At 36.2% G+C, this 144,179-nt stretch overlaps 1 protein-coding gene across 1 annotated transcript; it reads right to left on the reverse strand.

Annotated features, from left to right (window-relative positions):
- Nucleotides 1-13,239: 13,239 nt before the first annotated feature.
- On the reverse strand, nt 13,240-114,722 carry ST8SIA4 (ST8 alpha-N-acetyl-neuraminide alpha-2,8-sialyltransferase 4). Its single transcript, XM_079918370.1, has 5 exons — nt 114,317-114,722; nt 107,733-107,864; nt 98,511-98,768; nt 75,564-75,857; nt 13,240-14,436 (listed from the first exon to the last, which is right to left on the reverse strand). Exons 1-5 carry the CDS (start codon nt 114,427-114,429, stop codon nt 14,154-14,156), a joined length of 1,080 nt encoding a protein of 359 aa, XP_079774496.1. The 5' UTR covers nt 114,430-114,722; the 3' UTR covers nt 13,240-14,153.
- Between the last annotated feature and the right edge of the window lie 29,457 nt (nt 114,723-144,179).

Consider the following 144,179-nt stretch of genomic DNA (forward strand, 5'->3'; position numbering starts at 1 on the left):
CAAAATTGCAAATAAAAGAATTTAGATTTAAATATATAGTGAAACATTTTTGGTCCAGACAGAAAGGACAGAGTGTTTATGGCCTGAGTGTTGTGGCCAATGCTAGATTACTCAGTATGAAAACAACCAGCCTCATGCGAACACAATTTTGTTAAAAGGATTTGATGATTGATTAAAAAATATTAACTCATCTTGGAGACTTATTTTGCTTTCTTACAACTTTTTACTACATAGTAGTGTTTCTATTTTTTATTCTATATGTCAGGGCACTATACATTTTTAAGGGTAAGTTCTCTAAAGAATGTACTTCTTGCCTGGCTAGAGCTAACTTATGTTCCTCTCTCAAGCTACAAAGATTTTCTTTGTGGATAACCTGGTGATATTAACATATAACACTTACCAGCAAAAAATTTTGAGATCTTGAGTGTAGGGCGCGGTCAGCTAACTGCTACGCGGCAGGAAGCTGAAATAAGCTGAGTCATCCTTCCTGTGGCCACTGCGCTTGCGCTAAGTATACTAATGAGGTTTTAAAGTAGCGACCTATCCGATGCTGGCTCACAAATCGCACCATCGGCGAAAGCCAATCACAGAGCGACACATGTTCTTAATCCCTATATAAGCAGACTGCTATAGGATTGCGGGGTCTTCCTTCCATCTTTCTTCAACCAAGCTGTGCTCCAATAAAGTGTGATACGAGAAGAATCTTGCGTGTGGCGGCTCGTTATTCTGCTGGTCGGAAACGGCTCGCCGCACTTGAGTTGATCAAATTTTGAGTTGCAGCAATTGGTGGTATGATAACAAGCTAATGCTGCATGAAAGAAACAGTTAATCAACTTCTCTTGAGAATACCAAGATAACAGAAAGGATTTGGTCAGTACTAATTGACGGTTAATAATTAACTCATTTTCACATTATTAGTGTACTTACTATTTATTATTCATCAAACACTACAGTGAGAAAATAATTTCAAACTTCAAGAATTTCCATCATTAATTGCCATCTTTTTGTAGAATCAAATACATCCTCAATTGTAAAACCGTAATTTTAGGTGAAAGTAAAACAAAATAAACAAAACAAATCTTACAATTCATCTGTAAACACTACCAATGCTAAAAAAGCACCCTGACTTTAGAGATTTAGAATATTAAAATGTGGGTGCCTTGGAATCAAGGAAACGCAGTAATTAAATAATTCACCCAAGTAAAAGTATCACAGACCTACTATGTGCCAGGTACTGTGAGAGGCACTCTAGTCATAACACACAGAACTGATACAGAGCTGATACAAAACAATCTCTGTCCCCAAGTTGTCAACAGTTTTGACAGCTTTCAATAAGTAATAATAATAAAGTTTGGACAGTGCTTTGGTATGGGAAATATAGTTTGATGTTTGAGCTGAGGCCCAAATGAAAAACAGATGCTAGTCAGAGAATATGTAGTGGGTGCCAGGAAGGGGGTTCTAGATAAAAATAGTAGACGAGTAGAAATAGAAAAAAAGGATGGTGCTGAAAAAATGTAGTATGGCTAGAACATACTGTTTGGCCCATGAAGTTTAAGTGTCAAGAATGCAATTAAAAAGAGAAAAAGATACAAATTCCTGAAGGAAAGAGTGATGGAAAACCACATTTAGATCTATAGTAGCTATCATTTCATGCAGTCAGGCTCCTAGTCACTCTGAGGGCATCTTCTCCTTGAGATACCCCTTCTCCTTGGAGTGAATGGAATTAAATGTTTGTGGTAAGAGGAACGTTTACATGGAGGATCAACCTGCAGTTAAACGAACTTTTGACTTGAGACCTACAGATGGGCATGTGGAGTACATCTTGACACAGGCAGAGAAATTTCAGCTTTGCATCTGGAAGGATGGAGGGAGGATGTCATATGAAAATTATTCTTTCATTGGAGTATTCCAACAGATAGGATTTTTTAAATTTACATTCATACAATAGAACACTAAATAGTAGTGAAAATAACTCATAATAGTGCCTACATGCATCAACATAAATATAGCCCATACCTATCATGCTTAGAGAAAAATCCATTGGTAAATTGATAAAGTATGATTCTACTTTTACTCAGATTAAAACCATGCACAATAAACCATATATGATTTAGTGATATAAACATGCAGTAAAATTATCATGGGAAATCAAGGGTTCTATATTTTATTTTGTTATGAACATACGTTAATATATATGTTAAGGTTTCTATTAACAAATAAGGTTATTTGTTATGAGAAACTAGTTCCTTGGCAACATTTCTAATATCTAGTGCCCTCAGTACACAGTACATCACAAATTCTTCTCGCCAGTAAAATTATTTTCTATTAATTATCACATCTTAGCATATCTAGGTGACTGACTATCCGAGGGTATGATTATTCTCTCTGGTTAACAGATAGTTTGAAAAGCAGAGATTTCACAGCAAGTGCAAGAGCCAGGCCAGGCCACGCCAGGCCTTTTGTCTATAGCCTTGGGATCCTTCCTGAATAGACACAACCCGATTATTGACTGTGAAAGTCCCCCACAATTTATCAAAGAAGGACTGTGGGGAGCTGTGCTCTCCAAGTCAATAGTCATTAGCTCTATGTTGCTATTGAACACTTTAAAAGTGGTTCAGGAAAATCTATGAGTTCAATATTTTGGGAGACATCAACCTATGTGTCCCTGATGTTTTTCCCAACCAGGGCCCTGATTTTGATAAAAACAAGCTTCCTTGGTTGAGAGTTTTACCGTCTTTGCAGCTGGGGTAGTCAGATATTTAAGTTTTGGACCAGGTCCTCAGCTTTCTCTGACTTCAAAAGAAGAAGGCATCTGTGTGATCTCCCAGGGAGTCCCTTTCTTTATCTTTTGTATTACTTTTCAGTTAGCTGTCAATTAGTAGTAGCTTTTTATTATGTTTTTCTAGGGCATCAGTTATGGTGCTTAACAATAGCCATTCAATCCCATTGTCCTTAAAATGACCATTTCCCCTTTACCTGTTACTGGGGTTAGTATACCATCTGAATTCACTGGGTGGCCCAGAATTCCATATCAACTACTTTATTTTTATTTATTTATTTTTTGGCCTTGCCACCCGGCATATGGGATCTTAGTTCACCAACCAGTGATGGAACTCGAGCCCCCTAAAGTGGGAGGGCGGAGTCTTAACCACTGGACGGCTAGGGAAGTCCCATATCAACTACTTCTAATGAACTGTTGTTTATCCCTCAACTCACATCTATGGGCTCTTAGGGAGTTCCCTATGACCAAGTGACAGAGAGGGAAAATTCTGGTCTGGTTCTCAGATGGGTCAGCTTAATAGCTTGATGTAAGCTGAAAATGTACACCTGCTGCACTTCAGCCAGTCTAGGTATGGTCCTACAGGACAGTGGTGAGAGAAAATCCTTCCAGTGAGCAGAGTTTGGAGTAGTATCCTTGGGCATTCACTTTGTTGAATTGGGACCTAGACAGACAAAGATTGGAAGACAGAACAAAAGCAAGGCTGGAGTATTATATGCAGATGGATTTGGGGAAGGCACAAAGTTTGTGGATTATTGTGCATCTCATATTAATGTATGATAGAGACATAAAGCCTCTATCACAGAAGAGATGTTCAACTGCTAAGTGAACAAGATGGCCCATCCTGCTGATGTCAGTAAGCTCATTTCTCAGCCAGCACAATGTTTGTGCAATGGGCCGATGAACAGATTATCCATGGTGGCTGAGATGGAACTGTGCATGGACCCAACAATGTGGGTTCCCTCTCCCTATGGCTGATTAGCTATTGCCACTGCTGGATAGATAAACTGTCAATGGCAGCAACCAGTGCAGGCCCTCAAGTTGAATTTGGAAGCATGTTGAAGCATGTTGGAAGCATGTTGAAATTAGACCCTTTCAACCTTGGAGGAGGCAGTGATTTAATCCCACCAGAACTGACACAATTTTGGATATGAATTTGCTTTCCTACATAGAGTACTTCTGCCAACCCTACCATCCAGGCTCTTACAAAATACCTAATTCATTGGGATGGGATCCTGCAAATTTCCTCAGATGAACAAGACAATTTTATGGCAAAAAAAGGTGAGGCAACGGGTGACTTACCATGGAATCTACTTGTCTCATTACACACCTTATCACCACAAAGTGCCAGACTAATGTGATAATGGAACTATCTGTTCAGTAAAATGTCAGCTCAGAGCCAGAGCAGGTTTGGTATGCTGTTCTTTAAGATGTGCAATATTCATTAAACTAATGTCCAATATTTGGTGCTGTGTCCCTAATATCTAGAACATCAGTTTTGTAACCAACTAATAAAGGTACCATTGGCTCCTCTTCCCATTACCCTTGTCAATCCATTTGAAAATTGTGTTTCATGTACTCACAGTTTAGACTCTTTTAGCTTATAAGCCTTGATTTCTACTGTGGGAATGTTTTTTCCAGGGGACACAGTAAAGATCTCAATGAACTGGAAGCTAGAATTACTGCCTTATCAAATTGGGCTGCTCATGTGCCAATGAACCAATAGGAAGGAAAGAGGTTCTGATGCTGGCAGGGTATTGACACTGATCATGACAAAGAGCTAGAGTGGGTGCTATTTGATGGGGAAGGGGGAGGGTATATCTGGGACCAGGAAGATTCACTGGGTGTGTCTTGGTGCTTCGGGGCCCAGAAATAAATCTGGGTGGATGATTGCAGCAATCAGGGTCTGCCACAGACAAGTCAACTAAGTGCTCAGACTCCTTGAAGATTTGGGTCACACGTTGGGTAAGAAACCCACACTAGCTGTAGTGAGGGAGCTCTGGGAAAGGAGATGATGAATACCAATTATGACGTGGAATGATTTACAGATGATGGAACTATAGCTGCCAAACTAATCCTCACACATAAATTCTTCTGTAAAGTTTACAGCCAACTAGCAATTTGGAGAGTTGGTTATGGGTTGGAATTAATGGAGGGCCCAAGCCCATGCAAATGGTGCCCTGGAAGGACTATAGCAAACACCTTGGGTAGTATCTCATTTCTTCTCTGCCTCACCTCTCATTTTAATCACTAATTCAGTAAACTGTATTGTGCAGACGTGTCAAGTGTTCATTGTCCTCCTTGCGTGCTCCTTGGGTGCTTTTCTAGCATATGCTTTGGGACACCTGTGGGAGCTAGCTTAGAATTCATATGTGCAACTCAGAAGTTCAGGGAATTTATGACTCATAAAGAAACTCTCAATGGAAGGTAGGATCTGATGGATAATTGCTTCCTTTTTACACCCCTTGAATCCTGAGATCCTTATCGTAAATTTCCTCAGATAGTCCAAGTGGGATTGCACACTCAGTATTCACAGAAGCAGTCAGTTGGAAAACATATCTTTATATAGGCTTTCTCTCCTTTACTGTTACACTTTCCCCATGTCTTAGCCCACTCAATATGCTATAACAAAATATAATAGACTAGGTGGCTTATAAACAACAGACATTTATTTTTCACAGTTCTGGAGACTGGGAAGTCCAAGATTAAACCACCAGCAGATTGGTGTGTGGTTTGAGGGTCTGCTTCCTGGTTCAAAAACAGCCATCTTCTTGCTGTGTCCTCACATGATGTAGGAAGTGAGGGAGCTCTCTTGGGTCTCTTCTATTAGGATACTAATCTCATTCATGAGGACTCTACCCCCATGACATCATCACCTCCCAGAGGCCCTCCACATACCATGACATTGGGGATTGGGTTTCAACATAGGAATTTTGGAGGGACACATATATTCAGTCTATGGTACCCTGGTTCCACACTTCTGTTTCCTGGAAGCATTTGCCCTATAGAGTATTTACATTAAAACCCCTTTGAGTTGTGTTTTAAAAGGAACCTATACTGTGAAAATGACATACATATGCACATTTTTCTATGAATAGATTCCTTAATTTTATTATCTCCACATGGTCATACATCTGCCACTTTACAAAGCATTGGAATTGATAAGATCTCTAGAGGTGTGATGATAAAAGAAGACAAGAAAAATCTTATCGAAACACGTTTTAGGTAAGGACATAAGAAAAGGAGCCCACAGAGAAGAGAGAAGGCATGGTCATTGAATGAGAAGTAGTATTAGAAGGTTCCCATTCCACGTCTTGGAAAGTTTGGGCATATGGATTTTCATATTCTGGAATCATCACAAAATCAAACTTAAAATCACGGTAATTTGGAAACATGTATTGAAGTGACAGAAATAAATCACTTTAAAAAGTCATTACTTGGAAGTAAGCACAAGATGCTTTCTTTTATGTGCATTCCTTCAAGTTGGAAATACAAAGTAAATATTAAGACAGAGACATTTGGAAGTGGAGGGTTTTGTATAGTGGATAATTTCAATAGGTCTGCGGGTACTTGGTCTTTGTAGTAAGTGCTTGGTTTAGGGTGAATTTCAGCTTTATTAAAACTTGTAATTCAACAATGATTCTGGGGAGGTATGGTCAGGAGCGGGGTGGAAATTGTGTAAATTCCATAAGCAGGGATTGTTTAATATTTCAGTTTTTTAGGATAATAGTTTCTCAAACCCTACTCATTAGATTATAAAAACAAAAAAAGAAAAAACAACAAAAAAAAAAACCCCACTGGGTCTTCCGTGTTAATGGAGTATTGTTTGTCTTGATTTTACCACCTGACTACAAATCACCTTCAAAGTAGCCTGTGTTCTCTGCCTGGCCCCTTCTGTACTGCCCTAACTCTCTGGGCACTCTAGGAATAGAGCATTTGCCACTAAAGGATATGATTATTTATTTTCATGTTTTTCTCTTTCATCTAAAATTTTATAACCATTAGAAAAGGTATTCCTCATGTTTCATAATACTGCCTAATAGGTAGTATTACTTTACAAAAGTTGAATAAATGTAACCATTTTATAAGATAAATTATTTTTAGATTTTACATGCCATCAAGATTTGCACATACATATTAAAAGAATTGATAAACTCACATAAGAAAACATGCCATCAGTGTCTATAGAATTAAATAAAATTACCCCGTAAATGAATGCCCAGTATATTGATAAAGAGTAGGACTGTGAACCATGAATACAGATGATTATTCTAACAGCTCACAAGAACACTAACAATTACAATGTCTGTAGAAAAGCAGAAAGTATTCGTGCTTTTCTTTTACTAAGCCTATGTTTTACCTTTGAGAACTCAGCAAATACAGTCTTAAAATAAAAGCCCGTATTTTAAAGAAGAAAATCCTTGACTTATTAGGAGAGCCTTCAGAAACATTTCTTCACATATGTACATGGTAAATATTACACATTGGAGCCTGCATCTACCGTGTTACTGTTCTCTACCTGAGAGACAAAATCTATTTGAACACAATGACCGTCTGCCCAAATCACGGAGATGGACGAACACAGAATCCAAAGCAGCACAACTCTGGTGGTAGTGATCTTTCCTGGAAAACATCTGCTACCAGCTGAGTGTGTTTACATTTTGGCAGCACTGGCAGATGTGCTTATAGACAGCCCATCTGTGTGGTGATGGAGGCTGGAGTGAAGGAAGCTGGGCTGGACAGACAGCAGAGACACAGCTTACTATAATACACTGAGTTGTTCCGGAAAATGCAAACTATCACCTCATAGCATGTTTTTTCCTTCCTGTGCTATTAACGTTTTAAAGCTAACTAATTTGTGTATTGCCCAGTATAAGCAATAAAGTTTAGGTTTGGGACTGCTCTTAGGAATGTAGTCATGGTATGATTACTATTTTAGAAAAGAGAGTAATTGTTACTGTAAAAATTAATGTAAAAAGTTTAGAGAATAAATATATGTTTAAAATATTTTCCTATTTGAAAATATTATTCAAAAAATATTTTGGCCTGTGGGAGAAGAAAACACTGAATAAAGTAAGCATCGACCTTTCTAACTGAAGCTTCTCATCTGTTCCCTTCTTTTGTGTTGTTTGCTGTATTCAGAAGTGTTATCCAAAATCTGTTCTGAAGAACATAATCTCATACTTAATGGAAGTTATACACAAAATTATCCATGACTTTTTAAACAATAGAAATATCTCTCTTTATCTCAAGATTTCTCTGATCTTTTTCTATGTTAATGTATTTTCTGAATCTCCAAGGAAGAGATATACAGAGTTGTCATCCACTGAGCACATTTTTTGGAGCCTGTCCTGGACCAGTGTTCTCTTGTGTTCACTTGAGAAATTCCACTTTGGGGACTGAGTCAGAAATCAGCAATCTGGAAGCAAAAATATTTTTAAAAGAGATATTTATGTTAGCATTAGATTCTTCCACATAATTTATTGATTGAGATTCCAGAAATTAAGTACCTAAGTGACGGAAGTCTATCTTTTAAGAATGGATTGAATAATACTTATAGCCTTCTGAGACTATTTATTTATTTGTTTTGCTTTCATGAACTCATGCATGATGAAGCCAGTATATAGGGGAAATCATTTAAACTGCTCCTTAATTTGGAGATTAGGTTACTTCCATTCTCAGGAAAAGAAGGAAACTAGTAAAAAAAAAAATCAATATAAAATGGATGAACTTAGTCATCTGCAGAATTTCAACCTTAAGATATTTCTGTAAATATCATCTAATGCTAAATTGCTAATGGAGATGAAACACCCAGATTCAATTAAAATGTTTGTATAGAAATCTCATAATTAGACTCTAAAATAACTGCAGTATGATCAATTTTGTGGTACATAAAGTCAGATTCTAACATAACAGTAATCCAGCTTGCATGAAAAAAATACAGGAAGAGTTTGGAGCAAGAATTATCAGTGTTTATGCAGCACCATCCAGGAGACACTGCCCTGGAAGGCACAGTTCTTCTTGTTATTAGAGATAATCATTTGTTTTTCACTTATTAGACTGCCCCAAAGTCTATATGATATACCCTGCCTATAGACTTACCTCAACTTTTAATCTGTGCTTCATAAATAATGACTTATTTGCAAACTAAGTTTCCCAGGAAACTTCTTGCCAGTTAAAAAGTATTGGCATCAAAATCTGATCATTGGGCTTCCCTGGTGGCGCAGTGGTTGAGAGTCCGCCTGCCGATGCAGGGGACACGGCTTCGTGCCCCGGTCCGGGAGGATCCCACATGCCGCGGAGCGGCTGGGCCCGTGAGCCATGGACGCTGAGCCTGCGTGTCCGGAGTCTGTGCTCCGCAACGGGAGAGGCCACAGCAGTGAGAGGCCCGCATACCGCAAAAAAAAAAAAAAAAAAAAAAAAAAAATCTGATCATTAAGGAGGTGGACGCTGAAGTCAGACAGACCACTTGGATTCAAATCCTTGTTTTCTCACTTCTGAGCTTTGTGACCTTCAGCAAATCACATAATCTCGCATCTATAAAAATGGGATATTACAGCTCGCATCTCACAGGCTCATGATGAGGTCTGATTATATCCCAAGAATACAAAGGGATTCCCCACTGTATATAGATTTTTGAAAGTAAAAGTTAATTATGCAAATACAAATAAGATTGATATTCATCAAACATTGTTAATGGTTCATTGTTGGTCTCTAGCAAACGTTTCAAAATTACAAAAGGTTAAAAGTGACCTCATGAAAACAAAGTTAATAATTTCTGGAGAAAATAGTGCAGTCTGAAAACATAGACTAGCCAGTTCTAGAAAGCCATGGAAGATTTAAATATGCGGTTTTCAGAATCACCCCCTGGAAGGTGAACTGCAAACAGCACCAAGTGAGTGGAATAGCAGTCAACATCACAAGCCACAGGGAAGCCATATGAATGTGCAATGCGTAAGGAGCCACTGGCTTCTTCAGCCACGAAGCTGGAGTGACCCACTGACAACAGTCAGTGGGAATACAAATTGGATATAAATGACTGTAACTTGTGTAACACTCCATTCCCTCAACCACAAACAGAATGCACTACACAGAAAACTGTCAAGGATCTCCTGATGTTCATGGGCTTTTGATATTGTTCATATTGCCAGGTATACACTTTAAATAAATGATTTGCCAAATTGCCAATGGGTGGGGCTGAGGGGGAGGGAAAACAGAAGCACTAGCTAAAGCTTGTTAAAGCTTTACACTACCATATGTTGACATATAAAGTGGAACAGAGGTCTTAGATATAAGAGATAAGAGAAAAATTGAAAAAAAATGGGGGTTTAATTTATTTTACAGTTTTACAAATGATAAAACAGTAACACCCAATTGCTATACATAAACAAAAGGAAAAACAGTGTTGAACAGAATGAACTTGACAGAATAAACCTCATCTTTCAATTCCACAAATGATGTAAGAAATACTCAGTAGCAATTATCCTGTGCAGCAATACTATCTCTGTAAACTCTTTTTTTTCCCCCTGCTATATACATTTGAAACACTTGTGCTTTTGCCTACACAAAGAAACAGTATTTATTAAAAAGTGCTACTTAAATGGGGAGACACAGAGTCTGGAGCCACAATCTGAAAACTGCAATTCAAATACATTGCCAGCTTGAAGACATTTTTTTAATTTCTTTTTTTTAAAGATTTGGATACACTAGACCCTTATTGTAACTCTAGGTATGAACAATGTAGAATTCAGTTATAAATAGATCCCTTTAAAGCAGGTTAGCAACTGAAGTTTCAAAAGAACTTCTTTATTCTAAAGTGGTCTTATCTCCAGAGTGCTTCACAGTGCAGGCCCCGAAGACATTAGCATAACACAAATCTAGTGTGTGTATGTTACAGACTAAGTGTGTATACACACAGACACACATATATAACATTGTATATATGCATCACACATGTCTATTTGTACTATGTAGATATATCTATAACACATATATAATAAAATATCTATTTCTAGGTGGGCTTTATTTGGATTTTCTTCCATCAAATAGGAACAATAACCCTCTCTAGCTCAATCTGTCAAACGTTGGTATATTGATGTCTGATGGGGAAACTCTCAAACTTGTAGAGGTAACAACTAACTATACATAACTCTTCCTACACCCCTTCCACAATTATAGATACTCCAACAATAACCACATGAAAACAATTCTTTTATGAACCAAATACCACACTGTGTGCATTATGACTAACTGGCTCAATTAGAAATAAATTACTTTGTTCACCCTTTTCCTGTGTACTAGCTTAATAACTAGTTGGTGTGTACACTACCTATAGCATTATTTAAATAAATTGTTTTTGTAAGCATATATGTAGAAATTCCCATTAGCAACTGATATATATTTCATATGATATACAATACATAAAGACATTTGAATGCCCAGCACCTTCTTTCAGACAGAAAAACTTCCACAGTCATTTCATCAGTCCTGTGGGCTGAATCATTAGATTTGCCCAGAAAAGTCTGTTACTGATTTATTATTTTTATTCCAGCAACTTAATTTTAAGTATAGAACAGGCTGGGTAATAATGATGAAAATGTTTCCATGGCCTCTTCATGTCAACAGCACAGTAACAACCATGTTCTCTAAAGGACAGGAATATTTCACAATCAGCTGCCTGAGCATTGCCAGGTACAGGTTTAAATCGTGAAAAGGAAATAAAATATTAAAGAAGTGAACGTATGATAGTCTCAAAAGAAAAAAAACCCCAGATATTTCAAGTATGTATTTATAATTTGATTTCATCATTATCCCTTTTGCCCCCTGATCGGTTAAATCTCAATTCTTTTTCTTATTCTTGCTGTTAGCCTTCAGTGATTTCCTTGCCCTATCCCCGTAAGAAGGCCACAGTGGATCGCGAAGGGGAAGGGGAGATGGAAAGGTATACAACAGGGAATGAATTGGTCTTGTTCAGTTTGTCTTCTTTGAACACTAAATGCCTTTAATTGAATTCATTCTTGAGTATTGAAAGTTCCCTGAGATGAACAAAAATAGTCTCAGTCGATACTGAAGCCCTTTTTATATGCTGAGCATTTTCAGAACTGGGCACTGTATTTAGAGAACACAAAGCATAGGGTAACAAAGCAATGTGAAGCTAAAAAGGCACTACTCTATGTACATCTATGAGATAAACAATGCACAGAACAGTGAATGTCTGGGATGCTTTTGCTGTGGCCTTAAAATTGTTTAAACACATTTGTTGAAAATGCAGTAAAAATGGCAAGGTACTTTGCTGCTGCTTTTTAAGACATACTTTTAATGAGTTCTGACATGTATTTTATCTACAAGAATTTACTCATGACTTCAAAATTTTTATTGAATTCAAATTAAAGGCTACTCAAACAACTTGTCTGCAAATAGTCCAAATTAAGTAATTACCTACTTTTGATTCATTGGGTAAATCAGACTTTTCAACCTTACATTCAAAATATTTATCTAGTACTTTAAAAACTTCCAAGAGGTAAAAGGTTCAATGATAAAAGTACATCATATTCTATCCATTTTTAGCTATGTGTCTTTATGGATTCTATTTTATGGGTTCTATTCTGTTTTCTTAGAGACACATAAATTCTCAGGAAATATAATCTTCTGTATCTCAAGGTTCTATCATATTTTTAAAAAGAATACCACATATTATTAATATATTGAGAACTGTAGTTACTGTGAATATCCTTTTTCTTGATAACAAATATATATATATATCCTTTATGCTATTCATTCTTTTTCAGACGGTCTTCCCTAAGAAACAAAACATACATACTCCTCATGCTATTTCTTCTTTTCTCAGACTGCCTTCCCTAAGAAACAAGAAGTAATCTATGTTGTTTCAGGTCAAAAGTAGAAATGGGAACGCAGTATTTCTGCTTTCTAAAGAAACAATTTACCATCAGAATTACCTACCAGCATAGTAATTACCAGAAATTGGCCTATTGGTCAATTCTATTACGTGTTAAAATGTTTAAAAATCACTTTATAAAGAATTTCATGTGTTTCTCTGAAAACACATTAATGTGATAATGTGAATAAATTTAACTGTAGAAAAAATATTGGTCAATTTAATTAATCTGAAGTGCAAAATACTGATGTACAGTTTCATTGTTAAACCTCTTAAAATTAATCATCTCCGTGATGAAAACAATACTCTATTAATCATATTATTTCTGCTCTAAGAAAATTTAACAATAATCTAGAGAGCATGCCAATCTTTCCATCTGAATAACAAGGGGGATATCAAAGAAAAGTCACATTTCAGCCCTATCAAACATTTATTCTAATGGGCAAAATGCTTCCACAAAATCATTATGAAATGTAAAAGCTGTGGAACCTTCCTTCAAATAAAAATAAAGTTTGAATTTGGAAAATTTAAAATGCCTAGAGACAACTTTCGCTTTAGTAGCATAAATAATATATTAATATGTTATTTTCATGAAAGGAAAATGGTTTGTTGTGTAGACACATCAGTATAATCTTTGGTACCAAAAGAACATTTTTTTCCTGCTAATTTTACCATCTCAAATGACAGAGTTTATCTTTCCTTTAGAATGGCTCAAAATTACTGAGTGATACAGTTTATCTGGTACCTTCTACACTGTTGGGAAAAAATCTGGAGGTTTAGAGTTGTGCAAAATAAAACTTTTTTTACAAAGTCATTGTGTGATAACCCTTTAAAAATACAAGAACTTTAAAAATGATCACTTGAAGGTTATTTATCTCATTCATTTTTATCTCAGAAGGATTTTCGAAGCACCCCAATACCCAAACCAAAAGAGATTCCAGAAGGCAAACAGAACAGAAACAAAAACATAAAGTTCATGATCAGACTCAGAATCCTGACTGAAGGCATTTATTTGAGTTATTTAATCTTATGGATTTCGCTGCTCAAACTGTTTGCATCTTGATTTCTGCTGACAGGACGGTTCAGTTTCCCCAAGGGCTGAGTTGTGTTCCTGGGTTCCTCTTCTCATGTGCTTGGCGTTGCAGTGGCAGCCCAACAGTGATGAACATTTTTGCTTCATTAACTAATGACGAGTGCATTGTTGGATCTTGTAAACACTACTGATTATACATTCAAACTGTGTTCTTAGTGGAAGTGGCACTTACTAGGACCCTTGAAGTCAAAATACTTAATTTTCAGAGCACTTTGCAGGTATTTCATCAGTTGGTAGTGCATTTCTCATGAACGTCCTTTATCACCTTTCAGATAAGTGGTGGATGCTGAAACCCAGTCTCGTTTTGGATCCTGTTTTCAAATCTTAGGAAGCATCTTCAAGAAAAGAAGTGCATATTCAGTCTGTCTGTATGTTTCAGATGTGCTTTATTGCTTTATGCACTTTCCTGTTGTCAGTTTCAGAGCTCCTCTATTATGTAGCACATTTAATGTTTTGAATTCTAATGGCATTCTATGAGGGCTTGCATTGGAAAAGTACCTGTATTTTAAGTCATCATAGTAATGATATTTGACAGCTTTTCCATTCAGATCCTTAGGGAATGGCCAGAATCCATACAGGTGAATTTCATCACAGAATCTTGTGGCTAGGGTATACATGAGCAGACCTGTGCTGGGTCTTTTGATGGGAACTTTGTTTGTCAGCCAGTAACTGGGGAAAAAAACATACACACAAGAGAAGAATTTAGAGAAATGTTCAACATACCCTACAGCAAGTACACTTTGTATAATTAAAGTAAATGAAATTTGAAAAGTAACTGTATGAATGACATTCAAAAGACTGCTGAAGAAATAATATATTTCTTAAGAATTTAGAAAGTTGAATGCATTTATTTTATCTTTCTTATCCTTTATTTTCTTGCTTATTTTGCGGTCATATGAATAGCCAAGGGACCTGGAATGTGAGTAAATATTACTGTGGAATCTTGTATTCAAAAAGAACTAGAACAAAACATTTATATAACCTACAGAGTAGAATCTTCTCAGAAAGGGTTAAATATGACTGCAAAAGGTACAGTAATTGGGCAGTGATTAAGTAATTTTCCTAGATAAAGAGGATTTGAAACTATGCCTATAGGTTTTCAAAATCTTTAATATTTCAATTAAAAATCCAAACAAATAAATGCTTTGCCTGTATTATACTGACTTATTCAACTCCAACTTCTAAGTCACATTTTACTAAAGCTAATTAAGAATATTGCCTCAACCCGCAGAACAACATAACACAAATAACAAATATTTGTAAATAGTTCACCACTTATGCCATTTAAAATGTTGTTAGACAGGCAAACATATTTCAATGCTGATAAGTATTTTATACTATTCATTAAAAAAGGCAATAAAATACTCCAAAATGTTTGATCCACCACTGTTGCCAAACTTTCGTCACCTGAAAAACATGCACACTCACAACTTAATCATTACCTCTGGCAGGGAAGGAGGTGGCCAATCCTTATTGGCACATTCATTATCTTATGTGGAATCAGCTACAAGTTAAGGAAGAGCGTGGATTTTCTCTGACATTCAAAGTTGTACAGTTATAAATAAAGTCAATAAATTGTTTGGTCTTTTTATTTTTATTATCTCCTATTCAGGGAAATATATACGTGGTGATCCAAATATGAGGGCAAGATTGTTCAATTCTGGTCATTGCTGTGCTTAAATACTTGCCTCAGATTTTACATAATATTATTTCCTTTTTCTTAAAAAAAATAATTTATGAAGCTTTCCAGGCTGGATCAAATACACGTAGACTACTGAATATGAAAAAACCCAAATTTTGTTTTATTTCATTTGGTTAAAGAAGTATTCAAACCTCACTACAAACATCAAAAAAAAAAAGGGAAAAATATACTTAACCATTATTATTCCTGTTTATTTTTTCCCTTCTTTTTCACCCTTCCTTTGAACCAGGTTTGACCTTTCACATTTTTAATTTTTTTTGTTGGGTGAAGGCCATGTGCTAAATGTTGTGAGCAATGTGAAATGCATTATGAGCCTTTTGTTATCACAAGTGTTTTGAGAAAGCATATTCTCAGTAAAGAGGATTCATAAGGAATTGTTAGAGAAGAATGTCTAAGAATTTTCTCAGAACCCAAAGGTATGAGCAAAAGCCATAGCACGTATATTGTTAGCATCTTGAAGAAATCACAGACATAGATTTCATGCAAGGAGAATAGTAAAACCACAGTCTGAAGGCTTTGAAGAAACTTTGATACAGCCTGAAGCTCTCTCAGCTCTGAGAAAGCAGGTGTTCTTAACATGAAATGGTTATTATAGGAAAGTTTTGTGAGCATGATTTGTGTGTGGTTACAAATGCCAGCTGAGGCAGTTGGTTAGTTTAAAAAAGTGCATTTATTTATAAATTTTTAAAGTGAGTGAAGCAAATTCATACTCAGTCAAAAAAATGATTATTTCCATCAGGGAATGTCAATTATTGGAAATAGTTTGGCAGTATGAAGGTCATGCTGAATTATCTTATTTCTAAAGTGGGGAAAAAATAGCTAGAAGAATATAACGTAATGCTATATCATTTGTATGGTATTCCAAGGTCACATTATATGTAATTACAAGATCACATTATAAATAAGCTTTGTGATGTTTGGTTTATAACAGTTTGAATAATTTCAAAGAAAAATAAACTACCCATTTGTCAGGACGTTTTTGGAGAAACAATGCAAAATAAATGGCTCTTATTGATTTCTAAAAAGAAATCAGAGGAAAATAGGCCTTAACAAATGGCATCAATATTTAACAGATAAATTGAAATAAAACCTTAAAGCAGGTCAAGAACTACCGTCATAAGTAGTAACATTCTGTGAAATTAAAAAAACATAAGGAGAGAGGAGCTTCAAGATGGCGGAAGAGTAAGACATAGAGATCACCTTCCTCCCCACAGATACATCAGAAATACATCTACACGTGGAACAACTCCTACAGAACACCTACTGAACGCTGGCAGAAGACCTCAGACCTCCCAAAAGGCAAGAAACTCCCCACGTACCTGGGTAGGGCAAAAGAAAAAAGAATAAACAGAGACGAAAGGATAGGGATGGAACCTGCACCAGTGGGAGGGAGCCGTGAAGGAGGAAAGGTTTCCACACACTAGGAAGCCCCTTTGCGGGCGGAGACTGCGGGTGGCGGAAGGGGGAAGCTTCGGAGCCGTGGAGGAGAGTACAGCAACAGGGGTGCAAAGGGCAAAGCAGAGAGCTTCCCACACAGAGGATCGGTTCAGACCGGCACTCACCAGCCCGAGAGGCTTGTCTGCTCACCCGACGGGCGGGCGGGGGCTGGGAGCTGAGGCTTAGGTTGCGGTCGGATCCCAGGGAGAGGACTGGGTTTGGCTGCGTGAACACAACCTGTAGGGGGTTAGTGCGCCACAGCTAGCAGGGAGGGAGTCCGGGAAAAAGTCTGGACCTGCCTAAGAGGCAGGAGAATTTTTCTTCCCTCTTGGTTTCCTGGTGCGTGAGGAGAGGGGAATAAGAGTGCCACTTAAAGGAGGTCAAGAGACGGCGTGAGCCGCGGCTATCAGCGCAGACCCCAGAGACGGGCATGAGACGCTAAGGCTGCTGCTGCCACCACCAAGAAGCCTGTGTGTGTGCACAGGTCACTATCCACACCTCCCCTCCTGGGAGCCTGTGCAGCCCGCCACTGCCAGAGTCCCGTGACCCAGGGACAACTTCCCCGGGAAAACGCACAGCGTGCCTCAGGCTGGTGCAACGTCATGCTGGCCTCTGCCGCCGCAGGCTCGCCCCACATCTGTACCCCTCCCTCCCCCCGGCCTGAGTGAGCCAGAGCCCCTGAATCTGCTCCTTTAACCCCATCCTGTCTGAGCAAAGAACTGACGCTCTCAGGTGACCTACATGCAGAGGCAGGGCCAAACCCAAAGCTGAACCCTGGGAGCTGTGTGAACAAAGAAGAGAAACGGAAATTTCTCCCAGCAGCCTCGGGAGCAGAGAATTAAATCTCCACAATCAACTTGATGTACCCTGCATCCGTGTAATACCTGGATAGACAACGAATCATCCCAAACTGAGGAGGTGGACTTTGGGAGCAAAGATATATATACATATTTTCCCCCTTTTTCTCTTTTTGTGAGTGCATATGTGTATGCTACTGTGTGTGATTTTGTCATTATAGCTTTACTTTTACCATTTGTCCTAGGGTTCTGTCTGTCCGTTTTCTTGTTTAACTTAAAAAAATTTTTCCTTAATAATTATTTTTTATTTTAATGACTTTATTTTATTTTATTTTACTTTATTTTATTTTATCTTCTTTCTTTCTTTCTTAGTATTTTTCTCCCTTTTAATCTGAGCCGTGTGGATGAAAGGCTCTTGGTGCTCCAGCCAGGCGTCAGGGCTGTGCCTCTGAGGTGGGAGAGCCAAGTTCAGTACACTGGTCCACAAGAGATCTCCCAGCTCCACGTAATATCAAATGGTGAAAATCTCCCAGAGATCTCCATCTCAATGCCAAGACCCAGCTTCACTCAACGACCAGCAAGCTACAGTGCTGGACACCCTATGCCAAACAACTAGCAAGACCGGAACACAACCCACCCCTTAGTACAGAGGCTGACTAAAATCATAATAAGGCCACAGACACCCCAAAACACACCACCAGCCGTGGATCGGCCCAACAAAATGAGAAGACAGAAAAACACACAGCAGTTGAAGGAGCAAGGAAAAACCCCACCAGACCAAATAAATGAAGAGGAAATAGGCAGTCTACCTGAAAAAGAATTCAGAATAATGATAGTAAAGATGTAAAGATAGTAAAGATAGTAAAGATCCAAAATCTTGGAAATAGAATAGAGAAAATACAAGAAATGTTTAACAAGGACCTAGAAGAACTAAAGAGCAAACAAACAGTGATGAACAACACAATAAATGAAATTAAAAATTCTCTAGAAGGGATGAACAGCAGAATAACTGAGGCAGAAGAATGGATAAGTGAACTGGAAGCTAAAATAGTGGAAATAATTACTGCAGAGCAGAATAAAGAAAAAAGAATGAAAAGAATTGAGGACAGTCTCAGAGACCCCTGGGACAACAATAAATGCACCAACATTCAAATTATAGGGGTCCCAGAAGAAGAAGAGAAAAAGAAAGGGACTGAGAAAATATTTAAAGAGATTATAGTCGAAAACTTCCCTAATGTGGAAAAGGAAATAGTTAATCAAGTCCAGGAAGCACAGAGAGTCCCATACAGGATAAATCCAAGGAGAAACACGCCAAGACACATATTAATCAAACTGTCAAAAATTAAATACAAAGAAAACATATTAAAAGCAGCAAGGGAAAAACAACAAGTAACACACAAGGGAATCCCCATAAGGTTAACAGCTGATGTTTCAGCAGAAACTCTGCAAGCCAGAAGGGACTGGCAGGACATATTTAAAGTGATGATGGAGAAGAACCTACAATCAAGATTACTCTACCCAGCAAGGATCTCATTCAGATTTGATGGAGAAAATAAAGCCTTTACAGACAAGTAAAAGCTAAGAAAATTCAGCACCAACAAACCAATTTAAAACAAATGCTAAAGGAACTTCTCTAGGCATGAAACACAAGAGAAGGAAAAAACCTACAATAACAAACCAAAAACAATTAAGAAAATGGGAATAGGAACATATATATCGATAATTACCTTAAATGCAAATGGATTAAATGTTCCAACCAAAAGCCATAGACTGTCTGAATGTATACAAAAACGAGACCCATACATATGCTGTCCACAAGAGACCAATTCAGACCTAGGGACACATACAAACAGAAAGTGAGGGGATGGAAAAAGTTATCCCATGCAAATGGAAATCAAAAGAAAGCTGGAGTAGCAATTCTCATATCAGACAAAATAGAACAAATAGACTTTAAAATAAAGACTATTACAAGAGACAAAGTAGGACACTACATAATGATCAAGGGATCAATCCAAGAAGAAGATATAACAACTGTAAATATTTATGCACCCAACATAAGAGCACCTCAATACATAAGGCAAATACTAACAGCTATAAATGGGGAAATCGACAGAAACACAATCATAGTAGGGGACTGTAACACCCCACTTTCATCAATGGACACATCATCCAAAATGAAAATAAATAAGGAAACACAAGCTTCAAATGATACATTAAACAAGATGGACTTAATTGATATTTATAGGACATTCTATCCAAAAACAACAGAATACACATTTTTCTCAAGTGCTCATGGAATATTCTCCAGGATAGATCATATCTTGGGTCACAAATCAAGCCTTGGTAAATTTAAGAAAATTGAAGTCGTATCAAGTATCTTTTCTGAACACAATGCTATGAGACTAGATATCAATTACAGGAAAAAACCAGTAAAAAACCCAACACATGGAGGCTAAACAATACACTACTTAGTAACCAAGAGATCACTAAAGAAATCAAAGAGGAAATCAAAAAATACCTAGAAACAAATGACAATGAAAACATGATAACCCAAATCCTTTGGGATGCAGCAAAAGCAGTTCTAAGAGGGAAGTTTATAGCAATACAATCCTACGTTAAGAAACAAGAAACATCTCAAATAAACAACTTAACCTTACACCTAAAGAAATTAGAGAAAGAAGAACAAAAAACCCCCTAAGTTAGCAGAAGGAAAGAAATCATAAAGATCAGATCACAAATAAATGAAAAAGAAATGAAGGGACTGATAGCAAAGATCAATAAAACTAAAAGCTGGTTCTTTGAGAAGATAAACAAAATTGATAAACCATTAGACAGACTCATCAAGCAAAAAAGGGAGAAGACTCAAATCAACAGAATTAGAAATGAAAAAGGAGAAGTAACAACTGACACTGCCGAAATACAAAGGATCATGAGATTACTACAGGCAACTCTATGCCAATAAAATGGACAACCTGGAAGAAATGGACAAATAGTTAGAAATGTACAACCTTCCCAGACTAGGAAGAAATAGAAAATATGAGCACTCCAATCACAAGCACTGAAATTGAAACTGTAATTAAAAATCTTCCAACAAACAAAAGCCCAAGACCAGATAGATTCATAGGCGAATTCCATCAAACATTTCGAGCAGAGCTAAAACCTATCCTTCTCAAACTCTTCCAAAATATAGCAGAGGGAGGAACACTGTCAAACTCATTCTATGAGGCCACCATCACCCTGATACCAAAACCAGACAAAGATGTCACAAAGAAAGAAAACTAGAGGCCAATATCACTGATGAATATAGATGCAAAAATCCTCAACAAAATAATAGCAAACAGAATCCAACAGCAGATTAAAAGGATCATACACCATGATCAAGTGGGGTTTATTCCAGGAATTCAAGGATTCTTCAATATATGCAAATCAATCAATGTGATACACCATATTAACAAATTGAAGGAGAAAAACCATATGATCATCTCAATAGATGCAGAAAAAGCTTTTGACAAAATTTAACACCAATTTTTGATAAAAACCCTCCAGAAAGTAGGCATAGAGAGAACTTTCCTCAACATAATAAAGGCCACATATGACAAACTCACAGCCAACATTGTCCTCAATGGTGAAAAACTGAAAGCATTTCCACTAAGATCAGGAACAAGACAAGGTGGCTTACTCTCACCACTATTTTTCAACAAAGTTTTGGAAGTTATAGCCACATTTATCAGAGAAGAAAAAGAAATAAAACGAATCCAAATTGGAAAAGAAGTAAAGCTGTCACTGTTTGCAGATGACATGATACTATACATAGAGAATCCTAAAGATGCTACCAGAAAACTACTAGAGCTAATCAATGAATTTGGTAAAGTAGCAGGATACAAAATTAATGCACAGAAATCCCTAGCATTCCTATAGGCTAATGATGAAAAATCTGAAAGAGAAATTAAGGAAACACTCCCATTTACCACTGCAACAAAAAGAATAAAATATCTAGGAATAAACTTACCTAAGGAGACAAAAGACCTGTATGCAGAAAATTATAAGACACTGATGAAAGAAATTAAAGATGATATAAATAGATGGAGAGATATACCATGTTCTTCGATTGGAAGAATCAACATTGTGAAAATGACTCTACTACCCAAAACAATGTACAGATTCAATGCAATCCCTATCAAACTACCACTGGCATTTTTCACAGAACCAGAACAAAAAATTTCACAATTTGTATGGAAACACAAAAGACCCCGAATAGCCAAAGCAATCTTGAGAATGAAAAACGGAGTTGGAGGAATCAGGCTCCCTGACTTCAGACTATACTACAAAGCTACAGTAATCAAGACAGTATGGTACTGGCACAAAAACAGAAATATAGATCAATGGAACAGGATAGAAATCCCAGAGATAAACCCACTCACATATGGTCACCTTAAAGGAGGCAAGAATATACAGTAGAGAAAAGACTGCCCCTTCAATAAGTGGTTCTGGGAAAACTGGACAGCTACATGTAAACGAATGAAATTAGAACACTTCCTAACACCATATACCAAAATAAACTCAAAATGGATTAAAGACCTAAATGTAAGGTCAGACACTATCAAACTCTTAGAGGAAATCATAGGCAGAACACTCTATGATATAAATCACAGCAAGATCCTTTTTGACCCACCTCCTAGAGAAATGGAAATAAAAACAAAAATAAACAAATGGGACCTAATGAAACCTAAAAGCTTTTACACAGCCAAGGAAACCATAAACAAGATGAAAAGACAACCCTCAGAATGGGAGAAAATCTTTGCAAATGAAGCAACTGACAAAGGATTAATCTCCAAAATTTACAAGCATCTCATGCAGCTCAAAAACAAAAAAACAAACAACCCAATCCAAAAATGGGCAGAAGACCTAAATAGACATTCCTCCAAAGAAGATATACAGATTGCCAACAAACACATGAAAGGACGCTCAACATCATTAATCATTAGAGAAATGCAAATCAAAACTACAATGAGATATCATCTCAAACCAGTCAGAATGGCCATCCTCAAAAAAGTCTACAAACAATAAATGCTGGAGAGGGTGTGGAGAATAGGGAACTCTCTTGCACTGTTGGTGGGAATGTAAATTGATACAGCCTCTATGGAGAAAAGTACGAAGGTTCCTTAAAAAACTAAAAGTAGAACTACTATATGACCCAGCAATCCCACTACTGGGCCTATACCCTGAGAAAACCATAATTCAAAAGGAGTCATGTACCAAAATGTTCATTGCAGCTCTATTTACAATAGCCAGGACATGGAAGCAGCCTAAGTGTCCATCGACAGATGAATGGATAAAGAAGTTGTGGCACGTATATACAATGGAATATTACTCAGCCATAAAAGGAAACAAAATTGAGTTATTTGTAGTGAGGTGGAAGGACCTAGATTCTGTCATACAGAGTGAAGTAAGTCAGAAAGAGAAAAACAAATACCATATGCTAACACATATATATGGAACCTAAGAAAAAAAAATGTTCATGAAGAACCTAGGGGCAAGACAGTAATAAAGACACAGACCTACTAGAGAATGGACCTGAGGATATGGGGAGTGGGAAGGGTAAAGTGTGACAAAGTGAGAGAGTGGCATGGACATATATACACTACCAAACGTAAAATAGATAGCTAGTGGGAAGCAGCCGCATAGCACAGGGAGATCAGCTCGGTGCTTTGTGACCACCTAGAGGGGTGGGATAGGGAGGGTGGGAGGGAGGGAGACGCAAGAGGGAGGAGATATGGTAACATATGTATATGTATAACTGATTCACTTTGTTATAAAGGAGAAACTAACACACCATTGTAAAGCAATTATACTCCAATAAAGATGTTAAAAAAAAAACAAAAAAAAAAAACAAAAAACCCCCCATAAAAACCATAAGGAGCTAATCTAAATGCCATCAGTAAGAGTTTACTACGTGCTTATATAACTTTAATGTCATGCTTGAAATTGTTTAGGCTAACCTAAACTATCAAGATTCAGTATTTCCCTAGGAATACAGTACAATTTTAAAGTATCTGAGAGTGTCCACTTATATACAAGCTGACATTTAAATACTACACATTTCTTGTGAAGAATTTATCAAAAATAGACTCTTAAACTTTTTACCCTAATTAGGAAAAAAAGATGGAAAACAATGCATTGATAAAATAATGAACTATTCATACTCTAAGTCAGTACAAGCTGTTCTAATTTTTATTTCAAGTTCATATCTGTTACATTTTAAAATTTAGCAATGTTTTCAATTTAGCAAATAATCTAGTTTCCATTGTATGTATTTCTTTTTATAGAAATCGATGTTTTAAAATCATAAAATCCATGCAGTCTCCCTGTAGAAGATTTGAAGCAAAAGGAAATGAATGAGGAAGAAAACTATTACCTAAAATCCAACCACATAGAGATAATTACCGCCACAATGTGCTGCATCCTTTTGTTTTTCTAGCTGTTTTGGATCTTAATATATATTACAATCATTCATAGACATACACAGAATATTTTTCATCAGCTAGGCTCAGTTTTACTTCAGATATTATTAATTCCCTCTCTCCCTCCCTTCCTTTCTGCTTTAATACTCTAATTGTCTTGTTGTATGAAACAAACTCACCCTGGATTTGCTATATAAGCTTTTGAACATTTCTTTTTATAGATGCAATACTCTCCCTAGGTCTCACAGCTTCCCAACAAGGAGTCTTATCTACTCTTCCTCCAGCATATCAGTCCCATTTCTTACTGCAAACAAACTCAACTTGGAATGCCTTTACTCACCAAATCGGTGAGGTATAGAAGGCCACATATATGGTTACAAGATGTGGATGTGAATCTGTAATATAATGCTCATGAGTCATTGGGATAACTACTTCACTTCCTTGGAACTTGGTTAATAATATCTAACATACAAGATTGTTATGATAAAGTAAAAGAGATTGTAAGTATGTAAGAACATATCATAAAGCTTGACACATAGTAACAGTAGTTGAACTTCAACATACCCCACACAACCCATTCTTCAATCCCACTCACACATCCTACTTTTCTCCTGGCACCGTCTATAACTACATATTGGTTGGACAATTGTGGTCATGTCGTTTCACTTCAGTGGTCTGTTTCCTTAGGTGAGAAACAGAACCATCTGACTGTATGGCTTTGGGGCTTCCTCTATCTATAAGATTCTATTGCTGTTTCAAATCTCTCCACGAAACTGCACGCTCCCTGAAGCTGTGTGAAACTCTCTTGCTACTGCTCCGTTTCCTCCTCCCCATTCTGTTCCCTTTACTTTCTTTTAGTTTTTAATATACTGCAAAGCAAAGGTACTTGGTGACAAGTTGATATTATAATGGGTAATCACAGGCAGGCGTACAAAATGGAGCTGGGAGGCTATTGAGGATCTGGTCTCAGACACATCTCTGCACCACTGAAAACCTGAACTGTCTTTGAACTGTACCAGGCCCAAGCACACCACCAGCCGTATTCAGAACAACACCTGCCAGCTGCAGCCTTACGGTCTCAAGGTCCCTCCCTGTAACGATGCAACCATTTCGGATTCCAACCAATCTCTTTACTTAACAAACACCCATATTTCTTCCCAGCTCCAATTATAATTACTGATAAACAACTCATGTAACTAACTGCAACCTTGTGTTTTTTGCCTTTATAAGCCTCCCCTATTGTATAGTCCTGTGGAACACAATTCAAGTGCTTCTTGAATATATGTCTCCTGGGCCACAATCCTAACAAACCCCAAATAAACACCTTTTTATTTCCAACAGGTCTCCATTTCTAAAATTTTGGTTAACATACGTAATAGGTGCTTTTTAAAGCCTGCAATATGTTCAATTTTATCTCATAATAAATTAAATAATCACCTTATGAGCCAAAATAAATGATTTCAAGAAACCCATGTTTTAGAAATAAAAGCAAAAAATGTTATATTCAAAAGTAGTGATTAATATACTGATGACAGCTCATACTCAACACATTGGCAAACAAGGAATATTAATTTGTATTTATGTTTAAACAGAGAAGCCAAAACGTTTAGAAGTAATATAATATTTTTTCCTCTTAAAACATTATTATTCTTCTTAAAATCAACCATGAAAATGTCTAGAAGAATTTGAATACAGAGTATGAAATCCCACTGTGCCAAGAGTTTTAATTTAGTATTTATACTATATGCAAAGTTTCCATTCATGAGTCCAGAAATTCTCTTCTCTGGGATGGGAGATGGAGCACACAGCATATTGTGCCTGTGCATTCTTACTTCCGCAGGAGTCTTCTCTATTTCTCCTCCCGTATTTATCTTCCCACAACCGAGCTTTGTGCTTGGCTCCAGAGGAAGAGTCTGTTAAAGGTAAATAACATGGCTTCTGGTTGTAAAATAGCTACAGAAATTTGAGATATTATAAAAGAATTAGCTTTCTATAATACATCTTTGCAGAAGATGTTTGCATCTTCCCAATTCTACACTCCACCCCCCAAAACTAATTCTTTTATAATATCTGAATATTATATATGAGTATTATATTCTGGGATTTTGTCTTCCACATTTGTCAATATGTTGGTTCACTGTTAGGAAGAGAATGTGTGTACAGGTTATAAAGTGTAAAACTTAAAAGCAATCATCCCTGGAATGATGGAATATCTCTGCTGTTTTATTTTCAACTGTTCAAATCGTCCTTTCATTGTATTCCCAGTCTGCGGTATACTACATAACATGACTTCATTTTTAAATTTTAAAATTAAAAAAATTTTTTAAATTGCATAAAACTTACTTTTTTAAAAAAACTGTTGTGGTAACATTCATGACACCTTTTAAGATTATGAGATGGCTTATCTTGTCACAAAACTAGGGTTGGAGATAATTTCTTTAAAAAAAAAAAGAACTTCCAGCACTGTATTCACTGAGAATAATTCAGTCCACCATGAGTTATTCTATTATTCCAGAGAAGCAAAAAGTGATAGATCTTACATCCAATTCTTGTGTGAGGAAACAAAAGGACAGAGTAGCATATTTAATGTGATTTGGCAAGCTAGGAGTAAACCCAGGAGTAAAAACATAAGCAATTTATTAAATGGTAGTGTTAAGAACCCTACGTATGTAGTTTTTTTCATTTAATCCTCACCACAAACCTCTGAATAGATGTTATTTCACAGATGAGGACACCAAGGCCTAGGGAGGTTAAATAAACAGATTAAGGTCATGGAATTTGTAGATGATGGGACCAGTATTTAAGCCCACATCTATCTGGTTATGATGATTTCAGTTTTAACTTAAAAAGAATTGGATTCCTTAGCTTCTACAGAGCATTCAGCTAGGAATAGCAAGTCCTCAGGACTATTTGCAACACAGAGTTCACATGGGGAAAAATAAACATCTGTATGGTGTTTGGTGACTAACAGTCTAGTGTCAATAATGATGTGTTTTATGCACAGAGCTTTCTCGGTTTTCTTTGTTTTCTTCAAAGGTAAATAAGAGCTGACCAGTATAAAGGACCCACTTTTCCCATGAACACTCTCAAAAGTGAAGTCAGAAGATGATTTTGTAGTTTCAACATGTAACTTAACCACATTGCAAATGCCAAAGGCAATGATATTGAATCAAAGGGTAGGGATTTCCATGCAGATTTGAATAAGGCTTCTTAAAGTATTTTGAAGTGTCATTAAAATGAAAGCAGGAAATTGTAACCCCAAAAGGTCAAATCTATCAATATTTTTTTCTGTGTGTCCTTTATATGCAGAGCTCTGTATGAAGTAGGTGACGAAAAGAAGACAGAAAATTCTTTCTGCTGAAGCCCTTCGTAGTATACATACAGAAAATGTTTTATCCACCTTCATAAGCCTAATTTATCAGAGGCATAGAGGACTCACGGCATGGGAAAAGGAACAGAGATACTACTTTAGGCCTAAAATTCTCTACATTCTATTTGGTACCTATTCACGTTACTTGATATCTACTATAGGAATCAGGCTTTGACCTTAACTCTGAATCCAGCCGCGCCGCGGCATGTGGGATCTTCCCAGACCGGGGCACGAAGCCGTGTCCCTTGCATCGGCAGGCGGACTCTCAACCACTGCACCACCAGGGAAGCCCCTTTGGGGCTTCTTGAAGATAATGCTTAAAAACTTGAACTGGCACATGAAGGCTATGGCAAAAAAATAGAAATAATGCCACAGGCTTTAATGAGTTTCTCTTTTAACCCAATTGAATTCTGCAAGACAACTGAAATGTATAATCTAAACTGCCAGAATGAGGAAGTAGTGATTTCCAGATATTGGCAACATAGAAGGGGTATGGGTCTTTTGAAGCATGATGAAGGAATTAAATGAGGTTAATGCTAAAGAGCTTTGTGAACGATCCTTTTTATGAGATTGGGTTACTTTTTGAAAATAAAAAAATATGGAAACCTTACATTTTTCCTATTAAAATTAAAAGGAAGCAGTGAAATCATTTATCATAAGACATGGAGTCTCACAAGAAAAGAAAGAGGAATTAAGAGCAAGTAGAGTAGGTAATCCTAAAGCTTATCAAGAATGGATTAGATATTGGCAGATGAAAATATTAGCAGTATTTTATCTATGTAATTTTTCCCTTTACATAAACATTTATTCTAAGGAGGCACTTAGAGATTATCCTTCCACACTCCCCAGCCAACATAAGGGCAGTTTCTCAATAGAAGTCCATTTTACTATAATAACAAAATGTAAATGACCCTTTTAATGGCCTGATGATCTTATTTTAGCTTCACCTGGACTATTTACAAATGGATATGCCCAGTTTACATCAATAAGTCAGGTTACATTAACCTTCCAGACAGGAGTTGTGCTAAAATCTATTTCAAGAGGAGTAAGGACCAGCAAATGTGATCTATAATCCATTCACTAATAATGTGATCTATAACCCACTCAATAATGAAAAATGCTTGCTAGCAAAGTGTACAAACTAAACATCAGCCAAAGATCAGAGTTCTCCTCAAAGCCCAGTGAAGAAACAGAATCAAGACAATCATAAACAAGGTCAAAGTAGTTATTTTAAGCTTTCTCAGCAATTATCAAAACAACATTTGGGGAGGTTAGTCAAATATAGATTATTCTCTATTTTTATTCTTGTCATAAAGTGTGTGATGCTGAAGAGACTGCCCATTTAGAAAACTGTCTTGTCCTTGCCATGAATTTATCACTCAGTAAGGGTTTTCTATGAGCATATAAGTCGAGAAAGGGGCTTCCAGCTGAGAGAAAAGCCCCATTAAGGAATATTGCCAAGACAATGCCACGGATGCAGGCATTGGGATCTGTATCATATATTAAAGCTACCTGTCACTAGAAATATTGTTGCTGTAATTCTGTTCCACAAGGTTAATTAGGGGGTAATTTAAAATTTTTATCTTTAAAACCTTGAAGGCCAATGGGTGGTAAATAATATTTTTCATTATGTCAAATATTAATAAATATTTGGGCTTTTTTTTCCCTCCAGTCGTCAATGTGCAGTTGATGAAAATCCAATCTGATGGAATCAATGCGAATTTTCCTCCCTTTTCTTTTTTTCAGTCTCACTTAATGCTGATCCCTTCAACATATTTGAGGCAGAATCAATTTATAAATCACATTTATGAAATAGTTGCTGAACGGAAGACCATTAGTAGATATTTAAAAAAATAATGCTCTTCTGAGGAAATAAAACAATCAGAAACCCAGCTGTAAAGGCAATTATATTATGTAAATACTATTCTTTGCAATGGAAAAGTATGGAAGTGAAAATAGTACTACAAAATCAGGCTATTGTGCAACAAAATTGTATTTTGCCTAAGACTTGCCCCATTATGATGTTTGTCATAATATTCAGCGAAAATGCAATGTTGAAAAAGTGAAGTTGGATCCCTCCATCACACCACATACAAAAACAGAAAAAAACAACTCAAAATGGATCATAGACCTAAATCTCTAAAACTCTTAGAAGAGATACAGGAGTAAAATGCCGTGACCTTAGGCAAGGCCTTGTTAGGTATGATACAAAAAGCTCAAGCAAAACTCAAGCGACAAAAGAAATAAATTGGACTTCAAAATTTAATTTTTAATCAAAATTAAAAATTTCTGTGCTTCAAATGAAGCCATGAAAGTTAAAAAAAACCCCACAGAATGGGAGAAAATATTTGTAAGTCATATATCTGATGAGAGACTTGCATCTAAAATATATAAATAACTTCTATGATTCAATCATAAAAAGACAAAAACTCAGTTTAAAAAATGGGCAAAGGGATAGACATTTTTCCAAAGAAGACATACAAATGGCCAATGTGCACCTGAAAAGACAGTAAACATCAAACATCACTATCCATTATGGAAATGTGAGATAATTTTTGCAGCAACTAGAATGGTTATAATAAAAAAGACAAATGATGATAATTGCTGTTGAAGATGTGAACAACTGGAACCCTCATACATTGCTGGTGCCTGTGTCTGAGAGTAAAATGGGGTAGCCCCTTTGGAAAACAGTCTGCAAGTTCCTCAAAAGGTTAAACATAGAGTTATCCTATGACCCAGCAACTGCACTCCTAGGTAAATGATTCTCTCCTCAACCAAAATTTAATTAGATTCCTCAGAGCCCTTCTCTCCACTAGGCCTCTACTTTTTGGCCTTCTGTGTCCATCCTTTCTGAGTCCAGTTTCAGCAAAAATCCTGCCAAGTTAGTTTAATGAGAATCCCTCTACTCTTTATATTTGACCACCATTGATATCTGATCAAATTTCTCATACCCCAACTTTGATGTCCAAGTTCTTGGCCTATCTTTAGCAGAATCTCGTTAAGCCTGTTCAGTTAAGAATCACCTCCCCCACCCCCATGTCTTCTCTTAGAATTTTCCATCCCTTACTCTGCTCGTTGGCTGTAGATCTCTACTTGTTTTTTGCTGTATTCAGAATTGAACTCAGTTCTACACTGAAGTCTCTTTTCCCTTGCCGCAATAGTTTCTGATTAAAATCTGTCATTACCACTTTTGGCCAGTGTCTGGCTCTGTTTCTCCTTCATAATTATCAAGAGAACTGAATGCATACGATCATACAAAAACCTGTACACAGATATTTATAGCAGCATTATTCATTATAGACAAAAAGTGAAAACAACCTACATTTTCATCAACTGATTAATGGATAAGTAAAATGTGGATATATCTATACAATGGAATATTACATGACAATTAAAATGAAATACTAATACATGCTACAAGAATGAACTTGAATACATTATGGTAAGTGAAAGGAGCCAGTTACATAAGAGCAAATATTACATGATTCCATTGATAGGAAATATCTGGAATAGACTAATCCATAGGGACAGGAAGTAGATGAGTGGTTGCCAAGAATTAGAGTTGAGGGTTTCGGGGAGAATAAGGATTGACTGCTAATGCTGGGGTTTCTTTTTGGGTGAAGAAAATGTCCCAATGTTGATTGTGATAATAGTTGCCCAGCTCTGTCAAAATACTGATTTAATTGTATACTTTAGAGAGTGCATTATATGGTATGTGAATTACATAGCAGTAAAGCCGTTATATTAAAGAAAATGTAATACCAAACATTTATACCTCACACTGGTAAGGAAATAAACTCCTAAGTCAAACATGTTATTTTCCTTTAATGTTATAAATTATTCACAACTCTCAAAAATTAAAGGATAGAGAATTATAACCTTACAGGACCTAAACAACAAGTAATTTAAAATTAGGCTATCTATCATCTATTTATCTATCTATCTGTCATCTATTATATACATCAGTTGTATGAACCATTTCTTCAATAGTATAGCATTTATCAAAACAAGAAATGGGAAAAAATGCAGAAGCAAGTATGAAACTGGCCTTATTATGTTGTACAACTGAGCAGCTTTGGTACAATGGAAAATCCTAGGACTCAGAATGGAGTCAGCTATCAGAGTGAGCTCTGCTCAAATTAGAATTTCCTTTGTGAGACCTGGTTGCTCCTTGTTATTTCTGTTTCTGTTTCCTATTCTAAATTTGGGCTAAAACATCTTACCTTCTGGGAATACTGGAGGAATTGAATAAGATACAAATAAGAGTTCACTGTGAACTATTAATTTACATATAAATAAATTTTAATATCTTATGTTGATGCAATTTCATTAGGTAAGATCAGTCACATTACCTATGCACACACCTATGTCACACTCAACTAGTGAACCTGAGTTCAGTTTAGTTTAGTTCTTTCTTTGTTTAAAGAACTTGTTGAACTATTGCCTGCGTTATGCAACTAGGGCTTAAAAATCATCTAGCAAAACAAAATAAAGGAACAAACAAAAAACCCAATAGTTACTTCTTTTAAACCTGATAAATTTTAAGAGGCAAGGAGCAATGAGCATTAAGTTTCCATCTAGAATATGAACTATACAATTCGACTGAATATAGCAATCATAAAATTCACATAAATTTAGAGCTACTGCCTAAGACAAACATTTATTTCATACGATTTGTTTTCTTTTAGCCATACTGATATAATAGAAATTCAGGAATGAGAGTCACAAAACTTTCTTTCCAGGCTCTTTGAAGAAGAATATAAGTTGATGGAGATAATTAGCTCAGACTTCATAACAATAAACTTATCAAGAGGGTGAAACATAACTCTCTTTAAAATGAAAATGTAATTGAAATGGCTTTTTGTTGTTGTTGTTCTTCAAGAGGAATATTTCCATAATAATGCATCTTAAATCACTTGTCTGATGATTGATTCTACTTGGGAAAAAAAATCTGAAGATAAGCAATCTGTGGGAGTTGGCTTACAAAGCATGTGTACAGTATTCTTGACCATCTGCTTTTCTTTGTGTTAGAACATTCACGTAATATTGTTTTGTGTGCTGACTTGAATTTCATTTATAAACTTCCATAATGCATGAAACACACATAGAGTGCAGAAAGCAAGAGATGAATCTGGGGAATATACAGGTTTGGAAAAGGAGTATGCACTACTTGAGAATAAATTACATTTAAATTTTGGAATAAGAGTGATCAGGCTTAAAATATTGAGAAATCTCACACTGAATCTCTAATGGTCTTGCTTAACAAATAAAACATCTCTGAAATATCTCAGTTGCTATCTTACTATTCATCCTTTCAAATACAGAGGATAAATGAAATGAAATACCCAAAAGGCTGCAAATCATTAAAATTCGTGGGCACTCTGTAAGAGCTGTCCAAAGGGTCCCTCATTTTGTACAGGCATAAAAACAAGCCTTTTTATCTTTGGTCTAACAATTGTGTATGAAAGCAAACTCAGGAACTCAGGGACAGAGCGATGTATCTGAGGAACATTAAATTATAGACCCTAAGTGAAAGAAAGGAGCCAATGTAGGCCATTCTGGAGAGTTCCCCAATTAAGTAAGAAAACATACCTAATGAGTTCTTTAAAATGGCTGCCTACATGAGAGACTTGGTAAATAAGATCCTTACCCAGCTTATTAGAACCAGTGATTATTCACTGAGGAAGGGGAAACAGGTAGATTTCTGGAGTGAAGTAGAAATAGAAGAAGATTAATAAATACTATAGTTTTTTTGATTGGGTTTAAGTCATACTATTTAATTTATTTTGAAATTGCAAATATAATTAAAGGGCATGGAAATTTGGGGTTTTCAAAGGTGACAAAGTTTAAAAATGCTTTGAGGATGGTCTCTAAATTCTACCTAAAATATTTTATAATAGTAGCATTAAGCTTTCTAAGTCAGTGATGTTGAAATGTAGTAATAAGCACAGACACAAAAAGTGCATTGATGACTGTCTTTAATAGTTCACATTTTGGTTATTAAATTCTGTCTGTAGCATGTGAAGCTCCCAAATTCTTAAGTGTTTAAATATTTTCAATTCTCTAATCTAGACAAATTTCTAATTAATTTAGTCTCACAGACTTTAAAGAAAGCTAAAAATACTCATTATGATTGTTCTTTTGGAAAGAGCTATCAGGTCAGAGACAGGCTCCGGAAGTACAATCAGTGACTGAATTCTAGACATTAAAAGGGCTTTTTAGGCCTGGCAACTGATTATTATATTGTTTGCAAGTAGATTATCAATGTATGTATAAATGTGCATTTTAGAGCTATCGAATTAAGAGCTATCTGTCTTAGGTAGATTTTTAAAATCATTTTTTAAAACAAAAGTGTATTTAACTAATTTATAGCCTGTAGATAGCTTTCCCTGAAACTGAATTGCCAGTAAGGCTCAATTTAAGTTGACTCTATGAAGGTCAAAAATAGAATTTTAATTTGTATAGTTTACTTAAAATATAATTTGGCAGAATAAACAAATCCTTGCCAGAAGAATAATTCATTTCCTTTTCTATTAACATTTCATCAGCACTTTCTGTATTTCTAGAACTCTAGTTCTTTGAAGAGTATTTTGATGAGAGAGAAAAACAGGCAATTTTTACACTAGTTAAAAACGCTCTTTTCAAAATGCAATGGAAGTTTGGTTGGTTTGGAATGACTTAAACCTATTTTTTTATATGTGGTTCTACAGATTAAAGAAATTGGAACTCCACTGCAATGCTAAGTGGTGATCTTCCAGTTTTCAGTCACACACTGGCCAGTTTCCCTGTTGACTGTCTCTTGCTCATATTTAAGAGTTGACTACATATTTCAATGTGGGAAAACACTGTTCCTTTTCAAACTAAAGTTCTACATTAAGTTTTAATTTCCAGCTGATTCATCAAAATGAAGCTGGTTCAGAAAGGGGAAAACTTACAAACTGCTTACATCTGTTTAACCTAAAACATTATTCATAATCTGCCAGTGATAACGGCTAAGCCCTCTGGGGAATATGACAGGTATTTGGGGGACAAAAAATCCATCACAGTGCAGTGAAGAAATGACACGTATGAAAGTCTCAAGGTTACCTCATAGTTTAGTGATGGCTTTCAGCCCTGAATTTGTATACACACAAACTACAAACATTTATCTACTAAACAATTTTACATAGTAAGTATGGACATACTTGTTAAATAAAATAACGAGTTATTGGAAGCAAGAGTTTCTGAAATAAACAAGTGAAACAAATTACTATAGGTTATGATTAGGAAATAGGACATTTCATTCTAATTAATAAAGCGAATCTCTCTATAAGTATAATATTAAGTATGGCTATATAATATATATAGTTATATGCTGCACATTATATTTACATCTGTAATCATATATAATACATTAATATGTAGAAATGTACATGTAAATAAACTATATACATATATACATAAATATATGTAATTATCACTAGTTTTGTATGCAAATATGTGTACACACAAATATCTCACAGGTATATTAAATTCAGAATACATAGTTGACAATATTGCCTTAAAATCAAAAATAGTTTGGAATAACCAGTGTTTTGAACTGTAGTGTTAGTTGAATCAAATGTTTCTCTCCTTTCCTTTTTGCTATTAGAATGAAGTTAGTTGGCTGACAATACAGATCTGTATAATTCCGGATAAAACTTTGGCATTTTTGCTATGAGACTTGTTTCAGCCAGTTTTATCAAGATTTCATAGTTGAATTTGGTACCTGACTTTATTTCCTACTTTTCAGAAGCTTTAAAAATGAAATAAAGAAAAGAAATTTGCTCTACCGTTGATTTACCTATTTGGACACACCTGAGGGACCATGTATGTTAATTTCCTATTAAGAAAATGCTTATATAATCACAAATCTTACTCTCTGAACTTCTGTTGACATTAATGGTACAAGTTAGAAGTTTTCAAACCCTATTATACATTTTGGTTTTAGTGTTATAAATAGATAAAAATGTTGACTAGAATAAGTGCAGTATCAAGGAATAAACATGAAATAATTCTTTTAAATCTGGGTTATGGAACCATCTCTCCTTCAAACATTTCTTTAAAACACCTTGGGGGATCCATAGCAATTTTATCTTCATTGAGGAAAGAGAAGGACAACAAGGCATATTTTAAATCTGCCTGGCTTCCCAATACTCCCTAACCCCCTCAAATATAGACCAAGAGAAATACTGAACAAGTTTGCCTCCAGAAAATGCTCAGCAATCAAAGATGAGAAGAGGTACTGGGGTCACTTCCAGTCATCTGAATATTTAGGGTAGACCATCCTGTTGGAAAAAATCACATTCAAATGTGACTGAGCTGTGCATTTGTATTCATTCCACCATGGAAACAGTTTGAATGCTTTTCTCTGGAGACTTATGTATCTCCGTGACAGCTGCATTGCCACAATATGCTGAAGTGGCTCATCTTGACAGGTCATATCCTGGATTTCACATTCTGAATGGCAGCTGGGATACCAGAGAGTTTTCTCACAATGGGTAGGCCCTGTATTTAATCAGACCTCCCTGGCTTCAGCGACAAGCTGCACGTGTGGCTACAGGCCATTCTGATAAGTTCAAGATGTACTTTTGTCACTCCCTAAATAGCAGTGACACTCACGGCAGCAATTTCTGCAGCTCTGTAAGAACCATGCTAAGTGCCTTTTAAGATCACAGATATCCCGCGTCCCCTTGCAGCACTTTTCCCTGATGCCACATGCAGCATCAGCCCCAGGTACACTGTTGGTAAACACTGGTTAAGTGGTTCAAGTTTCAAGCTGAAATCTATATCTACATCCATTTATCTGTGTCTATACAGATGTATAAACTGAAATAAAAAATCTTAATTTAATTCTGGGATACCCTGCCAACCAGAGCAAATCTGTGATCGTAACAACAAAACATGAGTCCACTCCCATTCACTGGAAGGTGAATTACCTGTCCTAGGTGAGTCCTTGCTTCCTTCTGGGGGTGAGTGTTCACTCCTTGAGTTCATTACCAACTGGGGCCTGCATAAACCAACCATGGTGCAAAATCCTAATGAGCTGATACATTTAATATGTGCTGAAGTAAGGAGTATCTCCCTCAGCTTTTCAGTCCCCCCCGTTGTGCCAGACAGGCAGCTTTTCAGGGCATTCGCCCAGAGCACATGAGAGAGCAAATCTCTGCTACTCCTTTTGCATACTTGGAGCTCCACTTTTCACTCCCTGAGACCTCAGAAAGCAGCACCTCTTTGAAAACCTTTCTGAAAGCAGCTTTTAATGGAGTCAAACATTTTTCTGTTAGATGGGAACATAGGTTGAATTTCAGATTTCTAAGCACATCTTTGCAAAAAGACTCCTTTCAGGCCAAAAGCCTAGACTGTGCCCTAGATTTTCTCACTGGCGGGACTCCAGAGACATCTAGGGCCATGTTTCATGATTACACCTGCAGTTCGCCTGTGGAAAATCTAGGTAAAAGTTTCCAGCATTCTAATAGAGGAGGATCAGCAATTTGCATGGGGTGTGGAAGATCCTTAGTCTGCAGGTGTCAATTCAAGTCAACAGAGGTTAAGGCCTTTGGTTAATAGCACTCCCTAACTGAGCAAGGGATGAGAGCTTGTGAACCAAGGGCTCTGGCCCAGCACTGTCTCTCTCTCCCCTTCAAAGCAATCACCTTTAGGCTCGATGCCCTCTCCTGTCTTTTTTCTTCTCCTGGATTAGAAATTAAACCTTAATCTTTTTTCAAACATAGATACGTATGTCCTGTTTGATCCCTTTTCCTTTACTCCTCCCAGCTGCTGCCTAAATGCTTTGATAAATCTTCTCATTTACTTGAAGTTTTTCTTTGCCTTAATTGTACTTTAGAGTAATAAAGAAAAGGTTGAAAAACAAAGGCTACTGACAGTGATAGATCTACAATAGGGAAAGTCATATAAGTTAAACAGAAAATGGACATAATGAATTACCTGTGTTCTTAACCTCTAAAATGCTTGAACATCTTTTAGAATTACCACAACGTTTCCACCTAGCAACAGTCTCTGCTAAGCAAAACTGATTTTTCTAAAGTACAATTAAATAGGATAAAGAGATACAAAATCTTATCTGTTTATTATTTATGCTGTACTATTGAGTACAACAGTGATATTTTTGCAATCTTTGGCCATGAATGTGAAACATTAAAGATAAGGGGCACGTGTAGCTCAGTCTAAGAGTTTAGCTCTTTATAAAAATTTTTAAAATGTTGGCTAAGACTTGTTCCAAGGGACAAACAAGTGAAAGGCAGCAGAGTTTAGCAAGATGTATCACTGTGCAGTAGTTACAGGCACACTGGAGCCAGACTGATGGGGTTCAATGCCCATTGCTAGAACTTACTGTATGAGCTTGTACAAGATGTTTAACTTCGTTGTGTCTTACGCCATCATCATCACTCCATCATCAGTAATATTTACCTTATAGGTTTGTTATAGAGACTAAATAAGTTAAAGTTTGTAAAGTAGCACAAACAATGCCTGGCACATAGTACTATACTATTTATTGTTGAAAATAATAAAAATAAGAAAGCAACTTTTTAAAGCTCAATCCACTTTTAAGTTAGAAACTGGGAATATGCAGCAGATATCTATACAAAACAAAGACTTTATTCTTCTGAATCCAAGAAACCCCTTCAAAGTCTTAAGAGACCTCGGGGCTTCCCTGGTGGCACAGTGGTTGAGAGTCCGCCTGCCAATGCAGGGGACACAGCTTTGTGCCCCGGTTTGGGAAGATCCCACATGCCACGGAGCGGCTGGGCCTGTGCGGCTGGGCCCGTGAGCCATGGCCACTGAGCCTGCGCGTCTGGAGCCTGTGCTCCGCAGTAGGAGAGGCCACAACAGTGAGAGGCCTGCGTACTGCAAAAAAAAAAAAAGTCTTAAGAGACCTATTTTATGTCTTGTAATATCTCTGGGTGGTAATATATTGTAATAATGTTTGTGAGTTTAGGCAAGCAGTCAAGTACACTTCATCAAGAGTGATATGGAGAATTACTGCTTGTGTTATTTAGACAAAGATATCCTTTAGAATGATTGCGTTATATTTGTCTACGTGTGTGTACGTGTGTGCGCATGTGTATAGACATACAAAAAGTATATGTGTGCAAATACAACTAAAATTAATTTTTAAAAGAGATACAGACAAATGATTTCTAGAGGATTAAGTACATAGTCATATGTATTTACATAACCATACTTGCATATGACTTCAAATCTATGTATTATTTTTTATTACATTTGCTTAGGTTGTAACTACAAGTAGTGTTTCAAGAACAAATTGCTGAAAATATAGTATGACCAACACATCAGTTCTTAAAATTTAGACCCATAGTTTCTCAAAATAAATCTTACTGTAAATACATATAGGACTGACTTTGAGTGTCCACTGACAACTCCCTTTAACGATATGAGTTGAAACTGAAGTTCCTGGTTTTACCAGTGGATCATTAGCTACATTATATAAATATATTTATACGTTATAAATTACTTTTAGAAATATTTCTCTTTTTTGCATTTATGCTCCAGTCCTTCAGCAACCACTTAACTTTGAAGGTCTACTATCTGCCAGGTACTCTGCTGGGGAGCAAGTGCAGAGCAGGACGTGGTCTTATCTTAAAAAGAGACTTTAAAAAAAAAAAGAGACATAAAATCCACCTATTAGGAGGATTAAATGAAAGAATAAATGTTCAGTAAATGGAGTTATTCTTATTGCTATTGTCCTTCCTCCTGTGCACAGACACACAACTCTTCTCCAGCGTATTTTCCAATCTGCATCCTGCTTCATCGTATTCTTTTTTCCTTCAGTCTCCACTACTTCTGCTCTACTACTTAACCTTCCACTGGAGTTGGAGTCCAGTTATTAGCTAGAGTGCTCCTAGATGGGTCAGATGTGATTATTTCTGAGGGGACCACCCCAAAAAAATCATTTTAGTTTTAAAATTCTCATCTGACTCGATCTAACTTTTCTACATTTTTTTTTTGCAGGGGGGATAGATGGGTGACATAGGAATTGAGACATAATAGGAATCTGTATATGCAAGTGAAAAATATTGGAGTATACTCTCAGGATCTAGTACCATAATTTGGTCTAAAACACTGATTCTTGAAAACACTTAGCATTTACCTCTGAGTTCTAAACAGAAACTAGTTTTGTTTAAATACAACACTATTCATATTGGTCTAAATAGATACCAATTATCAATAACAGAGACTTCATATCTAGATAAGTTAAATATGCTGTGTTCATTCATTCTTGAAGTAAGAGCTCAGATACAAATCAGTCCATGCTTTAGGTTTTATCATTTTTTTTTAACTTAACCCACATGGACTAGTTTTTCCTTTCGAGGCTCTGTAGGCATACCACAGTTTTTGCAATTAGACCTAAAATGTGCTACTGTATATCTGGGACATATGTCTGAGGGAAGCCTTCCCAATTCTTAAAAAATATTGAGGATATTTCTGTATCACAGATGTTTCATTACTAAAGACATTTCAGTAACACAGATGTCTCATTTTCAAATATGCTTTGGACCACAGCAACTATAATAATAAGAAGAAAGATTTGCTATTCCCATCAGTGAAGTGAAGGAAATTGTTCTTATTGTCAGTGTGACTCGCCCTTTTCAGTTAATGTAGGTTAGTGCACTAAAACGTATCACAGCGTTCTAAAATATAATATACCCTTAGCTAACTTCCACATCTTTCTGTTCCCTTCTCTTCTTGTTTTTATTGGCCTGCTTTAGACCATCAGTAATTTGCACACAGTTTAACAAATCAGCCTTTAAAATAATCTTATAGGCCCTTGTTACCCAATACAAGACTAATTTTATGAAAATACAGCTCTGATCTTATCACTTCCTGCTCACAAACCTCTCCTGATTCTCTACTTTCAAAAGAATAAAGTTCCTTGTTACACGTTTCAAAGCTTTCTAGAATCTTACACTAGTCAAACTCTTTAGTAAACTGTCTCACTCTCTTACTCAATTATTCTCTCACTGTTCTTACTCAGTTATTTCTACTCTAATAATTTTGTTCATCTCCTCTCTGTGTCAAGCAATTTTCTTTTACCTTGCTAATCTACCATCTTCAAATAGGGAAATCCAATCCACATTTCAGGGCCCAAAATGCCCCCTTTTAATAAAATAGCTCATGATTTACATTGATGAAAGTAATTCTTCCCTTTACAACACATTGTATATTCATGCATTCATTCTGTATTTAATCAGGTGCTAGACACTGTGTGATAAATTCAAAGGTGAATAAGGCAAATTCTCTGCCCTCATATTACCCAGGCGTCTATTTGGTTGTATTTGTTGTAAGTTTTATATACTGTTTTTGGTTAATATCTCACCTTACCCAGCAAAATTGAGAACCCCCTGGAGGGCAGAGATCAAACGAATTGATCTTTATATCCCTGGGTCCTAACAGGGAACTTGCGTTTGGAGGAAGGCAGTAGATCTTCGTTGAAGTGAAGTGAATTCCTAGTCTATTATGGACTTCTGATTCATGATAAATGACACACGGGCTTCTTGATGATTCATATTACTATAGCCCTGGTGAGTGGTCTCTAAAATAATCTTACTGGTTTTATTAGACTCCAAAGTGAATACCTAGCATACTAAATTAAATTTTTATTTTAATGCATTTCTAGTGTAAAAGGCACTAGAGAGTACAGATTATGAAATCAAGCTGCATGGCTTGGATTCTGGCTCTGCCTTTTACTAGTTGTGTAAACTTGGTCAAGTTACTTACTTCCTCAGTTTCCTTATGTGGAAAATGAAAGAAACCACAGAACTAGCTTAGTGGGTTGTTTACAAAGTGTGAAAATCACTTGTAATAGTGACTGGTACATAGTGTTACATGAGTGTTATAATATCATACAATGAAATGATTGCAAAAAGGCATCTGTCTTTACACATGTCATTTTCTCTGCCTGTACCACTTTCCCCCATTCCTTACATTAACTAAAACACCCATTTCTCCAGCAGGTCTTTTTCTTTTAACCGAGCTCCAATTCTCATTTCTTTTAGAAGAGATCCTCCCACAGCATCTTTGCCTCCCCCTATCATAGCATTTGTTATACTGTCCTGTAATTTCCTGCTACTAATATAATCATCCAAATGAAGGTGAGAAACGTGTCTTTAGTCCAAGTTGGAACCCCAGACCTGCAAAGTACCTGGCACATAGCATATGTTCAATAAAAGTTGAATGAATGGGTGAAATTAGTAAAGAAAATTGAAGTTTAGGAAATCATCTTAGTCAAGTGAGTACTAATATAATAATAAGGGATATTAGTATAAAATGCAATCTAAATATATAAACATATACAAAATGTATATGTGAATATAATATTGAGGTCTATTTTCAATAAAATTAGAGAAGTCGAAAAAGGAAAGAATAATAAGTAGAAATAAAACATGAAATCCTACAGTGACAAAAGGAGCAACTGTTAATTTGTGGGGATTAGAAAGAGTAGAATAGGGCTTCCCTGGTGGCGCAGTGGTTGAGAGTCCGCCTGCCGATGCAGGGGACACGGGTTCGTGACCCGGTCTGGGAAGATCCCACATGCTGTGGAGCGGCAGGGCCCGTGAGCCATGGCCGCTGAGCCTGCGCGTCCGGAGCCTGTGCTCCGCAACGGGAGGGGCCACGACAGTGAGAGGCCCATGTACCGCAAAAAAAAAAAAGAAAAGAAAAGAAAGAGTAGAATAGCTTAGGATTTAGCATTTCTTAAAACTTCACTTGGATATTAAACACAGTAACCTCATGGTTGTCTATCTCACATAAAAAAGAAACGTCTTTACTTTTGACAACGCCTGTAATTTGGTATCTAATGGGGACATTAAAACATATTTGCTGGAAGGAATTATTGTGACTTACTTTAATTTGATGGTTTTGAATTTCTGAATGCTTAAAAATTTATTTTCTCCTTCTCAAGTTGTCATGCTTAATGAAATTGACCTATCTTTCTTGAATTAATTTTTCAAAGCCATAAAACAAAGAAAAATGGGAAGAAGTCTTTCAATTTATATTCTTACACTTATAGCTATATAGCACTTTTGCATCCCAAAAGGGATACTAAAGATACTAACTTGGTCTTTTCAATTTGTACACAAAGTTCTCATCACAAATTCTAAGAGACCCATAGGTTTAGATCTATTAGCAAGTGGTCATTTCATTAACTATACAAAGTGACATTTCTCTCTTAGATTATGTGTTACAATAAGAACTATATTTGGTCTTTGTCCCCCAGTTCCTGGCACAGAGCTGCTAAACCTTGGAATTTCCTGAGTGATAGGAGTGTCTTTTGTTCTAAATAAAGGTTACTAACATTAGTACTAAGTTTGTACTAATGAGGTGACTTAAGGTGAGGCCCCTAGATACCTCAGGACTAGTGCTGGTGATTAGAAAGGCCAATTCATTAGAGGGTGAAAAATTTCTGCCCACCCCTGACCTCTAGAAAGGGGAGTGGGGCTGCACTGGGGTATAAAAGGTCCTGAACAAGGCTATTCAGAGAGCTCCCTGGCTGGTATACAGTCCAAAGTGCTGAAAGCTCCCAGTCATCCCAGTTTTCCCACTCCCCACTCCATACCTTGCCATATGTATCTCTTCTATTTGGCAGTTCCTGAGTTACATCCCTCATAGTAAATGATTACTAGTAAGTAAAGTGCTTTCCTGAGTTATATATGTGTCCTAGCAAATTATCAAGCCCAAGGAAGGGGTTGTGGGAACCCTTGATTTACTGCCAGTCTGTCAGAAATACACAAGACCAGAGACTTGTAATTGGTGTCTGTAGTGGGGAGGTGTGTGGAACTGGGCCGTTCAACTTGAGGGATCTGATGCTAACTCTGGGTAGATTTTGTCAAAATTGAATTGAATTGTTGGACACACAGTTGGCGTCCAGAGAATTAGAGAATTGGTCCTTGGTATTAGAAAGCGCTCCAGAGATTATTGTGTGGGGAGTTATTCAATTGTTTATGGAAATGTTAGATATTCTGACAGCCAATGTTAGATATTCTATTTATTTTGAAAGATGTTGCCATTTTCCCCAAACATAACCAGATTATGTGGTTGAAGAAATAGGAAAATACATGGGAAAAACATTAATTAAAAGAAAAAGTCGGGCTTCCCTGGTGGCGCAGTGGTTGAGAGTCCGCCTGCCGATGCAGGGGACACGGGTTCGTGCCCCGGTCCGGGAAGATCCCACATGCCGCGGAGCGGCTGGGCCCGTGAGCCATGGCCGCTGAGCCTGCGCGTCTGGAGCCTGTGCTCCGCAATGGGAGAGGCCGCAACAGTGAGAGGCCCGCGTAAAAAATAAATAAATAAATAAATAAATAAATAAATTTAAAAAAATTAAAAAAAAAAGAAAATGTCTTTCAGTCCCAATAAATGTGGCCAGCTGAAATCAGAACATGTATGTTACAGCAGGTAAACACATGACAATTTGCTTCATGCAGTATTGAAATTATTGGTAGTTGAAATATATTTCATATTCAGTCTTACCAAATTTTGCACCAGAAGTTTTACTTGTCACTCATGTGAAACGTTTAAGATAAAGTTTACAATGGAAAAAGACATTATGGATGCTGTGGTTGCCAAATAGTATTTCAGAAATAACGTAGTAAAAGACAATAGAGATTTATCAACAACTAATGCAGAGCTGTTTCACCTGCCAGGTTTAGAATAGACATATTTCCCCTTTTAGTATGCAGTAGACATATTTATCCATTATTAATATTCACCAGAATGGAAAGATAAACATCAGTTAACTTCAAACCAAATTGATGGAGCTATAGAAGTGAAGAGGAAGATAAACTCAGACATCTGGAGTACAGTACATTCTGACAACAGGGTAAGGTGTAAGATGTAATTACTGGTCTCCTATTGGATTTTTTTTAGCCAAAGGTTTTATCTATGTCAATATATTTTATTAGAAGCACGTGCTCTTAATTTAAATAAACCAACAGAAAGAAGGGGAGGTTGCCAGGAGAGAGGGGGAATATCTGAAGAGAGAAATAAGCTTTTCTGTACAGCAAAGGAAAGCATAAACAAAGCAAAAAGACAACCTACAGAATGGGAGAAAACATTTGTGAACGATGCGACCAACAAGGCCTTAATTTCCAAAATACGTATACAAACAGCTCATACAACTCAACCACACACACACACACACACACACACACACACACCCCCCAACCCAATTGAAAACTGGACAGAAGACCTAAATAGACATTTCTCCAAAGAAGAAATACAGATAGCCAATAGGCACATGAAAAGATACTCAACATCGCTAATTATTAGAGAAATGCAAATCAAAAGTACAATGAGGTACCACCTCACACCAGTCAGAATGGCCATCATTAAAAACTCCATAAATAACAAATGTTGGAAAGGATGTGGAGAAAAAGGAACACTCTTATGCTGTTGGTGGTAATGTAAATTGGTACAGCAACTGTGGAAAGCAGTATGGAGGTTCCTCAGAAAATTAAAAATAGAACTACCATATGATCCAGCAATCCCACTCCTGGGTATGTATCCAGACAAAACTCTAATCCGAAAGGGGTACATGCACCCCTGTCTTCACAGTATTACTATCTACAATAGCTAAGACGCGGAAACAACCTAAATGTCCATCAACAGATGAATGGATAAAGAAGATGTGGTACATATATACAATGGAATATTACTCAGCCATAAAAAGGAATGAAATTGGGTCATTTGTTGAGACATGGATGGATCTAGAGACTGTCATACAGAGTGAAGTAAGTCAGAAAGAGAAAAACAAATATCATATGTATCCCTTATATGTGGAGTCTAAAATATGACACAAATGAACCTATCTACAATACAGAAACAGACTCATGGAAATAGAGAGCAGACTTGTGGTTGCCAAGTGGGAGGGGGCTAGGAGAGGGATGGAGGGGGAGGTTGGGGTCAGCAGATGTAAGCTATCATATATAAAATGGATAAACAACAAGGTCCTACTGTATAGTACAGAGAACTATATTCAGTATCCTATGATAAACCATAGGATATTCTTTTCCATGATGGAAAAGAATATAGAAAAAGAATGTATATATATGTATAACTGAATCACTTTGCTGTAAGCAGAAATTAACACAATATTGTAAGTCAACTATAATTCAATAAAAAAAGAAATAAGCTTTTCTTAATTACCCAAAAGGTAATTTATTGAACCTGTTTTTCAGTGATGCATTAATTAGAGCTAAGCCTTGTTGAGCACTTATAATGTGTCAGGCACTAATCTCTATGCTTTACATATAACTCAAATGATCCTCTCAGCAACCCTATGAAGTAGATATTCTTAATAAGCTCATTTTACAGATCAGAAACCTAAAGCATAATGAGCATGAAGAACTGGTCCAAAGTAAGAGTTGGTAAGCTGTGGAACTGGGAAATAATAAATGATCTCCCTCCAGAGTCTGTGCCCTAAAAATTATGTTGAGCTGAATCTTAGTAATGCTATTAATTTGGCCATGCCATTTTTAGTTGGATGTTTTTAGTTACATGAATTCAATTTGAAATTTAAAAAATAAATTACTAAAAAGTAAAATGTGACTGAGGGTCCAATACTCCATGTTTTAATTTTCATGGCCATTATTCTGAGATTAGTTATTGGGCATGTTGATTAACTAATAAATATTGCAGAGAAGTAGAAATACTTCTAAAATCTAAAGTACAAAAAAAGGTTAACACGCTTTTCTCAGTTAAATCGATTGTACTCCTTATTAAGTATAATCTGAAATTAAACAACTTTCACTTTTCTATGGCAAATGTTAAATCCCAAGTTGACTTCTTAACTTGTTAAATCCCAAGTTAACTTAACTTGTCAAAGTTATCATTCTCTATCTCTGAAGGGGACAAATAATTTTAGGAATAAAAAATAATTTAAACAATCAACTTGAATTGTGCATGATTAGAAAAAACATTTCTAGAAAGTATTTTATCATCTCTGGATTCTGTTTCTACTTAGATTTGGCAGAAATAACACTGATACTTGGGAAAGAATAAAATCCATCAGAGAAAATTGCTACTGTTCTGTGCTGACATTAAAGTGGAATACTTTGGAGACCAACTTTCCAATTCCCAGGTCAAAAACACTCCTATGTCAGTTATTATCACTATTGACTTTACTCACAGGAGCTCTAATGGAAGTTTAGGGAATTTTCTCGTTAGTGCTAAAACACACACACACACACACACACACACACGCATACTCATTATACCTGAGGGAAATAAGAGGCCATTCTGATTATTAGCTCTACTTTCACTTGTAAAATCCGAGTCATCGTAAGTGTCAGAGGTACTTCGGGAGTCAATGCTGAATTGGTTTACAAAGAAAGAAAGAAAAAAGATAGGACAGATATATGATGGATAGGTAGATACATAGCTAGATACATAGATATAAGATAGACAGGTAGGTATGTAGTAGATAGATTCCTGCAGCTTTATTTTCCATATTTTCTTCAAATCTGGGGAGAACACATAAAACAAAATCATAAGCCAATTTATATCTTAGTCTTATGCACCCATTTCTATACCCAAATTCTGTCTTGAGGATAATTCTAAAATATTAAAACATAGCAAATTTTACTTTTATGTTCTTTTTTTTTTTCACTGCTCACCCCAAACTCAAAGTCCTAACCTTCTCCAAACCACTGGGAAAAAGAGATGATTTCCTTTATGTGATAGGTGAAAAACTATAAATAACAGAAGATAGAGTTCAACAACTGTGCCAAGTGATTCTCCCAGCACAACACACACATATACATACACACATGTGCACGCACACACATGTTCTTCCACTTTGCCAGTGTTCTCACAGACAAAATAAAATAAATGGTGTTCACAGGTCCTGTAAGCAGCAGGAACCTTTCACTAGGATTTAATTGTTCAAATCCAAAACTTATTTTTCTTGTTTTTCCTAAATCAAATACTATATTTGCTGTTTCTTATTGCTTCTCTCAATCAGGTAAGACAATTAATGGAAACGAATGGCACAGATTTGCTGTCTATAACACTTACTGGTTCTGTGGCATTGGACAAGCCATCTCCCAGCACCAGTGGTGAAATATTGTAGATGCAATGGTTACAATGGAACGACATTCAACCATGGAATGAATTTAAGAGGTTTTAGGTGCAATGTCCATGATACTATTTTGTCTGTACAGCTCTATAAAATCAGTTTTCTTGACAAAAGTCATCCTCCTCAATTATAAGGTTAAAACTGCTAAAAAACAGAGTAATGATGAATTCTGTATGATCTCAAGTATTTCTGTAAAAGGTTTGGTTCTAATTCTCTTTGCTGAGATGCTTTCTTATGGAATAAGGAGGAAACAATATTTCAGTTTCTTAACCTAAAACATCTCGGAAATAAATAACTAGGAGTTATAGTAAAACGTACAGTAAATGAAATATTTTTCCTATAAATCTGAACTGCTACTTTGCACACATACTTTCATTCTATTTAGAAATGAATCTTAATCTGTAATAACAATTAATTCAATTAGTTCAATAGAAAACTCCATTAGAGTGCTGGAATATCTAGTACCTAATATAGAATTGGATGCACATTAACACACACATATATACAAATGTGTAAATATATAAATTTGTTATAGTATTTTAATCATGTGTTATCAAGTATTAAAACTTATTTCTGTTTTCTTTATAACATTTTTACCAAAAACTATTTTTTTTCCTATATTTTTAGTTATGACTAAAGGAAATGATAATAAAATTTTACTTTCTCAGATAGGTTATTGTCATTTTTACATATTATTTTTGTTTTTAGGTTATGTCATTAAGAAATCAAAATTTTCCAATTATGTAAGTAAACATATTTCTTACCTGTGAGAATCAATGTCAAAGCTACCAAGTTTCTAGGATAACATGGAAAATTTTAACTCTTGTCAAAATGCTTTCAAGCTTTTATAATAGAGAAATTAGAACATAAGAATTTTGCCATATCATAACTATCATTAATAAGATTAGGAGTTCCTACATTTTAGAAAAAAGAGCAATATGTAGGTAAATAATAAGTTTAGAGTACATATTCATTTCTGAGAAACATCATAAATTGAATGCCATTCAAAGCATTTAGCCAGGCCAAACTCAATAGCAGGGAAAAGAAGTTGAGTACTTTTTCTTTAGTCAATAACATTCAGAGACTCCACTTTAGAAATTATCATATAAGTGATCCACTATGCATGCTTATATTTGATTAGAATAATAAACTAAAGAGATGAATTATATAAAAGTGATTGATTTTTCTTTGTATATATCAGTGTTGTCAGTGCATTTTCATTAGCTGATCTAAACAATGATGACAGATACAATAAAAAGAAAATATTCTAGTAAGTGAGATAGACATTCCTGATAGAGTTGTCAGTGTGACAGAAAGGAGTTTGTTTAATAAGCATGTATTGCTAGTGGCCTGAATTTCTCTGTAATATACACAAGATTTTCCTTGAATCATACATGTATTCTGGTTTGCTGGAGGTGGCTCTTAATGATTCACAAGAGCCATTGTTAAATTTTCTTGAATTTTATGAGCTGGTTGATGTCTCATAAGTAGGCTGAAATTGGACATGGTGGGAGTGTTTACACTATGGAAATCAGCAAATGCTATAATCCAGGTTTGTCTGTTTTCCTAGAGAGCTGATTATTAAACATTTATTAGCACACACTGCCTGAAAAGAACCTCTACTGGTGAAATGCTGAGTAATTTTCTGCAACTATTCCACAACCAGTTTCTTAAGATAGTGAAAAGAACATGACATTTGGTATCAAAAGATGGATGTTTGAGACTAAGCTACTGTATGTACAGTCTCTGTAAGTCACTTAACCTGCCCAAATATGCATTAATGTCATTATTTTTAGTGAGACCTTTGATTAGATAATATGCAAAGTTTTCTCCAGTTCTAAGACTGTCTGAACCAATTGCCATATATGTTTATACCTCATTCTCCCCCCCATGAGTAGAACAATGAAACTAATGGTTAAGAGCTGGATAAAGCAGAGAACCAAGATAAGTTAATTAGGGTAATTGTCAGGATGGAAGAAACAAAGGGGTGTGTGTCTGGTGAAGATTGGATGTCTTCAACAACGCCTAGACACAGAAGACAGGACAACTCAGCTCTGGCTCACAGTTATCTTGAAGAAATGAAGGTCCAGTATTGCCAGATCTTCTGATATTTAAAGAATCAACAGAAATTGAAATTTTTATTTGAAAGCTCATGGCTCTGAAATATTAGCAAAAAATTTCATTTTTAAATATCTGTGTTGTTAAACAAGTCAGTGGACTGGTCAGTCATCAGTTTGATATCCCTATTCCATAAACAGGAAGAGGAACAGAAACAACAATAGGGTGTTTCTACAAGAGAAATGAAAGAAATCAGGTATTTTAATGAAAACCAACATTATATTACTTGTACCACTAACAAAGAGATGAGTGCCAAATAGACGCCGAAAACAATATATTTAAAAGAATCTGTCTTGACCAGAAATAATATCTAAATTATACTTTTCTCATTCCAGTCCAAACATTAGTACCTGATTATGTTGGGAATACTACAGGGAGCACTAGAGAAAAAAACCTGTTAAATTAAATACTAAAATAAAACAGTATAACAAGTTGTTTGCTTATTTACCTATAAGAATGCAATTAGTTTAATCTGAATTAAAAATAAATACTTAAAATAAAGACTTGAGTCCAGAGATTCAAGTCTAAGTCATCAACATTGTAGCTAGTTAGAATATATTCTCTGGTACTTTTCTCAGGTATATCTTCATGAACATTTGCTTTGTATGGACTAATAAACGTGTACGATAGAAAACATAATTGTCGCTAGGTAATTTCAGCAAATTGTGAAACAATGTCATCCACATTAAGCTTCCCAGCAAAACTGTTTAAACTATGTTGACAAAGCTAGTTCTTAAAACAGATTATTTTTTATTCCTATAGCCTTTCACCAACTTAGAATGTGCAAGAATTGATATTTAGTTATAATACAAATTTCACTGGTTCTCTGGACAAATGATTTTAAAGTTCCTTATGGTATTTCAAATTTCACTTAAAATAAAATATTTCAAATTTAGATGGTTTGAGTTTTACAAATAATATGGCACACCATCAATCAATTTCCTAGAAGAGATCTTGATTTTGCTCTGCAGATGTCAGCTGAAAGCCTGAGCAGATAAATGAACTTAAATTTAATGAAATGCTTCAGAACCCTCCTATAAGATTTGTGTTATCTCTTTTGGAGTTGGAAAAAAAATTGGAATTCTATTTTAGAATTACTTTAAAACTTGTGCCTGAAGTTTGGGGTATAAATCCTTAGCTAGACACAGTTTATTTGGTTGTTTCCTCTTCTTGTCTATGAAGAATAATTTTCTTTTATCTCCTGCCAGGAAACACAGGCCAGAAACAGCTCAAGATCTGTGATAACATATAAACAGGAATGAATTCACTTTCTGAATATCATTTTGGTAAAGAGTACAAAGCTACATAAATTAATAGGTTTTATTATATTGAAAAATCATACATCCAAAAGGAATGATAAAATGGCACAAATATTATCATACTAATATAAAGCTACACTTTTCTATAAAGATATGGGTGGAAAGTGAGCTGCTGGCATCAGCAGTTCTGGCTCTGCTACTATCTGCATGTCTAGCCTTGGATCAGACTGGCTCTCAATAGCCTGCTTTGTAAAATAAGGGGTTTAGCTCGATTATGTCAAGGGATCACTACAGTCTCTTCAAGATATATTAATTAGCTATGCATAACATATTTATATATTTTAAAAATTATATCCTTTAAATATTTTCACTACACCTCAAATCTTTTTTTAACTATTCCTGATCCCGAACTTTATATTATATATGGTTTTATCAGTGAGACACAGCAAAATTTTCTGATTGTGAAATGACAATCTTCAATGCTTTTTAAATGGGTTAAAATTTTCTAAGCAGTTATGAACTTCCTTGCACCTTTATTAACATTTTCAAATATTTTCTACTTATTTTAGGGAGGAATATAGTGCTATTTTTAAAGAAATCCAAAGCAAAGGATATACTTGCTTGATGAACATACATAAATACATGGTGATTTTAGAGGTTCCTTTAGGGTTAAAGATGGGGGATTTTCAAAGAAACTACAAAACTTGTTTTCAATGTATTACTACAATGAAATGAAGAACAAGCTATGAAAATGTTCCCTAATATCATCAACCATCAGCTTGTTTAGAAAGTCCCCAATCAAACCTAAGTGTTAAAAGGTCCAGAACACTGAGTGAGGATGCCAAATTCCCCAAGCAGGTCATTTCATTGTGAGTCACAAGGCTTGAGCAATGCAGTCATTTCCTAGCACACTAACTGCTGGAGAGGAAACTGCATGCCTCCATCATCTCCTGGCCAGTCAGGGCAGCATCACATTTGAATAGTCTGGTCTGCCTTTCAGTCTCCTTCCCAGAAAGCCTATGCTTGCCCTTGTGACTTTCCTGTCCCCAGGTTTCTTAAGGATATAAGAAAGCCAGTCTCCAAAGTTTTCCTATTATATAGATGCAAAAGAATAAAGTGAATGAAAATAGTGGTGTGTCACCTTTTTTTTCTTTTTCTTTTGTAATTGTTTCTTCCTCTTCTATTCTCCAGTACATCCCTGCCATCCACCTAATCTATTTGCAGTCCCAGTATGCCTCCTCTTCATATTCAGTGTCTCACACGCTGTGAAAAATCCAAGGACTTAGTTCCTGTGCACACCAAGTAAAATGAGAAAAACAGAACAAGGGAAATGTCAAACCCACCATATATCATGGTGGACAAAGAAGAGAGATTCATAAATCCATCTGAATAAAATTTTGTTCTGTTACCTTGAATTATTTCTAAACAGGTTACTCATTTTAGTAGTTGTATACCTGTTTCCTTTTATCACCTTCCATCCCTTTCTAGAATAAATTTTAGCATGTGGAATCACTGTTCAGATCTTGAAGCTTTTTGTAAATTGGGATTCTGATGTATAGTCTTTTATTAAAAATCAAGCCACAAGGTATCGAAGTCATTCTGTTTAGTTCTTTCAAAAGAGGACTATTGGGCTTCCCTGGCGGCGCAGTGGTTGAGAGTCCGCCTGCCGATGCAGGGGACACGGGTTTGTGCCCTGGTCTGGGAAGATCCCACATGCCGCGGAGCGGCTGGGCCTGTGAGCCATGGCCACTGAGCCTGCGCGTCCGGAGCCTGTGCTCCGCAACGGGAGAGGCCACAACAGTGAGAGGCCTGCGTACCGCAAAAAAAAAAAAAAAACAAACCAGGACTATTATGCAGTATTTAGCTATGATACAATTAGAGAACAGGCACTACTGTGAGTTCTTGGTCTATACGCCTAGCTAAGCTTTAATCCAGCTTGGAAACTGTTTTGTGCATCTCTGCTCAGTGATCCCGCTCAGCTCATATATCCCACTGGAGATATTCTAGGCATTTGCCAAATCCCTTGGGCTAGCATTTCCAAATTACCTTGTCTCTTCCTTAAATGAATCTCTGGATTATGAAGGAGGGGATTCCATCACTTGAGGAAGCCCATGCTTTTGTTACTTTCTCTGCAAGCTTCAGACCTAGCTCAGCTCCTGGCACAGGATGCATCTATAAGTGTTGAAGGGGTAAACATGCAGAAACACATCTATTCATATTTTCCAAATGTGGAATTAAGTAATTTAAAGTATTTTTCCACTTCAGTATAAACTTTTTAATGAAAAACTTTGTATTTCATTTTTTTGTGCACTCTGATAGGAATGCCATGCTTTCTGCATTACTAAAATATTTGTATGAAACATATTCTGTGTTAATTATTTCCCATAAAATAATTAGCTTACTAATTTGGAAACTGACAGCAATACTGTTGTAGGCATCTGTTCTAGGGAAAAAAGAAAGACAATATTTGCCAGCTGAATAAACTACAAAATGTGCTCAGCAGCACTGATTCTGCCTAGAAGTGACTTTTATTAACTGAGACCTACTGACAGATTATATGACTACAACACTGTGAATTCACAAAGTATCAATTTCTTTTTCATTAATGGTGACTACCAAGGAGCAAAAACAAACATGAGAGTTTTGGGAAAGTGCCCATGTTCCACCCCAACACTGTTCCTTTAATTTTTATTATGTTAAAATAGATGCTATTTATGACTGTACCATTTTCCCAAGCACTACAGAGAAACAGATATTTTAATGCAAGATCAGGCTGTCATATTGCAAAAATTTTATATATGGCTATAAAATAATATCTGCAGAAAGTTTGCAGAATTCTCTTGAGAAGAGTAAGATGATCAATGGAATAAAATGCAAAATTATAACTTTAGCTGTAAGTAATAATTTTACTTTAAGTAAGATCCATTGGAGCAAAGGGAAAAAAATGAAGTTAAATTCTATTAGACTAAATCATCAAAAAATATTAGTAGTGTAATACAGAATCCCTTGCACTTTAGATCATGTAAGAATATCCAGATGTCACATGATTGTTTTAGCTATTTAATTTCATCCAAGTCTGAGACTGGCACAAATACCATTGGATACCTGAAACAAGGAAGCTCTAAATCTGAACTCAGTTGCTTGGTGCTACAGCTTTATTAATTCTGGCCAATTTCTCTGATTTTATTGCAAAGGCCAAGGAACCCCAGTCCATATAATTCATTCAGTGGAATCTATACAAGCTAAGTATCCAAGAATTCCTAATTACTTTATTGCACTATTACTTTATTACATTTTATTTTTTAAAGAAGAAGAAATGAATTCTCCCACTGATTTTGCTATCTCTAGACTGACATCAAAGGACAATATTTTCTTCAAAAGCATGCTTTCAATGAGTAATTAGAGACTAGGACAAGCAATATGACCCATACTTTCATTATGAAAACAATTTGGTGTTGACAATGAAAATGTATACTGCCTGAAATAAAACCTGTTTCTTTTTAGTAAGGAATTAATGATAAGATAGCAACTGCCAGCCCAATCTCTCTGCAACACATTTCATTTGACTGCCAACATGGCCACTGGATGACGGTTTGGAGGATAAAAGTTAAAGCAGGGTAGGATTGAGTGATTGTAACTAAGTTCTTAATACACTAACATTCGACTGATATTCTCTCCAGGAACATTTAATCAGGGAATATAGCTAAATAATACCACTGCTGTGGCAATGAGATCTTATTCTGAAAACTCATGTAAAAGCAAGAATACAGCAGGCATTTAACCAATACAGAGCAGTGACTTGTCACCTACAGTTTTTTGGTACTGACCTTATCTGAGAGACCTAACTTCATGATCCAGCTGGATAAAGACGCACAGACAGGGTAAGAGCAACGTTAGCACAGAAATCAGCAGTACTGCTGCTCCCAATGTATATTCATTGGGCCTTTACGATTACTTTCTTTTAATCTCAACAACCTATTTGCCATTAAGTAAAAATTACTTATCAGTTATGTGTACCTTACTGCTTATCGAAGCTGCTCTCTCTCCTGAATATGTGAAGTTTAGGTGGCTATTTCTCATTGAGACAAAAATCTGTTCATATTGTACAGAAGTAAAGTCTTTTGAGGAATCAGGAATCTTTCATGGCATATACAAAAATTCTACCATATAGACGGAAACTTAATTTATGGACAAGGCGTAACAATGGTGTATCAGAAGGCTAAAGTTCTTAAGATATGATAAAAACTATCCGTTCTTAAGAACGGAGAAAATACTTTAGGATTTTACCTTCACTTAGGCCCATGAAGTGAGAGTCCCAGTATAATACCATTTGGAGGAAAGGATTGTGACAGTGAACACTGATCTGAAAAAATAAGTGTAAGAATTTGCAACCTATATAATGTGATTTGACTGGTTTTCAAAATAAACTACTGAACAATATTTCCCACATCTATCAACAAATATACATTGTGTTTAAATACAGTCTTCAGAAAACCATATTGAACCACGAATGCCCTACCTTCAAGGGAGAGCACACTCACTTATTAATACATAAAAAGGAACACCATTCAGCATATTAGTGGGGAACAAAGAACAGCCCTGGCTTCTTGGGATATGCATTGATGAGGACAAGCTGGCAGAGGTATCAGACTCAGATCACTGCCATGTGGTTTCCCTGCCTACCACTGAATATGGGTTGTTACTAGGGTTCTATGGTTTTGATTTTTCTCTTGTCTCTCTGAGCACTCTTCTTCACTTATTTCATCCATGAGGTGTGAAAATGTAAATGTCATTTCTGAAAAGTCAATCCCAGGTATCTGGCTGCAACTGGAATCCATAGGAAACAGCTTCCAGTCTGCCCCTGGCCTATGTGCTTTCCAATTCTTTGTTTGTATATAAACACAAAACCAGAAAGAATTGTTCAAGGGACTTTAAAAATATAGTCAAAAGTCCTTATTCTTGTACAACATCCTTACTTATTCACCCAAATTTTTACATGATTTGGGGGTAAGGCTGAGAAGAGAGAAAAAGAAGAGATGGCCTTTTCCTTGATCCCTTGCCAATAGGAATCATGGTGTGCTGGTGCACAGGCCTTTGAAATATGCAAAAGACTCTCTCAATAAGTTGTTTCCCACACGATAATTCTAGTGGTCAAGCCTCAAGTCTTTTGCCTTATTCTCTTTGTATACATTAGTGTTACCTAGTGTCATTTCAAAGACCTATAGCCATAATTTGGAAGTTGTAGCTTGAGGCTGTGATCATGTGATCAATCATATGAGGAGCTAGAGTTAGCTGACTATGATCAAACAAATGCAAACACTTAACCTAAACTATTTCCTTCAAGCTAAACCACATCTAAATTATTCTGAGGAGCTAAGAAACTGTAAATTTTAAAATATTTTTGGGATACCTGATTCAATAACAATTCCTCAGCCAACTTAGACTGTATCTAGTCATACGCACTGTTTAAAAATTTATTATTATATATTTGCCTTTTATTTTAAATTCACAACTAATTATTTTAATGTATGTAAGAAATCTCTGAATGTGGTCACTTCCAGATCACTTGAATTTAAATTACAATAGCTTTATGCAGATTAATTCAAGATATTCATATTGAATTCAATTCAAGACATTTTGCATACTGATCAGTGTTAGTCTTTTTTCCTTAAAGGTCAGAGAAACAAGGGAATTTCTAAAGTTATTTATGTACTTCCTACCACTCATTACAAGATTGGGTCTTGAGAGTAGAAAGGCAATAAAAGAACAAAAAGCATGTAATGAATACAATCCATGAAGTAAATTCATGAATTTTTCCTGTAGCTCTTAAATATAGCAGTATAAACCTTTGTTCTGAATACTAGATGTCAGTATATGAATTTTAAAAAATGATGAAAATAAATTTCTTTCCTCGGCTAACATGTTTGAAATAACCATTTTCTTCTAGAAAGCATCATAATAAATAAATATATATACAGAGAGAGATTTTGAAAGATAATAATTGAATAACATTAAGTTATTAAATTATGGAACAGGGCTTCCCTGGTGGCGCAGTGGTTGAGAGTCCGCTTGCCGATTCAGGGGACACGGGTTCGTGCCCCGGTCCGGGAAGATCCCACATGCCGCGGAGCGGCTGGGCCCGTGAGCCACGGCCGCTGAGCCTGCGCGTCCAGAGCCTGTGCTCCGCAACGGGAGAGGCCACAACAGTGAGAGGCCTGCGTACCGTATAAAAAAAAATAAAAAAATAAAAAAATTATGGAACAAAGGCAATTTTCTCAGGTGGCCAGGATGAGTTTGTATATGTTCAGTCTGGATGTTCCCAAGTGTCACACTTCATTATTATGATCCATTTACTTTTTAATTAGAACTTATATTTTGATCCTATCAACTTAGGTAGGTAAAATTTAGTAAGCATTGCTTTCACAGTGTTGTGAATACTGGGCACAAGTTGGTTCTTGATATATACCAGTTGATTAATTAGTAAATTGCTGTAAAGACAAGTTATTCACATTCTATCCTCATTATTTGAGATTCAAGCCTTCTTACTGGCATGGTTTCCTTCTGTTTCAGCATAAGCTGAATGGTTAATATGATTTCCAGTGGTACCCAGATTTATATTAAAAAAACCTTTCCTCCCTTCTGCTTGCTGCCTTGCTTCTTTGATTGCTCTCAATAACTAACCCTAAACCAAACTTCAAAGTCTTTTTCCAGCACAATTTTGCCCTTTTTTCATGACTCCATTCTCTACTCCCTTGCACCTGGGCCCCAGGCCCCACCATAGCAAACACAGGGCTTTCATACTTTTTCTTAGGTATATAAAGAGATGAATAAATCAACCTTTTCTCTCAAGAAATATACAATATAAAAAGACAGAGAAAAAATAATCATACATTTTGATGACTGTTCTGTTTGAAACATACATCCCTTGTGAAGAGAATACAGAGAAAGGATACCCAGGTTAATTTCAGAGAAAGGAACGAGAGTGAGGAACTGTGCCCAACTGGAACTAACCTTTAAACTGAAGAAGTAGGAATGATCTAGGTAGAGAAGAGAAAATAAAGCATACCAACGAAACCCCAGGATATGTCAATATCACTGAGTGCCATGAAGGCTTCCCCACTCCTCAGAAGACACTCTATATACTTTGCAAAAGCTTTTCATCTCAATGAGAGAGAACCAAGAATTGGGAAACATGTTGGCTAAGGGCAGCCTGGCAGGTCTGTTTCCCACAGGGTCCTGTTTGGGCCATACACCTATGAATGACTTCTCAGATGCAAGCCATTTGTATTTTCATATTCCACAATGAAATATGAATGATGGGAGCTGCTAGAAAATAATACCATGACTCAAGGGTAACTAGATTAAGATATCAAGAAACACTGCAGTGCAGAAGGGTGGATATCAGAGTCCCCAGTGAGGGAAGAAACATTCCATCATGGAAATATCATGAGGTTTAAAATACCTATTAAGCAGTTTCTAGCTACTCAAAAGCATTAATGAAGGACACACGTTTTATAAAGAAGTATTACAGCTGTGTTGCTCATTAGTCAAAATGGAAACCATATGGAAATGTTTTTGGAATAAGACTAAATTTAAAACAAGTAAGCCATTTTCAGAAAGCATTTGGAGTGAATCTCTCCATTTTCAAAGTTGTTTTTTAAAATTGCTTTTCCTTATGCAACTTTGAGTTGATTCAATACTCTAAAATAATCCACTTGAATAACAGAGGTAATTTACTCAAATTTCCTGAAGTCTACTAATGGTCTGTTTCAGCTTATATTTTTACCAGGGATTCTACTGGAAGTCTGGTCTGATTCAACTTCTTCTGCAAGTACATGCCATTCATATGAATTTAGCCTGCAGAGGATCAACCTAATTTTATACAGCCTTTTATCTCTATACTCATTTAAAAGTGGCAAATTTTCACATCTGAAATATAAGTTCAGAAACTAAAGTCTGAGATACAGTATTTTTGTGTTAGTCTTAAAACTGGAATAAAAGTTGATGCTGGAAGATGTATGAAAATACAACCTGTTTATTTGTAAGAACCGTATAGAAAATCATGCGCTGTAACAAAGAAACTAATGTGTGCTTCTTTTCTTTTAATAGAAAAGTATACTTGACCAATAAAATATTTTACAACAGACTGACAGCTACACAGATAGGAGGTGAGCTAGAGATGTCACTTGATATAATTTCTGTAAGGCTTGTTATTCCTTCCTACATTGAAATCTACAAGCTAGGAATTATGAACTTGATCATTACATTGAGAATCAAATACTCAGCTAGTTTACAGGCTGAATGATAAAAGAAAACATCAGTGATTCAGTAAAACCCTGGAAAACTTAGGAGGTTACATTAAGGGATATCCCATTGCTCAACATAATTTTATTTAATAACAAAAATGAAGAAATGAGTACATTGGACATGAAATATTCAGATTAATTAGAATATTATATGTTGAATAAGAGGAAAAAATTCAAGTTATTTAGACACAGTAATAGTATAAAAGAATACTCAGTCTCCCAATACAAGGTGAAATTACTAGAAATAATAAATTCAAGATAGCCAAAAACATAAATACAGAGTGGGAGATTTGCTGTATATTAAGCATGGCAAATAAATTTTTGAAAATCCAAGCGAGGACATGTTGAATATAAATCAACAATGTATCATCATTATAAAAAAAAGACAATGTATTATTGAATATTGTTTGATACACTCATGGTCTAGCAGAGCAACTTGCATGGAATAAGTTGTTATATATGTATATATCACTAGTATACTGTATTATATAACTGTGTATTATACATTATATAGTTCGTAAATATATGCAAGATCCGAATAGTATATTAAATATTGTATTTTGTGAGTAATATATAGCATATGTGTACGCTTTTACTTTTCATATATGCAACAAATAAACACTTCTCCAGAAATAATTTTCCATAATTTGCATTTATAGAAAGATCTATGCTTTTTAAAAACTTAATAATTGTAGAAATCCAAAGAAAGAATAACTTCAATAGAATGAATGGCCCCATAACAAAGATATATACTTATCTCTTCTATACCTACTTATATACATATATATATACACATGCACATATACATATTTGTGTGTGTATATGTGTGTGTGTTTGCCTGTGTGTATTTTTACTGTAAACAGGAAACATTTAGTGAGGGTGCGTTAGCTTAATTATGGTCTTGAAGAACGCGAAGAATATTCAAATTCCTAGACAATATTTAAATTCCAGACTTTAAAGCAGGAATATTTTAGTAAGCTACCTCAGTTAGTGATGATCAAAAGTTAAATGAACCTCCTTTAGGTTATAGAGAAGATATTCCTGAGGACGTTTATGAAAATTAAGTACAAATGTTTGTGGCATTTTGAATATTCATGTGAGTAAGAACAACTAAAGTACAGAACCAGTGAAACTCAAAGCCCAAGGGATCTAAATGATTATTTATGTCAATACCCACAATTCAAAGGCTACAAATCTGAGACTCAAGATTGTAAATAGTCTTGTCTATGGTCAGAATAAGAAGGGTTTGTTCTGACCTTCTTTGATCAAACTTTTAAGTCATTCTTAAAAATTCTGTAAGCCAGTGTTCTCAGCTTGGATCAATGTAAAAACACGTTTTAAAGGGAGTAAGAATATTTTTTCTCAGAACTGGCAAAATACATCTGTGAACTCCAATTTGAGAAACATTGCTGTAAGTCATGAGGGTTATATCAAGCATTTCAAATGAAATTCTTAATTCCAAGGAAATTTAAAGCAGTCATATAGTCAACTTATCTCACACTTGCACATTTCTTTTGTAGTTGTAAAATTATCCCTCTAATAAAAAAAAATTTGGAAGATTTGTCAAATACAAGGGTAGCATATGTATTCTAAACTAAAAGATAAAGAAGAAAGAAGTAGAACTCATATAGAAATTTTAAAAATCTATATGAATTGAATTTATCCTTTCCTTAAAAATCATTTTGGTGAAGATGTTTGTTTACAAAATTGTTGAATAACTCTAGAATTATTAACTATGAAGGAGGTGACATCACTGAACACTATGTGTTTTTATCAATCTCAATGATGACCAGTGAATTCTCAATCCAAGTATTTATCCTGATTAAAACAAAGTATTAGCTTGTCATTTTAATAAGTATAGTTCCTATTATAGGAATATTTATATTAAAACAAATTAATAATTAGAATGTGGTGACAAAATAGGGCAAAGACATCATTTTTGTCACAGTAAAATTAAAATAATAAAACTAATGGATCATAAAAATTTATAAAATAATTAAGGGAGATATTTTATCTTTGGTTTAAATACTTTAATAATAGTTCATAATATTTGCCAAGGGGCAAAGATTTCAAATAGAATTGTTTGAATATTTTTTCCAGAACTAATTATAAAGAAATCTAAAGTTTAAATCAATTAAGCTCTAGTATAGATACCTAAGTAGAGATAAGAGCATTATAATATAAGAGAATAGAGATGAGAACTACAAGAGCAAACTCCCCAAAGTACAAACTTCAAAAAAAATGCAGAAGAGTACACATGATTCTAATCTAGAACAGTTTACATATAATATATTTATGCATATAAAATATAATTTTAAAAATGCTTATTTGTCTATTTCCTGGAAGAATTCTTTTTTTTTAACATCTTTATTGGAGTATAACTGCTTTACAATGGTGTGTTAGTTTCTGCTTTATAACAAAGGGAATCAGTTATACATATACATATGTTCCCATATCTCTTCCCTCTTGCATCTTCCTCCCTTTCACCCTGCCTATACCACCCCTCTAGGTGGTCACAAACCACATAGCTGATCTCCCTGTGCTATGCGGCTGCTTTCCACTAGCTATCTATTTTACATTTGGTAGTGTATATATGTCCATGCCACTCTCTCACTTTGTCACAGCTTCCCCTTCCCCTTCCCCATATCCTCAAGTCCATGCTCTAGTAGGTCTGTGTCTTTATTCCCGTCTTACCCCTAGGTTCTTCATGACATTTTTTTTTCCTTAGATTCCATATATATGTGTTAGCATACAGTATTTGTTTTTCTCCTTCTGACTTACTTCACTCTGTATGACAGACTCTGGGTCTATCCACCTCACTACAAATAATTCAATTTCGTTTCTTTTTATGGCTGAGTAATATTCCATTGTATATATGTGCCACATCTTCTTTATCCATTCAACTGTTGATGGACACTTAGGTTGCTTCCATGTCCTGGCTATTGTAAATAGATCTGCAATGAACATTTTGGTACATGACTCTTTTGGAATTATGGTTTTCTCAGGGTATATGCCCAGTAGTGGGATTGCTGGGTCGTATGGTAGTTCTATGTGTAGTTTTTTAAGGACCCTCCATACTGTTCTCCATAGTGGCTGTATCAATTTACATTCCCACCAACAGTGCAAGAGTGTTCACTTTTCTCCACACCCTCTCCAGCATTTATTGTTTCTAGATTTTTTGATGATGGCCATTCTGACTGGTGTGAGATGATATCTCATTGTAGTTTTGATTTGCATTTCTCTAATGATCAATGATGTTGATGTTTCATGTGTTTGTTGGCAATTTGTAATATCTTCTTTGGAGAAATGTCTATTTAGGTCTTCTGCCCATTTTTGGATTGGGTTGTTTGTTTTTTTGTTATAGAGCTGCATGAGCTGCTTGTAAATTTTTGAGATTAATCCTTTGTCAGTTGCTTCATTTGGAAATATTTTCTCCCATTCTGAGGGCTGTCTTTTGGTATTGTTTATGGTTTCCTTTGCTGTGCAAAAGCTTTTAAGTATAATTAGGTCCCATTTGTTTATTTTTGTTTTTATTTCCATTTCACTAGGAGGTGGGTCAAAAAGGATCTTGCTGTGATTTATGTCATAGAGTGTTCTGTCTATGATTTCCTCTAAGAGTTTGATAGTGTCTGGCCTTATATTTAGGTCTTTAATCCATTTTGAGTTTATTTTTGTGTATGGTGTTAGGGAGTGTTCTAATTTCATTCTTTTACATGTAGCTGTCCAGTTTTCCCAGCACCAGTTATTGAAGAGGCTGTCTTTTCTCCACTGTATATTCTTGCCTCCTGTATCAAAGATAAGGTGACCCCTGGAAGAATTCTTAAGAAATTATCTATGGTAGTTGGTAGTGGAACTGATGATCTACTTTGTGCACTGTTTAATTTTTCTTACACCATGTTAAAAAAATGAGAAAATAAAATATAATCATCCCGTTATAAAAAAACAGCACTTGACTATTATGAATCAAATTATAGTAACTATAATTTTTTTGTCTAACATTATATATTTTGTAAAAATATATTTTAATACATCTTATATAACAATTTAATTGCATATTAAATGACATCATTGGGTTAAATGTTTTTTTCAGATTTTAGGTTATACGTTGATAATTTTGTTATCAATGTATAAAGAAAAAACCTTGATTTTTATATCTTGTAGTCACACATTTTTAAAGTTTCAACAAATCATTTTAATGTTTCAAAATCTCCTCTTCACTCTTAAAGTCTTATGAAAATTGTTCCATTCTTCACAAGAAAATTACAAAATAATAATATTAATATTGGACATTTGGGGCTTCTGAATAAATATGAATGAAAAGCTTGCAATCCTAAACCAGTGTAATACATTGATGTATTCACTTTAATTTGTAACTATAGTTTTTAAAATTTGTCCCCATTAGGCTACTCTTTCATTATTTGGTAAGATTGTTTTAAAATTAGAATCTTGCAATACCTTCCCTTCCTGTTTCACTTAACATGGCTTGGGAAGAATGACCATACATTAAAAAACATCATTGAGTTTTGTGATTGATGGTTATATTTTCAGAGCTTGAAAAACTCTACAATTAAATGGATGCTTAAAGTTGGTAAGCCATCAAAATTTTCGGAGAGGAAAAAGTTTAAATGATGAGGCTTGACGATATGAAAACTAAAGGATTCTCCTAGTGTTCAAGGACTTTTTTGCTTTCCAAATCACTTAAACTTTCTACTTGTAACTGCAGTATTTGGAAGGACCTTTGCATTTTAACATTGTGATTACGTGCACTGTAAAACGCATGGACTGCACGAGAGACAACAAACTCTACTAATCAACAGAGGATATGAAACTCTCTAAACTATTTTCCTGAACTGTATTAACCACAGGGTTTCAGAGACGTAAAAAAGATACTCAAAGAATAGATCTTTGGGGATTTTGCTCTTGCTTTCATATCATGTGAATCATCTTTGTTTCATCAGTGTTCCCACTTCCTTATTTTCTTTCTGAGTTTTAGTAGCTTAAACATTATGTTGAAATGCTACATTTGCATGTATTAATATGTTAATTTCATTAGTTCCATAAATGATATTACCTTTCACATACATCATGAGTACAAATTTCCAATGTATTTGAAAGGTGAAAGGCAAATTTAGAGCTACTTTTTATACCCTGGGCTGCCGTTTAGAACTCAATCACTTGACCTTTAGGGGAAAGATGTAGATGTGTAAGCAGGAAAGTTGCAAGTTAAGTTCTTTCTGGAGAATTCAAAATAAGTCTTCTCAAAAATACCTAAAATATAGTAATCAAAAGAAAGCATACCATTAACTTCACCAGTAGTCAGAAGTTTGGCCCTGTTGTTCTTTGGAATAAACTGTTTAGGAAATAGTGAAACAGTTTATATTTATAATGTTTATGGAAGAAAGTAAATAAGACAAAACATAAGAGAGTATTGATGAACTAATTAGTAAAAGGTTCTGCACTTTCTATATTTAAAATAAATGTAAAAGGGCGATATGAATTCACGGTTGTTAACATATATAATCCTATCTAGATTCTAATTTACTGAAAATGCTCTATTTCAACCATGCTTCTTATTGTTTTGCTGTTGGTAGTAAATGGAGAAATATAAACCAGAATCTAAGGAACAAAAGTACTAATTTCAACATTTATGCAGAGATGCAAAGACCCAGAATACTCAACACAATATTGATGGAGGAACAAAATCAGAGGACTGACACTACCCAACTTCAAGACTTACTATAAAGCTACAGTAATCAGGAAAATATGGTGCTGGCAAAGAATAGACAAATAGATCAAATGACACATGAAGAGCCCAGAAATAGACCCCCATAAATATAGTCAATTGATGTTTCAGAAAGAAGTAAAGGTAATACAGAAAAGGCAGTCTTTTTAACAAATTGTGCTGGAACTATTGTCCATTCCCATTAAAAAAATGAATCTTGACAAAGAACTTTACACCTTTCACAAAAATTAACTCAAAATGGATCACAGATCTAAATGTAGAGTGCAAAACTATAAAACACTTAGAAGATAATATATAAGACAATCTAGATATCTCTGGGTTTGGTGATGACTTTTTAGATACAATACCAAAGGTGCAATCAATGAAAGAAATAATTGATAAGCTGGACTTCATTAAGACAATGTGTACAGAATGAAAAGACAAGCAATGGTATGGGAGAAAATATTTGCAAAAGACATATCTGATAAAGGACAGTTGTCTAAAATATACAAGAAACTCTCCAGTAAGAAAACCAACAACTTGACTAAATTAATGGGCCAAAGACTTCAACATATACCTCACTAAAGAAGAGATACAGATGGCAAATAAGCATATTAAAAGATGTTCCACATCATATGTCATAAAAGAAATGCAAATTAAAACAATTAAATATCACTATATACCTATTAGAATGACCAAAATCACCAAAATGACAGTGAAAACACCAAGTGCCAGTGAGGATGCAGAGCAACAGGAACTCTCAATCATTACTAGTGTGAGTATAAAATGGTACAGCCACTTTGAAAGACAGTTTATCAATTTCTTACAACACTAAACATACTCATCATAAGGTCCAGCAATCTAATGAGTTGAAAACTATGTCCACCCAAAAAACCTGCACACAGATATTTTCAGCAGCTTTATTCATAATTGCCAAAACTTGGAAGAAATAGGTGAATGGATAAACAAACTGGTACATCCAAACAATGGAATATTATTAAACTCTAAAAAGGAATGAGTAATCAAGCCATGAAAAGACATGGAAGAAACTTAAACATATATTACTAAGTGAAAGAAACCAATGCGAAAAGGCTATATACTGTATGATTCCAACAATACGACATTCGGGAAAAGGCAAAACTATGGAGACAGTAAAAGGATCAATGCTTGCTATGGGTTAATGAGGAGAAAGGAATGAAGAGTCTGAACACAGAGGATTTTTAGAGCAGTGAAACTACTTTATAAGATACTATAATGGTGGATACATGTCATTTAACATCTGTCAAAACACATGGAATGTACAACTAAAAGTGAACTGTAGTGTAAATTATGGACTTTGGGTGATAATAATGTTTCAGTGTAGGTTCATTAATTGTAACAAATGTAGGTCTCTGGTGGAAGATGTTGACAATGTGGGAGACTATGCATGTGTGGAGGCAGGGAGTATATGGAAAATCTCTGCACCATCTTCTCAATTTTTTCTGTTAACATAAAATTGTTCTAAAAATAGTCTATTAAAAAAAGTACTAATCCACAGTAATCTTAAATTTTCTTATTAGTTTCCTATAGTCAAGGAGTACTTCAAAATATTTATTTTAACCTTAATAAGATATCACTGGAGTGTGTGTGTATATGTGTATATATATTTGTATGTGTGTGTTAGAGTGAGTGTGTGTGTGTGTGTGTGTGTGTGTGTGTGTGTGTGTAAGATAGGACAGAGTGACTTCTTTATTTTTCTATGAATCAATGATACTCAACGTTTAACATATCAAAAAAGAAGATGTGTGGAAAAATAAACATCTCACTAAAGGTAAATTCATGGGCAATTATAAAAGCTAGTATTACTGCAACAAGGATTCATAACTATTTTTTCATTTGTTTCTACATAATTTAGGAGACTAATACATTAAAAAAATCGTTAGTGTAAAATCTAGTATTACTGTAACTTTGGTTTGTAACTCCAAATCTTGTTTTCTACATAATTTAGGACACTAATGCATTAAAAAAATTATTAGTTTATGTTTTGGGACACACTATATATACAAACATAATTTTGTGATATCAACAATGGAAAGGGGTGGGGAAAGAACATTTTGTATGTCATTAAAGTTAAGCTGGTGTAAATTCAAATAAGAGTGTTATAACTTTAGGATTTTAAATGAAATCCCCATGGTAACCACAAAGAAAACAGCTCTACAATACACACAAAGGAAATGAGAAAGAAATTCAAATGTTTCCAGATTGGTTCAAGATGGCAGAGTAGAAGGACATGCTCTCACTCCCTCTTTCAAGAACACTGGAATCACAACTGGCTGCTGAACAATCATCGACAGGAAGACACTGGAATTCACCAAAAAAGGAAACCCCACATGAAAAGGCAAAGGAGAAGCCACAATGAGACAGTAGGAGGGGCGCTATCACAATAAAATCAAATCCCATAACTGCTGTATGGGTGACTCACAATCTGGAGAACATGGACACCACAGAAGTCCACCCACTGGAGTGAAAGTTCTGAGCCACAAAGTGAAAGTTCTGAGCTTCCCAAACTGGGGGTCTGGCAATGGGAGGAGGAATTCCTAGAGAATCAGACTTTGAAGGCTAGTGGGATCTGACTGCAGGACTTCAGCAGGACTGGGGGAAACAAAAACTCCACTCTTGGAGGGCACACACAAAGTAGTGTGCATGTCAGGACCCAGGGGAAGGAGCAGTGACCCACTAGGAGACTGAGCCAGACCTACCTGCTAGTGTTGGAGGGTCTCCTGCAGAGGCGGGGGGCAGCTGTGGCTCACCAAGGGACAAGGACACTGGCAGGAGTTCTGGGAAGTACTCATTGGCATGAGCCCTCCCAGAGTCTGCCATTAGCCCCAACAAAGAGCCCTGGATAGGCTCAAGTGTTGCATTGCCTCAGGCCAAACAACCAACAGGAAGGGAACCCAGCCCCATCCAGAGCAGACAAGCAGATTAAAGTTTTACTGAGCTCTGCCCACCAGAGCAACAGCCAGCTCTACCCACCACCCATCAGGAAACTTCCACAAGCCTCTTGCATAGCCTCATCCACCAGAGGGCAGACAGCAGAAGCAAGAAGAACTACAATCCTGCAGCCTGTGGAACAAAAACCACATTCACAGGAAGATAGACAAGATGAAAAGGCAGAGAGCTATGTACCAGATGAAGGAACAAGATAAAACCCCAGAAAAACAACTAAATGAAATGGAGACAGGCAATCATCCAGAAAAAAAATTCAGAATAATGATAGTGAAGATGATCCATGACCTTGGAAGAAGAATGGAGGCAAAGATCGAGAAGATGCAAGAAATATTTAACAAAGATGTAAAAGAATTAAAGAACAAACAAACAGAGGTGAACAGTACAATAACAGAAATGGCAACTACACCAGAAGGAATCAATAGCAGAATAACTGAGGCAGAAGAACGGATAAGTGACCTGGAAGACAGAATGGTGGAATTCACTGCTGCGGAACAGAATAAAGAAAGAAGAATGAAAAGAAATGAATACAGCCTAAGAGACCTCTGGGACAACATTAAACGCAACAACATTCGCATTATAGGGGTCCCAGAAGGAGAAGAGAGAGAGAAAGGACCAGAAAAAATATTTGAAGACATTATAGTCGAAAACTTCCCTAACATGGGAAAGGAAATAGCCACCCAAGTCCAGGAAGCACAGAGAGTGCCATACAGGATAAATCCAAGGAGAAACATGCCAAGACACAGCATAATCAAACTGGCAAAAATTAAAGACAAAGAAAAATTATTGAAAGAAGCAAGGGAAAAATAACAAATAACATACAAGGGAACACCCATAAGGTTAACAGATGATTTCTCAGCAGAAACTCTAAAAGCCAGAAGGGAGTGGCATGACATATTTAAAGTGATGAAAGGGAAGAACCTACAAACAAGATTACCCTACCCAGCAAGGATCTCACTCAGATTCAATGGAGAAATCAAAAGCTTTACAGACAAGCAAAAGCTAAGAGAATTCAGCACCACCAAACCAGCTCTACAAACAAATGCTAAACAAACTTTTCTAAGTGGGAAACACAAGAGAAGAAAAGGACCTACAAAAACAAACCCAAAAAATTAAGAAAATGGTAATAGGAACATACCTATTGATAATTACCTTAAACATGAATGGATTAAATGCTTGAACCATAAGACACAGGCTTCCTGAATGGATACAAAAACAAGACCCATATATATGCTGTCTACAAGACACCCAATTCAGACCTAGGGACACATACAGACTGAAAGTGAGTGGATGGAAAAAGATATTCCATGCAAATGGAAATCAAAAGAAAGCTGGAGTAGCAGTACTCATATCAGATAAAATAGACTTTAAAATAAAGAATGTTACAGGAGACAAGGAAGGACACTACATAATGATCAAGGGAAAAATCCAAGAAGAAGACATAACAATTATAAATACGTATGCACCCAACATAGGAGCACCTCAATACATAAGGCAACTGCTAACAGCTCTAAAAGAGGAAGTCAACAGTAAAAAAATAATAGTGGGGGACTTTAACACCTCACTTACACCAATGGACAGATCATCCAAACAGAAAATTAACAAGGAAACACAAGCTTTAAATGACACAACAGACCAGATAGATTTAACTGATATTTATAGGACGTTCCATCCAGAAACAGCAGATTACACTTTCTTCTCAAATGCGCAAGGAACATTCTCCAGGATAGATCACATCTTGGGTCACAAATCAAGCCTCAGTAAATTTAAGAAAATTGAAATCATATCAAGCACCTTTTCTGACCACAACGCTATGAGATTAGAAATCAAGTACAGGGAAAAAAATGTAAAAAACACAAATATATGGAGGCTAAACAATATGTTTCTAAATAACCAAGAGATCACTGAAGATATCAAAGAGGAAATCAAAAATACCTAGAGACGAATGACAATGAAAACATGATGACTCAAAACCTATGGGATGCAGCAAAAGCAGTTCTAAGAGGGAAGTTTATAGCTATACCAGCCTACCTCAAGAAACAAGAAAAATCTCAAATAAACAATCTAACATTACATCTAAAGGAACTAGAGAAAGAAGAACAAACAAAACCCAAAGTTAGTAGAAGGAAAGAAATCATAAAGTTCAGAGCAGAAATAAATGACATAGAAACAAAGAAAACAATAGCAAAGATCAATAAAACTAAAAGTTGGTTCTTTGAGAAGATAAACAAAATTGATAAACCTTTAGCCAGACTCATCAAGAAAAAGAGGGAGAGGACTCAAATCAACAAAATTAGAAATGAAAAAGGAGAAGTTACAACAGACACCGCAGAAGTAGAAAGCATCCTAAGAGACTACTACAAGCAACTGTATGCCAATAAAATGGAAAACCTGGAAGAAATGGACAAATTCTTAGAAAGGTATAACCTTTCAAGACTGAACCAGGAAGAAATAGAAAATATGAATAGACCAATCACAAGTAATGAATTGAAACTGTGATTAAAAATCTTCCAACAAACAAAAGTCCAGGACCAGATGGCTTCATAGGTGAATTCTATCAAACATTTAAAGAAGACCCACCCTTCTCAAACTCTTCCAAAAAATTGCAGAGGAAGGAAAATTCGCAAACTCATTCTATGACGCCACCATCACGCTGATACCAAAACCAGACAAGGATACTACAAAAAAAGAAAATTACAGACCAATATCACTGATGAATACAGATGCTAAAATCCTCAACAAAATACTAGCAAACAGAATCCAACAACACATTAAAAGGATCATACACCACAATCAAATGGAATTTATCCCAGGGATGCAAGGATTCTTCAATATATGCAAATCAACCAATGTGATACACCATATTAACAAATTGAAGAAGAAAAACCATACGATCATCTCAATAGATGCAGAAAAAGCTTTTGACAAAATTCAACACCCATTTATGATAAAAAGTCTCCAGAAAGTGGGCATAGAGGGAACCTACTTCAACATGATAAAGGCCATATACAACAAACCCACAGCAAACATCATTCTCAATGGTAAAAAACTGAAAGCATTTCCTCTAAGATCAGGAAAAAGACAAGAATGTCCAGTCTCACCACTATTATTCAACATAGTTTTGGAAGTCCTGGCCACGGCAATGAGAGAAGAAAAAGAAATACAAATTTGGAAAGAAGAAGTAAAACTGTCATTGTTTGAAGATGACATGATACTATACATAGAGAATCCTAAAGATGCCACCAGAAAACTACTAGAGCTAATCAATGAATTTGGTAAAGTTGCAGGATACAAAATTAATACACAGAAATCTCTTGCATTCCTATACACTAATGATGAAAAATCTGAAAGAGAAATTAAGGAAACACTCCCATTTACCACTGCAACAAAAAGAATAAAATACGTAGGAATATACCTACCTAGGGAGACAAAAGACCTGTATGCAGAAAACTATAAGACACTGATGAAAGAAATTGAAGATGATACCAACAGATGGAGAGATATACCATGTTCTTGGATTGGAAGAATCAATATTGTGGAAATGACTATGCTACCTAAAGCAATCTACAGATTCAATGCAATCCCTATCAACTTACCAAAGTTTTTACAGAACTAGAACAAAAAGTCTTACAATTTGTATGGAGACACAAAAGACCCCAAATAGCCAAAGCAGTCTTGAGGGAAAAAAACGGAGCTGGAGGAATCAGACTCCCTGACTTCAGACTATACTACAAAGCTACAGTGATCAAGACAATACTGTACCGGCACAAAAACAGAAATATAGATCAATGGAACAAGATAGAAAGCCCAGAGAAAAAGCCACGCACCTATGGTCAACTAATCTATGACAAAGGAGGGAAAGATATACAATGGAGAAAAGACAGTCTCTTCAATAAGTGGTGCTGGGAAAACTGGACAGCTACATGTAAAAGAATGAAATTAGAACACTCCCTAACACCATACACAAAAATAAACTCAAAATGGATTAGAGACTTAAATGTAAGACCGGACACTATAAAACTCTTAGAGGAAAACATAGGAAGAACACTCTTTGACATAAATCACAGGAAGATATTTTTTGATCCACCTCTTAGAGTAATGGAAATAAAAATAAACAAATGGGACCTAATGAAACTTAAAAGCTTTTGTACAGCAAAGGAAACCATAAACAAGACAAAAAGACAACCCTCAGAATGGGTGAAAATATTTGCAAATGAATCATCAGATAAAGGATTACTCTCCAAAATATATAAACAGTTCATGCAGCTCAATATTAAAAAAACAAACATCCCAATCCAAAACTGGGCAGAAGACCTAAATAGACTTTTCTCCAAAGAAGACATAAAGATGGCCAAGAAGCACATGAAAACCTGCTCAACATCACTAACTATTAGAGAAATGCAAATCAAAACTACAGTGAGGTATCACCTCACACCAGTTAGAATGGGCATCATCAGAAAATCTACAAACAACAAATGCTGGAGAGGATGTGGAGAAAAGGGAACTCTTGCACTGTTGGTGGGAATGTAAATTGATACCGCCACTATGGAGAACAGTATGGAGGTCCCTTAAAGAACTAAAAATAGAATTACCATATGATGCAGCAATCCCACTACTGGGCTATACCCAGAGGAAACCATAATTCAAAAAGACACATTCACCCCAATGTTCATTTCAGCACTATTTACAATAGCTAGGACATGGAAGCAACCTAAATGTCCATCGACAGATGAATGGATAAAGAAGATATGGTACATATATACAATGGAATATTACTCAGCCATAAAAAGGAACGAAATTGGGTGATTTGTAGAGACGTGGATGGATCTAGAGAGTGTCATACAAAGTGAAGTAAGTCAGAAAGAGAAAAATAAATATCGTATATTAACACATATATATGGAACCTAGAAAAATGGTATAGATGAACTATTTTGCAGGAGAGAAATTAAGACACAGATGTAGAGAACAAACGTATGGACACCAAGGGGGGAAAGCAGTGGGGGTGGTGGTGGTGGTGGTGTGCTGAATTGGGCGATTGGGATTGACATGTATACACTGATGTGTATAAAATGGATCACTGATAAGAAAAAAGAAACATAAAAAAAATACACTTCACTATGTCAGCTATGTTATTTTTTACGTTCACCATAATAATAAACCAATTTGTTAGACAATAACTATCTCAAAAAGTATATAATTTTTTTAAAGAAAGAAAGAAATTCAAATGTTTCACCATACACATACACAAAACCAAAAAAAAAAAATGATGGTAATACAAGAACAGGAGTGGCTATACTAATGTCAAACAAAATAAAATTTAAATTAAAAAAAAACCATAAGAAACAATGTACATTATGCTAAGTGAAATAAGCCAGTCATGAAAAGGCTAATACCGTATGATTCCACTTATATAAGGTACTTAGAGTAGTCAAAATCATAAAGACAGTAGAATCGTGATTTCCAACGACTGGGGGGAGAAGAGAATGGGAAGTAATTGTTTAACAGGTAGTATAGAGTTTCGGTTTTGCAAAAGGAAAAAAGTTCTGGATATCGATGTTAGTGATAGTTGTACAACAATATGAATGTACTTAAAAGCACTAAATTGTACACTTAAAAATGGTTGAGATGGTAAATTATGATATGTGTAAACTTTACCACAGTTTTTAAAAGAAGCAAAACTATAGACAAATTAGATTTTGTTAAAATTAAATTCTTGTTCATCAAAAGACAACATTACGAGAGTGAAAAGGCACACCACAGACTGGGAAAAATATCTGCAGTACATTGTAATCAATAAAAACTTAAAAAAATTAAAAAGATGTGTTCTTAGAACAACATGTTATGAACCTGCTCTCTATCAAGAACGCATCTTTTTTTTTTCAGACGCAAATTGTAATTTCAGGACTCTGTTGCTTTAAAAAATTGCTTATCTTCCAAATGCATTATTTTATGTTACTTTGTTGGAAATTCATGCCAAATGTCAAGAGAATGAATGTTGAATAACCAGGATCTAATTATAAGAATGCAATTTAGTTGCGTGCAGAATAACAATTCAAAAAACTGTCTCAAGGTTTAAACAAGGAAATGGTAAATCCTTGAAGGAAAATATCTCAATAACAAAACAAAACAAAATGAAAACACCTTAGTCCAGTCCCAGTGACAGTATATAAAGCAAACTATTTTTAACTCTGGGTTTTGACAGCTTTTTCTTTTAGGAGTTCTAGCCATTGTATTTACTTGGTCCCCTGAACTTGCCCAATCCTTTTTAGGTCCACTGCTTTTGCCCTATGTCTTTATCATCTTATGAGTAAATTAATCAAAAGTCTAAATGGCCTTCATATCTCTAGCATCTCTGCTTGTCAACAGAGTCTGTAGTTACAAGATTTACTCTCCTAAATTCACATATCTAATTGTGCTTCATGATTATCTTCCCAACCAGATCACAAGTTATTTTTCCAACTTTGTATTCCAATGCACCACAATGGACTCCATTATTCCACAAGTCTACAGTGTATTTAATTATTTTCTTGCCTCAGTTTGCGCTAATGATGCAATACATTTCCTTCTGGTTTCTTCTCTCTCTCCCTGTCTTTTTCCCCCTGAGAATCGCTTTAAAGTTCTTTAATATCATTTTCTGCTTTAAAAGTTTAGTTCAAATTTTAGATTTTTAGGACTTCTTTGCTAACCTGAAGAACAAATTCTACACTTCGGACAATATACCCCCTTACCATTTGTTTATACCTTACCTAGCTATACATGCCTCTGTTTCTACCATAAAGCCTATGCATTCCTTTAAAGCAGTGATCAGCTCTTCCATTGTGAATCTACAGCATTTGACATTAAGTAGATATCTAATAAATATACAGTATTGCTTATCTTTGTGTTACATATCTCACACACTTATAAGTATGCATGACTGAATTTAGCCTTTTGGTCATTTACCACTTTTAAACAAGAGTCTGCTTCTTAGGTCTTTCTTTTGAGCTTGTATTAATAAAAGGGAAATGTTGACTTAATTCATAAAAATGTCATCTATGACTTCTGGGGGGAAGCATTAAGGCATATCTCAGCCAGCCTTCTCTACCACTAGTTGGCCTCTTAACTACAGATGGGACTTAATTGCTCCTTAAATACATCTAACGTTTAAGCTTCCACAAGATTGCCCACTAGCCATTTAGCACTTCTGTTGGTAGTTTTTACCCCAAATTCATGAATTATACTATGAATTCTTATTACTCTTTAATGCAGCAAAATATAAAAATCAGTAGTTTCTTCATGAGCAGATATAAATAAGTGCCAAGTTCAAATATTTGCTTTTTCAAGAAAGAGAATGAGCTAAAATAATACAGCACATAAACGAAATTCAAGTTGGTAAACAGAGCAGCCATTATAAAACAATGGAAACATATATCCACTGGGAAATTACTGAGGCTCCTTCCTGTCTAGGGAAAATGTGTAGTTATGTGTACCATGTGCCAAGGACAGACTGGTCCTTTCCAGACACTTACCCTCTGACAGCATGAATAAGTCTCAGTGATGGATAGGCAGTTCGCACTTTCAGTTTATTCTTAAGGATTAACGCATTAACCCACTCCACGTGCTTCTCTCCTCCTTTGACCATGAAAGCAGGGATCCAAAGGACACTGTCATTCAGCATGGAAAGTCTATGCACAAATTTTTCTCTGTCACTCTCATTCCGAAAGCCTCCAAATGCTCTTTGTACAACTGATGGATTCATGGTAATAAAATCTGATTTAGTTCCCACATCTGCAGCAAACTCCACCACAGGGGCTAGATTACACCTGAAGAGGAAAAAATTAATGGACAAATGAAAAGTAAATATGAAACAGTCACTCCTGAAATGGTGTGCATGAAGAGAAGAATGGGGAATGAGCATTTTTTTTCACCAGGTGGAAAAAAAAAAAGATAATCTGCCTGGTAAAATTACATTTTCAGTAAGTCAACACACATTCAGGAATGCTGTCTTCAATAAAGATGTGCACTCCTAGTAATGGGGCTCAAATTGTCATTTATATTAATTCACTCTGCTGTCGAAGAATACTCATTGCTGTTATCTTCATAAAACCACATGATATGAATTCCTAATAGGTGAATTTATGATGGTAAAGTCACAAGAGCTCTGCCGTGTAGTAGGCAGTCTAAACCACATGCTGTTCCATAAGTAAGTAAACCACATTTGACCTGATACTCCAATCTGCACCACTTGTCAAGCTTAAGTCATTTCGACAAGCTTATGAACATAAGTAAGTGGAGATGGCTTTTCTGTACCCTGAGGTTAAGGGAAAAATATAACTCATGACGTTTTCCACAGACATATTTGTAATTGCCTTCTATAGGCCTAAATGTGAAGGAAAAGGAAGAAAAATGGAGTTATCACATTTAATATGCCTTTTGAGATGTTAACTAATGCAGAAAAGCCTCTCCTATAGGATCAAATATCTTTCTGTTCCTCAAAATGCCTGTTTTCCCTACTAAGAGGCCATGTGCGTTTGTGGAGAAGGGACAGAATTTGTTGCCCTGTTCTCACTACCAAAGCTCCAGGGCCTCAGAAAGTACCTGGGTCAGATTTTATTCTCGTAACCTGATTTCATTCCTGTATTACAAGAAAGCTTTGGAAAGCACCTTGAATTTTGCCTTCAACCAATTTGTGATGCTTCTTTGATTCTGTCACATAGACCTTTGGATTTGATGTAACTTAAAAAATAGCTTTTTAATTTTACAATATTTTAACTTGCTAAAAAGGGCACATTTTAATTAGTTGATAAGTGAAAAATTAGATTTTTAACAAACAAGACTTTACTAATTTGGAGAAAAACCAATTGAATCTATACATTCATGAAAACACTCACACACACAGATTTTTTTCTTTTCTTTTTCATTGTTTATAACAGCCTTTCAAGGGAAGGGAAGAGAAACTAATTTCCTCTTTCTGCATTTTTGCAGGTTTGACTGCATTATGAAAGTTTCTCACATTTCTCTTCCTTGTGCATTTTGCCACATTAATTAAATTCTCAAACAAGTTAAATTTAGTTAGAAAGTAAAGTGTGTGCTCTGCTATTAAAATTACTGGTTTATATATCCTTCCTTATCTCTCTTAATTAATATATCTTATTACTTCCTAGATCTTGACAACATTTATCTAACGCAACAAGTATCTTTCATCTCACACAATTAAGCAAAGTCTATGTTATCTAGGATAACCTACTGAGAGAAAACAAATAAAAGTTAACACATATTATTTAGAAACAATCATTTCAAGTCATATAACTTTAATTATACCCACTATATTATATGATAGAGTATTTATTTGTCTCTATCCATGATCCATGCACTACTGGAGATTAGTTATTATTCACTCACCTCACAGTAAGAATATTAGGAATGGGACTGCCCTGGGAAAGAACAGCTACATGTGAACAGAAGCAAACTGAACATCTTATAGTGGAACTCATGGAAGACTGAGGATATGATAATTTTTGAAGTCCTAAAATTTTGAAGTCCTAAAAACTGAACATCTTATAGTGGAACTCATGGAAGACTGAGGATATGATAATTTTTGAAGTCCTAAAATGTGCTCCACACCAGCTTTAAAAATAGTCTAAAATTCTAAGCAAGCTGATTATAAGATGAATTTGGATACTGTGAGGAAATGCTTTCTGAACAACATTGGTACAAACACTTCTCATTCCTCAGGTAAAAAATAAACAACACTTGTTAACATGACAGTTAACATATTCCTGTCAGGGGAGATGGCTTCAGACAGATCTTTTTGCTGTAATAATTCCTCAGTGATTCTTTTCAGAGGATTTCCACCATAGGAAAAAATATCTATACTTCATTTTCTCTATAATTATAAAAATAATCAGAGCCAACCCTGTTAAAGAAAGCCAAAATAACATCCCACTGAATTATCTTTTCAGGAAAAAAAATCACTTAATTACTTCATGCTTTTCATTACTTTTTCTTATGACATATTTAAAAGCCCCTCCACACCCATGTTTGCTAACACCCACTCTTTTAGGACTGATTCAGCATGTTTCTGAAACAGGATTGTCTGGCCATGTGCCATTTAAGAGCTAATAAGATAGTCATCAATAAAATTGGATGCTGAAAGACAGGGACTTTCCACCTTGGAAGCAAAAGGAAACGAACAGAATAACAATATTTCTGGAGAATAGGGTTGGATCTAGGAGAGGAGCCAATATATTTGATGTAGTCAAAGAATACTAAATGGCTGTGATGTAAACTGAAAGAGCACCAGGAGATCAAAGAGTAATCAACCCACCTGAGCTTTACTGTAAAGTTTTTATGACCTAAGCACAGCCCAACCAGAGTTTGTGAGGGATGGAAACAGAGGTAAAGGAAATAGCATGACAGAAGGACACACTGTAAAATATGAACTATGCTGGCTCCACAGCCTGCTTGTTCATTTTCCTTGGAGTGACTATGTCTAATTTTTCACTGGAAGGAAAGATTAACATCATGTCCACATGTGGCCAGCAAATTAATTTCTCTGTAGTTGAGTTAGATATCTAGTCATATAATTAGCTGAATGTCACATAATCAGGGCAAGCATTAAGGAAGCCAAAATAACCAACCAGCTGTGTTACACTCCAGCAATTCAGTAGACTTGTTGTGAACTTCACAGCGTTACTAGTAGCAATACTGCTGATTGAGCAAGATTATAAATAGATTTGCAATCACACATTCTTAACTTTCCTTTTTAAAAAATCTTCTCAGGGATTACAATCATCAAAAGTATCCAGAATGTGTAGCAAGCGTTTATGAAGCATTATTTCACATGTTATTCTTAATCTCATAAAAGTGAAGTGCCCAATTTTTAAATGATGGATATCTGTGAGTCAAAACTACTGAGGGCACGAGAATATTTAATACACTCAAGTTCTGTTTCTTTAGCCAAATTAAATTTTTGTACTGACCAACTATTTTGACATATCAAAAACATGAAAACATATACACAGAATTAGGTCTGATGGCCAAACTCCCTGTTTACTCTAAGTCACCCGATTTTCAATTTGTTTGTTTTTATTTTCCATCACTGATTAAAAATCCTTGGGAAGGCAGCTAGCTCCACTTGTACTCTAGACCAGTGGTCCCCAACCTTTTTGACACCAGGGACTGGTTTCGTAGAAGATAATTTTTTCACAGATGGGGTGGGGAGGGGAGGATGGTTCAGGCGGTAATGAGAGTGATGGGGAGCGATAGGGAGAGGGATAGGGAGCGATAGGGAGCTGCAGATGAAGCTTTGCTTGCTCGACTGCCACTCACCTCCTGCTGTGCGGCCCAGTTCCTAACAGGCCGTGGATCAGTAGCGGTCTATGGCCCATGGGTTGGGGACCCCTGCCCTAGACGTCTGAAATTTCTTCTGTGATCTCAAACTAGATGTGATTGCCTCTCAACATTCCTTTTATGCAGAACTGAAGGCACTTTCATTTATTTCACAGCCATATAAAATGTTTTTAATAAATTTTAATTCACTTAATTATTTAAGGAAAGATGTGTTTATTTCATGTATAATAGCTGAAGACCACTCAGTTCTCTAGCAAGACATATCTCTTAGATTTGTTAGTATTCTCTGCATGTCCCTTAAATCATGGCTCAACAGTCTAAGCAACTAGGAGGCCCCTCTTTCAATAGCTCAACAGATATGCTTTGAGAGTTCATTGTGCAAATACTGCACAGTACTCAGAACTCTTTTTCCAGCTATCTTACTATTTGTGCTAATTTACAATGATATAACCTGGCCAAGACATGATCTTGACAATTATTATTAGTAATAGCAATAAGATAATACTCATTCAATTAGCTACATGTTAATGTATCCCACATTTGTTCTACCTATAGAACTAGTCATCTGAGATACTGAGGTACGACAGCATGTACTGTGATATAGGAGGTGGTTAATTACTTCTTTACACATACAACATAGATTAAATGAGAAGGGAACAATACTGAGTGCACTACAGACTTATCTCTATTCTTTCTCACCATTAGTTAATGTTCAGACAAGTTCCCATCACACAATTTTCCAAACACATCCTTTTTTTGTTGGCCAATCTCATTGTGTATTTATCTGTACTAACACTGAAATCCCTCAGCCCAAACCATCGTTGCCAATGGAACCACATTTGTCAACTGACTATGAAATGAGAGATAACCTCTTCTCCATTCTGCCCTCAGAGGAAGCATATGGTTCCTATCTGCTCCCATCCTGTTTTTGAGCTTGAAGAGCCAAGAAAGAGAACAAAGAATCTCTAATACCTGGTTTTGTTTTAGGCTTTGTGGTTACCCTCTCAAAACTTCTAGGGGAAGCTGAAACATGCAACCTATGAGCCTCTTTGACTTTCTTGAGGTGAGGATAGTAGACCCGAAACCAATAATTTTCAATACTTTGAGGTAAGGAGTAGTATTATCTCCACTTAGAGGTAAGGAACTAGGTCAAGGTGATTAGGAAACATGTCCAAGGACACAGCACATATAAAATAAAAGCATAACTATTTAAAAATGACTCCAGGACAGGAGTTTTAATTGACACTACTTATACATTGATTTCTTTCAGAGTCAGCGAAAAACTACTTATACATTGATTTCTTTCAGAAGCAGCGAAAAATGTCTGTATGTTCATGTTTCACCCCAACCTTCTTGTAAGAGAAAGAATGCCTTACCATTTGGTCTTAAGCATATTATACAAGGCCATTCAGCCATGACATTCTCCAAATCCTGAGCAGTTATTAAACAATAGGTATCTAACACATAAAAATAATACTTATATTTCAGATCTCTTGAGGGAAAGGATTTTCAAAAAATGCTGGTAAAAGGACTGAATATCTAATTGATGTGACTTTTTGAAATATGAAGCTTAGGGTTAACAGATGACTTATATGTGGTATATCATTATGTAGTAAACAAAATAAACAAATCCTCAAGTTGATAGAAATAAATACAAAAATGACACATATCATGAAAATAACTAAGTGATTAAACAGAAGAGAGACGTTTTTCACAAACCCAGATTTGTTTACATATTTGGCAAGGGTGAGAAGAACAGTGTCATATTATTTCTACGGAAATCACAGAATGAAAAAAAAATTAAACTCATTCTAGAAAACGAAGATCCAAATACCAGAGAAATATGTTAGACTATGGCATTCCCACACTTCAGTCAAAATCAAAATAGAATCATTGGGCAAATTTGCTACAACTGCACAGATATTATTCAATAACTTAGTTTGTTTGGGGGGAGAGGGAAAGGTATGCCAAGGAATGGATATGTTGTGCTTAAATCAAATAAAGTTGCATGCACGTGATTGTTTTCTTTTTCACAAAAGTGAATATATATATAGTAGCAAGACTAATATTTATTTGAATTATTATAAATGTTAAGTTTCTGGAAAGTTCAAATAAAGGAATATTAAGGATACTCTCTAAATCCTTCCTTTGTAATTAAAAATGAAGGATCATTTTAACTTTTCTGAAGAGGGTATGAAGAGAAAATTCTGGCAGCTGTTGGAGAGAAATTTCCTGTTCATTGTCTTGGGTAAAAATTCATTATTGGGATATTTCAGACATGGGGGTGGGAAACCAAGCAAGATCTTAGAATGTATTTTCAAGTACTCTTGTCCTAGTCAGGGAACTGGACTACTCCATTGATCAGCAGTTGCTGAGCAGTTAGTATTGTTTTACAGAGGGAAGAGAACTGATTTAGCATGGAATTTATGGTCTTAAAAATTATGTTGTACATTAAAAGGAAAGAAACAGCATTCATGAACTATTATGGCTGATACTTTAATTACCCATGCCAGAAAACCAAGGCAGAAGGACTATAACATTTTCTCTTTGCAATTCATGGTGTTAATAAACTAAGTACAATGCGGTCATCACAGTGGCTGTGGGAAATATACTTGAGTTTTCTAACTTTTAGTGATTACACCAGCAAACCTGTCACAGTAACAGTGCGTTGACATTTAACTTCCTTGTTTAAGAAAACAAAAATATGTTTGATTTGTCACTCTAAATTATAAATTTTTTTCTTTTCATTTTTTGGAAAGTATAATCCAAGATTGAAAAATGATTTCTAATTTAGTATATATAATTTACTTGACACTTGGTCCTGGAAAGACAGTTGGTATAATGTTCAGAAGAGTTAGGTATTCTGATACCATCAAGCATTCAGAAAAGTATCATATCATGAGTGGATAAAAATGAATGTTTCATTTTCTAATATCACAAGGCAGGCCAAGGCAACTTCACATTCATTACATCATATATATTTTAAGTGGATCTTTCTCATACTCTGTTTAGTAGAAAATAACATTTTGACTGGCGGAAAGCCCTTGATCTCCATAATTCTTTCATCTTCCATATCTGATTCATCACAAAGCCCTAAAAATTCATCTCAGAAAATTCCTCCTGAATATACTCTCTCTTCTCTATTTCTATTGATATTTTCTCAGCTTAGGTACCACCATGTTTTTTTGAACTATCATTGGAATAATTTCCTAGTTAACTATTTTTCAAACTGTTAGCTGGAACAATTGGTGGATCATAAATTGATCCGCAACTTTTAAAGAATGAAAAAGAACAAAACTGTCTATAATAGAAAATGACAGTGTTCCATGCACATAATTTTATGGAAATTTATTTCAGATTTACATGTGTGTGTAGTAATTGTAGCTGAGGAAGCAATAGCAGGAGTATATCATGATATAAGTTGTATTTCTTGCTATGCATTTTTTTTAAACAGTACTGAAAAACATTGCTCTAACCAGTTCTGTAACACAAGGACTCCAGCTTGATCATTCTCTGTTTCAAGGATGGTATCATCTTATTAATATGCACATTTGACCACGATACTATCCTAACCAAAAACCTTCAGTGATATCAGTCCAAGGGCTTTCATAATTTGCCCCTACCCTTACTTTCCAGAATTTTCTCTCTATACGTTTGCCTGTCTTAGATCCCAATGGCATCAGACTACTCCATGTACTTTTCTGTCTGTGTCCCTTTATTTATGATGATACCTCTGCCTGAAATGACTACCTAATACACTCTGGCCTCCAATCTCAAAAAATCCTACTTTTTCTTAAAACTCAAAGGTTAATATCCATTGCAATGTTTCACATGATTTCTTTGGCAGAACTAATTGCTTCTGCTGCACTGTTTTAAAATATTTACTTATATCTTTATTCTACAATGTATGGAACTTGATTACATTTAGTTGCTTGTATAGGGTTGATATCTTTAATGCAATTAGTCAATCTAACCATAATAATAATGACGGTTACTCTGTGTAGGTGAATTGAGAATCTGTTTACAATGGTATTTGATCTCTCAGTCTTCTAGGAGCGCTGCTGAGCGTTTAAATCAAGTCCTGAAAATTCACAGGCCCCTGGACCACAGGTTAACATAACGCTGAAAAATGGGCAATTTTGCTGGGCTATTTCCCCATTTAAAGGGGACAGGCTTTCATGGGCTTGTGATGAAAAATGCGAAAGAAAACATATCTGCCACCTGGTTTGGGCCCTGAGGCTGTCAGTTTGTGAGCTCTGCACTAAATCTTCTGATTCCCTGAACAAACACTTCAATTTTTATTTTTAACATGTATGTTCTGTTAAACATGTTAAACATGTTTCATTAGAAAGTTGATACAATGTGTGTTTTGGGAGGTGAATTAAGGAACACAAAAGGTACTAATAAATATGTGTTAAGCTGAAAACTGCATTTTAACTGTAGTTGTTAAAATATTTAACTCTCAGAAGGTGTGCTAACTAAAATACACAAAAATTGAAAAGAGTCATCCTTTTAAGTTGGAATTATTTAAATTACAACAAGAAATACAATCTGTTTCACTAATGTGAATGTATGTACATGTTTAAAAGGTAAGTAGGATTATTGTTAATGATCTCAGTCATCGAAGCTTAAAAAGCATGAAAGGCCCATTCACACAATACTTCGGTAAAATGATGTATGCCAAGAATAAGGGCAAGAATATCCATACAAATATAACATTCCTGGAAAGGGAATTATTTTCCTGTCCCAAACTGAACTGCCTTAAAACTTAGCTTCACTCATTTTTATAATTAGTTCCTTCTGTCTCCCTGGCAGCAATGCTTTGTTCTTAGTTCTCTTATTACTGTCACTGTACTATTTTGTTATTCCTCCCTCCATGTCTGTCTCCTCCATCAGACTACAAACTCCAAACAGAACAGACCATGTAATTTATCTTTATATCCTTAATACCCAATGAAGCCCCTCAGAACTTGCCATCTAGTGGCTGCTTGATAATTGTTTGTTGAATGAAGAAATACTTGTTGAATTAATGGACTACAAATTAATGGAACCACTGTTTCCATTTTTAAACTTCAAATAAATGTATTTTATTTTTTAAAATCATCATATTTAGGAGCCATACATTTATGCCAAAGGATACCAGTACTTAAGAAATAATTATGGGACCCTAATTTTGAACTGTTTTTCTAAACAATTCTTAATCACAATAGAAAAATCCCTCTCAATTCTTTATAGGATCACATGCTTTTGACTCAAGACCATGTTGTTCAGTCTGATCACTTATATAATTCACTAACCATAATAAGAACTATCAGTTACTACCTTATGCAAGATATTATACATATCTAAGTTATTCAAACTTTAAAGAACATCCATATAATTAAGTATAAGTAATCATATTCTACAAATGAGGGGGAAAAATTCAGTTTACAAATCCTCAGAGCTGGGATTTAAATCCAACTTTGTATCTAAAACACTATGAATCCAAAATTTACTGCACGATACCACAGGTTCAAATGATTTTCATTGTCCAAAATACATACTCATTTTCTCCCTCTCCCCCCGCCCATGCACACATACACTACACTTGACACTAATGATAGAATACTCAGAACTAGACTACAAAACTATAAGTCGCATTTTTATGTGTTTGTTTAAACGAAAAACATATTTCCTGCTTAATATCACTCAGGTAGTGCTAGAGCTGTAACATGACCCCAAATCTCCTAACTCCCATATATATCACTCTTCTCATCGATACTCCAGAATTTTAACATAATTTTCAAAATTAAAATTGTTTTCATTTCCAATTTAAAAACAGTATTTGTGTTCACATACAAACACTAACAAAAAGAGAAGTTAAAATACTTTCAAATATAGAACACTTGTACGTCTCCCTCTAAAATATAATCACTATTAACATTTGGTACCATACTGACTTCTAATATGTTAAATAAAAGTTTCCAGTAATGGCATAAGTCAAGCTGTGGTTCCAAGAATTTTGGTGGATGCCAGTGAAATAGATATGGGAAGTAGGAGATCTTATCTCCCAGAAAAATGTCAAGGTCCTTTCCCCAAAACTATACTAAATGATGTTGCTATAAAACAATTTCTCTCCCTTTTGATAATGCTTGTATTCACTGGTTCTTCTTTATATATTTTGTTCATATGGTGACTTCCCAAGGCCCTGACTTCATCACACTTACAATAATTCATATGAATCATTAAAATGTAGTCTTGTTCCATAGAAAACAAGCTTATGGTTACCAAAGGGGAAAGGTGGGGAGGGATAAATTAGGAGTTTGGGATTAACATATACACACTACTGTATGTAAAATAGATAACCAACAAGGACCTACTGTATAGCACAGGGAACTATACTCAATATCTTGTAATAACCTAGAGTGGAAGAGAATGTAAAAAAAAGAATATATATATATATATATATATATATATATATATATCTGAATCACTTTGCTGTACACCTGAAACTAACACGACATTGTAAATCAACTATATTTCAACCAAAATTAAAAATAAACAAACAGACAGAAACTTAGTCTTGTTTTTCTTTGGCTAAGAAGTGATACCCTTCCCCTAATTTTAAGTTTTAACATTGGCTTGCATACATCAGGAGGAAAGGCAACACTCCTGGACCAAAGGAAACGAAAAGCCAGATTAGAGGATACAGTATTAAGTAGAGAATGCTATTTCCACAAGTTGACTGATGAAAAGGAAATTTATTCATAGAACATGGCAACCAGAAGGGAAAAAAAAATCACACAACAATGCAAGTTGACAGGCTCTATTCCAAAGTTGTCTACTGAATCATAAGAAAATAGAGTCATAGAGTTTCAGAGCCAGAAAGGTATTTATGAGTCCATCTAGTTCAATGGCTAGATTTGGCATATCAGGAAAACTGAAGCTCAAAATGGTTTATATTACTTGTTCAAAGTCACACAGCTATATTTAGTGGCAATACCAGCAAGAGGATCCAAGTTTCTGAATTCTCTCATGAGTATTATTTCAACTACACTCTTTGGGAGAATATATACTGATTAGCAACAATGACCATTTTAGTGTAAATATTTACATCTTCTGTGTACCTGGGTCACAGATATAATTTTACTACCATGAATATACAATACTACCAATACGTTAATCCTAAACCATCAAAAGGAAGAAAAATTTACATTTATTGAATAACTGATTTGTACTTGGATTTATTCTAGACAGTTTCACACACATTATCTCATTTACTTCTATACTCACAAAAAAGGGAAGATAGAGATTATTTTCCTCATATTATATATAAAGAAACAGGGGCTTAGAGAAGTAAATAAATCATTTAAGACTGAATATAAATTAGATGGAAAAGATGGAACTTGAAACTAGATTTACCTGACTTAAAGGTTTATCACATTTTTTTGGGGGGGGTGTTGTACACGGGCCTCTCACTGTTGTGGCCTCTTCCGTTGCGGAGCACAGGCTCCGGATGCACAGGCTCAGCGGCCATGGCTCACGGGCCCAGCCGCTCCGCGGCATGTGGGATCTTCCCGGACCGCCCCTGCATCGGCAGGCAGACTCTCAATCACTGCGCCACCAGGGAAGCCCCGTTTATCACATGAGTGATAAATGAGTCTCCTGCTTGATGATCTGTCTCTAGAATATTTTGACATATATTTTTGGCACATAGTAAGTGCTTAATTAAAGAAAGGAATTCTCACAGGATGGTCCACAGACCACAACTGGAGAAAATGCTAAACATTATAAAGTCAGCTTGGTGTTTATTTAATTTTTTACTGTTTTTTCCTAGCTTTATTGAGATATAATTGACATATAACATTATGTATGTTTAAGGTGTACAACATGATTATTTTATATATGTACATATTGTGAAATCATTGCCACACATAGTTACCATTCACACAGTTACCAGTTTTTGTGTGTGTGTGTGATTTTATTTGTTGTTCAATTTTTATTAGCCTAGACTTTGAAGAATGGCTGGTAGTTTGTGGAAATGTCAGACATTAAAATGACCTTCCCTCTTCTATCTTTCATGCTAAGTCACGAAAATTTGAAATGTACACTAATTAAGACCATTTCTCACTGGTCTTCACATTTCAGAATAAACGTACAACTAAAAACTTCACACTCTAGTGCGGCACTGACTGCTATTTCTAATTTAAAAAGATAAGTGTTTTCAATCTTCATTTGAAAATAAAGTATTGGACTTTGAGTATGAGAGAAAAAACTTCTGTTGTTACTTCCTTCTTCAACTTACCGTGTACACTCAGGAAAGTCACTTAGACTCTCTGTTCTATGGAAAAATGTGGTTTGTTAACCTAAGCCTAACTTCTACAGAGGAACCCCTAAGCCTAACTTCTTCAGAGGAAACAATGGGAACCAATTTGGATTATTCAAGATTCATTTTCCGTCATCCAAAAAATGTTACACTTTAAAACGTGGCATATTTATATTCACTATCATTTGCCCTTTCCATGTATTATATAATTCATAGAGTCCTTGATTTTCTTAAATTGCCTTCCACCGTCTATCCCCACTGTCTCTATCCTACTTTGCCCCTCATTATCTCCATCTTTAGACTATTTTCAGTATTCCCATCTTTGTCCCCCTGTAATTGATCACTTAAAAATCTTCCTGAAATTTAAATGTGATCATGACATTCCTCTTCTGAGTGGATCCACAGACTACTTGAAAAATTAAATCCAGTCTCCTTAGCAAGATACAATGGACTCTGCATAACCTGTCAGCTTCCCTCTCCAGCCTTACCTGCTTCTTTTGATCCATACAACCTTCTATTCCATCATACTGAAACTACTCACAGGCCCAGAAAAGCCACTCATTCCTATACCCAGGTTCCTTGGTGCATCATAGACTCAGTTTGGACTAGGTCTCACTCTCTTTTCTCTCCTTTCCTTACTTCTTCAGTTTTCATCATAATTTAACTTGTGTTGCTTCTCTCAGGAAATCATCCTTGACCATCCAGCTTATGTATCCTCTCTGCCTCATTATCAGTGCCTAGTTCTGTGAGTACCTCTAATAAAGCAATTTGTGCGTTATCAGTTCATTACTTTATTTTCTTTACAGGACTACAATCATCTCAGATGTAAAGAATTGATCTTCATTTTTGTATCTTCCTGATAAATAGGTGAATAAAAGAGTGAAGGAATTAATGAAAAAATTATAAGGAAGATCAAAGCTATGCTATGTATCACCTGAAAACAATAGGTCTGAAAAGTTCAATTGTGTTTGGCTTTGGAGTACATATTTTGGGCTGATGTCCACTTACAGATGAGTTTAATAGTAGACAAATAACAAATGCTTTAAACCCAAAACTGAAGGTATATTTTGAAAATCCATGGAATGACCAACTGCCCATTTGCTAATGCTCCTTTGATATCAGGAAAGGATGATTTCTACCATATTTTACATGAGTATGAACCTTACCACTGAAGTTTATCATCTTACTCTGTCCTATGATTTGGATTTCATCACATTTGCCTCCTCTAGTATCTTCCTTATTGAGTGTTCTTTCTCTTTCTTACCTTTGATTTATTTATTACCATGGTCCTTCCATCTGCAAATATGCTCATGCTTCTATACCTTTACATTCCTCTTACGCTTATAATAAGAACAACAACAAAACTCCAACAAGAACAAACAAATAAACCAACGAACTGTAAGGATCTTTCTTGGACTACAGGATACCATGTAAATCCTTAACATGGTGAAACGATCCTTCATTATTTAAGGCCAACATACCCTGCCATTTCCCCTTCCACATTGTCCTTCAATATGAACCTAATAGTAGAGTAGTCCCAAACACTGCCTTACCATAAGACCATTGAAAGCATTTGTCTTTGTGCTTACTGGTCCCTTTGCCTGAGATTCCTCTTTTCCATGTGTTGAATGACTAATCATCCAGATGTACAATGATTTACTCATCCTTTCTTGCTGTGTGTTATAAAATGCATTTATACTTCAACAATTGTTCACATTTGGGTAGATTCCTAGAACTAGAAATAGTAAATAAAGGAATCCACTATTTTTAAGGGTTGGGGGACATTATAAACCTGATTTTTGGAAAAGTTGTATCAATCTATATTTTTAAAAGCATTTCAAAGGAGTGCCAACATCAGTATAACTTTATGCTGAATACTAAGAATGTTAAATATCCTTGTTATATTGATAGATGAGAAACTGTAGTTGTTTATAATATTGCATTTTTAGAAAACAGTCACCCAAGTCCAGGAAGTGCAGAGAGTCCCAGGCAGGAAGCCCAAGGAGGAACACACCAAGAGACATAGTAATCAAACTGACAAAAATTAAAAACAAAGAAAAAATACTAAAAGCAACAAGGGAAAAATGACAAATAACATACAAGGGAACTCCCATAAGATTATCAGCTGATTTTGCAGCAGAAACTCTGCAAGCCAGAAAGGAGCGGCATGATATATTTAAAGTGATGAAAGGGAAGAACCTACAACCAAGAATACTCTACCCAGCGAGGCTCTCATTCAGATTTGATGGAGAAATCAAAAGCTTTACAGACAAGCAAAAGCTAAGAGAATTCAGCACCACCAGACCAGCTTTGAAACAAATGCTAAAGGAACTCCTCTAGGTGGGAAAGAGACTAGCAACTTAAAACAACCTGGTACATACATAGACTGCTATATCAAAACCTCACAGGAACAGCAAACCCAAAAACTACAATAGATACACACACAAAAAAGAAAAAGTAACCCAAACACAACACTAAAGATGGTCATCAAACCACAAGAGAAGAGAATAAAAGAGGAAGGGAAGAAAAAAGATATACAAAAAGAAACCCAACACAATTAAGAAAATGGCAATTGGAACACATATACTGATAATTACCTTAAATGTAAATGGATTAAACGCTCCAACCAAAAGACATAGACTGGATGAATGAATACAAAAACAAGACCTGTATACATGCTGTCTACAAGAGACCCACCTCAGACCTAGGGACACATACAGACTGAAAGTGAGGGGACAGATGAAGGTATTCCATGCAAATGGAAATCAAAACAAAGCTGGAGTACCAATACTCATATCAGACAAAATAGGTTTTAAAAATAAAGACTGTTATAAGACACAAAGAAGGTCACTACATAATGATCAAGGGATCAGTCAAAGAAGATATAACAATTGTAAATATATATGCACTCAACACAGGAGCATCTCAATATATGAGGCAAATACTAACAGCCATAAAAGGGGAAATCGACAATAACACAATAATAGTGGGGGAATTTAACACCCCACTTTCATCAATGGACAGACCATCCAGACAGAAAATCAATAAGGAAACATAGGCCTTAAATGACACATTAGATCAGATGGACTTAATTGAGATTTAAAGAGCATTCCATCCAAAAGCAGCAGAATACACATTCTTCTCAAGTGCACATGGAACATTCTCCAGGACTGACCACATGCTGGGCAACAAAGCAATCCTACGTAAATTTAAGAAAATTGAAATCATATCAAGCATCTTTTCTGACCACAACACTATGAGATTAGAAATAAACTACAAGAAAAAAACTAAAAAAACCCACAAACATGTGGAGACTAAACAATATGCTACCAAACAACCAACGGATCACCGAAGAAATCAAGGAGGAAATCAAAAAATACCTAGAGACAAATGAAAATGAAACCACAACAATCCAAAACCTATGGGCTGCAGCAACAGCAGTTCTGAGAGGGAAGTTAATAACAATACAATCTTACTGCAGGAAACAAGAAATATCTCAAATAAACAACCTAACCTTACACCTAAAACAACTAGAGAAAGAAGAACAAACAAAACCTAAAGTTAGTAGAAGGAAAGAAATCATAAAAATCAGTGCAGAAATAAACAGAGACAAAGAAAACAATAGCAAAGATCAATGAAACTAAAACCTGGTTCTTCAAAAAGATAAAGTTGATAAACTTTTAGCCAGACTCATCAAGAAAAAAGGGAAGAGGACTCAAATCAATAAAATTAGAAAATGGGATAGTCATTTTAAAACAATGTTTTAAAATTTAAAATGGTTTGTCAAGTCATTGTCATTTCCATTTAAAAAAAAAGTATCTCTTGTAGATAAAATCTTTTTTTTCCAAGGAGTGACATGATTGGAAGAAAAAGTTAGAGCCTTACCTCACATCACAATCCATAACAATTCCATATTTAGTTTTCAGTAAAATTTTAAAAACCATAAATAATTAGAATAAAATAGAAATTCTCATTTCTACCCAGAATATGAATTTTATGGTTAAAATCAATAGAAATAACAAAGATAATCCATTTTTTTAAACTATAAAATTTCAGATTAAAAATATGAATAAACCATTAAGTAAAAATAAGGTAGAAAATATATGTAGCAAATATCACATAAGCAATGTTAGTATTTCTAAAATATAAAGTGGTTATTTTAATTAATAAGAATTTTAAAATATCTTTCTAATGCCTGCACCAGTCTCCCTACCAGAAACTTAGTTGTTTGCAGTTAAAACGTTTTATTTAAGCACATTCTCAGTGAGAGTGCAAGGGAAAAAAATAAGGCCATTTCTGTGAACACGTAGAAAAGTAGGCATATTTTTTCTCTCCCAGAGAAGAGTCTATTTTTCTATAAAAGAGTTAGCATTCATAGAAGGTCAAAAAAGATGATTTAAAGTTTGCCATAAATTATCCACCAGTGAAGAATCAAACATTGAGTTATAAAAATGTATTGTATCAGTCAAGGTAAGTAAATTCTTCCATCTTTTTCTTTTGTGAAACATCTCATCCCTTCTCTTAGGAAGCTAGATCATCATAAAGTAAAACATTTTTATCTTATTACTTTGGTTTCCTGAAGAAATATATCTCTTCACTACAATTCTTTCTAATTTTATACACTTAGATTTTATAGACACTCCTATCTGAGTAGTGTTCCTGTGTCTTCACATTTCATACTATCTAATATGTTATTCAGTGTCAACTATATACACGTTTGAGATATTTGATAAATTTGAGGAAGGTTTGACTTCTTGTTTATATAAGACAAAGAGAATTTGCATTTCTAGCCAATGGTCATGGCTATTAGAAAAAGTGGTAATAAATTTAACTTTCAACTACAACATTTGACTCAAGCTAGGTGTGCTTTAATATCAGTCGACATTAGTTTAGATTTACAGTTTATGCATTTCTTTACTATTTATATTTCCCAACTGATACTTAGAAAATCACTTTGAAATAATAGGCCTATTATTATTATTATTAATATCATTGGATGTTGGAAATAATCATGTTTAGAACCTAAGGTATTTGTCCAATACTACATTTCCTGGCTTTATTTTTTTTTCATTTTATTTTTTATTGAAGTATAGTTGATTTACAATGTTATATTAGTTTCAGGTGTACAACATAGTGATTCTAGTAATTGTCAGGAACCCAGCTTTTCTGATTCCCAATATCTAGGACATTTCACTATACTACTCATCATATTTCTGTATTTTCTTTTTAATTTTAAGGGTTTAAATGACCATAAATGACCTTATATATGACTCCTCTTACATATTAATTTTGGAATCCAGTGTTGTATTCAGTGTCTAAGGCAAGAATACATGAACACAAACCAAAATTTTCTCAATTCCTACATTAATTCTTTCATTCAATAAATAAATAGCACATACTTTAATGTATCAAATTTGGTACTAGGTCCTAAAGATACAGGCTAACTAAATCAGACATGGTGGGGAGTCCCAGCTTCCCTAGACCATACTGTTTAGGCATATTGAGAATTCCAGAACATTGAAAACCTTAATGCACATAAGAATCACCTGGGCACTGTGATCAAATGCACATTCTGACTCAGCAGGTCTGGTGCAAGTTCTGACATTCTGTATGTCTAACAAGCTTCCAAGTGATGTTAATGCTGGTAGTTTAGAACCACAATCTGAATAGCAAGGATTTACTTATATAAATATGTATATATTTAAATGGCTATTTTAAGTGATCTTTCATTGCTGTTCCTATATTTTAAGAAAAAAAATATGAACCAAGAGGAAATTAGAAGGAAATTGGTCAAGCACTGCAGGAACTGAAGATGTTGATTAACAAAGGAAAAACGAGCAAAGTTGTCTAGGCTAGAAGAAGATGGGGACAAGAAAGAATGCAGAAAAGGAAGGTAGAAAGAGAGAAATAAACAAACAAAATTAAATTTGGAATTCCAACCAGCCAGAACAACAACAACAAAGTGTTTTGCAGCTCTTAGTTAACCATTTCTGAATCATTCAAGCCATACTCATTATTTCTAGTATCTCTGTTTAAGCACAGTGAGGAGTGGCATTTGATGGTCAAAAAATACCAGCTGCCAATTGCAACTGTTAAGTAACCCCTCCCCCAGTGTTCTCTATATAACATCAAAGCTAGTACACCGTGGGACCAGGTTTACTTTAGATGAGGCTGGACAAGATCCCTCTTCTATGGAAAACCAGTACTGACAGGCTGCCTGACATTTCCTACTATCCACAGACAGCCCAGAGAATGGAAAGAATGCCCCATCATTCTTACCTGGGGGGAAGAGAAGAGCAGGGAAGGTGGAATGAGGATTTGTTCTCCACCACCTTTCAGCATTAAAATTAGGAAATATCTGATTTTTTTGGTTCTCATTAGAAAACCACAATTGTTAAGTTTATGAAATTCTTGAGTATAGACAATACAGGTATTAGAATGTACGTTTTTGTAAATATATATGGGACTAAAATATCCAAAAAATGTGAAAAATAAAGGCAGGAAAATTGAAAAGCACTTTATATATCATTTTGCAAAATCCAAAACAATTTTCTCCACTAAATAGTTGTATTCTTTAATGTAAGATATGCACTGTTACAATAATTTTACACCTAACACCAAGTTAAAAAAAAAAAAAAGACCCAAGAAAGGATTCAAAGATACTTTTAAACAGATTGCACAAAGGGAGCTTTTTAACCCTGTTTTCCTTTACCTACAGTGATATATAAAGGACATATTATATCTTCAAAACTCTAGATTCTTGAAATATTATAGCAAACCTTTAGATAAGTAATTATACATGGGGTAAACTTAGGGCTGAGATTTCGTAGAGACAATTCTGTGGTTTCTGTGAGTAGGTAAGTTGTAACACTCTAAGGAAGAAAGGAATAGTTCATACAATAATCTCAGTTTCTAAATTAGAAAACTAAAGTACAGCAAGGCGTACAACTTCATCCAATATCACCTACAATGAACTCTCCTCGGACCCCTGGAACATATATTGGGTGACGGTTTTCCTCTGCAGCACTGACTCCATCTCTTTCCAATATTTAGCATATGTCAGGCCATCCAAATATAAAATATAGAATTTAATATCAATAGGACAGTGTCTCTAATGCTTACCAGGTGAGAGAAGGTTTATAACTGACACATCAATGCCAGATTAAACTAAATTTTTGCTTATCTGGAGCTGTATGACAAGATCTTTAACATCACAAGAACTTTATTATCCTTTATGAATTTTCCCTATCAGACAGAATTGCAAGTCAAGAAAAGCATGATATTTTCAACCTGAGTGAGTGACTGACCACCCATGTTTCTCCCTGGCCTCTTCCTTACAACATGGCACTCGTTGATTGAGGAACTATAGACTAACTGTCTTGAGGGTTGCACATATAAAAATCACTGATCAAGTGGACATAACACTATTCTTTGAATTATGATTTTAGGCATTTTTTATTAAGAAATAAAATTATTTCTCTTATGTCCAGTTTTCTGTTATTTAGGTACATATGAAACCTAGATTTTACAAATCAGTTCAATATTTAATCAGTAATTACAGAATCAAAGTAAGGCTTTAATTGATTTTCTTATCCTCATTTTTTTCCTTTAAGCTCCTATTTTGTATGATATCCCACAAAACCCAGCATTTAATTTAATTGATTAACTTATGATACAAACAGCCACTGAGGGAATATCTCTTCTAGGAGAGGAAATGCATGACATTGTGTGTGTGTCTGCATTTATGTATAGTTACCATTACATGGGCAAAAATACAACGTGAGCACTTTTCACTGGCTTATTTAAAAATATTGTGGGATATTAAAAATGACTTTCTCCAGAACTACACTTCACAGGACAATAATGCCATGTATCTGCACCTTGCCCTCCTCCTCAATAGCACAACTGTTTGGAGCAAGAGATTCCTGTGTGCATATGATAATGCATTCTGTACATCATTAAACAAAGAAGATAGCATTTTATTTCTTTAAAGTACTTTCAGAAAAAATAAAGTTTAAAATCTAACTAATGCTGAATAAAGATATTATCTAAAGATAATGCTTTGCTTTATAAAGTTAGAGGTCAACTTGAACATAATACCTGGGTGAATCTGATCCTTGAGGGGGTCACTGAATTAACAGTGCCCTCTGCAAGCAGATCAGGTGTCAGTTATCTCTCTCATAACAAACTTACTATCTAACAAGAAAAATGGGAAACAAACAAACAAACTGGGAACAACAGGTTACACATGCAACCAACCAACCAAAACTATCTATACCTATGCTGATATGCATACACACAATACAGCTCTGGGAAGGTGGGAAATTTGAAAGATTTTTAAAGATTGTTACTAAAATTTGTAACAATATTAACCAGTTTGACATGGATGGCAAACTATTTCAAGGAATAGGGCTTTGATTGAGGTTTAATGCAAAAGTCCTCTTTGATGTTCTAGAGTAGAATAGACACATGTACAGAAACAAAAGGTCATATACTCTTGGGGAAGGAAAAGATATTTGGCACACAGATGATGAGTCAGATGCCATGAGAAAGATTAGAATTTTAGGAAGGATGGAGGTCTGGTAGTGATATGTCATTGAAGTCCCTTGTGTCCATGAGACTCAAAGGGATGAATTTCCAAACTAGGTATTATTACAAAAGAAAAAGGTTTTTCTCCAGGGATTATTTGTTTCTAATGCAAAATGTATTCCTGCCAAAGTTTACCTGGAAAATCAGAATCCCAATCATGGGCTACACTTCCCTAGTATATACTTTAATCTACAACATTCCAACTTCTAATTTTGGAAAGCAGTAAAAATAGGAGGAAAAGAATAAAAAACAATTATGGCAATAATTTTCATGCCTTCATTAAGATGCTTATCCTCATTTCTTTATACTTCTTGGTAAGAGCATAACAATTATAGACTCAGGATTGGTCACTATTGTGCTCTTGTTAAATAAGTTTTTAAAATAATCATAGCTTAGAAAAGTATAAAGAACCTCTTGAAGTTCGATTATGCTCAAACACCAGTGAGTGACTTACAACAAACATAACTTCTGGAGATCTAATGCACTGCCTAATGATTATAGCCAACAATACTGTATTATCAACTTTAAAGTTGCTAGAATACTAGATCTTAACTGTTCTCACCACAAAAAAAGAGAGGAGATAATTATGTGATCTGATTGAGGTGTTAGCTGACACTACAGTCTTAATTTCAGAGTTAAAGGTGAGGCTGAATCTAGTGGGTTATGTAGATCCCAATGCTAAAGCTTAAAGGGGTGTAGGAACAAGGAGTCAGTCACATTCGGATCCTGTAGCCCTCCAGGATTAATCAACCTTACAAATTCTCTTCTTCACCTTGCAACAATTTCTACTGTGCTCTAAAATCTTTTCCTCTTCACTTAATCTGCCCCCTGATTTTAATCTCTTCAGAAATTCTAGAAGCCTTACTCTTCCTTCACAGCCATACTTCACACAGACTTCAAAGTTTGAAGCTCATTACTTCCACTTCCACTGTCATTCCCTCATCAAATATTTTTGTCTCCTCTTTGGACACAATTTTCTTGGTATATCTACATATTGACAAGGTTTTTCTTTCAGTTCAATCAATTTAAAAGTTCAGGTTTTTAAAGGCTCAACTGATGTGAAATCAATCTCTGACCCTGCATCCAACTGAGAAACGATAGTATGGCAAAATGTTTGTAGTTATATTCATTGTTATGAATTGTATTCCCTGAGAGTATTCTCTTATGATTTTTCATGGTTATTATTCTTTTATAAAAAACTGTTGCCTATTTATGATTAATACTTATATAATTGTATTTATTTTTAATACTATAGTTTAAAAAGATTTTTTTCAAGATCTATACTTTCAAAGGCTGGATTCCAGCATAGCTTCAAGACTTCAAGTTATTTGTCAACATGGCAAATCAGCATACTTTCCAATCTATCTTTATATTGCAGTATTTCATATTTCAAAATACACACTTCATTTATTCAGCAAATATTTCTGAAGAACTAAAACAAGCCAAAAAACTCTATTTAGATACACTGAAAATTAAAAAGTGCTAATTAATATCTGTTGTCATTACAACCTTAAGTCTACTGTTGTCTTTTTTTCAGTTAATCAAAAGCTAGAACTAAACACATGACTCATCAAATATCTGCTGACCATCAATGAAAAAAAAAATAGCTATGTTTAATTTTGTGAGAAAACTAAAAAACTAAAATATACTACCATACAGAAGTACCATGTATAAAGAGTGATGAAAGCAATTTGGTCCAAGGTATCAAATATAAACTTGTTAAATTATGTTCTTAGACTATGCTAAATAGTTGTCATTAAAAAAGTAAAATTAACTTATATCTGTTACATCATTGTATAGTAATGTTCATAATTTTATGAATAAATAAAATAATACAATTTATTGAATAGAAATAGGATTATGAATGTAATTAATTAAGTGAATTAATTCATTCACTAATAGAAATAAATTATTTCTATTAGTGAATAAAATAGTTTTTCTGTGTATTATATTTAATAAAATTGTCATTTGGCCAAAAAGGAAAGCTGGTGTGAATCTTATTGCTATGAGATCATCTTTTCTTTCAATGATATAATAATTTTAATTTTACATTCCAGGGTAAGTGTAAATTTGGATACTACACAAATAAAGACATAAAAGATAAATATTTGTTTGAGATTTCAATAATTCATAATATTAATATTAGATTTAAACATTTCTGCCAGTGTTCTACTCCTAAATAAAGGGTCTTTGAAGAAATTATAATCTTTAGGAACAAAAGAAAGCTCACCTTATTACAAAATTGTGACTGTCAATCTCTTTTCCACATTCACTATCTAGTAGAATGCCAGAATTTCCAACAACTGCACAGGTCTTAAATCTTCGATTTTTCATTGGTGAAACTTCAGGTAGGAGGCTATGCAGATCCTGAGAAATATTTAGTGTCCGGCGTCTGTCCAGCACATAGTGTATGACATCACCAGGCTTAAAACTGCTCTTGACCACTGAGACATCTCGTTCTGCATCTAGGAAACGAAGAATGTTCTTCCTATATTTGAGATACAAGCAAAGTTTTCCATTAATGACAACATGTCCAAGGACTGGTAATATCATTTACAAAGTAACATATGATAAGATATAAATTGGTAAATCACTAAACTTTAATATTCAGGTGGTAGCTAAACCAACCAATTAAGTAGATTCTAAAGGAAATAAAATATATTTTTAAAACGTCATTTGCACATAGTTTTTCAATGATTTTGTAAATAGATATATAGTATACACACCTATCTGTGGAGTGAAAAAGGCCCCCTATCAAAATTTATAGAAAAGTTTATTAAATGAAATACTATTGCCATGACTTGACTTTCCTTAGCTAGATAGTATTCTGCCAGCCTTAATTATCTATAATCATCTATTTTGTTCAGTGTTGTCTAGTTAAGGTGAATAGAAAAACTTGAAATTGTTTAGAATCATAATTTAGTTAACTCTATTAAAAGGATTGAATTTTCTAATAAAATTATTAACATTTATCGAAATCATGTATATATTATAATTATTTGAAGTAAAGTTAAACTACAGCACTATATATATATGTGTATATATGTGTATATATATACACATATATATGTATATATGTGTATATATATGTATATATGTGTATATATATGTGTGTATATATGTGTATATATATGTGTATATATATGTGTGTGTGTGTATATATATATATATATATATATATATATATATATATATACACACACACATATATATGAAAGTTTTCTTCCAAGCTCAAGAATCCAGGAAATAAGATGGCTATATTAGAGGAAAAGATGGACAGATAGAACATTGGACCTTGCAGGGCGGAGATAGCTAACTGTTCCTCAGTGTTCTTTCTTCCCTTCTTTCTTTTCCTATTTGAATCTTCTAAGTTTTACTTGGCCACACTGATGCTCAGCTAGAACATTTCCAAGTTTCCAAACCCAGGTGAAGCTGGGTGTGGTCACATGAATTAGTTCTCCTAAACAGGATATGAGTGGATCAAGTGCATCACTATAGGAGAAAGAAATAAACTTCTGATTTGTTTGATTCACTGTATTTTAAAGTCTCCTTTTTTATGGAAGCTTAGCCTATCCCATAACTAATAAAGAATCTGATAAAAAATATGAGATACTACATACACATATACGCACATATTAAGTTAGATGATGGAAAATAAGAAAATAGATATGGCTGCCTGGAAAGCTGGTGACTCTTGGCATGATACAGAATAGCACCTTATAAAACTGTGGTCTATAATAACTTAGGAGTCATACCCTATATGTAATAAGCTTGTTGCTCTTGGATAATTGGTTAAAAGGTGCTAGTATGTTGTTTTATGTTGGTTACCCATTTTAGCAAGGAACTAAGAGGCGAAGTCAGACATGAAATACCCAAGTTGCAAGTTGAGTGGAGGAGAATATCTCTGGCAACGGCCTATAATCTAAACTGTGTGAGAGTCCAGTAACTGGGACCTCCTAACTGACTCCAATAATCCAATTAGCAAGAGATACAACTATAAATCAGAGCCACGCCAGCAGCAAGAAGGATATTGTCTTCTCCCCTAATTCTATAGATTCAAACGTTTTAAGAGTAGCTGCCAATAAACTGTAGAAAAGGAGGGTTAGGTCAGAATAATTAGGGGAGAATCCGAAGGCTAAAGAACTGTGTTCAGAAGCAATCTTTAGGTGGGGTTATTCATACCAGGAACAAACTCCAAAGAAATAGCTCAGGAGCCCAGTAAGTTTTTGAGAGAATTATATTGACAAAGAAATCTATGAATCTGGCTTACAAAAGTTTGGGATTGCTTGATCCTCATGCTACCAAACATATACCACCCAGAAGTAATCTGAGAAAGCAGTCTTCTGGGTTGGAAGTTGGATAATACTTACTGAAGTGCTCTTAACGACAAGCTTGAATTTTCAGAATGCTCAAAACAATGTCATTATTATAACATTCATGATAGGATAGACATTTTCCTCTAATGCTATTACTGTTTAAGCTCCATCACTATTTATAAATTTTATTACTAAGCACAGAATATGATCTCTTCCTATCACTCCATCAAAAGGGCAATTCCCCAAATCATACTCATAAAGCAGAAGCATGACTAGCAAGGAGGGATGTAAAATAACTAACTCATCTTTCTTTTTGTTTTCTTTATTTTGGTTTGCTTTAAATAGGTCCCACTTTAACGTGTGATCTAATTAGGAAACCAGATGATTGAATACTTTATTTGGCCAGATTTTATACACAAGGAATACACCCATCAACTCTCTGAAAAAGAGACCATTTAAAAAAATTTTTTCTCGGGCTTCCCTGGTGGTGCAGTGGTTGAGAGTCCACCTGCCGATGCAGGGGACACGGGTTCGTGCCCCAGTCCGGGAAGATCCCACATGCCATGGAGCAGCTGGGCCCGTGAGCCATGGCCGCTGAGCCTGCATGTCCGGAGCCTGTGCTCCGCAATGAGAGAGGCCACAACAGTGAGAGGCCCACACACCGCAGAAGAAAAAAAAAAAAGAATTTTTTTTCTCAAATGTTTGGAATTTCAGGTTTGCAAGGAGTAAAATTTGTACAGCAAAATCTATATAAATGCCCTACAAATGAAATTTTAAAATTAATAGAAATTATCAGGCATTATAATAATCTTAACAAAGTACAGACTACATAAGAAGAGAATTGCTGGTGAAATCAGCAGCCATAGAGCATATGAATTGCAGAAAATTGAGAACTCTTTCATTATGTTAAGCACATGTGATTCTTCACAAAAGTTAACAGCTAGCACAAAGAGCAGCAATCAACTTTTGTACAAATTAACTACCACTTACTCGTTTGGTGAAAAAATTAAATAATGCCTGACACCTGTATTTCAACAAAAAATTTTTTTTCATTTCCTGTGAAAATGACAAGCTTGACTCTAAAATGAAGACTGCACGGATGTGGTCAGATCGCCAAACTAGATGGTGTTATTTTCCTTTGAACATAATTTAAAGGGGTTGCTGTAAGTATCTGAAGATGCCACTCACAAGTAGTGGCATGTTTGCAAGCATGAAGTCAATAGAGGTCCAGATTTCTAAGAAGACTCTTTAGCTTGGAAATCCAAAAAGGAAAATCCCCTTACTCATAAAGTTAACACTTAAACGCTTGTCAACTGATAGCAAGAGGGACTTTGCAATCACAGAACCTTTGCTGTGTTATAGAAAGTTAGCAGCAAAAATATTTTCAAACATATGTCTTCTAAATCTGAGTATAAGAGAACACCTTTAATTCATTCATTCTTACAGAAAATTGATATTTAAAAAGTGGACTGTAAGAGTTTAGGAAGAAAATAATGCTTAATGTGATAAATAAGTATTAAGTACAGATGATACTATTGTACGTATTACTCCAATGCTGTCTTACAGGCTCAACAGTAGTTTATTTTTTAAATGGAAGCAGTAAAAAATAGTAAAAGTATTTTCCAAGACAGAATACAAAATACCAATTCACACAGTCTAATCAAAATATAAAAATGTAAGTTTCTTAGAGAAAACTCAGAACAATTGTTAGTGTTGAATTTGCTTTTTTAAACTGAAAAGGGTGGGGGGACCTTGAATGTCTCTAGTTTGTCCTTTATCCTGCATTGAACCAAACTTTCGTTTCTATTTTAGGGCTTAAATCTATACATGGAAAACTATCTGAGCTAAGATTCCTGGTGTAGGATGCAAGAAAGACTGAAAATAATTACTATGAGTGAATATATTGATAAAATGCTTAATATTTTCTGGTAACAGTAAAGTTAGTTTTTTTTTTCTCCCTAGTAGGCTGTAGGTATTTTTAGATTATAGATTTAATGGACTGTAAAAGTTCTATGGATTTGCTAAGTCTAACTGTTGTTCATACTGTAAATCTATTAAAAAAAAAACAAAGAAGAAAACTAGTGCTTAAATGTAATTAACTAAATATCACTGGAAGCCTGAAAAACTCTTGTACTTATGCTGAACTGAAACAACACGTTAAGTACTACCAAGGAGAATATATACGCTTTGCTCAAAAGGTACTTGATATAAATGAAAACAGCAAGTTAAACAAAATTACTTTAGAATGAGAGAGATAGAAAGAAAACTCTAACTTCTGGGCTCTAAGGAAGCATGAATCAACAAAAGCCGATGTTCAATATGCAGGCTGTACCAGAATAAGTTTTTGTAATATGTGGTTGAGTTACTACCAGATTTTTAAAGCAGAGGATTGTGTTTTTTGTGTGTGACTTAAAAGAACAGTAACAACAAAAGATTCCTTACAGGTCTCTGTCATTCTGTTAAGCATAATGTAACTTTTGAAACCCTATTCGAAAAGCGAACACCTAAGTTCAGCAACTGTTTTAACGATAAAGATAACTGATAGAAATCAGGAAATATGCTTCACTTTTGGTAAGACTAAAAAATTAGTCATAAAGATTATATTTTTTGTTAGGCAATGCTGGCTTAAACTGAAAGACTGGTTTAGACTGTGAAACTGACAGGAATAGATTCTATACAGAAACTTTTCAGCTGAATTTTCAAGTAGAACTTCCCTTTCAACATCACCCACCACTTGAAATAGCAGCTGCAGAGTCCTGGGGAATTAATTTTCTAAACATTGTTTTCACTTGTGAAATGTTACATATAGCTAACCTATCACCAGGTGCCACTCTTTCTTCTCTGTAGGTTTCCTGTCAACAACAAGCACATGTGCTGTGGCAACTAAAATTTAATCTAAATGACATTGTTGACTCCATCAGCAAGTATTGTGAGGCAAATCTTACAGCTGGAATGCATCTCAAGTTGAGAAACAAATTAGGTAGTGATACATATATTAGGAATCAGTTTTTGCAAACTTTTGACTCCAGACAAAAATCAGTGAATCAGTTCAGTTGTTACTGACATAGTTTACTAAAAAGAAAAAAAAAAAAGTTTAAGAAATGCCAAGTGTTTCATTATGCCTACAAAAAGCAGACAGAACACAATTTTTTGTCTCAAGAGATTATTTCTGCAAGGCAATATGCCTCGAAGCTCTGAAAAAAACATAACCTATAGCTTATTAGGGCTTCTGAGCTAAGGGTCTTAGCTGTTATAGGAAAAATATTCTAGTTAGTATTAAAAGAAAAACCCTGAGCACAACCAAATGAAAAGGCAAAATTGTCTCAAAAAAGCTTGAAGAAAGCACTTTTTAGTTTACACCTCAGACAGACATTTGATATTTGGCCCAGCATTTGGTAATATTGGATGAATACTATCTTATATTATTTTAGAGCAAAAAAGTCAACTTCTCTGTACTTCATAAAGATGCATTTTAATAGTATTCATTTTTAGTATTAAACAATAGTCTTCCAGAAGATTTATCTCATAATAAGAGCTCTGGCTCCACAGTCAGGCCTGGCTTTGAAGCTTGACTCTGGGACTAACAAGCTGTGTGACCCACGACGTGTGCTATTGAATTGTATGTGGACCTTTTTCTAAAGTAAATCAATGCATGCAACAGCAAATTCTTTTTGACAGGTGAAGCACATATAAATTTGCAATTATGTTTAGTCAACCTGCAAACCTTATCTGGTTAAGAACTTCAATATATGATGACACTAAGAGTTGAAAATATTTTTGCTGACTAATTATGATGTGCTTATTCTGGTCCTGATGAGTAGCTGAGCTCATACATTTCTATACATCCATATCTGGTACTGTATGTAATTCTTTATGTTTCTATCCAACATATGAAAAATGAGGGGGAAAGAAAGAAACAATCCGAAGATGAAAAAAGTCAAGTCACAAGTGTTGGACATGACTAGATAATTTCTCAGTACAATGTTCACAGATATACTCACAACATCTGATACATCTTAAGTGTATCATTTCTTAGCTTACAATAATAAAGAACTACTACCAATAACATCAAGCCTTTAACCAAGCTAATTAGTTTAATTGTGAAGTTAGCTGTGGAATTCATGAACTTCCCTAAATCTTGATGAATTTTCAAAGTACAATGAACTAATACATGAAACCGTCTCTCTCAGACAACTCCCCAGAGGTACAGTTGTTTGATGAATATATATGAATCAATTCTTGATGTGCTTATGAAAGCGGCAGAGTGCATATAGGGCTGGAAGAATCAGTAATAAGAAAGAAAATCATGTCTACAAATATAGGGAAAAACAATTTATCTTCAGTGACTGTTTCACATTTTAATGCAAATAGATAAATAATTTATTAGGAATATCACAAGTGCATTATTAAGTTTAATGAGATTTTTTAAATGAGAAAGATTTGTAAGCAGAGTTCAATCATGTAAGATCAAAAATGATTAGTTGTAACATCTTAATCAAAAGCTTCAAAGTAGAATTTTGAAAACACTTGTAAAATATGCCCATACCCACTCATAGACACAAAATAATGTGGTTCTTCATAAATGCTATAGATGTGGGGAAAAAACAAAGGAAAATAACCAAAATACTTTAAGATTAGTTTCAAGTATGACTTAGAAAGAAAGCTAAGCCAATAATCAGGTATTTTTATATTATAAATTTTTTATTATAGGTGTCAAATTGATTGATACTTACTAGTCACTACAGCTATAGGCAATTATAATTTTTATGAACTGTTTGTACATTGTACAGTAATGGTTTTACAAATTATTATTTCCTTGTAAGGAAGTGACAACTTTGTATGTCTTATTCAATATTTGCTCACTGTTTTATTGTTTACTTATCTGTTAAGGAGAACCATATGAAGAGTACTAACATTTCATTCATATTATTAGCTGTTATAATTGAAAATAAATCACCCTCAAAGATATGAATGCAACCCTCATTAATTTGTAAAGTTGCAATAATAAATTGCTTGGGTCAATTTATGTTAAATACCCTTAGCTTGAATATCTTAAAAATAGCAATAGATATAGCCTCATGCACATCTATAGTATTCATTTTTTCATACATACTAGGAAGGCATGGCCAGATATATTGATTAAACTATTGTTAATTATGTATTTAATTTATTTATTAGACTTTATCTGATATATTATTTAGCATGGCTAGATATATTAAACTGTTACAATTTCTTACTTTACTTTACTTTCTTCCATTACTTTCCTTTACCTGATCTACAGAGCCTTACATAATTGACACCTTTCTTGCCAAATCATTCAAACTTGAAGGTTCTCTTTCTAGGCATCCTCAGAGATCAAATATTTTCTTTTTTAATCACCCATATTTCTCTCTTTCCAATCTACTTCTAAGAAACATAAATCCTTACTCTGTGCTAAACTCAACCACAGTGTATTTATGGCCCCATCTAGTTCCATATCCTGTAGCTTTTTCCTCATAATTATCTCCTCCCTTACAGGGTTTCTAAATTCAAATGTGGGTATAGGAGTATGAGTTAGTGAGGAAGACACTAGGTAGGTATCATGAGAAAAGGGAGCTCCAGGTGTAAAACTGTCAAACTGGAGAGCTCGTGGTTAGTGTTGGCTTCGGCCAAAGAGTTCTCAGGAGGAACACAGGTCCAGAGTTGTCACATTTTAAAATTTCTTAAGAGTATATGAAAATCTGTACTTTTATAAGGAATCTGATAATTTTTAGTACTGCTTTAAGTTTCTTTTCACCCAGTTGAAATAAATATTGCTTTCTGAACATATTCTACACAGAAGACACCAATTTATAAACTCTGTCAGAGTTGCACTACATCACACGCTACTCATCTCACTGTTCTTGCACTCTGCCTACAAATACACAAAGTTCACCCTAAACTAAAAACAGCCAAACATACACCACTTGACATTGCCATGGTTTGATTCCTGTCTCCATTCCAGTCACTTTGAAAGCTTTAAAACAAAGTAGTCTAACCATTCCTGCATTTCCATGGCACCCATTTCTTTTTGATTTCCAGACATTCTTTCAACTATATTTCAACATGTAGTGAGTGCCTTTGCTGCAATGCATTCTATGAATTGCGATGCATACTCTAAAGATGAAGGTAGTAGACTCTTCCTTAAAGGGGCTTATAATCTACATTATACGTACGTGTGATCCAAGAAGTGAGGAGGTAGAAACCCCAGCAGATCAGCAGCTTACCCTCGTAACCACTAACCTACTCTTACAAAATCTGTGTGTTCGTATCCAATCGTGGAGTAATTAGCATTTTGCCAATACTAGAAAAATGCAATGATTTTATTATGTAGAGGACGGCTGTTCTCTTGAACTTTTTTAAAGAGTTCTGATTTACTGAAATGCTGATTTAAACATACCAACCAATAGAGCAACGTAACTATAGAGAAAATGATCTGCTTGCTTCCTCCATAATTAGGAAGGTCTGCCCCTAACTTTCTTATTAGAGAATTATAATTGAAGAAAACAAGATATAATGGATATATGTAGGCACTGAGTTTGATTTCAAGAGCTTATCTAAGCGAAAATACCAGAATCTTACAGAGAATAAACCTGTACTCTAGAAGCCTTATTTGCTAATTGTTACCTATTTAGGGTATAATTATTGAGACTTTTATTATAGGAGCACACATAGAAATACCCCTTCATAGAATAAGTCAAATTTATTTATAATTGTTGGCTAAATGGCAGTTGAATAGGCTCTACTTATATCCAGTGTGAGAAAACACAAGATCAGTATGAAGACTTTAGAGAAGTTAAATATAATTCTCAAAATATACATCCATCCTGAGTAATAAAGAAAAGTGTGTTAAACATTAGGATTCTGTCGAACATTTTATTTCATTAGTATAAAGACAGTATATTAAAAACTCACATATTCATCCTTATATTTCTGGCTATATAATGATTTCAGTTTTATAGTTTCACATCCTTCAGTGAGAAACATTAACAGCCTGTTCATTCTTACTAAAGTATTCATACTTAAACTATAAATCAAGCATTCAATATAAGTTTGCCAAGCCCAATGTATTCTAGAACATGATATGAAATTTATTATGCCTTATTAAAGAAACTCACCTTATCTCTAGGACCAAAGAGGAATTGATTTTCCAACCTTCTAGAGAATGCTGGAAGACTGAAGAGCCAGACTTTCGAATGATTTTATCCGAACTATTGACAAGTGATCGACTCAAACACAGCTCACCATCTCTGAAACAAATCACAATGGCAGCTTTGTGAAAGTAAGAAGCATTTTGTATAAACAGCATAATACATAATTTGATTTAGATTACTGGTGACAACTTGTAGATACAACTTTTTCTACCTGTTAGAAGAAGAGGTGTAAGCATGATGAAAGGTATTATAAAGATTAGGTGAATATGACTTTATCAGGAGAATCATTTACACTTATTATTTTACTTATTATTTTTGAAATAAAACTATTTTTATCCAAAGAAAAGACCTTTGTAGTATTTCAGGAAAAAAATTCTCATCGCAGTTCTGTTCCCCTTTAGCCCCTCCCTCCCCTGCTGTGTTTAACAATAGAGACAGGATGTTTGGCCAATTCTCCTGCATCTGGGTAACTGTGACTCCTAAGATTGTCACAGAAGACATACAGACATAATGGAAAGAGCTTTTGTTTTGGAGTAAGAAGTCTTTGAATGTCAGGTGATCTGGGCATGTTTGTGATTCTATCACTTGCTAGCCCATATGTCCTTTGACAATATTCTCTTTCACGGTGGTAAAGCCACCGTGACTTTACCTTACCTTGAAAATTGCAAAAACATTATCTAATATGCTTTGACTTTGTGAGAAGTGGAGCTCTGCACGTGAAAGTAATTTATAAAACACAATTGAAGTGCTAATTCTAAAATTACATTGGTCTCAAAACATCTCAACAATGAGATGCTTCCCTGATAGTTGGTGGTGGGGAGATAGAGATTGCAATGGGGGGAAAACTCATTCAGTAGCCATTATTACTGGTATTTTCTGTTATATCAAATAATTAACTATGCTATCCCCACCAATTAATAGCAATAGGCAAGTATATCATGCTGCATGCTACTAGCAGGGGTGTTGGTGGTAGGCGACAGACACCTATGATCGCATTTATACCATTAGTACCTTTATAGATGAACCTCTTCATTGTTCAGTAGACTATTCCTTGGTACTTTATACAAGTAAACCCGGATTCAGAGAATAAAAAAGCCACCTCTCTAGGCATAGCCCTTTCAATATCTGTATTTCATTACATGTCACCTCAATTTTTTAGAATCTCAAAAACATAGTTAAAAAGTAACATGACTAGGGCTTCCCTGGTGGCGCAGTGGTTGAGAGTCCGCCTGCCGATGCAGGGGACGTGGGTTCGTGTCCCGGTCCGGGAAGATCCCACATGCCGCGGAGCGGCTGGGCCCGTGAGCCATGGCCGCTGAGCCTGTGAGTCCGGAGCCTGTGCTCAGCAACGGGAGAGGCCACAACAGTGAGAGGCCCGCGTACCGAAAATTAAAAAAAAAAAAAAAAAAAAGTAACACGACTATTTGCTCAGTCACAAAGTCTAAATCTGTGTTTATTATGTAGGCAATCCTCCCCTACTATCAATGGAAACATTGCCTGTGCAACAGCTGCTAGATGAATTCTGTAATTGGAGGCTGATAGTTTGGTATTTTGGTTTGCATTCTTTTTTAAACATGTAGTTCCAATTTGAAGCAACTCAAAGCATCAAATGCAACTACTCCCTGTGAAATTTAGAACTCTATAAAAATTAATATTTTAAACTGTCCTACTGATGAAAATGATACACTTGCATGCCTATGCATGGCTAATCATAGTCATTTTATAGAGGTCATTTAGGATGCAAGGAAACATAGGGTGCAATTACTACTCAGTAGCCCCGAGTCAATTATTACACGTCTAATGATAATAACTATTACATATGAATGAAAATGTGGATATACGGAGTTAACCTTCACACTTTTGGAGATACGCCTTCAAGAGTATGGACACAAACTCTCACCATTTCTAGGGGTAGGGACCTTCCCCATCTTCATCTTGTTAATAACTAACTGTCCTGTCAATATCATCTTTTTCTAACCACAGATTGCTACAATTAAAATAATTATTTTCACCACCAATAAACTTTTACAGAAGAAGTAAGCTGGCATTTTAAATATCTGTGGGAGATTGCTTTACTGACAGGTAGATAAAGATACATTTTTATAAGGCAGAATGATTGCTATGATATTGTATGGAGGCTTTTCAGAACCTCTAAGATTTAAAAAAAAAGTGCTTTAAAAGTTTAAATCAGTTTTATATTAATGAAATGCTACCACATTACTCTGCTCTTTGAACTGGTGATAAGTCAAATTTCAGACTTTTACCACTGGAAAGAATTTTGAATGAAAATAGCTTACAACTAGTCACACTTCTTGAAGTCAATGGAATTCATGTGTGAGAAGGCCAGGCTGCCAGCAACCTGAGGCTCTGGAGCAAATTTCTTTGTATAAGGTTAAATGAGTCCCAAGGGGTTTTTCTGCTTGTGACCTTGGTAGTACTCCGTCTGGAATAGGCTTTTCCTTCCTGTGAATGCAAGGCATGAAGGATGTTGCCACCCCCTACTAGTTTCTCATCCCAGATCAGAGACGAGTGCTAAACAGCTGCACTGAAAACATTTCTCTGATGGGGCTGTATACAGGAAGATTCAACACGTACTTCTAAAGGGATAATTACACAACATATAAAAGAAATAAAGCAATATATATTATAAAGTATCCCTGCTTATATCGAGCTAAGAAAAACCCAGTTAGATGGTCATCTATGCGATACCAGTGACAGAAGCTAATCAGCAGTTATATTACTAGTCTTTACAAATATTTTTCTTTGAAATATGAGTTGCCAGGCATCACTACAATTTATTCTATTAATTCTGAAGTACATAACGCACAAGATTAATTTTCGTTCATGAAATTAGTTCCCCAAAAGCCCTGCAATGAACCCCACTGTAAGCTCTTCTTGACTTGGCTTTGGAATGAATGTGTTCCCTTAGGTTAAACTTTCTATTTAATATAAAAATTTAAGTCATTTAAATGAAAAGAACTTGCATCAAATTAAGCCTGAACACAAACAGCAGGCAATTCTGTGTTTTCATTCCCTAAGTGCCAAACAACTAAAAATAAAGATGCGATGTACTACCTTAACTTACAGCCTATGGCTTTTAGTAGAATTCCAAATATAACATATGAAGTAACATGCAGATTCTGGTTTCCTGAGTTACAAGAGTGTGTTTCCACCCTAGAACAAACTGGAACTACCATTGCTAACAGTGATAATACTCTAAGTATGAATGCTTATCTCCACTGTCACTTCTATCATAAGTTTCAGAACTAATACTGCTGATCATCTAGTGAGACAACCTAAAGTACACAGTCAAATTAAAAATGAAATCTGTAGATAGTAAGGAAAGTAAGTTAAAGTGTCATTTAAAGTCACACAGGAAAACAGTATGTAGCAAGTTTTAAGGAATAATAATCAAAGCAAATGTCTATTTGGTATTAAAGTTTGTTACACTTTCAAATACATTATTTCATTAAATGCGTATACCCACATATTTTTACCTGTAGGACCCTTAAGTTAACATATTTCTAATTATACCAAAGAGCACACAGAGTCAGTAAAATTACAGGCCAGTGTGAGACAAGTGCCATTTTTCCCATTAAGAAAAAAATATCAATTAAGAATAGACCACTTCACACCCCTAATGCCCTTTCAGTTAAACTTCACTAGTCAACAGACCAGGCAATTGATAGGTTAGCTTCGAAGGAAACAGTTTTAAATGTCCAATTATTACTTGACCTATTCTCCAATAATTCCTTATTACAAACATGCTGCTAGTATTCCTCTGGAGAAACGAGAATGTGGATGGTTGGTAGGAAAGCTGGGCTGCTGTTCTTTTTCCTTCTCTGTGGAATGACTGCTCCATACTGCATACAAGAACCTTGTTACACTGACTCTAGATGGGGCCTCCAGTGTTAAAACGGAGGCAGGTCGAATAGATGAAGAAACTGCTGCCTATTGCAAAATGGTAGCAGGGAAGCTAAATATGAATCTAGGAGGATGTTCTAAGAATTGAATCCGCTGCCCACTGGCAAGGCACGCAGTGTCCCCCAAAAGGTCAGGGACTGCCGTTTACCTCACTGCTGATGACTGGCCTGGGTTCTGAGGCCAAACCGCCACTCTAGTTTACTCATCTCAAAACGAGTCCCTCCACGTGGCTTGGGTAGAAAGAGAGTCAAGGAGAAGAAGGCCGTTTGATGAGTCAACTCCTCCACCAGAAGCACTATTCTGGAGTTGAAACGAAATTATAAACTGGTATCACAAGCTTTTCCTCTGAACGTTTCATGTGAGGGAAAAGCGAAACAGCGCTCAGGGGGAACTACCTGTCCTCACGTTGCCCCCGGCAGCGCCAACCCCGAGGGCTCAGGGAAGAGCTGGCGGCGGCCGCCTCGACGCTGCGGGGCACCGGGAGACGCGCGCTGTCTCGCCTGCACGGCCGTAATTGCGGGATTTAATTAGGAAGGGGGAGCCCGGTTGCCGACTGAGCAGCAGTTATTATTATTATTTTTATTTTTAAAGGGGGCCTGATTCCTGCAGTAAAGGCTTCCGCGTCTCCTCACTCATTCTTCCACCCCCGCGGCCAGCTCTCGCAGAGCAGCAGTTGCTCCGCCGCGCACTTCTCCTTCTGTTTGATGAACCCGCGCCCACCCCGCGCAATCTCGAAGGAGCAGGGAAAGCAGGCTCAGCCCGAAAAAGGTGCAAGAGAATCCCCTCACCCCCAGCTGGCCCGACCGCCGCGCCCCTGCCTGCGCCCGCCTCCTACTCCTCCTTGGCGCCCTGGGCAGCGCCCACCGGCCGGCGGCGTCCAGGAAAGGCCACGGGAGGAACGTCGCCCGGGAAATGAGGCGCATCCCAGGTCGGTTATTTGACCCGGAGTACTCGGGATACGCTCCTCCTTCCTGCTGGCGGCTAAGGGAGGCCCGGAGAGGACGCCTGGGTGGCGTGTGGCGCCTCCTCTCGCCTGCCTCGTCCCTCCCACTCTCGCTCTCCAGGGTTGCCAGCCAAGGGCCCGAACCTCAGAGTCCTGGCGAGGCTTGGCCGCTTTGTCTGGGCTCAGGCATATCTTCGGAGCCCACCAGCCGGGAAGGGAACAAAGAGCCTCGACCCCCACGCCCCAGCCTCCGCCTCTCCCCCACGCGCCGGTTCACCACCTTCCTGAAGACCCCTTTGTCTGCCTGGGAAGCACAGGTCTCTACCGGGGGTGCCCACACCCCCGCCCAGAGTCCTTTTCTGACAATCGAGCTAGGCTGAATTTTCAACCCACCCACTCCCTGTGTTAACATCATACAGTTCGGCGTTTTTCCCCCCAACATAGACCATTTAGAGATTTGTTGATGAATAACAATCAGCCAGCCCATCCCTTATTAGCTTTTTCATTCTCTTCCAGTCGCTTTCGACTGTACTTCTATGTTAATTTTCTATAAAATAACAATTTCTTCTGTAAATTTAAGCCGGCGTCTTGCTGACTTAAATTCTCATTACTTAGGGAGGAGCAGGAATATTAAGTAACGGAGTGCATTAAGTTTGTGTGTGTGTGCACGCGCGCACACGTTTTAGCAGTCCTGTCCACCGCCCACCCCCGACCCCACCCGCCCCAACGGCAAGGGTTCTATCTTGGTTTTCATAAATCTTAGGAAAAATAAAAACCAGGCTGGCATCTCTGCCAGTGTGGAGTTTCCGATAGCGATAGCAGACGCCTCCGGATGAGGCAGGATTTCCGAAACAGGACTTTGAACAGAGTTGACAACCAGGTTCACATCCTCAGAAAACGCTTCCAAGCTATGTAAGCAACACAAAGTTGCCACCACCTCCTGGGTAAACTTCAAAGACACAGAGGCCAGGGGGGAGGGAGGAAGGAAGTGTGATATTTAGAGAACTTACTGGGGTGGAGGAAGATTCTGAACTCATCTAGACAAACTAAAGAGCAGAAATATAGTCTGTGTGAAGCTACAGCACCCAGTTTCCAAAACTGTAACCATGACGCCCATGGGTTTTACCCACGGACAGCAAATAAGGAAGTATAGTTGTTTGACCTGGAGTTTCTAATCAAATTATGATACACAGATCTACCCGACAACAAAGAATTGTAAAGAAACAGAGGAGACACATTTCCTGCTTTCTGAGCTTTAACTTCAGCCTTTCAGGAAGCCAGCTTTCTCTAGTACCTCCCTAGAGTGATAGGGCAGAGAAAGAAGGAAGGGCAACCAGATGGTGAATAAAGACATCTAGATTGAGTTCTGCCCTGGGACTAAAAGGACAAGGGCACCCATTCTTTGTTGACACTTCTGCAGTGACTTCTTTGGCGTGCGAGCCCCAGCACCAACACAACTGTCACTATCACCGCACAGGGCAAGTTGAACTCGTACTGAGAACCCGCTGTAGAGAATCACACACACCTCAACAACAGCCTTTGTTATTTAATTCACGAGACTAAACACTCACAAGCTGACATCAACACAAATACTACCCCAACCCTCACTCTGTCGTCTATATTCACATTTCATTTATGGCTTGACTTTTTATCATATCCTAAAATGAAGCTTTGCATTTACCCGATGAGTTGCGTCTCCTGGTGCTCCTCAGTTCTTGCTATTTCTTTTGTTTTATAAAAGATCAGGAGCAGACTTATCGTGCAGATCGTCCACCTCTTCCTAATGGAGCGCATCTTGGGTGCCCGGGAAAGTCCTGGTTGCCCCAGCTCCCTCACCTTCTTTTCATATAAAGGCTCCGTTTTGGGGAGATGTAGTCGCGGGGAGGGAGGGAGGATCTGTAAAATGGGAGGAGAGCGTGGAGCTGGGATCTCAGAAGCAGGTCTCGAGGGTCCTCTGCGGCCAAGCTCCCGCTGGTCCTCGAGCGCTGCCCAGCGCACTCTCTCGCGGTTCCCGCCAGCCCTAACCCGGTCGCTCCTCGCCGCCTCCCTGGGGCTCAGGTTTTTTTCCGAAGAGACACCTTGTACATTGGAGGTGGCGGCCGCTTCTGCAGCCGGGTTCGGGGGCGTCACTGGCCCTTCCCTTTTCCTAGCATGGAAATGATGAACAAAACCAGCCAATCACGGGACTCAGGGGCGGAGGCTGCTGTTGCCTTTCGTCGCTGGCGGCTGCTTGGAGAGTAACGTCGCCGGCCTTGCCTGAACTGTGCAGAGAGAGGAAGCTCACAAGCCCACAGTCGTGTACAAACACACGCACACACACACGCACGCACCAGTGCTCGCACACCGTGGGAAGAGAGCAGCGCACTAAGAAGTCAGGTCGCCCTCTCGGGACACCAAAGCGTTAGCTCTGTGGACAAGGAAGCACCGAGATAGTCCGTATCAGCGTGGAGAGGACACCTCAGCTGGGGACAGATCGGAGACGCCTGCTCTATCGGATAGAGCTGGTGGTGGGTAGTAAGAGGGGTACTTTCTTCCAAGCGTCTTTGCTAAATATACACACACGCGCGCGCGCGCGCACGCACACACACACACACGCACGCCCTCTTAAGTGGAGTGAATGCGGGGAGGGATAGGGAAGGAGTTTATATTCCGTGCACCGCTCAATCCGGAAAGTACAAATACACACGCGAGCAGATCAGCCGATCGCCCACTCAGCGTGGGTGGTGGATGACGACCCCGACTCAGGATTCTGCAGGAAACAACTGATGACAGAGGTGTCATTAGGAACTTCATGGATATTTATGTGACTCGTTCATTGCCATTTGGAAACTCCTCACGCAGGAGTCAAGGAACTCCAATCCCACTTGAACCTCCCTGCTGAGAGACAGGATTCTGAGAAAAGTAGGACCTCCTTTTCAAATGCAAGTACACCTATACACACACACAACACACACACACACACACACACGAAGGAAGGAAGGAGAAAAGAAATGAAGGAAGAGAGGAAGGAAGAAAAGAAGGAAAAAAATGGAAGAGCCAGCTTTTCTCTGAAAGTCTTAGTAATGTGCATTTAGCCTGATTTTCACCCTCTCCTCCCCTTTACTCTTTGTTTTTACTTCTATTGTATTGTGTGGCAGGGGCACTTTTCCTGTCCTAGGTTCTAGTTTTCAGAGACCTTCTCCAAGTCTTGAATCTCCGCCCTCACCCAGAGAGAAGCTTGCAACTCAGGTTGTACCATGCCTTGGCTTGGCTTTTACTGAGGGGTGGTGGAGGTGGGTCGGGAGCCACTCCTCGGGTGACATAGTGCCTGGAAGCCAGGATTTCCCCCATCTATTTGAGCAGGTCCCAAGCTCTTCACCTCCACCCCTTCCCCCAGAGCCTCTCAATTCATTTTCTTGTTCTTTCAGGTTGAGCGGTGTCTCCAGCTGTCATCCACTCTTGGCCCCTGGGGTTTACACCTTCCTAAACCCAGAAACGGTGAGGTTCACCCCCAGTCCTCTGCTGGAGGGGCGCAAGAGTGGCTGTTCCAATTTCCAGTCCCTTGACAGCTTAAAATAACAAGGATAACAGCCAACACCTTTGCTTGAAAACCCGAGAGCCCTGGCAATGTTTGACATTCTTCCCCTAAGATGTAGAAAGTTAAGAACCTCTCAGGTCTCTGCTCACAGCAGAGCGAATAGGAGGTTGGGTCTAAAATACTCAAAGGAGCAAGTAATTATGAACATTTATTGACACTACAAGTGGCCTACCGGGAGCGTTTCGAGTTTATTGATGTCTAGGCAAATCCCACTTGCATTAATGCAGCTCAATCACACTGCCTTCTCAATTAGCAGAAACTGCAAGAATAAAACAGCTTCTTATTTAAGTGAAAAGGGTACTGGGGTGCGGAGGGGGTGGGCAATGCATGGTTAGGATGCTAACTTCTCTAGGTGAACTTTTGATTTTTAAGCAGTAAACAAATATATTCTGGATTTCAAATAAAACATTACCTGCTGCTGCTGATGGAGTAATATGTATCACTTAATTAAATTCATCCAACATTTCTTAAGCAATTACTATGGGCCAGAAAATACATGTGGGCATGGGAACATAGAGATGAATAAAATACAGCATCTAACCAGACAGAAAGATCACGCACTCAGAGGGGGACAGATTGTGAAAAATAAATAAATAAAAATAAGTTGCAATATGGCACCATGAACTAACAGCAGCATTTGAAGTACATATCGTATATCTGGGTAAGCTACTGGATGGAAGCAGATAGAGTGTTTAAGTCTTGGGGAGCAAGGAAGGTGAGTTTCCTAGGAAAGGGCACACATAAACTGGGGTTTGCAAAGCTAAGGGGTAAGCCAGGCAGAGGGAGGGTAGAACACTGCAAGCACAGGAAAGAGTATATATACACAGAGAGGAATAAAATGCAGGAGCTTTGGGGTAGATCAGTACTGTTGGAACAGGGAATGGGAAAGGAAAGTAGTGGACATAAGTCTTCAGTGTGATCATAATAATCTATAGCTACACAATGTCAAATTGTCTTCTCTAATGGGAAAGTTGCAGCATGAAAATCTTCAAGAGCAAAGTGGGTTTAATTCATGTATTAAGCTATAAGTTTGGCGAAACGGTTCACATGGCCCAAATGAAACAAAACAAATCCACCAACAGCAAAACTAAAGCAAACCAAGAACTAGTTATAGGAATACATGGCAGATTTAAATGCCTAGGGAAAAAAAAAAAAAAAGAACTCTCCAGTCGTATAATGCTGCTGCTTCTGAATTTGTTAAGCATAGCACATTTTATTGATACATAGAAGTGAACACTTCTGAATGACTGATAATGGTTCAGTGGAACTCAAGAGATTCCCCTGCCCATATTTGAACAATTAAGTTTTTTTTAACATCTTTATTGGAATATAATTGTTTTACAATGGTGTGTTAGTTTCTGCTGTATAACAAAGCGAATCAGCTATACATATACATTTATCCCCATCTCTCCTCCCTCTTGCGTCGCCCTCCCACCCTCCCTATCCCACCCCTCTAGGTGAACACAAAGCACCAAGCTGATCTCCCTGTGCCATGCGGCTGCTTCCCACTAGCTATCTATTTTACCTTTGGTAGTGTATATATGTCCATGCCACTCTCTCACTTCGTCCCAGCTTACCATTCCCCCTCCCCGTGTCCTCAAGTCCATTCTCTACGTCTGTGTCTTTATTCCTGTCCTGCTCCTAGGTTCTTCAGAACCATTTTTTTTTTTTTACAGTTCATATACATGAGTTAGCATACGGTATTTGTTTTTCTCTTTCTGACTTACTTCACTCTGTATGACAGTCTCGAGGTCCATCCACCTCACTGCAAATGATTCAGTTTCATTTCTTTTTATGGCTGAGTAATATTCCATTGTATATATGTGCCACATCTTCTTTATCCATTCATCTGTTGATGGACACTTATGTTGCTTCCATGTCCTGGCTATTGTAAATAGAGCTGCAGTGAACATTGTGGTACATGACTCTTTTTGAATTATGGTTTTCTCAGGGTATATGCCCAGTAGTGGGATTGCTGGGTCATATGGTAGTTCTGTTTTTTAAGGAACCTCCATACTGTTCTCCATAGTGGCTGTATCAATTTACATCCCCATCAACAATGCAAGAGGGTTCCCTTTTCTCCACACCCTCTCCAGCATTTATTGTTTCTAGATTTTTTGATGATGGCCATTCTGACTGGTGTGAGGTGATATCTCATTGTAGTTTTCATTTGCATTTCTCTGATTAGTGACGTTGAGCATCCTTTCATGTGTTTGTTGGCAATCTGTATATCTTCTATGGAGAAATGTCTATTTAGCTCTTCTGCCCATTTTTGGATTGGGTTGTTTGATTTTTTAATATTGAGCGGCATGAGCTGCTTGTATATTTTGGAGATTAATCCGTTGTCAGTTGCTTCATTTGCAAAGATTTTCTCCCATTCTGAGGGTTGTCTTTTCGTCTTGTTTATAGTTTCCTTTGCTGTGCAAAAGCTTTTAAGTTTCATTAGGTCCCACCCATTTGTTTATTTTTGTTTTAATTTCCATTTCTCTAGAAGGTGGGTCAAAAAGGATCTTGCTGTGATTTATGTCATAGAGTTGAACAATTAAGTTTTGAGAGTGTAATTTAATGTCATTTATTTGATATTAGATTCATGAAATATGCATCCATAACAATTTGCCAAGTTTAAAAATACGTATAGACCAACACTATGGCCAAACTGAGGACAGTCTGGTTCAATATGCTATTAGGTACAAGAACTATAAATATATATGTTGGGTAAAAAGTCTTACCCACAGCAGTGTCTTTGGACTTACCTCCCTCCATTAGAATGCCTGTTTTGATGATCCTGAAAAATTAAAGTTGTTCCTAAATTTCCATGCTATCTTTGGACTGTAAGTTCTTCAATAAAGAGAACACATTTGTCTTTATTCAGCACAAATCTGCAATTACACAGTAGTACCCTTTGAATAAATAATGCAAGTAATGGCAGATGGTTTTAAAATGCTACTTTATCCTTTAACTTAATGTAAATCATGTTTTAATTGCTGGCTGTGCCCTCAACTTCAGCTGGAAAGAAATGAATAGACACTTGCAATCTCATAGTGGGGTTTTTAATAGCCCATGACATTTTTTAATAGGATATTTTTTAGAGCAGTTTTAGGTTTACAGTGATATTGAGAAGCAAGTTACACACTTACCCAGTTGGGAGGTGGAGATATCTAATAATATCCTCGAAACTGAAAAGGAACTTTGAGACCAAAAAACAAAGCAGGCAACTTCATAAAGTGCAACTACGAAGCTTATTGTGGGTAATTTACATACAGGCAGGAAGGATCCCCCACACAGATGATCCAGAGACAATTGTAGCTGCATTCAGCACCACCAGAAGGGGTACAGGGGGATTGAAAGGGGCCAAAGCTAAAAACAGAATCTGACTACCAAGTGAGAAGCACATCCACACGAACTGGAACTGGAACCAGGGGTTTTTCCTTCCCCTCAAGGTCTCATGACCATTAACCAACTGCATCAGCAAAAGGCATTCTTTCAGTTTTCATGTCAGGTGAAGGCAAGAGTAAATGTTGACAGGGTACTCATCTGGCTTGGGTGCATTCCCTGTGAGTAGACAAAAGTTGAGCCCTGAGGAAAGGGGGATGGGTAGGACTATGGGCCTAACATGGAGCTGACATTTGTCAAAGTCAGTGAAAGTACAGTGAAAGTGGCATCATTGTCACCCACCGTCCGTAGTTTACAATAGGGTTCACTCTTGGAATTGTATATTCTATGGGCTTTGACAAATGTACAATGATATCCACCAATATAATGATGGTATAATATCCACCATTATAATATCATACAGAGCAGTTTCACTGCCCTAAAAATCCTCTGTGCTCTGGCTATTCATGCCCCCCTCCCCAGCCAGTTCCAGGCAACCACTGATCTTTTTACTGTACCTATAGGTTTGCCTTCTCTAGAAGACATACAGTTGGAATGATAAAGTATGTAGCCCTATCATATTGGCTTCTTTTACTTAGTAATATGCTTTAAAGATTCCTCCGTATTTTTTCATGGCTTGAAAGCTCATTTCTTTTTAACACTGAATATTCCATTATCTGCATGTACCACAGTTTATTTATCCAAATGCCTACTGAAGGACATCTTGGTTGCTTCCAAGTTTTGGCAATCATAAAGGTGCTATAAACGTGCAGTCTTTTGTGTTTGTGCGTGGGCATGTTTTCAACATTTGGGTAAATACCAAGGAGCGCTGTTGCTGGTAAGATTGATGGTAAGACTATGGTTAGCTTTGTAAGAAACCTGAAGTGATTTCCAGGTGGCTGTATTATTTTCATTTCATCAGCAAAGAATGAGAGTTCGTGTTGCTCCACATCTTTACCAGCATTTAGTGTTTTTGGTGTTTTGAATTTTGTCCATCTAACAAGCATTTAGTGGTATCTCACTGTTGTTTTAATTTGCATTTCTCCGATGACATACAATATGTTTATTTGCCATCTGTATATCGTCTTTGGTGAGATGTCCAGATCGTTTGTTCATTTTTAAATTAGGTTGTTCATTTTTTAATTGCTGGGTTTAAGAGTTCCTTGTATATTTTAGATAACAATCCTTTATCACATATGTCTTTTGCAATATTGTCTTCCAGTTCATTCTCTTGACTTTCACAGAGCAGAAGTTTTAAATTTTGTTTAAGTCCAGCTTATCAACTATTTCTCACACTGATCATGCCTTTGATTTTCTATCTAAAAAATCATCATCAAATCCAAGGTCATCTAGATTTTCTCGTGTGTCATATTCTAGGAGTTTTGTACTTTCCCAAATTACATTTAGGTCTATTATCTATTTTGAGTTAATTTTTGTGAGGAACATACCTAAGGTATATTTGCATGTGGATGTCTAGTGTTTCAGCATCATTTGTTGAAATGACTATTTTTTCTTAATTTTTTTGCTTTACTCCTTTATCAAAGGTCAGTTGAATACACTTGTATGGGTCTGTTTCTGGGTACGTTATTTGTTCCATCGATCTATCTGTCTATTCTTTCACCAGTATCACATTGTCTTGAGTATTATAGCTTTATAGTAAGTCTTGAAATCTGGTAGTGTCACTCCTCCAACTTTGTTCTTCTTCAATATTGTGCTGGCTATTTTGGGTTTTTTGTCTTTCCATATAAACTGTAGAATCGGTTTGTCAATATCCTCAAAGTAACTTGCTGTGATTTTGATTGGAATTGTGTTGATCTGTTAAAAGCTGGGAAGAACTGACATCTTGACAATATTGAGTCTTCCTATCCATGAACCTGGATCATTTCTTCATTTATTTAGTTTTTCTGTGATTCCTTTCATCAGAATTTGATAGTTTTCCTCATATACATCTTGTACATGTTTAGTTAGATTTATACCAAAGTATTTCATTTTTTGAATGCTGATATAAATGTTTTTTTTCCATTTCAAATTCCACATCTTCCTTGCTAGTACCCATGACATTTTAATAATGAGAATGTTGGTGTAGTAGTCAGGAATCTCGAGAGAAAAAGAACCAATGGAATGTGTGTATATACAGATATAAAGAGATTTATTTTAAGGAATCAGTCACACGATTGTGGAGGCTGGCAATTTCTAACTCTGCAGGATAAGCCAGCAGGCTGGAGACTTGGGAAGAGGGAAGAGTTGATGTTGCAGCTCACATCCGAGGTCATCTGGGGGTAGATATCCCTCTTTCTTGGGGAACCTTTGTCTGTTTTTCCTTAAGGTCTTAAGCTTACTGGCTAAGGCCCACATTATGGATGGTAATTTGCTTTACTCATAGTTTATTGATTTAAATGTTACTCACATCTAAAAAACACCTCACAGCAACATCTGGACTGGTGTTTGATCAAATATCTGGGTGTCTGGCCTAATCAACTTGGCACATAAGATTAACCATCACAGATGAGCTGATTGAAGGTCTTGTTTATGACCTAGCAATATAGTGAGAATTATTCATACAAAGCCTTTTACCTATGAATCAATGATCAAGAAGAACAAGAAGCATATTAATGTGAAAATTCAGCTGTTCACCAACAGGTAACTCAATCTCTTTATTTGTTTCTGGACAAAATATCTAGTTTTTAAAAATTTATTCTAAATTAATTCATTTTGCCCATGTAAATATTCATAAAAGCTTCACATATTTTTCTGTATGTATGTTCATTGTCCTTTTGTTACTCTGTTTTTCATCCATAGTAACCAAATATCGTAGGCTTACAGCAGAAGGGTGATTTTGACTTTAGGTACAAGATATAATCATGAATCTAGTATAATTTCTGGAACAACAGGAAAAATCCCATCATTGCCATTCTCAATTCTTCCCCGTTATTTAACCCACGTCACTTACATCATCCTTTGCATTTAATACTTAATCTCTATTTAAACATGAATGTCCTTAGAAGAGACAATTCTTACATACTGTTAGTCAAATATTAAAAAATTTTTAATATCCATTTGAAATGTCCTCTGACATCTTGTAACCCCTGCCAGTTAAATATGCCTCATTCTGAAATAAGCACTTCAGCTGCTCACAAGTCCACATTTTAATTGTTTATCAACTCTTATCTCTTTCAGTTCTACAGTCCTAGTTCTTGGTGTTTTATTTCCTACTGCACACACCCCTGAAATGTTAAAATAAACAGGCACACTATCCCATACATGTTTTGGGAAGTCCTAGATGCCCTACCTTATTACCTACTGATTTTTTTTGTGTTCTCCTTTTGCTGTTTTTCTGTGCTTAACAGTGATGGGAGAAACTATCTCGTAGGAAGAGAATAACCATCAGGCTAAATATTACTCCAAACTGGTCAGCTATTGAATAGTGGTCACTTCATAGCCAATTGTGTGTGTCACTACCTAGGGAATTTACTGTTTGGGGTTTGTAATTTCTTCAATCTTTGTGTACCTTCTAAAAGTCTCTCTTGGGCTTCCCTGGTGGCACAGTGGTTAAGAATCCGACTGCCGATGCAGGGGACACGGGTTCAAGCCCTGGTCCAGGAAGATCCCACATGCCGTGGAGCAACTAAGCCTGCGCGTCGCAACTACTAAGCCTGCGCTCTAGAGCCCACGAGCCACAACTACTGAAGCCCGCATGCCTAGAGCCCATGCTCCACAACAAGAGAAGCCACTGCAATGAGAAGCCCACGCGCCACAATGAAGAGTCACCCCTGCTCGCCGCAACTAGAGAAAGCCTGTGTACAGCAACGAAGACCCAACACAGCCAAAAATAAAATTTAAAAAACAATAAAAATAACAGTCTCTCTTGTATCTGATTTAAACAATTTCTGTTCTCCTCTCTTTATTTTCTTAAATTGCCCAATCTAATCACCCACTTAATGTTTTCTTTAATGGAACCCCCATTCCTTTTATATTATTTTCAATGCATCATAATAAAAGCAAAAGAGAAATAGTAGTAAAACTTGTTCATGGCTAAAAAATTATTTCTGTAAATCTATCTCTTTCTAGATATCTATATCTATGTAACTTTTTATAGTTACAATAGTTACAGTATCTCTGGAAAATATTGCTTTGATATACATATACTGTTATAACGTGGAACAGTCCTATGTAAATTGAGTTTTGTGAAGCATTTTAAATGATTTTTAATGTTTGTCATTTGAAGATTTTTTTTTTTTTTTTTTTTTTTTTTTTTTTGCATTACGCGGGCCTCTCACTGTTGTGGCCTCTCCCGTTGCGGAGCACAGGCTCCGGACGCACAGGCTCAGTGGCCATGGCTCACGGGCCCAGCCGCTCCGCGGCATGTGGAATCTTCCCGGACCGGGGTACGAACCCGTGTCCCCTGCATCGGCAGGTGGACTCTCAACCACTGCGCCACCAGGGAAGCCATTTGAAGATTTTAAAGAAAAATAATATTGAGGTCATCACTAACTGGTAAACTGGTGATCGACATAGCCTGCAGAAGACATTTTGTTTTCCTGCAAGATGGATTGAAATAAAATACACACACATGCATACACATGCACACACACACATACACACACAATTAGTTGCCAGTACTTCAAATTTATTTTCAAAAATATAAGAAGACTTGTTAATACCAGATTCATCTACTCTGATGGTAACAATTAGGGGGAGTTGAGTAGCAGCTGTTTCATCTCTGTAATTTGTGATTATTCCAGAATTTTAATATTTATTTATACTTTAGCTTCTTGGCCCCTGCAGGTATTTCAGTTTGCAGCCCTTCAAGTAAGTAATTCTATTAGAAGATATACACTTCGTGATTTACCTGTGTAATGTATTGAAATTTAGATAATTTCAGCTTTTTTTGTAAAGTAACTAAATAAAGCCCCTATTAACTAAAATTTTGAATGCCAAGTCTAGAAGTGCCTAGCCTGTCAGCAGGAGAAAGTTGCTCTGGGAGAATGAATCAAGATACTCACTGGAGGAAACCTGTGGGAATAAAGGAAAAATAATGAGTCTAATTCACGCATGACCTGTGCCTCACAATATAAATAAATGATCTGTCTTCTGCATTAGCACTATAGTATTTCCCTACATTCCACCAGAAAACTTTATGTAAATAGCTATGGATACCGGAGGCATTGTGGCTAACCACATGCTCACAAATAGGCAGCTTATGCAAACTGTGATAGCTTATGTTAGTTACAGTTGTGATCCTATCATTAGAAAAATAAAGAAATGTGTTTTAGAATTCTACTGGGAAGATCAAAAATATCTGGGGATTTTACCCCTCTTGTGTGACCTAAATGTAAAACTATTTACCTTTTGACCACATGTCTTAGATGGAGATAGGAAGAAGGAAGTAGATTGGATTTATCCACTTAGCAACTTTTTGGCAGAGGAGTAGTAAATTTACAGAGAATTCTCAGAAGTGAGTGGATTATGACTATAACATTTATGGTGTATGGAATTCCTGTGGAGACTCACCTAGAACCTATGAAGATTTTGAATGTGTGTCCTTGGTATTAGAGATATCTGTCATAGCTCTGTTGAGGTGAGCAGAGATGTTTGGGCAGTTGATGATTCTTGTCCATGGATGCTGAGATCCCTTTGAAGATGAAGTCATGTATAGAGAGCATTAAAACTAGCCTTATATAGTTCTCTGATGACAACTGGTAGAACAAGCACAAAAAGACATGTCAAACTACCACTCCAACTGGTATTCAACTACCCACCTAATCCCATGATAGTTACTCATAACTTACAGTTAAGGGGTTAAAGAGATGAGTAGAATCTTTGGAAATCTAGTCAAAATATTTATTGAATAATTACATACTGTGATTAGTGTGTGAAGGAGTCAACAGGGCAATGTAACAGAGGGTAATAAAGGAGTTCTTTGAACAAGATGGTCAGGCAAGGGCTCTCTGAGGAGATGACATTTGAAATGAGACTTGTAGAATAAGAGGAATATAGCAATACACAGAACTGGGTTTAAGAGCATTATAGGCTAAGAGAATAGCAAGTCAAAAGGCCAGGAAGTAGAAAACGGCTAGGCAGAAATGTTAGAAAATAAAGAATACAATGGCAGTCATTATATCGTGCATAATAAATTAAGGGAAATAGAAGATACCATATAAGAAGGTATTTGAGGAAAACAAATTTCTGAAATATTTATACCAAAGTCTGTGAAAACAAACTTATTTAGGACATGTAATATTATTTTTAGGCAATGCTACTTCTCTATTTGAGGCCTGAGCTCATGAATTTAAGCAGAGACCTGTCAGTATGGTTATACGACTATTTCCAGTTGAGTTGAGTTATACAGGTTTCAGACACAGACTGTATATACTTGAGTTCAACCAGGGTTGAGGTTTTGCCAGACAAGATGGCAGAGGGAGAGAGTTGACAGCATTTAACAAGAGTTGAAAGGGCTACCAAATCTAAGATGGGAAAAAGGGTGTCAAAACAGAAGGGCACAGATGCATAAAGTCTACAACCCAATGGGATGAAATTTCAATACAATGAAATAATTTTAAGGGGCTATAGGAGAAAGTTAGCTGAAAAGGTGGGAGGTAGCACTCAAAGAGTGAGATACTTGCAACTTGGATTTCAGGGGGAAATAAGTTAATGGCAGTGCAAGATACAGAATTTCTATGGGAATGGGAGACTAGATTGAAGTAAAACCAAATTTTGCTAGACATGAGAAAAAATGCAGAGAAAGACTAGAGTTTTGGATGGATAATTTACACGATTATTTGAAAATCACCAAGAATGACAACAGGAGTAAGTATAAATTGCATGAGTTGAGCAGGCCTTTAATTACTGGGAGTGAGTAGGTGGTCTGTAGATGACAGCATGAGGGTTGGTAGAAGAGGATACCAATGATGGCATATGTGTCAAAGGAGATGGAGAGATGTTTTGTATATGTAATGGGGAACCAAAAAGGATATCTTTCCTATTACTGGCCATGATTTATATAACATGTCAAAGAAGAACAGCCTTCACTTGTGAGGACTTGTTGGAGAAAGAGAGACCCCTTCTCAAATGCTCTGAAGTAATCATTAAGTGATGAGAGACAAGTTACTTAAACTTAAATTATTATAACCAAAAGACAAAGAAAGCATTTTTTTTAGTAACTCTGGATGGTAGACGCTGTCATACTTAAGATTTTTTTCTTATTTGTATTAATTTTAATATTTTTGCTTAAGCAGTATATTCTTCATTCTTATGTGATACATCATCTAAAAAGGATTCACATTTGCTGTTACAGTATTTCATTTTGATAATCCTAATCCAGCATATGAATTTTGTTAGTTAGCTTTATTAATAACAAGTGACCCCCCCCCCCCCAAATCACAGTGACTTACAACAACACATATTTATTTCTTGCTCATGATAGATGTCAGTGGCCTGGGTCAGGTTCTGTGGTTCTGCTCCACATGTCTTCTCATTCCAGATTCCAGCCTCAGGGAGCTGGCCTTATTTGGGACATTCAGAAAGACAGCTGGCAGGAATTCCTGATGCCTCCTAAAGTTCCTTCTCAGATATTTCTGTATGCTATGTTCTCTCACATTCCTTTAGCTACAGCTTGTACTGTAGCCAAGACCCAAATCAATAAGTCAGTACTGTAGGGCCCTGCATGCCATGTGTCCATAATAAGGCAGGGTAAATCCCTTACTAGGAAGAGAGTGAAAATTCAGCAGAAAAATAAGATCTACCACTGGGAAATCTAATACCTCACACAAGATTAAAAGATATAATAATAAATCATTGAGACGAATACTCAGGAGATAAATCCACATTGGGCAGATAGAGTTGTGTCTGTCATGGATAGAAATCCAAGCTGACAAAGTCTGCAGGGTCCAAAGGGATAGGAGATTTAAAGACAGAATAAATGTCAACAATATTTTTTTTCTGCAAAAAATCACAGAAAATAAAAGCAGGTGAAGCAATGGGAATAATACTGTTAGAAAAGAAAGGTTATCTAGTCCATATCCTAAAACCCTCACAAACTGGCAACTTTTTCATGGTAAATTTTTCATGATCCAACACTTAGCCACCAAATTTACTGATCCTGATATATGAATTTTGTCGTCACTACACAAATGCTCTGTGTGTCAAAGAACAGACCCACATTATTAAAGCCTAGAAGCTAACAGCTTGTTTTATTCATCTCAGCATAGGGCTGGTTTTGCCAGTGGGCTAAATGTGTTTGAAGGCTGATGGCCAAAGCCCTCTTTCCATAGGACTATGCTTGGGCTGCCAAAACTTTTATCTTCAATTTTCTTTTCTGTAGTATTTCTGGTTTAATCTTGACCCTTTCTGATTGGCACATTTATTATTTAGCATTCTTATCCCATATAGTCAGGTTACATTTATGTATTCACAGCTATGTAGCTATCCTGTAATTCCAGAGAACCAACATGATATACACATATTCCTGAATTTTAAACCTGGAGAAAATTTTCCCTTGACTATATTGCCTTAGTAAATTAATAATATTTAAAGAGTAATATAAACATATTAACATAAATTAATGTTTATATCTTTTGAAGATAGGCTTCAAAACTCTTGAATATCAAACCAACGAACCTAAATAATTATCTGATCAAGGCAGAAAGACTTAATTAAACAAAGAAGCAATTAGCTATGAGAATTGAGGTGTTCATAGAGGCATAAAAATGAGTTAGCTATTCTCTCTCATGGTCCACTGTGGACTTTAGCAAGCATCATTTTTATTTCATTATCAATATATCATAATAACTGACATTCGGTGAAATGTACTATTATAAAGGGTAAAATTTGATGAGTTTGGTAAAGTCTATAAGGAATAACCAACACTCTGATCAAAGCACAGAACATTTCCATCTTCCTGGAAATGCACTTTGTTCCTCTCTCCAGTCAATCTCCATCTACCAAATGCAATGATTCTTCATTATTTATCTCACCATACATTAGTTACCTTGTTCTTGAGCTCCACAGGGATGGACTTACGCAGTACATACTCTTTCCTGACTTGGTTTTGAGAGTTTTCAGTGTTGTGTTACAGCAAACTGTATTCTGTTTGGCTTCTAATTTCCTGCATTTTAATTCAGAAAGTGGCATGCATTCAGAAAGTAGTGTGAACATGAGGCTCACCTTAAGCATTTCCCTTCTCTTAGGGATCACATATGCGTTAGTTCATTTCCTCTGAGAAGCAGACGCCAAGACAGGATTAGACATTCAAAAGATGTACTGGAGGAAGGGACTGTGAGGAATGCCAGGAGGCAGCCAGAGGAGGCAGGGGGTCCATCAGACTGTTATGCAAGTCTTATCTCTGCGAAGGAAGAGGGAAGGAAGGCGAGCTGTGCAGGAAAATAAATGTCAGGCTTTAGAAAAACTCTATGAGAGTTTCAGTCAAGGATATGAAGAATCCTTAAGACGAAGTTGCCCACTGGAAGACACTAGTATTTCTGCCATAATCACTCATTAGCTGGGAGCAGCCCATAGGAAGTGGGGTCCTGGCAGGAATGCGGCAGTGAATTCAGAGTGTAGCACCTGGGGTCTTCTACCATCTATGCTTTCTGTAGCAGGATATATGAGGAGGACATTTTCTTTTTCTTTTTTTTTTTGGAGTATAGCTGATTTACAATGTTGTGTTAGTTTCAGGTGTACAGCAAAGTGAATCAGTTATACATATACGTATATCCACTCTTTTTTATTTTTATCTCATTTTATTTTTTTATTGGAGTATAGTTGCTTTACAGTGTTGTGTATCCACTCTTTTTTAGCTGTGAGGGGACATTTTCATGACCACTCACCTCTACCCATCCCCACCTAGCCCCCCACCCTGGCCCAAGATTTACTTCTCCACACATGTTCAAGAAGCAGTCCTTCTATGATTACCATGGGCCTCTCTTTCTGAGGGGACCCTTAGAAGACAGTGGTTGGTAGAACAAATATAGCCCGTCACTGCTGTTGGTCACAGGGCCATATCCTGTACTCATGGTCTCCCTCCTCTCACCCTCAGCAGGCACCTTTGACGGTCTTGATGGCTTAACTAGTGGTTTGACTCAAACCTCCATTCATGAGGGCTCCAACCCCTTGGTGATCATGATCTTCCTAGAACAGGGTTGCTGCATGTGTCTCTTCCCAATTACGTTAGAGGAAAGGAGCAACAGAAGTGTCCAAGTGGGTCACATGAATTCCACATTTATTCCTCCCTGCCCCCAACAGGTGTATCATCACACCTGCAAACGTATTCTCTTCTGCAAGGCCATTTTTGCAGATCACCACTGGTGTGATTATTAGGGGTTGGGCCACACCTTGCACCAATGTCCCACCTTGCATTCCGGATTGCATTTTCCCTGCTTGCTGGGTTCCAAACCTTGGTCTTATCACATGTTTTTGGGGGGTTAATACCAGTACTATTTGCATTATTTCACATTGTCTGAAAGGTAACTCTCAGATAGGCAGCGCCTGTGGCAGCCACACCAGTTTTGCTACTCATTATGGCAGCCCGCTTTGCTTCTGATGGTTAGATGCTACCTTTGACCTCTAAGTTTTCAAGATTCCATCATCATTCTTACCTTCAGCAAACACAGTTCTATAACAGCACTTATTTCCACGAGCCCTACCAACAGACCACAGCTGCCCTTGAGCTTCTCAAGGATGATGGTGTTTCTTTCACCAGTGTATTACTATTGCTTTTGTAATTGAGGTGTATTCCAAGCTCTCCCTCAGAACATGGTTAACTGGTGGGTTTTCTGGCCTTAAATAATATACCCAGTAGCTTGGCAACTTTTGTGAATTTTTAAAATTCCTTTTTTCCATGTCTGCCATGGCAGTTTTGGCTTTTCTACTGTACTTATTATGGGCTATCACTTTCTCCAAGTTTCCAAGAACCATCTTCATAGTGTATCAGCACTATTTTCTGAGGTCTTGTCAAGCTGCCAAACCCTTTATCACAAGATAGTTCTCCCTTATCAATAAACTAAGGAATCCTTATCCCAACTCATGTTCTACTATTCTTGGTACAGGATCATCAGGATGCAATCTCAATAAGATTGTCCCAGCTCCATCCAGTGCATACTGACTAGCTCCTGCAGACCCACTAGAAGCCTACTGGGAGGTGCCCAAAGGGATCACAGGTCCTTATCTCCTTTAGCCTGCCCAGCACTTCCCCAGCTTGGAATCTAAACGGGGAGCTACAGCCAGGTGCTGAGGGGTGTTCATGTTGTCTTGTGCAGCAGTGATCACTCAATCATTTTCAAGCAATGGAGGCATGCAGGCCCTTATTAGGAAGGAGAAGGCCTCTTCTTCAAGTCCAAAGGATTCAAGGGATCTGGATCCCTTTGCTGTACAACCCAAATGTCCCCAGCTCAAGCCTCAGTATCTCACTCTTTCCAAACAGGAATCCATCACTGGCACAGTCTTTGCTGGAAAGACTGACAATTCAACCTCCTCTGGAAGGCTCTAGGCTATTATTGTAATTAATTCCCGGGCCGAATACTCAGTTATTTTCCTGTCTCCAGCTGCAAGAGATAAGAGCCCCTTTGCAAGCTGCAAAGGAGGCCCTCTAAATTTTACACTTCACCGTCAATTGGTGATTAATCACCCACAGCCTTTTATTGGTCTTCTCTGATGCAGCAAAGTCATTCAGTAAGAGACACCTGATGTGATTTCCTTCTAATACTTCCCTCAGCCATGCAAAAGCCTGAGATACTGCACCTGTCAATGCATTCATTTGCACCAGCATACCAAACCAATTCACCACCGGTGAGAGTTTTAACAAATGCACTGCTATAATTGTAGGGCGGGGCCTACTACCAGTGATGGAGTCCTCCTTGCCAGCTTGCTGGCAGGGCATCTGGCTTCAGTATCTCATATAAGAACTATTTACTTAGACCACTGCTGACACTGATTGTCTTAAGTCAGAACTTTGGAAAACAGACTTTGAGATTTGCACGTCGAAAGTGTTTGGGGCAGCACCCTCAATACCAATATTTAGATATAAAGGCACTAGAACTAGGCAAAGAGGAAAGCTGAACTTCAGTGAGTTACAAAGGATGAACTCATATAGTTTCATGGGAAGCACTGGAGTTGGGTTGGTCCTTTAGAGTGGCCTTGGCTTGACACCACTTTGGGATGGGACCTGACTCGAGCTTAGATGCTCACTTGAGCTAAAGGAAATTTCTGGAGAGGGACACAGCTGTTGGCATTCCCAAAAGGTGGAGGAATGAGTGTCTCAGTCTTGCAGGGGGAGTTTGGGTGGTCTATCGTATTATCTACTATTGAAAGTGATTGAGAATGACATTGTGTTTGTTGGTCACTCCTTCTTGATTTTTCATTCCTAAGAATTTTAGGACCTTTATTCTTTCCTATTTTTACTGTAGTTTCTGGGAGTATTGATTCAGGTTTCATTAGGTTTATTCTGTACTGTCATTAATGTTGATTCACGTGACAGCTATTTTAAGTTACCTATGTCGGAGTTTTGTTACTTTATATTTCTCTGAGAATGACAATATATTCCTTTCAAGAAACCCGGGATTTTATAGTAAAAAGGAAGATTATGTCTGACACTTCTTACAAAGGCTAAGTTCAGCAAGCTCAGTATCTCTGTAGGCTTTAGAAAAACTGGCTATTTAATTAATTCTTGGAGGCTTAAAGGAAAATAAAAAGAAGTGAAGAAAAAACAAACACCACCTACAGTTTTAAGTGGATTTTGTTCATCTTGCTGTGGGAAGCAGCCCATTGTTAATTTTAGAAATGATTTACAATATTTAACTTTCAGATCACCCTTAATGACACTGAGATATACTGTCTAAGTGAAACAATCAAAATAAGAGACAGTCATGTAAGTGACAAACACCTCTGCTCTACTTTCTCTTTGCAGTGGGATAATAAAGCTCAGGTCCGCTGATCCAGGCAGTGGTGTATAGGAGCATCCCATGGCTCATAGCACAAAATCCCAAAGATGATATGTGCAGAATCACACTCTAATATATTAAAAGCCCCATGGTAAAGTAATATGTAACATTATGGTTTGAAGAAAGAGGATTTTTTGTGCGAGATTGCACATTCAAACATAGTGAATGCTCAATGTGGCATTTATTTGGATGAGCAATGAAAGATTCATATAAATGTTCATGAATTATCACATGGTTGCCCATAATGTTCAGCTACACTTACCTAAATGTTTTCATATTGTGTGAGATAGATTCATCTATAAAGCCTGAAAGTCACATTTGAATGAATGATTAATGAAAACAGATCTAATTGATATTATCCTAGCATCACCTACTCACTCTAATGTTTCCATATGTCTTTGTATTGTTTCCAAACATCAAAATAAAATGTTGTATAAGAGCTATAAGAATAGTTTACAGGTTATTCTGAAGAATGAAGAAATAAAATGACAAATGAATTAGGAGCCATTTTATGATATCTTCATAGATTAAAGAGAGAGTGTTATTTTGTTTAGAACCTTGTGATAATGGAGGTGGCTCAATTACCTTTGAGTACTTGGGAGAGTGCTGTGTTTGACACGAAAGGCACAAGATTCTGTTCTTTATTCCCCATTTCACCCAGTGTGACTGCAGAGTTGAACTAAAATATTCCTAATCACTGGATAGAACACGTATCTTTGAGGGTGGAGGATAACAATCAAGGGAGCATAGGAATTTTACACATTCTAAGCATCCTGGGAGAAGAAGAAAGAAAGTAAGGTAGCCAGGGAAAATTCCTTACAACTAATTCAGGAACACATTCATTTTTTGGCTCTTGCCTTAGGACTGATAAGAGAGGTTCAAAAAAGCCAAAAAAGAAAAAAACATCAATCCAGTTGCTATGGATTGGGAGGCAGAAAAGGAACTCTTCCAACAAAGTTTAATTATTTAACTATTGCTGTGTATAATATTGCTTTCTGTTTAGGAATGTTTACACCAAAGGCTAAGGTTAAAAAATCTCTTAGCCCTTGTGTGATTAAAACTGCTAATTAATTGTCACATAAATTAATTGTAGGGTTTTCACATATGACTCTTTGAAGTATCTGCTGTCATTAGTTCTCACAAGTCTTCACAGCTCTCCTTCTATGCAACTGGCATGTAAGGCTTTGGGACATTAGGTACTTGATAGACATTCAATAATAGAATACAACAAATATACCACTTTTTCCTTTATCGCAACCTCTTGAGTATTTCCCATTCTAATGCATTTTCTTTAATCCACACCTTTACCTCCTTGCAACACCTCTTCTCCATTTCATCCTATAAAATGAGCATGTCTTTGTTAGCTTATCAAAAATTTTCATTGTAAGTTGTCTATCTTGTTAGTATCTTAATAGGCCTAAGGGATTAATATAAATGTTACTGTGATGGCTACTTTTATATGTCAACTTGGAAGGTGTTGTGGATGAAATTAACATTTAAATTAGTAGACTTTGGGTAAATCAGATGGCCCTCTAACCTGGGTGGACCTCATCAAATTAGTTGAAGACCTGAATAGAGTAAAAAGAAGAGCCTGCCTGAGCAGGGGGGGAATATTTAGCAGACTACCTTTGGACTTCATCTGCACCATTGGCTCACCCATGCCTTGAGCCTGCTGGTCCACACTGCAGATTTTGGACTCACCAGCCTCCATAACTGTGTGAGCCAATTCCTTATAGTGAATCAACCTCTCTCTCTCTCTGAACATATATACCTTATTGGTCTTGTTTTTCTGGAAAACCTTGACTAATAGAGCTATCATATGAAACTTGGATATTCAAATTTAGGTAAAAGTATATTTCAGAAATTTAATTGTGATTACATTGTTAGCTTCTCTCTATGGTTACATCTAGGCCCTTAAATACTGTCTGCTTGGATAGCAGAGCTTGCTTAATGGAGATATTACATCGCTAATTGCATTGCCAGGGCAGGTTTATGACTGCACAACAGCTATCTCTCTCAAGAAAGTGACAATAAAAGCAGTTTATTGAATATTTGAAATCTCAAAAACAGCAACAGCAAGCGGAAAAGGAAGAAAGAGGGAATTACATAGAGAAAGAGCTCTGGAGATCTACAGAAGGATCTCTTGGAGTCTTAGGCTGAATACCAATCTGCAGGTGTACAGTGAAACTCCATGAGAGCAGACACAGAAAAAATCCAGAGGAAAGAATAATTGCCAGGTACTCATAAGCCAAACAATTGCTATACATTAAAGAGGTCCATGGATCCTTCCAAAACCCAGAAACCAAAGGAAGAAACCTTATTAAATACATGAGCCATTTAGTAGAGATGCAAGAAAGGCCATGCTTTAGTAATTGGGCTGAACTACTCCTACAAAATAGATTATTCTAGACCAAGGTTCAGCAAAAAAAATCTGACCCACTGCCTGGTTTATTAAATAAAGTTTTATTGGAACACAGATATACTCATTCATTTATATTTTATCTATGGAGGGTTTTGTGTTACAACAACAGATTTGTTTAGCTGAGGTAGAGAACGTAGGCCTTGCAAAGCTTAAAATAGATGCTGTCTCATTCTTTACAGGAAGTTTGCTGATTCCTCCTCTAGAATTACCCTGATCAAAAGAACTTTCATGCAAAAGATGCTCATCTTTGCTAATTACTAGAGAAATGCAAATCAAAACTACCACGAAGTACCACCTCACTCCAGTCAGAATGGCCATCACTAAAAAGTCTACAAATAATAAATGCTAGAGAGGGTGTGGAGAAAAGGGAACCCTTTTACACTGTTAGTGGGAATGTAAATTGGTACAGCCACTATGGAAAACAGTGTGGAGTTTCCTCAAAAAACTAAAAATAGAGTTGCCATATGATCCAGCAATCACACTCCTGGGCATACACCCAGACAAAACTATAATTCAAAAAGATACATGCATCCCTATGTTGACAGCAGCACTATTTACAATAGCAAAGACATGGAAACAACCTAAATGTCTGTCGACAGATGAATGGATAAAGACGTTGTCATACACACACACACACACACACACACACACACACACACACACACACACTTTGGAATATTACTCAGCCATTAAAAAGAATGAAATAATGCCATTTGCAGCAATATGGATGGACATAGAGATTATCATATTATGCGAAGTAAGTCAGAAAGAGAAACACAAATACCATATGCTATCACTTATATATGGAATCTAAAATATGATACAAATGAACTTATCTATGAAACAGAAACAGACTCACAGACATAGAGAACAGACTTGTGGTTGCCATGGGGGAGGGGGTTGGGGGAAGGATGGATTGGGAGTTTGGGATTAACAGATGCAAACTATTATATATAGAATGGGTAAACAAGTCCTACTATATAGCACAGGGAATTATACTGAATATCCTATGATAAACCATAATGCAAAAAAAAAATGGAAAAAGAATATATCTATGTATAACTGAGTCACTTTGCTGTACAGCAGAAATTAAACACAATATTGTAAGTCAACTATACTTTAATAAAATTTAAAAAGAAAGAATTTTCATGATTTCCATGCAACTCAACAGCCTGTCAGAACAAAGTCCAACATTATTAAAAGTCAGACAACAAAATTCAGCAACCAACAATTTAAAATTTACAATGCCTGTCATCCAATCAAAACAATTTTCAGGTTTTGATCAAGATGGCAACGTAGGAAGTTCTCAAACTCCCTCTTCCCATGGATGAATGAAAAAATAACTTCAAAATGGGTAGGAAAGACTGAGGTCTTCCAGCACAGCCCCATACAACTGGGAAGGAACTCCCAACTCCCACCTTCACTGAGCTTTGTGTCCATGAAACCTACAAGGCTATAGCAAACAAGGGAGCAGTTGTTAATGAAGGCAAAGGCACACTCTCATTTCAGTGCTTTCCCGGCTCCACCCAGGGCTCAGTGTAGAGGGAACAGATAAAATCACCCACCTCCCAGTCTTTTCCTGAGAGGGGTCCATCTGCATACTTTGAAGGCACTATATAAGAGTTGTGTTTCTAATTTAGCATACATCTCTATCTCTATCTCTATCTCTCTATCGATCTTTTGTTTCCTATTTCTATCTTTAGATGTCAGGGCTTGTGATTTTTATTCTCATTTATATATATATATATATATATATATATATATATATGTTCCATAGTGATTTTTAAATGGAATTTGGAAGACAGAGAATGAAATACTCTTAGTAACCTACCTCATAATTGAGAGATTTACTATATATATATATATATATATATATATATATATATATATATATATATTTTTTTTTTTTTTTTTTTTTTTTTTTTTTGTGGTACATGGGCCTCTCACTGTTGTGGCCTCTCCCGTTGCAGAGCACAGGCTCCGATGCACAGGCTCAGCGGCCATGGCTCACGGGCCCAGCTGCTCTGCGGCATGTGGGATCTTCCCGGACCGGGGCATGAACCAGTGTTCCCTGCATCGGCAGGCGGACTCTCAACCACTGTGCCACCAGGGAAGACCTACTATATGTAGTTTTGATAGTTGTCTTATTGGCATCATCATTGTCTTAAATTTAATGGTTACACTGCTATATTCATCCTACTAAGAACTGTTCTCAAGTTAATAAGGTCCAGTCTGCTAAATAGACCGTTCCTTTTAGGTTTCTTTCCATTTTCCCACAGCATGTTGGAAAGGTAATCTGTATGCTCTGGCTGCATATTATTATTACAATTTTACTTTTAGATTGTTTAATATACTTACATGATTAGTTGTATTATGTTACATTTTAATATGACATTCTCATTTTCACTAGATTACATGAGTCAGGTACTCTTTCCTAAAAGATTTAGCTACTTATATATAAATTTTTGCCATAATTTTACCAACACTGTGCTGTCTGTAAAAATTTCATGGCACCTAACTGGTAAGTGATATACTAAATGACCTCAGACCCTGGTATGGAAGACATATTTTGAATCAAGTTCTAGCATTTTGTTAGAGCTATAACAATGCAAATTATAACACTGTACTACAGTTCTGAGATGTACTAAAAAAATAAGAGGTATAACACTAATTGTGCCAGGTGGTGCCTTTCATTTGCAGTGACAAAGCTGATTACTCTACAAAATGAGTTTACTGTAAAAGAATGTTAAAAATTTCTATCTAGTGCATCACCAATTTCTTTAATTATCTACTGTTAATGTACCTTCAATAGCAATACATGGTGCAGACAAGCTACCAGAATTAAATATTTAAACGAAATTGTGCATTTTTTATTAAAGGAAGTATTTAAATAAAGCAAAAGTAACTTTATATCTAATAAGCCTCACTTATGTGAATGAAGATTAAAGCAGTTCATATTCTCTCTTAGGGAACTTGATAGCAATTGCTGAATTTCTTTAATAATGAAAAATTGGATTCAACAAAATTTAAACAATACAAATAATCATATATTTTAGTGTTTCAACATTTTAGTGTGTTAATTACCTTCAAAGATACATTCTGCCTCAAAGCCTCCTTACATGCTGAGGAACATATTGAAGAATTATAAAGGTGTCGTGTAATATGTTGTCACATATTCTGCAGTAAGTGGGTTTCAGAAAAACCTGCCCAAGGCTTAAGGAAAAAATAAAAGAGTTTAAAGTGTTATCTGTCTACAACAAAAGCAGTAGCTCATCACTTAAATGAATTATGGTAACTTTGTGAAATATAGAAATTAAGATGCATCTGTGTAAAAGAATAATGTGTAACCAGTAGAACAGTATAAGAATACCTGAAGTTATTAAAATATTCATGATATATTAAATAAAATGCAGTTGGTATAAAACAATATGTACCTTATGGTAAAAAGAGCATGGGTAAATGTAGTATGTGTGTGTACATGTACATGAAGAGTGCATGTAGAAAATGAGAGAAAGACTGCTAGTTAGCATCCTGAAAGAATGATAATTGAATGGTAACAAGCATCATCTGGGTAGTGGGGTTATGCGTTCTCATTTCCCTTCACATGCTTTTAAAATATATTTAAAGTTTTCATTATGAATGTGTATGACCATTATAATAAGACAGTGATAATTGCAAGAGAAGTATTCATTAATGATTGTAAAAAATTGTTATTAACTATTTAATACATACTATACTAATAATTGCTTATTTCAACAGAAAAAATAGACACAAATATTAACCAATTACTAATAAGATATTATTATATCTTAAAATTATTATAACTCCTAGATTTATCTGCTCCATTTTATACTTATTTTTCTATATACCTCCAAGAAAGGAATCCTGTTCTTTCTTTTACCTCTTGTTTCTTCTATCTTGTCTTTTCTTGTTACTCTCATAAATGCATATGAAGTTTGTGGTAGATGTTGGGTGTGCCCCAGGAGGCTCATGCCATTCGAAACAGGGAGTGTTGCATGACGGTTGCTGGCAGCTGAGCACTTCCCTCAGAAATGCCTTTGTTTGAAGAGAGTTGAGCCACCCGAGATTTGACGAGCCCTCCCGTGGAGTGGCCAGAGTCCAATGATGGCTAATGTGGGGCTACAGGTGGCCAGCCCCTGTGCCTTGGTTCAGGACTTCTCTCAAGGGCCTTCCCCATCTCAGGTTCCCTGTTGGGTTGTCTGAAGCTTCTGTTCCTTCTACATCCAGTTGCTCCCTCTTCTCTTCCCAACCTTGCCTCATGTCTTCCCTCACAAATACTGTCCCTCAAAACATGGCCCCACACAGTTACCGCTCACACCTCTCTGTTTCTGGGTCTATTTTGCAGAGAACATGTCAAACTGACGATACAGAATTGCTTCCAGGGAATAATTTATTGGGAAATGTAAGGCCCTATGTAAGAAGAGGAGCCCATTTTCAGTTCAAATCCCTCATGAGAGAAGTCTCTTTCTCTTGCCCTCACACTTAACATAGGAAGGGAATTTCAGAATAGACAGAGCTGCAGCCAAAGCTGCCAGACAGACACTATTCCTGTGGAAAACAAGTCAGGCTGTTAGTCGGCATATTGCAGAACATCTCAGGGGGAAGCAAAGTCTCTGTGGAAATCAACTGATGTAAATTCTGCTTAAAGTGAACTGTGGTCTTTTATGATTTCAAAGGCTAATTTTTAGTGGTAATGGCTCATAAAATCATTGTTAGAAGGAAAAGGATCAGCAGAGTTAGGATAATTTAATTGAATTCAATTAAAGCAATACTTATTAAATTCTTACTATATTTTTCTAGCACTGTTCTGATGCTGGGAACAGAGAGGCAGTGCACATAGCATAAAATAAAAATCTTCTTCATTACTAATGATAAACGTTAAGGAGAAAAACAAAGCCAGGAAAAGAAATAGGTAATTCTGGGTGGAGTTTGGGATTTCAACAGGATGAAGAAGGAAGAAGTAGGTGATATTTGAGTTAACACCTGAATGAGTTGACAGAGTGAAGCATCTAGTTATCTGGGGAAAGAAAATGAAAAATGAGTTTTAGAAAAGATTATAATAGAGATTTTATGGTGAATAACATGGGTTAACATCTCTTTACTTCCATAGTGAGGTGAAATGCAGAGCTCCTTACCTGTCCATTCCTCACCCACTTCTCATTGTTCAATCCCTTCGCTTGCTTACCTTGCATTCTCTCTAGCACTCAGCCAGTCCTGTCTTACATCCCCACAATTCTTGAAACCTGATAGCTAAATTTAAATATTATCCACCCTTAGAAAAAAGAAGGAAAACCTGCCAGTTCTGACAACGTGGATGAACTTGGAGGACATTATGCTAAGTCCAAATAAACCAAATAAACCAAACACAGACAAATATTACATGATATCACTTATATGTGGAATCTGAGAAAATTGAACTTAGAGAAACACAGAGAAAAATGTTGGTTTCCAGGGGCTGGGGGTTTTGGGGGAGACAGGGAGATGTTTGTCATAAGGTACAAACTTTTAAGAGGAATAAGTTCTAGAGATCTAAGGTACAGTATGGTAATTACAGTTAATAATCTGTTGCATATATGAAATTTGCAGAGAGTAGATCTTAAGTGTTCTCAACACATATGCACTCAAAAATGGGAATTCTGAGGGTGCTCTTGTTGCCAGGTCAGAAATCTTCCTTTCCTTTTAACGGCATGATGCCCACTCATCTTCAGGTCCCAGCATTAATGTCAGATGCCTTGAGAGACATTTCCTTGACCTAAGAATAAGGTAGTCCCCATTGAGGAAATGTGTCCTTAGCATCCTGAGTCTTCTATAATCTTATTTAATTATTCTATTAATCAGTGGATCATTTGGGGTTAAGTCAGGAAAAGAATCTACATGACACAATTTATGGAGGTTTAGAAGAGCTGAGAAGACAAAAAGAGGATAATAAAGCTAACAAGATATTAGTAGCAATTGGAATCTTGAGGAATAAAAGGAAAACGTGGTGCTAGGAGAGCTCAAAATCCAGGATGACCAGTTGAGAGCCGAAAACATGCAGAGGAAGCTCTCATGAGTCCATGGTCTCATCTGGGACCATGCTCAGAGTGGCCCTTGGAAGAAGTGGGAACCACTGAAGAGGTAGAATAACAGCAACAGAGGTAGAGTACGAGGGCAAAGAATATCCTACCTTCTCTCTCCCTCCTACTTCCCACCAGTGCTTCTCTGTGGCGGGACCCAGACTGGTGACGTGGGAGCCAGGGAGATGCTGTCTGAGAGCATCAGCCCCACTGTGGTACAGAGAGTGAGGGGAAGAAAGGGGATACAAATGATGAGCACTGACTGTATGTTTTGGGAGCAGAAAGACTGTTTTCCTTGTTTCCTAATTGATTTTCAGAATATGGCCTTGTGCCTAGTTCACAGCAGGTGCTCATAAATATTTATTTGAAAGATTAATGATACCAGTGTCCCCATATATATGTATTTTACCACACACATAATTTATTTCTAGGATTTCAGATATTCTCAATAAACCTTTTTTCTTCACAGCACACTGTTTAAGAAATTCCTCTAGACAGAGTTCGATAGTTTCCTGTTCTATATCTGAAACATACTTGTCTATGAACATTCAAAATTCAGGTATCTGAAATGGATAAAACCAGATAAGCACTACTGCTTTATATATGCCATCTTAATTCAGGTTGTTTCTGCCTGAGCTTCTTATGTCTACACAATTTACTTCGCTTCCTAATGTATCCTTCACTATCTCATTCCCTCTTTCATCTATTTCTTTGGGTGATTTTTGCATCCTTAGTGAATGCCATCCTTGATACTTTCTTTCATAAGACTCGTGTTGGCTTGTGGCCCAGGATACAGCAAGTTATACTGGGTTTTTTAATGTATTTCAAAAGCTCTGAATTGCATCTTGACATCAAAGGGCTATAGAATGATAAAATGACAGCCCTAGATTGTACTTTGAGAAATCATCTAGTTTAATCCCTCTCCTAAAAGGTTAATAACTGCAGTCCAGGTAAGTCTATTGTATACATTTTTATCTTTTCCTTTTACTCAAGCCGAGATGGATGGCATTCCACCATGTCACAAGTTACCCTATTCCAATATTTAAATACTGACAAAGAACTACTTCTTTTTCTTCTCCTCCTTCTTTTAGGCATACTTGCTGAGTATTTTCTCTTGTCCAAACATTCCGAAAACATGAGGAACAACTTGTCAGTACTGCTGTCATATAATGGTACTAACTTTATAAGTTATGTGGTCAATATAAGATGTCCATTATTGTATTGAGATGTCTTCACTGGTAGAACTGGTGCAAAGTTCGTAGTCTGCAAAGACAAATTGCCAAAGTAAAACTTTGTTTTTCATAAATGTCCTTAGGTATTGCATCCTAATTTCTGCTTTTATTAAAAAATTAGTGCCCACTTAAGGTAAAAGCAGTTCTCTCTGTCTCTCTCTGTCTAAGTCTTCCCCTCCCTCCCCGTCCCTCTCTTCTAGAGATTAGACAATCAGTCAATTCAGTACTTTCCATTCTCCTTCATTGTTTTTTCTCCTCTCTTCCGAGTTTGGAACGTGAGTGAGGTGGGCAGGGACTTACATGCCAGCCATTGAACTGTCCTCACATTTGTTCTCCAGTTACCATGTCAGTGTGGCTACCTTTACCCATAGAGAGGCCTCCTCATGCCTACTTTTCTGCTCTCACCCAGGTCCTGTGGATGCAGAATACTTGGAGATGTTCTCCCACGCTATTTCAGATTCAAAAGGAAATGGTGGTGGTGATAGGGGAGAGTGAATTTTTAAAATGTCTTTGTTTTGCTTTATTTGCTTTTTAGTTTTGTTTCCTCAATTTTCACATGGTATACACCTTTCTTTACCCAGAATCCTTAAAAAATTATATGGATTTATCTCCTGAAACCTACTTCCCTAATAAGCCCAAAGGATAGGGGGAGATGCAAGTTTGCTTTCTGTATGAACATCCACTTTGATCCTCAATCTCTTGCCACATGTCAAGCTATTTTCTCTTTTGGGCTTGGCAAAATGACCATACACATTACCATAAATTCTCACATTACCATAAATTCTCCTTCAGGCTATGGTCTACAGCAAAAACAAATTTTTTTGTGCTGAATCACCCAGATCTGAGAGCGATATGAGTACTGGCTAATGTTCTGCTCCCACGGACTCCACAGGGGTCTGCAGTCTCTGGTCCTGGGAGCTCCAAACCATCATGAATTTTGGCTGTATGGCCATGGGTTCTTCTCCCACGGTCTTGCTGTTTCCTCAAAGTACTGTCTCTTCCAATTTGCCCAAAGTCACCAACTTTACAATCTGAAATCGTTTTTTTAGTATTAGTATTTCTTTTCTATTAAGACATTCTGTTCCGTTAGCTCTTCAGACTTTCAGATAGAGACTATACATCACCAAGACTCAAGATAACTTATCTCTATGTACACGTTTTTTGTTTTGTTTAACTTTGTTGTGTTTTGTGGTGAAGTTATGCTTTGCATAACAATTCTTTTGAAAGCTACTGAGTTCCCTTTAAATGTCACAGTTTATATCTCATAATGAATTACAGTGGCACAAACTCAGGGGTAAAAATGTTGTAGTCATTTCTGTATAACTGAAATAATGGTTGTATAACTTTTAAGCCTTTATTTTCCCTAGAAAGAAGGAACTTAATCTATTAATTTCCAAACAAACATTGGGCAAATTGAAAGAATTTGAGGAAATAGGAAGACATTTGAAAACTTGTTTCCTTTTTTTTTTAAAGTTTTCTCTTTATTATACAGAAAACTTTTTATTATTTTCTAGCTTTGAATACATTTATTTTAACATGAATGAAATAGACTTAGTATATCCTGTATTACGTATATGCTATATAATGTATACTATATTTCTTTATCTCTGTCTCAGTCTCTCTGCCCTGAGCATGTCTGACTCAGATGGAAAAGCTACAATCACTTTGGTTCAGTCTCCAGTGGTGCTGGTGTCAGTAGAATGCAGTCCTGTAGTCCAGAGTCATTTCAAAAAACTTACATTCTTAATTTTTTTAAACTTCTCAAACATTCTAGAGGAGAAACACTGTTCATTTTATTTATCCTCCTTTGCTCTTACTCCAAAGCTGTTCTCCTTCCTCTTGTTTTACTCTTTCCTCTCTCCCTAAAGAAAGACACGTCAGCACCCACAACCCCAGCCTTCAGGGCTCAACCTGAGGCACTCTGTGCTCTTA

This window comes from Stenella coeruleoalba (genome assembly GCF_951394435.1).
Source record: "Stenella coeruleoalba genome assembly, chromosome: 3".
Classification (NCBI taxonomy): domain Eukaryota; kingdom Metazoa; phylum Chordata; class Mammalia; order Artiodactyla; family Delphinidae; genus Stenella; species Stenella coeruleoalba.

What these genes read in the sequence shown, in the direction of transcription:
- ST8SIA4 (XM_079918370.1), bottom strand. Translation starts at nt 114,429, where the DNA reads ATGCGCTCCATTAGGAAGAGGTGGACGATCTGCACGATAAGTCTGCTC. An exon ending in CAGGAGACGCAACTCATCGG is followed by an intron (nt 107,865 to 114,316) that starts GTAAATGCAAAG and finishes GATTTGTTTCAG; the next exon opens with AGATGGTGAGCTGTGTTTGA. An exon ending in CTTATTCATGCTGTCAGAGG is followed by an intron (nt 14,437 to 75,563) that starts GTAAGTGTCTGG and finishes TTTTTTCCCCAG; the next exon opens with TTACTGGCTGACAAACAAAG.